At 32.4% G+C, this 129891-nt stretch overlaps 3 protein-coding genes across 4 annotated transcripts; 2 read left to right on the top strand and 1 right to left on the bottom strand.

The window, feature by feature from the left end:
- The first annotated feature begins 7709 nt into the window (after positions 1-7709).
- LOC139512047 (uncharacterized) lies at positions 7710-71869 on the top strand. The gene is made up of 13 exons (XM_071299363.1): positions 7710-8025; positions 10802-11312; positions 12383-12481; positions 13961-14256; positions 15328-15421; positions 20060-20173; positions 21771-21935; positions 24697-25695; positions 27339-27479; positions 62830-62958; positions 63832-63948; positions 65104-66252; positions 71183-71869. Exons 2-13 carry the CDS (start codon positions 10829-10831, stop codon positions 71722-71724), a joined length of 4329 nt encoding a protein of 1442 aa, XP_071155464.1. The 5' UTR covers positions 7710-8025; positions 10802-10828; the 3' UTR covers positions 71725-71869.
- A 13543-nt stretch (positions 71870-85412) lies between these two features.
- Positions 85413-107737, top strand: LOC139512048 (uncharacterized). Of its 2 annotated transcripts, none has more exons than XM_071299364.1 (10): positions 85413-85724; positions 87813-88320; positions 89350-89445; positions 91065-91474; positions 92061-92142; positions 96586-96699; positions 99431-99595; positions 102260-103258; positions 105274-105414; positions 106116-107737. In XM_071299364.1, the coding sequence occupies exons 2-10, from the start codon at positions 87840-87842 to the stop codon at positions 106439-106441; spliced, it is 2814 nt and encodes a 937-aa protein (XP_071155465.1). In that variant the 5' UTR covers positions 85413-85724; positions 87813-87839; the 3' UTR covers positions 106442-107737. The 2 variants fall into 2 exon arrangements, with proteins under 2 accessions (XP_071155465.1, XP_071155466.1); XM_071299365.1 differs by having other exon boundaries at positions 85467-85716.
- Positions 107738-112922: 5185 nt separating this feature from the next.
- On the bottom strand, positions 112923-124009 carry LOC139512026 (TRMT1-like protein). Its single transcript, XM_071299334.1, has 8 exons — positions 123852-124009; positions 122362-122444; positions 121096-121336; positions 118796-119008; positions 117728-117918; positions 115824-115902; positions 114952-115206; positions 112923-113417 (listed from the first exon to the last, which is right to left on the bottom strand). The coding sequence occupies exons 1-8, from the start codon at positions 123908-123910 to the stop codon at positions 113276-113278; spliced, it is 1263 nt and encodes a 420-aa protein (XP_071155435.1). The 5' UTR covers positions 123911-124009; the 3' UTR covers positions 112923-113275.
- Between the last annotated feature and the right edge of the window lie 5882 nt (positions 124010-129891).

A 129891-nucleotide genomic window follows, 5' to 3' on the forward strand; every position in this document is an offset into this window, starting at 1 on the left:
GTGTAGTTTTTCATGTGAAGTTTTTAACCATGTTACTGTGTTAGAAAGTATTATGTGATAGAGCAGAATCTAATATATCATCAGATCCTTCTATAATTTGTGACCATACAGAGATTTCCATGAGTGTTATATATTGAACTGGCTTTACTTTCTACACAACTGTTCTAGGCAAGTATATTTGTTTGAACTTTTATTTCTTATATACAGAAATATGGTGCTTGGAGTTTTCTTTGCATTATTATTATCTGAAGGCAACTAGAGACAAGATTGAAAAAAAATATTTACCTCTTTAATTTAAATATTATTTAGAAAACAGCCACTTGGAATTTTACCTATCCTGATTTTTATTTTCTTTTTATTATTGGGTTAGTATATAGTGATCAATATTTTATTTTATTTCCTTTTTTATATTAATTATTTTTACTTGCTGCCTTCATATATACCCTGCCTTTCATGCAGTCTGCAAATAATTATTTAGTAGTTTCATGATCTTAGATAGATAAGATAAAGATACTTTTAGTATAATTTTATTCAGTTTTTAAATTATTCTAAATAAGTCAACAGATATTTTCTTGTTATACAGTTTACATTTATAGGATTATTACATAAGTACAGCTTCTGATATTGCCTTAAAAAATATTATTACTGACACCTTTCTTCATTTCTTATTGCATATTTTAACACTGAGGAAATGAAGACATAGACACCTCCTGTATGCACTTTGGTTTCACCAGATTTAAAACAAAAGGATTAGTCATTATCAACATGATCAAGTTCTTCTTTTACTTTGGATGTGGCATTACAGATTGACTTACTTGGCATGGACAAATAATTTCCACTATTGTTTATTAAACTTTACATTTATTCAACTGTACCCCAGTCGTACCTACATATTATACAGAGCATGAACATTGCCAGTATTCTTATCATAGTATCACCAACTTATCAGTGGTTTAAAGCACATTCAGCAACTGGTTCTCACTTTTATCAAGTTCAGAATGATCCCATGTTTTCAAACAGGATTGCATTACAGACATGGCAAATATTCACTTTTTTTAAATGAGACTCGATGCATTTCAACATTGACATATTAGTGTATACATGTATATCAGTTCCTTTATCTGTGTGGACATACTATTTCTCCAACCTATCAATCAGATCACGTAGCACAACTAGCTTATTGACTACAAGGCAGTATTACAGCCTCATCAGTGCCCGTGCAAACATTCCAGAAGTATGTTACTGATTGTGAACCAAAATTGTAAACCTACTCCGTAAATCGTGATGTACCATAAAGGACAAACTACAGCTTCATCAGTGCCCAAGCAGTCCAGAAGTATGTTATAGCGAACATGATTGTAAACCTACTCCATAACTCGGGATGTAGCTAATTCCAGCAACCTGAATCCTTAAAATTGGACAACATACACTTTTTAAATAGACAACTTTACATTTAAAATATGTCAAAACCAAGAATCTATACAGTTTTCCTATTAATTTAGATATTATAGAGATTGTTTATATCTTCTTATTGATGTTAAAGATATTAATATTTTGGGATATAGTGATGTTTACTGTAGAGTATATGTATTTTAAACTTTTTTTTTACTCACACAATGTTTAAATTGCAGATGGCAGTATACATAGCATTTAATACTACATCTACCCCAGAATCTAACAGTACTTTATAGCTGTGAAATTTGACAAACACCTCGAAAAAATTATTAATTATATAGCTGCATATTATAACATCGTATTCAATGATGAGAGCTTTTAAGCCTGAAAAGTATTATTTTATAATTGCTTCAACTGAACAGAGTGGCATTTTCTTCACAAATTTGTTTAGGAAAATTTATCATGTTTGAATAATGAATTTATAGTTCTCATGCCTGTATGGTAATCTACTAGCACATGGGATATCCCCATGCATACCTTGCATACAAACATCTACAAATGAGATGCCAAGTCTCACCTATTCGTGGAGAATCCTCGCTCCACATTCCCTAAACTAGCAGATTGTTATACAGGCAGTTTCTCCCCCACTCTGAATTGCATACTGAATGCATTTCTTATAATGTTCAAATCTATTACCAACCAATCTGATGCAGCTGTTGCATTTCAGAGTCTGATACTGAAACACTCTATCATTCATATACTGAATATCATTTTTATAGCATTCTAATCATTGAATATACTGAATATCATTTTTATAGCATTCTAATCATTGAATATACTGAATATCATTTTTATAGCATTCTAATCATTGAATATACTGAATATCATTTTTATAGCATTCTAATCATTGAATATACTGAATATTATTTTTATAGCATTCTTATTATTAAATATACTGAATATCATTTTTATAAATTCTGATTATTGAATACTGGATATCCTTTTTATAGCATTCTCATCATTGAATTACTGACTTAATAATTATAGTATTCTCATGTTTGAATCTTTGAACATGTAAAATTTTGAATTAATCTTGTTTGGATACTGGATATCATTTTTGTATAGCATTTAAAAAAAATTGGAATACTGAATATCATTTTTTATTACATTTTCAAAATTGGGATACTGAATTCTATTTTAATAGCATCACTTTATGTTTTGAATACTGGATACCATTGTTTATAAAATTCCCATGCTTGATTTCCCAACAAGTATGCAGTTTTGCTAAGAAATTTTAACATTAACTTCTAATCTTTAAATACTAAATATCATTAGTAATACATTTAGTAACATTATTATAAAACAGTATGTAACATTAATTTCATTATTATTTTTTTTCTTTTTTTCTCATGACTTTATTGAAGGTGAATAAATCCAAACTCCTAAATCCTTTGGGGCACTCCTGTTTCCATCTGAGTTTTTGGACCTTAATGGAATTTTATCACTGGTCATTTCTAAAATTTCATTCATCCCCAAGCATTTCGGGGACAAATTTTATCAAATTTATTCCAGTGCCAGTGTGATAGACCCCTGCTACTTCACTAGTACATGGGCTATCCCCCAAGCAGACCCTTGCACTACCTGGCTGCCGATGAGACGCCTAGTCTCATCACCTAAGTGGAGAACCCTCGCTTCACATTCCCCGGCTGGCGCATTGTCGGGCAGGCAGGTTCTTCCTTACACTGAAGGTTGCAAGCTGACTTGCTCAGGCTGGAACTCAAAATTCCGTTTGTATGCTGAGTGTTTCTCAAGGGCCAAAATTAAATGATTTTTTAATAAATATTATTATTTATTCTAACTGTCTTTCTGCTTTAAGCCAGTATGATTTGCTGAGACTATGTTTTGGTTTACACACAGAAACCCCTTATATTTGCCTTGTTTGCAGTTTGTTTTGGAGCAGTTAGTTGGTCTTTTTTGCTCATTTATGTGGGCTAGCTATCAAATTGCCATGCTGACTTTAATTGAGATTTGCTATATCAGGATCCCTCAACAGTTACACAAACAAAAGATAACACAACCTCCTACTGAAACTACAGAAATAATAGTCCCACAATGAGACTACAAGAAATATATAACAAGAGTCTACAAGAAAATACAATAGAACATTACAAGAAAATACAACATGAGACCACAAGAAAATACAATATGAGATAGCAGAATACAAACACCTTTGAAGTTTTGTATAAATTGCTGTTTAGGCATTGTTCATACTGAATTCTAGAAAGTATTTGAAAAAGAGCCCACAAATTGTATATGCTTAAATGCTGAATAACCTCTTTCCCTGATAAGTTCATATTTTTTATTGGACAAAGGCCTGTTTAGTTACCTAAATATGTACTTTTAAAATTTTAGAAAATTCATTTTTATTGAATTATCTCCCTTTGTACCATTGAAAATCAATATGTATTGCATCATAACTTGTAATGGTACTATGAGCATTGTTACTTTGACCAACTTTTTAAATGCTATAGTGTTTTTGAAAAGGAAACACTTAGTTTTCAAAATTATCTACCATTGCTTGTTTAAACTAATTAAGGAAAATTTGTAAATTTAGGCATTTTTCTTGAAGATTTCTAGAAAATATGAAATGAGACCCCAGCACGATTGGTATCTAAAATACATAATTAAGTATTCCAAATAAAAAAACAAAGTGAGTTTTCCATATATGTTTAATGGACCAAAGGCTCAGCCATGGATAGTTTTTAAAAAATGTACTTTTTATGATTTTCAGAAAATATTTTTTACTGGATTATCTCCCTTGGAATAATCCACAAACTGTTTCTTGAAAAATGTATGTGCTGGTGAATTTCTAAAGCTTTAATACTTGATTATTCAATAAATCATCATTCTTTATCTCGTTGTTTTCCGCATTTATAAGTTTCAGGGTGTTGAAATTGGTCAATTTTATAGAAAAATACTGCCTCAAACATGGGAAAACTGGTTCCCGGTACATTTCAGCATCTCCAAGCTGAATGTAATGGGAACCAGATGAAATATTTTTTTTATGGGCTTCTTTCATTATATTCTTTAAGCACACAAAGTTTGAATCGAATCTGTTGACCCCCCTTGTGGACTGTTTTGCATGGTTTTATGGGAGATTGGGTGTTAAATCTATTGATGTGAGCTCCCTTTTGTGTTTTATTTTTATGGAGTAGGTCCAGTAAGGGTCGATTTTTGCCTCAAATTTCAGGTTCATCTGACGAAAGATTTTGGACACTTTTTATACACTTGTGTTTATTTCAGTTGATTCGATTAGTTTATGTGAAAGATTTTATTTGAATTAGTCATTAAAAACACTCCGATTCATGCTTAAATATAAAAAATCTATCAAATATGCCAAAAAAATGTCACTTTTCAGTTGATTTTTGTCAGAAATGAAATTGGCCGCATCCGTGTTCATCCTCAACCTTTTTAACTGTTATGTATTATCATCAACCACTTATATTTCAGAAAGTCCTTTGTTCTATATTTTTGCTCTCCATTTTTATGCAAAACCTTTTACATTTATATTTTATGGGTTACTGTTGAAGTTCTTACGATGACGTATGGTTGTTAACACATACTTCCATTGGTTTCTTATGGAAAGTCCATTGACAACAAACTTACCACATCATTTACTTTATATAAGTATTGTATAAATTACAACGTATTTTGGTGATCTTGCAAAATGATCGTAAACATATTTTCTTATCTTAAAAGGGGGCAAGGAGGGTTCCATTAACAGGCCAATAAATCAGATTACAGTTCATTTTAAAAAAAAAAATTAAAAATAGGGGTATTTTTTCTCTCATAATAACAGTAAACGGATTCACAACAATGTCAATTTCAAGAAAGCAGACAACAGTTAATTAGTCAATAACAGTACAGCATCAATGATCTTGAATATATGCCACTTTTAACTAAAATATAAAGGCACAGAACCAGGACATAGGAGCACAGAACCCGGACCGTTTTTCTTATCACCAGCACAGCGTCAGGACAATTCCGTTTAACGAACTTGCACGACTTTTGCAATATAATATTGTTGTAATATACTTTGCATGGTACTTATGACGCATCAGAGAAAAATTAAGCAACAAAACAGTCGTTTTATTGCCGTTCTGATACAATGTAAAAGGCAAACCCACCAGCACAGAATCAGGACCCACCAGCACCTGACAGGACCAAATCACCAGCACAGAACGTTCTCTCGCAGGACAACCATACCCACCGTGTGGTTGAATGTAATTAAGTTCCAACGCCGTTATTAACTTTATTATAGATTGCCTGGAGTTCCAATCAACTCATTTTTATCCTGAACATACAAAATAACGTAACTTGACCTACAGCTTTACGTTCAACCAGACTCAGTCAATCAATGAAATTTTAAATAAACTGTAAATAAGTTTTTACGGTTGAATTGTCTTCGATTTGTAAATAAGATATCCATTTCTATTCTTTTATATCAGTATATATTTACAATTATTCCCATATAAATAATGTGAACAGTACTTCTCATATTGGATATTTAATAACATTGCAAAGTTGTTTGACAAGAATTATGTAAAAGGATCTGGAAGAATCCATTCCCTTCGTACTCTATTGTTGTTATTCATAGTTATAAAATTCGGTAAACAATTAATGTTTAGACTATAATGCCATTCCGGGTAGAATTATTCATTTTCGTTTTACCTCAGTAGTCATTTGTACATCAAATAGATTTTCGAAAAATTATTTTCTATTAATGAAAAGGGTAGAGAATCCCGAAGAGTACTTTCGTTTGGAAATAACTGGGTAGGTCATAAACATGAATCGGTATTAAAAAATCCGTCGATTTTCATATTTTGTGATTTTTTTCGAATTGGATAAACTTTTATCATTTTGGATACTTGTGTTACTTACTTTGGGATATAAGTAAATTTTCGAAACGGATTAATTTATAATTAATTCTATTTAGGTAAGTTTATTTTCAAGTTTTAATTACACATGGACGCTTTATGCATCTGTCAAAAAAATATGAAAAGCCAGTCTCAAAATTAAAATCGTTGAATTAAAATTTAAAAAAAATTACGTAAATATATGATAACTATATACTTGAAATGAAAATTAATGCACTTGTTTAAGCCGATATTTGGAAACTAAATAGCGAATTATTACAAACGCATTGTAATTTATTTTTTAATTTTAACTTGAAAAGGCGCTTGTATGATATAAAAACTTAATTTTGAAATAGAGATGACTATCTGAGAATTGCCGTTGCTGAGAATGCAAAACAGAGAAGAAAAATTACGTTGTACAAGCATTTGCCCATAAGCTCTCTTGTAGATTAAATTAATAATTTTAGCTTAACACGTACAGAATAGCTGCTGCAAACCTGAGACTACTATAACATGTGTTATAGTAGTCTCAGTGCAAACACAGGACTTTGAAACTATAAAATAGCATTATGGATTATAAGTTGTATTCATATGTACTATTATAACTTCCGCACCTAAGCAAGAAATTGAAATTCATCTAAGTACCTATAAAACATTTAAAGCATAGGGATTTTAAATACTATTTTCTTTTAGATAATATGATATTATATTAAAGATGTTGAAAAAAACACAAATTTCGATATTTTTTTGGTAGGGATGTGCCATTTTTGCCTCAAAAAACGTACCCGTTTTAATATAACATTCACTGAAATTCAGTACCTATAGTTATATAAATATTTAAGAAAGAATGACCTATACTTATATACAATATTTAAAATATGACCCATGCTTATATAAGCACTAACTCATCATCACTCATAATTCATAAATATAAGTTACCCCCCCCCCAACCCCCCGTGCTGACTAGAGCTGTTCTGAAATTTTTCGTTGTTGAAGTTGTTTTAATTGAGCCAAATCTTCAAATTTAGCCAATTTATTTTGTTAGAAGCTTTCAGTGCTCTTTTTTTTATACGATTTCTTCCTCTTTCATTTCCAGAGCACCAGTATCAATCAGATTTTGAACTTATGGCAATGTGTAATATTTAAAACTCCCGCCAAATTTTACCAAGGAGGTTATACTAACAACCGCAAAACGTTCAGTTAACCGATTGATTTATTAAACACTTCTTACTCAAATGATATCTAAATGTGATTTTTTTTTTAATTATTTTTAATGTTTGCGTTACATAAAATTTATTAGTGGGATATGAATTATTTTATTTTGTATTCGGAAAATTATGTCAAAATGTAAATTTCAACACTCTATAATTGCCTTAAAATATACACTTTATAATGAAAAGAGAAAGTGCAAGGATTTCCCCAAAGTAGACTAGGGAATTTGACAAGTTTGTCATTTCCATTTATGACATAACAACCACGAGAGACGTAGTTTTAAAAATGTGTTCATATAATACCTGTAATTGTCTTAATCGGACTGATACAAAGCATTTCTACAACGATTGAAAAAGGGAAAGAAACAAAAGGAAAATTGTTTCTTTTTTGTACTTTTACTTTGTCACCTTTATGAAATTATGAGTCATTTAGGAGACCTTACGTTTTTGTAACTATATAATTTATAAAGTCTGGAAGGAGTAGCTTCACTGAAGGTAATACGGTAAGTCCCTCCTCTAAATATGTTTTTTAAAAACTTGCCAGAATCATGAATGATACTGACAAACATATAAGATTTTGAATCAGATCACAGTCGCCTGTAGTCCGAGATTACTCCGACGTCCAACGGCTGTTTTGCCAGACAAGCTGGGGCCGTGGGACGTCCCAGCTTGTCTGGCAAAACAGCTGTTGGACGTCAGAGTAGATTTCAAAATTTTATTTCCCCCATTTTTTCGCTATAATTATGAAATCTTCAGGCGACTCAACCTGTACGAACTGTGACGCCCGTATATGACACGGAAACCAGGCGTAAAAATCATACTTTATCCTGGCGGCATTGCAGTGTTTACAAAATGCATGTCCAGACGTCAACCAGGCGTAAACTTTGCGTAAATAAGGCGTAAACCAGGCGTAAAATTAGGCGTAATATTTAAATGAGTACGCCTGGTTCACAAAAAAATAGGCGTAATATGCAAATGAGTACGCCTGGTCAGTAAATAAACCAGGCGTAATATCCTTACATAGTACTACACTTATTTTAGTTCAGTGTATTAACCTAAGCTGTGTACTTTTGTGTATTTGATACAAACTTCTGTACTGTTGTTTTTATTTCTTATTGTTTGACAAAAAACTTGTAATATTAACCATTGAAGAAGCTAATATAGAAATAAATACATTTTATGCAGACAATGGCTCAAATAAGTTTAAGTTTAAATAAGAATTATGACCATTATTTTTTCTTGAAATAAAAGTAGCATTTTAACTAAGTTGTTTTTGAAAATTATTGTCTTTTGAACTAAAATATGATAATACTGCAGTTGAACTTAAAGTAAAAGATTTTAATTTTAATTATGCAAGGATAAAGGTTTTGGGATTTCAAAAATTCTGATAGAACATAATACTTACTTATACTCACATTATTATTATTTACCATGTATTACTTCTTTCCTTTTATTTCACAATTTTCATTAATTTATGTAATTCAGTATTTCCAATTTCAGATTCTTCCAAAAAGCACAAAACAAGCAAATTATCCCTGAATATATGAAGCTGCCATGTGTCCAACTCTTGCAAACTAAAACCAAAGAGCCAAATTTTGAAAAAAAAATCCCATGATCCTTTAAACAAAGCATTATGGGTATTTCTATTTACGCCATACCAACAGTTTTACGCCCGTAAGAAAATTTACGCCTTGCTTATTTTAATTTACGCCTTGCTTATTTTAATTTACGCCAGGTTTCCTGCTTTTTTCTACGCCCGTAAGGACTAGAAATTTACGTTTCCTGCTCCCTTACGCTTGGAATTAGACACGTAACTACCACTTACGCCTGGTTTACGCCTTATTTCCAGGCGTAATACGCCTTATAATTTCGTACGGGTGTGATCAGATGTACCACATGAACATATTGAAAGGTTTTTCACTGTTTTAACTTCTTATACTCATGGAGACACAATTTAAAACTTATAGCCTTGATCATGTCGATGTAACTCATCATTTCATTTAAGACATTTTTCCAACAAATTATTTAAACGATTGGAACAGTTTACCCGAAAATGTTGTGTCTTTGAGGCCACTTAGGCCGTTGATAACTTTAAATTCATCTTGATCATCATTGGGAAGATTTTATGTACTGTACAATGCTGCAGTTCTAGTGATCATCATGATCATGGTGATAAATTAGACAATTATTTTTTATTGTTGAATATGAGTGGATTGGCATAAAGAAAAATTAAATACCAGTTCTAGTGAAGAATTTTGACTTCTTTAAATATTAACTATTTAAAATATGAATTATTCGTCAACCAAAAGTGACCCATAAAATGCAGGATTGTTATGAGTTTAGTTTTTAGAACATGTACGAATTTGGGTGGGCTAAAAAAGGATTGAATTTCCTTACACATTAGCCCTTAAAAGATTATACAGGTATATTCTACAGGTTTGATATTTGACATATTGATGTGAGCAGCATATTGAAGGTCCATTCTCATTGTAACAGACATGATTGTTTTGGAGAAAGGACAGACGTTTTACCTATGGTTATTTACATCTATGTGATTTTGCTTAGGTGGATACCACATCTCCATAGTTTATAACAATATTGCATAGATACATGATGAAGTTCACATCTGTGACTCTTGTGTCCAATGGACCAACAGCAACAGTCCATGCTCACTTGAAGTAAACCGTTTAATTATTCAGACTATGAACAGAAATAGAAGATGCAAAATAACATCATGTGACCAAGACTCTGTGAAAACAAACAAAATTCTGTCCATGAAAAAATGCACTTGTAATTTATAATTATAAATCTTTTAAACTCGTGTTAATGGAAATGTCTAATTTTTCTTAACCATGTTAACCATATCCATAATTAAGGAGATGTGATATGATTGCCAATGAAACATATTACTATCAAGTTCAAATGAAATGGATGTAAGCAATTATAGGCAACCATACCCTTTCAACAATGAGAAAAAAACCATACTGTAGTGTTGCCTATAAACATAATAAAAGGCGCCTTACCTAAAATATTTAAAATGATTCATTTGAGAAAACTATTCAACAGCCTAATTTGATAACAAAACACTTTAAGAAGAACAAACCTATAACAGACAGGAACCAACAGCAACAACTGAACTACAAGCTCTTGACTTGGGACCAGCATACATAGAATGCCGTGGGTTAAGCATGTTTAATTAATACATTAGAAATAATTACAGCTGTCTGACATGTCTGAGAATCAACAACCTATCAGTTACAGACTTCTGATTATTTTCAGAATTCAAGTAAACTGTAAACAGAGAGCATGGGAAACTTTAACTGCAAAGGGAAAATATCAAAAGAAAGTAGAAGCCAGATGAGAGGGGAAGCTTATAGACCCAGTAAACCAGATCCTCAAGGAAAAGAGACAATACCTGTAGTGGATACACCAGTTAATGAGAATGGCAAAGTAGAGGATGCAGTAGTTACAAATACTGAGATACCATTTGCAACTCCAGAAACCTCCACTAAATCTGAGTCCGTAATGCAGGGCCCAAATACAAGTGTATCTGATACAAATGGATTAAAAGCAAATGATAGCATGGGGAAACAAGATCAAAAACAACATGAATCTGATGCTATTCCAGAAAAACCTGTTGAAAAAACAAATAAAGATGTACTATCTTCAGTGATTATTAAAAACAATAGTGGAGAAGAGACAAATTTGAAGGAGGCTCCACCAACAGGCATTACATTGAATAAAGTTCCTGGATCCAAGTCAGATGATGCAGAAGATGACCATTCTTATTGTGAGTAAACTAGTTTTACAGAATGTTTATTGGTATAATTTAAACAGTTGTGTCATTTAATTTTTATTAGCATGATAAGTGCAAAGTGAAATCAACCATTTTGATTTAAAACAAAATCAGTTTTTATTTAATTTTGCAGTTGTACATGTAGATGTACTGTAAAACCTGCTTTAAAAGTCACCTGTATTACATGTTCACTGTCAGATCACCTCTTCTAGTCCTCCTGTAGTATGAATACTAATTCCCTTTGAATGTGTTGAACCTCAATTCAGAAGACAAGTGATCAATCTCTCTTATAATTGGTACTGAGATTAGCCTTTATTCACAGGACTGTATAAATTATAGGATAGCAATTTATACAACTGAAATGACCAAAGACTTCAACTTTTACATTCAAAATAACCGTGACAAATTGTAAGTTTGTTGCTTTACTCAGAACCTGGTAGTCATTTGATACAGACAAGAAAATCTACTTCTCCAGGCATATTATGTGTTATGGTAACTGTTGTCGTACTTTCAATATGAAAAAAAACCAATCATTTTGGAACCTCCTTATTTATGCCCCTCTGTCTCTACATCCATTCATTTTTTCCTTCATCTCTCTGTCCATCCTTCCTTTCATTTGTTTGTTTGTTCTTTTGTCTGTCCTGCTTCAGGTTAATTTTTTTAGTCTAGGTGGTTTTTGATGAATTTGAAGTTTAATTAACATGAAAAAGATGAAACTAAGTACTCCTGATCCCTATGATATAATCTTTCTAATTTGAATGCCAAATTAGAGTTTTTACTCAAATTTCATGGTCCATAGAACATGGAAAATGTTAGTGTCTGCTTCTCTTTAAAGTTTTTGGTCAAGATAGTTTTTGATGAAGTTGAAGTCCAATTGAAAAAAAAACTGGTAAAAGTGATGATTCAGCACATACATGTACATTGACATATAAACATTGATAAAAGGTTAGTATGAGAAAAAATATATATAGTTTTGACACTAATTTCACAGTCCACTGAACATAGAAAATGATAGTGCGAGTTGTGCATCCCTGTACCATTGACATGCACACTGTTTTTTTTAGTATTTGCTGCTGGAAAACTAGAGGAAGAACCACAAATTGAAGTCTCAGAATTTATCGACAAAAAAACTGGTAAAAGTGATGATTCAGCACATATAAAAGGTTAGTATGAGAAAAAATATACTTCAAAGTTATAGCACTTTCATGATTTTCTAATTGAGAAAAAATTTAATGAAATGCATCTTTAAACATAAATGTAAATTGCCTGATAAATACAATACATGTAGTAGGTTACTCTTACAAGTGAGATGTTTAGGCCAGACTTTTTATTTTATCTGTTTAACGAGAAAATTTGTAAAAAATTAGGGTCGAGGGGGCGAAATAAAAAAAAAATAAAAGTGCAAAATTGGTCCAGTCGACACTAAAAATAAAAGTAAAACCATTATAAGTGTCTTTTTTTTTTTTTTTTTTTTTTTTTTTTAGAATTTATCAAAATACAAGAACAATGAAATGAGAACTGACCAGTATATTAACCCAGAGAAATATAAATACATATAGTTTATATATGTCTCTGGTTAACCCTTCTATTAATATAAACATAAAAATATGTTTTGATTCTGTATATCCATGGCACCACTCAAATATATCAACCTCGCTGCATATACACTATATATGTATATACCAGTCACCCAGTCAGGAACCTCTTAGTGTATGTAGCATATATATACACATGTGTATATATGTCTCTGGTGTAATAGTCCCAGAGTTAAGCAACTTTAACCTATAAATTGAAACAATGCTTATACATGGAAATATATACATTAATCAAGAAGATCTAACCAAAAGTATGTTAATGCGTGTGGAAAGCGTAATTTTCCCTTTGTGCTCATTCCTTGTCTGTCAGCAGTGCCATTCATGCGTCTGTAGTCATTATCGCACAAATCCGGATTTCGGTCATAGCGGGTCCGTTTCCGATGAAATCCCGATTCCGATCCGTAGTTCTACTTTAAATGTCGGACGAAGAAAAATTTACAAAAATAAACGATGTTTGATACGCTATTTGGAAAGGAATATGACGTTTCTAATGCAATACATGGATGACAGGTTTACTTTAGGCTAATTTCATCAAGTTCTGATGAAGTAATAACTGATTTTGACGAAAGTTAGAATGATTTGATGTACGCTCTCGTGTAACAAGTATGAAATGCATGCCACCAGCTTAAAAATCTTTTAGAAGAAAATATATCGTTTATGCCTTGAATTTCTTTACTTTTAAATGAAAATTGCTGTTTTATTGACTTGGTAAAAATTAAATATTACCGATAACGAAATTGACTGAAAGCGAGTATCGTGAACAACACATTTTATTTTTTTTCTGAGGATTTCGTAACAGTCGGCGGGAAAAATAATAATAAAAGTAAGAAGCACTACTTTTATTTTTATTCTAAAATCGGGAAAGGTGGAGTCGGCGGATCTCGTTAAACAGATAATAAAAAAAGTCTGGCCTTACGGTGAAATTTCAATTTGATATGCTGAAATTCTCCTTTTCATTTTGTTAAAATCTTTCAAAATGGTATACTTTGCAAAGCCCATTTTTTAGCTTAAGACATATTAAAGATTTGATAATATTTGTATTTGAAGATGTAGTAATTAGCTCAAATGAAGCTAGTCCAACAGACAAAGCAACCAATGAATCATCAACCACAGAAACAAGCCCAATAAAGAAGGTTGACAATTTACCAACAGACAACGCTGGTGGAAATGATTCAGAAACTATGAAAGGGGGTAGTGACAAAACAAAAGAAATTGATAATAATCCAAACAGCAAACCCTCTGATAAGTCACAACCTGAGAATGGTTCATCAGATAACCAACAGAATAATGAAGATCCTACAGGCTATGAAGGTTCTAAATTTTCAAAGCCGGGTGATGAGCAGGTACACATTAAAATGAGTTTATTACACAGACTTATTTGAAAGCATTTAATAAGAAACAGGTAATATTCACCTTTTACCTGATTTAACCGGATTTTTGTGACAAATTTATTGATTTGGGGATGTACGGCGGGCGGTTGGTCCGGTGGCTGGGTGGCCGGGCGGCAACCAAACGTTGTCCGTGCATTTACTCATATACTGTTCATCCAAAGCTTATAAAATTTTAATATGTTGTTACTGACAATAAAATGAAGGTCAAGTTCAAGAATGATGATTTTGACTTTTACCGTTCAGGAGTTATGGTTCTTGAAAGATTGAAAAATGGCGTTTCCAGTCGTGTCCGTGCATTTACGCGTGAACTGTCCAACCAAAGCTTCCCAAATTTTAATATGTTGTTACTGATGACAAAATGGAGGTCAAGTTCAAGAATGATAATTTTGACTTTTACCGTTCAGGAGTTATGGTTCTTGAAAGATAAAAAAATGGCGTTTCCATTCATGTTGTTGCATTTACTCATGAACCATTCAACCTAAGCTCTTTCAAATTTTAATATGTTGATACTGATGACAAAATGGAGGTCAAATTTGATATTGACGATTTTCACTTTCACCGTTCATCAGTTATGGTTCTTGTGATATTGCCAGGACACAAATAAATGTTAATAAATCCGGTTTGCTGTCGTTGTGACAGCCTCTTGTTAGAGTTGTTTCCCTTTTGAAGGTATTCTCAAAGGATTTTCTCTCTGTATTGAATACCCATTGGTTGCTTTCATATGTTTTCTGCTCTTTGTTCAGGTTGTTGTTTCTTTTACACATTCCCCATTTCCATTCTCATTTTTATCAATAGATAAAAGAGGTTCTATATTTTCACTACCTAATGATGAACGGATACAAAATTTCATAATAGAAACCAAGTATTTTGATTTTAAAACTAACTTTCGAATTTTACTATCAAAACTACATACATGAAAGACATACAATTAATTCTTTGTCTATCTATCTACGTGTATTATGAAACTTTGAAATGAATTTAAAATGTGTTCATTTCAAAATTTATTTTTTTCTGATTTCACAGGATAGAGAAATTTCAGAAGAAATGAAAAGTGGAAAATTAAATGAAAAGAAAAAGAAAAAGAAAAAGAAAAAGAAAAATAAGAGAGACAAATCTGGTACGTTCAAACCAATTGTAGTCTATGTTGTATTTGTAATGTTCACTGTGCTTAAACGGCTGTGGGTAACTTAAGTTACCCACAGCCCAAGATGGAGCCGCCTCGCGTCGGTTAGATACTTTTCTTCTATAGAATAACAATACCACGAATGCATCAATTAAACAACTGAATTTAAAAGTTGTATTTATCGTTAAGGGAAACCCCTAAACTGGAAAAGTGATTAAATACTACAAAATAAACGATCACAGCACGATTTTAAAAAACACTTAGGCTGTCCGTAACTTCAAAACAACTTGTCCGTAACTTTTTTGATCATACCAATAGAGATGTCCGTAACTTTCAAAGAATCGACATACGCGGATGTAATGTTTAAACTGATGATAGAGATTGCATCGAATATCTATTCACAAAACGAAGTAGATGTCTAGTATGATATAATTCATTGTATCGATGGAAGACAAAATTGGGAAAAATATGAAAAAAATCACGATAAATCCGCAAAACTCGGGTCTCATTTTGTATAACGTTGGGGTACCCGTATCGCCTAGTTCGGAGGCTTGTTTCCGATCATAGCAGATAAACTGTTGAAACATCATCGTTCGTTTTTATTTTTGAACAAGTAGACTACACAAGTATTTTTTACACATACATGTAGCATGTATACACTTACTGATTTTCTACCAGCAACGACAAGGGTAGCATGAATCCGGGATTTTGGAGGGGAACCCAAATTGCCCAAGCATGCAGTGGATAGACTATACGAGACTTAAGTGAGGCCCCTCATGGGGGGGTCCTAGTAATCACATAATCACCATTTTTTTGCCAATATAATCACATAATCATTAAATATTTGCTTATCTGGGGATACTACAAAATCATTTAAGGGGAATGCTGCAAATTTGATTTATATGCAGATAAAACAATATATTTTCAACTGCAAATATTTTAAGAAATCTCTATCAATGCAGGCAGTGCAAAGTAAAATAAAATCTTTATACAACACTGAAAAATTAATTGCTGTTAAAAATAAAAGAGTAGAAATTTTTGACAAAAGTTGGAATGCTTTTGCCATTCTTTTTGATGAATGATCAGATATTTTGTTTTACATTGTATATGTGTACATAAATTAGTAGAAATAGAATGGTCATATGATATATTGTTTCTAACATGAGAAAGAACTACATTATTCATCTCTGCAAATAACTGAAAACAAACAAAAAACTTATAATTTCCTTGAAATTGAATATTTATCTTTCAATTATCTATTTACTTATTTATTTTTTTTTTTTTTTTTTTTCTTCATAATTTTGAAAATAATCTACAGACATACCTAAAAATATATAGCTTATATATATTTATTTTTATTACTTCAACTACTCACATTATATATTTTTTTCATAACCTGTGCATTTGTTATATTAGATAATTATGGTTGATTATCTTAATGGTAAACTTCATTTTTTTGATATTACTGATATGGTATATAATATTTTCAAATATGGAAAATTGTATGTATAATACTAACAAAAACTAACAGTTGTATATATATGTTATTTACTAATGTTAACGAGGCCGGGATAAGGTACCGGTACTTGATGTTTGAAAACTAACAAATGTACAGATTTCAATAAAATATGATAAATTAAAAAAAAAAAAAAAAAATATTTGCTTATCTTTAGTAATCAAATAATCATAAACTAAAAATACAGTCCTAGGTAATCAAATAATCATAAAATATTTGGCTTAATAATCAAATAATCATTAAAAAAACGGCCAAGTAATCACATAATCAAAAACCCCATGAGGGCCCTCTTAAGTGCACAAACTTTTCCCGTCTTTTTGAAAAAGCCAAAAACACTTTTCTCTCATCCCCACAAAAACAAATCCCATCAGCATTGACAGTAAAATAAAAGGGGTGTCAATCTGGACACACTGGGACGTTGCGCACGGTGATATTGCGGCACCCTGGCCAAGATTTACAGTAAATGGGAAAACTTTAAAAAAAAAGGACATTTTGTATAAATGAATAAACCTAGTTTTACAGCTAGCTGCATATTTCATTTGTATGCAAGTTGCATTAAATCTCATTAAACTGAATAAAACTAAAAGACACAATAGGTAAAAGTCATGCAGTGACAATAAAAGGAAAAGAGCAGTCAACATAGTGTAACAATTCGACATAGAATATAAAAATATAAATAACTACGTAGGACAACAGGATAATTTAATAGTCTAACAACCCCTGATAACATACAAAGAGAGAAAAAAAACATACTAGGAAACATATTCAAAAAATCATAACACTATAACTAACTGGTGGGATGTATAAATACCGAGCCGCGTCAAAGAGTATTCATCAAAATACACATAGAAAGAAACAGAGTTGAAGGTAAACCGCAAACATATAATTAAACTCAAAACATTAAAGAGTATGGAAAAGCCTTGGTCTGACAAGCGAAAAACGTCGATAAGACGCACATTAGTAAATAAAAGTTCAAACCATAACCAGTATGGAGTACCACAAACCCCACATAAAACTTCTGTGGTGTAAGTATGATGCGTTAATAAAATCACATTTGGTGGTGAATGAGTAGTATAAACGGCTGCGAAGGTTACAAATATGATGTTAATTGTCTTCTAATTGTTCAAATTATAATTCTTAAAATGTTAAATTAAAAGTTACCCACATCTAAAAATAAAGTTACGGACAGTCTGCTTAGTTTCGATCAAAAAGTTACGGACATCTTATGCATTTTTTAAAGTTGACCTTGCGCTTTAGTGAACTCTATATTAATAAATTTATGGTAATTGTTAGTCATTTCTTTATTCAATAATCCTATAAATATTTACATTCTGCATGAAAAACGTCGCAAAAGGTACATTTTGTATGAATAAAATATCAACGAGTTTAGAGTCCGCCATCTTGGGCTGTGGGTAACTTAAGTTACCCACAGCCGTTTAAGCACAGTGATGTTGACATAATTTAATAATAAGCCACTTATTTTTTATGGAAATTTGTTTCTTCCTTATATGGTTATGTTTATGCTTTAAATGAATTGTTTATAATATGATAAAAAAAATTGATTTTGACCCAAATTTATCAGTTAGGTTAACTTTACTTGGTAATAAAAGGTGAATTCACAGTGGCAGATCCTGGGGGTTTCTGGGGGTTCGAACTCCCCTTTTTTTAGACGATCAATGCATTTGATTGGTGTCATATGATTGGAACCTCCCTTTATCCTAGGTTTGGAACCCCCCCCCCTTTTGAGAATGGCTGGATCACCCCTGAATCAGTTCATAGAATAATTGCAAGGTGTACATGCCACTCTGCCAGGGTTAATATGACATTGATCTCTTTTTTACGGTTCATTGGTTAAATAAAATTTTCATGGTTAAGACCATTTCTCAGATAACTACCTATGATGTCAGTGGAATGACTGTAAGATGTATATGTCTGCATGTCTGTCAGGATTCATCTAACCTTGACCTCATTCATATGATTTTTGGTATCTTTAAGTTTTTGTGATACTTAAAATAAAACTTTTTTCTTTGGAGAATTTGAAAATAAATTCAAAAATGATAAGTAAAAATGCAAGTGTGATGTTTCTGTGTGACACAGTGCACTGTCTAGTATTTGAGAATTTAAGAGCCAAATATTCTCTTTGTCTCGCCTTTGATGAATGTTGCAGAATAGGGGATAGAAGGATTACAATTCGGTGGTGTTGGGGACCGCATAGACTATTTGTACTTTATATTTCAGTGGTAAGAAGTCCTAGATGCTTCATCCTTTGTACGCGGATACCTTATGTTACAAATTTCCATCTGTCATATGTCCTCATTTTTATGGTTCAGTGAATGCTAAATTTTTTGTCGTTTGAATTTCTCACTTGTTTTGAGTAATAGGATAACTAACTATATATGATTCCTTGCATGGTCTATAGACTGGGTTTATCCGACCCTCAACTCATTTCATGGATCAAGGTTAAGTCTGATTATAAGATACTATAAGCAATATGTGAACTTTATATGGTGGATGTAATGATGACGAGGCATACATATCTGACTGGATACTATAAGCAATATGTGAACTTTATATGGTGGATGTAATGATGACGAGGCATACATATCTGACTGGCAGGTTTCATCTGACCTTGACCTATTTATTATTGTTCATTGAACAATGCTTTGTTTTGGTGGTTTTTTGTTGTTGTTTGGTTTATTTCTTAGATACTATAAGTAATTGGGCCATTATATTTAGTGTATTGAAAGATTGAATGGTGTACATATATGTCTGGAAGGTTTCATATGACCTTGACCTCATGTTCATGGTTTATTTGTCAATGAGAAAGTTTAGTGGTTTGATCTGTTTCTCAGGTACTAAAATATAACCAATGTATTTTAAATCAATCAAGGACCATTACTCTTTATCAAGGAAAGTAAGAATAATTAATATCATACTACCCCTTCATTTTACCATCTGTAAGAACATACTACAAGTTGAAAGATACTGATGAATCCACTCTCGCACATGTACATGTGCAACCTATTATTGATAACTTGAACTCCGTAAGAAAATGTGGTTAAAATTGAGACTAAAAGAGGTCTTACACATTTGATATTGACTATTTGATTTTTTAGGACTACCTGCAAATACTGTTATTAATCAGTTTTTGGAATATGCAGAAACCGTAAACTTAGGAAATGATACTATCAATTACTTTGATGGAAAAAAAGAACCAAAGAAAGAAAAAGGTATTTATATGTGCTTAATAACACTCTTCTCCTGTAGTTGCAACCTTAGGTGTTATGATGAATAAAGAGAATTTAAAAATCCTATGACGGTACACAATATCCATTCAAAATAAAGAAATCTTTATTATTCAACAAAAAAAGGATAAATTATCTTTTGCCTTACATAATTAAAATATATAAAACATAACCTATCCAGAGGCATTTAAGAAAAGACTGACTGCAAACAATAGTGCATTATTTCTAATTGAAAGAAGTATTGTCATTTTTAAACATTTTTGTATCTTTTTCTCTATTAATCATCAGATGTTATAAAAACAACCTATCCTGATGTATAAAACGAGCATTCTTATTTAACTTAAAAAAAAATTTTCAGGAGTTTATAGTTATACCAAATGTATTATAAAATTCTATAAAAATAATAACTTTTTCAGAAGCATTTGAAATGATGGATTGCAAAAATATGCATTTTTTGGCAAAAGAAGAAATATTGGTATTTTTAAACAATGCAAACAAAATTTTACTATTTTTTCTCTCGGATATTCATCATATCTAATGAAAAAACAACAATTCTGATATACTGAAAGAACTAAAATCCTGTGGCAGTTCATGATTTCTATTAGAATAAAGAAATAATTGCATTCTTATTCAACATAAAGATAAGTTTAAGTTTAATATTATGCGTGTTGTATTATTTATTTATTAAATATTATAAGAACTTCTCATCCACAGGTATTAAAAATAACCTGATTGCAAACAACAGTGCATTATTTTTGAAGCTTGTGAACAGCATTTTTGGATACTTTCTCTGATGTTTGTCTGATCTGATTGTATTGCAGGAAATGACAATAATATTACACATTCTATTATATGATACAAAATAAATGGTTACTTTAAATAAATAGATAATGTAGCAAAAAATGTTTTCTGAAAATTCATGTACAAAATGTACTATGAAGAGATCAAGATTGAATTTATCTTCTGTAAAATCATTTCTCCAATTCTCCGACAATTTATCCTTTTCTGCACCCATTGTATAAAATATTTTAATCAACATGTGGTCTCAGAAGATGATTGGATGAGTTTTAGTGTCATTACCTTTATCAGCTCACAGGATGAATCAAAATATACCTACATGGTTGCTTTCAGTATCATAGCAGCTACATAGGTCCACATAGGGCCTAAGGCAGTTTTTTGACTACTGAATGTGTAGCTAGCCTAGCTGCTAATTAGATCTAGACAGCAGCTAGTGGCTAGCTACACGTTCAGTTGTCTAAAACTATGTAGCCCTACATAGCTGCTAGGATATTGAACGTTACCCAGGTGTAAATTAAATGACAACTGTGTGGAATGTGGAATGAGGGAATTTTCGTTAAACAAAAAAATCATGACAGAAACCGATTCTTACAAAGTTACTCTCGATAGTTAAATTTTAAATTTTACTATCTCGATTGGATAAATTCGATAATCCACTCGCATGAATAGTATCAATATAAGACTATATATTTCTTGCTTTATATAATGGAGACAAGATACACAAAATCATAGATGAAAATTGAAAAAAATGCTTTAATATTCATTATTGTGATGTTTGTTTTAGATGAATTCCAACCAAATTATATAATAAGTGCTCATAAAATGGAAATCCTCCTTGCAGTATCAAAATCAGTGGGAATTTTTCATGGACCCAAGGCAAATGGGACATGTTGGAGAGTAGGTGAAGATAAAATCATAACTGCAGCCCATGTTGTTAATGTTAATATATGTGAGTATAATAGGTTTTCTCTAATTTATTGTCAATTTATCCCTTTCTGCATCTATTGTATAAAAAAAAAATCATCAACGTGTGGTTCCTTTGATCTCTGTTCTTCATTGGTTAAAATCCGATTATGACATCGAATTATCTTACTTTCCTCTGAATTTCTAATTGTGATGGCATGAAAAAAGGCGACCATGCCTGATGAAGTCACATAGAAAGAACACATCTTTTTCCAGATCATTTAAAAAGTAGGAATAAGTTTGCCTGCATATTGTTAGAAAATCGTTAGAGAAACAGATTACACCACAAAATCTTGTGTAATAAGATATTTACCCAATCTCAACAGTTTTAAATATTCAAAAAGTTAGAAAATTTAACTGCCTTGAGTGAATAAATATCGTATCACACAGGATGCAGTAGTAGAATATATATGTAACATACTTTCATTATTTGTCGAATGATTAATAAATCATTTATAAACTTTCTTCAGAATTATTTTAATGCCCCCGCTAATAAGTGGAGGGCGCATTAAGTTTTACCCTTGTCTATCTGATCATCTGTTTGTTCCTCCATCTGCTGATACAATTTTCTCTGCTACTACTTCAATATTTGTTAGCAGCTTGAAAGTGATGCTGAATTGTATTGTAATAATTTAAGATGTGTTTTCAGATACTTTGAATTTTTGAAAATCATATATCGTATGAAGTTTATATTTCAACTACACATTTACATGTTTTCTGCTCTTTTGTCGGGTTGTTGTCTCTTTGGCACATTCCCCATTTCCATTCTCAATTTTATTCATTAACTAATGCACAAGATGACACCATATCAATCCTGTAGCTTAATCCAATGAATGCTAATGTACTATATTTTCTTTGCTTTCTTTTGTTTTTTCTTTTGTTTCTTTCCTTATTAGTCCTCTACCGACAAAGTCGAAGGGTACTGTCTGTCTGTCTGTCTGTCCTTCTGTCCTTTCGTCCGTCCGTCTGTCTGTCTGTCTGTCCATCCAGCAATTCAGTTTTCCCCACTTTTTTTACTTCATGCTGATGAAGATATTGATTGATATTTGGGGTATTGCTTTATAATGACAAGTTACAGATCAAGTTCAAATTTTGTTGTGGTCTGATGATTTTGTGCACAGTAATGTTCCTTGGACTTATAAAATTCATTCAAACATTCAGTTCCAACACTTTTTTCGTCATGCTTGGTTTTTTGTGGAGAGTTGTCTCATTGGTAATATACCTCGCAAAAATTAAAAAATTTGGTCCTATATTGGTATCACATCATTCTCTTCGTTGTCGGCGTCGTTGTCGTCTGCATTGTTGTCCGCGTCATCGGAAGACAGATGGTTTCCAGATAATAACTTTAGTATAAGTAAATAGAAATCAATAAAATTTTAACACAATATTTATAACCACAAAAGGAAGGTTGGGATTGATTTTAGGGGTTATGGTTCCAAAGGTGTGTTTAAGTGTGTTTAAGTGTATAAATCTCTCTGAAATTATACCACAAGTTTCCATACTACAGGTATGGTTATGGGGTCTGGTTAAAGGACAATTTAGACAATTTAAAAGCAGTGTAAGGGAGGTAATTCAATTTACTTTAAAGAACTGTTATGCATATGTTTGATTACCTCCCTTTGTCTTGAGATGATTACTGTAAATTTATTTTCAGAAGTTACTATTAATTAATATAAATTTTAACCATGACTGTATGTCATTTTATATTTTAATATAAATGTTGTCCGTGCATTAACTCATGAACCGTTCAACCATAGCTTTTAAAATTTTAATATGTTGTTACTGACAACTAAATGAAGGTCAAGTTCAATAATGGCGATTTTGACTTTTACCGTTCAGGAGTTATGGTTCTTGAAAGATTGAAAAATGGAGTTTCCAGTCGTGTCCGTGCATTTACGCATGAACTGTTCTACCCAAGCTTCCCAAATTTTAATATGTTGTTACTGATGACAAAATGGAGGTCAAGTTCAATAATGACGATTTTGACTTTTACCGTTCAGGAGTAATGGTTCTTGAAAGATTGAAAAATGGTGTTTCCAGTCGTGTCTGTGCATTTACGCATGAACTGTTTTACCAAAGCTTTCAAAATTTTAATATGTTGTTACTGATGACAAAATAGATGTCAAGTTCAATAATGACGATTTTGACTTTTACCGTTCAGGAGTTATGGTTCTTGAAAGATTGAAAAATGGTGTTTCCAGTCGTGTCCGTGCATTTTCTCATGAACCATTCAACCAAAGCTTTTGAAATTTTTATATGTTGTTACTGATGGCAAATTAGAGGTCAAGTTCAATAATGATGATTTTGACTTTTACCGTTCAGGAGTTATGGTTCTTGAAAGATTGTGAAATGGCGTTTCCATTCACGTTGTTGCATTTACTCATGAACCATTCAACCAAAGCTTTTCAAATTTTAAGATGTTGATACTGATGACAAAATGGAGGTCAAATTTGATATTGACGATTTTCACTTTCAACATTCATCAGTAATGGTTCTTGTGATATTGCCAGGACACAAATAAATATTAATAAATCCGGTTTGCTGTCGTTGTGACAGCCTCTTGTTTTTGGTTGGAGTAAAGAGGGAGTACATTTTGCTAATGTATGCATCTTCAAGACACAAAGGATAACCATCAATAAAATCAATCTAATATAGATGTTACTAATTGTATATTATAAAAATTATATTTTAAAATTGTGTATGTGTATTTTTTTCATATAATTATTTATCATAACTGTTTTGAACAGGGAACAAAATGATTAACACAGAGTATGAAAGCAGCCTTGATAAATGTTATGTGGATTTTAATTACGTTGACAAGAATAAAAGATCAAGTAATGCAGAGTCAGATTTAAATGTTTTCAAAATAGAACCACAAGTGATGTATAAGAATGAAGTTTTAGATGTTGCAGTTCTAAAACTAAAACGAGAAAAGAATAAAAACTTTCCACCTCCTTTAGATTTGTTTGAGAGTCTGGATCCCGAAGAGGATGATGATAAAGAGATTTATTTAATTGGCCACAATAAAAGTGATGAAAAAAACTTTAATTTTGGGATTGGTCTTTGGACTCCTACAGAAACAAAAATGAAAGACATGGAGAAGTTTTGTCAGGAGTACGGAAAACCAAATGGATATATAGGGTTGGACAGAAAAGATAGATTAGTAATTAAGTGTGAATTTGTCAGAGGTGCATCAGGGTGCCCTGGTGTTGTTATTTACAAAGACAAAGCTTATGTTGTGCTTGTTTATGTTCGAGGATTTCCAGATTTTTATTATAGTCAACAATTCCCGGAGAGAAAAAGAGAAGAATTCCCAAAGGAAAGATTACTCCAACAAGGAGTTAACATCAGATCTGTTTTTAAAACTATGACCGAAAATACAATGCATTTAGGACTGAGAAATGAAATCTTTCCACATGAGGCTAATCTAAAACAGCAGGCAAGTGGTCAAAACCCATATGCAATTGGAGGTGCAAGTTCATTTCAAAATGAAAAGAATTTAAAGGGACAGGAAACAGAAAAGAAATCTGGAAAAGGGACTACTTGCACAGAGGGACATTCTGAAACAGCAATACCAGACTCGGCCAAATATAATAGACAACCATCGTATGCTCTTGCAATTGATGACAGAGAAGACATAGCTTTTCCTCATATGAAACCTCCTGTAGATGACACTGACATAACTTTACAACATGGTCACAGTCAGAATATCACAGTTCTTACAGATGAACAAAATATTAAACAAGGTAAACTATTATTGATTGGTAAAATGAATCGACATTGGATTCAAAATGTCTTACCTTAAGTCATTATGTTTGACAGTTTTTTTACCCATATTTAAGATGGTAGATAAAAATTCCAAAAAAAAACACTATATATTAAGTCATCATAGATACTTGAAGATTAAAAATATGTATTTGTGCCAGACATGAGTTTCATCTACAAAAAGACCTATCAGTGATGCTCGAATAAAAAAAAAAAAAACAGTTATTGGATCTTGACTTTATTTGAATGGTTCATTGGTGACAACTATAGGTTTCACTTTGTAAATACAGCTGTTTCACAAGCCACACCTTTTTTGAGGAGCTAAATATGTTTATAGATATTTTAATTTGTTAACGTACTGGTTGCCAGATATGATCTCTGTGTTTCATCTCATCAAGGCATAACATGGGAATGTAAATACCAGTATAGAAAAGTGCCTAAAATTTAATCCTAGGAGGTCAAAAAGTGGAGGTAGGGGAAGTATTAAATTTTAGTATAAGATTAAACTCTTGAAAGTTCAGGGCATATATCATGTATATACTTGTTGATAATATGCCGCACAGCCCTATATTTTGATCCTTGAATAAAATCAGAATATAGTAATGCAAAAAAAACTTTAGTTCTGGGATATGAATTTTCACGAAACTTCATAGTAACAGTGGCACAGTTTTAGCTGCAAAGTTTGTTCCTATAGGAAAATGCATGGTCTATATTTACAGAATCGCAACCCTCAAGTGGTAAGTCAGCTTCAAATATACATGTACCAATAAATCAATCTTATGCCCAAGATTGTATTCTGTGTCTGGTATACCGTACTGATCAAATGTCCTTAGGTTGTAGTAAAATATTAAACTCATCAGTCTGCACTAAAAACTTTTTCATCTACCAGTCTGTAAACTAAATATCAAAAACTTATCCCTATATATCTATATTAAATTTTGAAAATTTTCACTAGTCCGAATCAATATTTACAAGTCTGGACATCGGATTAGTGGCTAACGATGCAGACTGCTCTTTCATATGAGCTTTATTTTTGTTACTTATGTATGTACATAAAAAATACAAAAATGTATTGTGTACATTCCATCAAATCAGCTTTTTACTGAAGAATCATCTCCAGATTTAGCCCTTGGTCAATGTATATATTAAGATATAGGAATTTTACACAACTGGAGTTTCTTCAAACAAAAATATTTAAAGCTTAAGTGTTTGAAAACTTATATCATGTATATGTTGCTGATGTATATAAAAATATTGAAATTTCAGAAACCACACTATCTTGATGTATAGGAAGAATCTAGCTGTTATTGTTTTCTATCTTCAGAAACTTTGAAGCAACAGAAATGAGTGAAGCAAATTTTTAAAATCAACCCTACAAGGAAGAGATTTATCATAATTTCACAATATGGATATGACAAAATATATGTATGCTTAACATTTTTTTGGCTGAATTGATGTGCCTAATCCGAAAACAACCATCATATAATCATGATTATGTTATTTGCAGTTGATGCTATATGATATCTATAAATATATATCTAGGTTTATCTAGGTTTATATTCAGAAAACACTGAAGTCAATACTTTCAATCTCATTAAAAAAAAATTAAACCTTTAATTTGCAGAAACAAACTTAGATGTTAATAAAGATAGTCAGTCACAGTTGGAAAATGCTTCTTCAGAGATTCTTGATATGGTTCCAGAAGAGAAATTAGTGCCTTATTCAAACACTGGGAAAACACAACCAGTCAAAGATATAACTATTGGTAAGATTTATTATGTAAATTCGGAAATTATTGTTGCTTTTATTCTTGAGATTTTGTCATTTTAGACTTAATTGCGATTTAAATTTTTACGATTTTTAGTAAAATTCTGTTATTTCAAAATGCAAGTTTTTATTATTGCGTTTACAACTCTGTCACATTATTTTGTAATAATTTCTGAATTTTACAGTATGTTAAAGCAAGAATGTGTCCATAGTACACAGATGCCCCACTCGCATTATCGTTTTCTATGTTCAGTGGACCGTGAAATTGGGATAAAAAAAATCTAATTTGACATTTTTATAAGAAAGATCATAACCTATGGAACATGTGTACACTACCAACAATTTGACTAGCGTTTACATGTACATTAAATGCCGCTATATAAACAGTACATTTAGGAAAAATCACTAAACAGTACATTAAATGCCACTATATAAACAGTACTTTCGGAAAATATCACTAATCAGTACATTAAATGCCGCTATATAAACAGTACTTTTAGGAAACATTACTAATCAGTACATTAAAAGCCGCTATATAAACAGTACTTTTAGGAAACAACACTATTCAGTACATTAATTTTTATATCATTTTAAGTAATGTTGAGAAAAAGTTGTTTTCAGTACTGAAAATTTCAGTCATTTTTCAGTTCTGAAAATTTCAGTCATTTTTCAGTACTGAAAATTTCAGTCATTTTTCAGTACTGAAAATTTCAGCCGTTTGTCAGTACTGAAAATTTCAGCCATTTTTCAGTACTGAAAATTTTAATCATTTTAATTTTTTGTCATCTTTAAGAACTTCTACACATACAATATGAGGTAATTGTCATAAAAAATAAAAAATGTTTTTTATACTGCAACAAGTTGTGTTTATTTCATATAAAATATTGTAACAAAGCTATATTGTGTACGATGTCAATTTCATCATGGCACACTTTCTCCACAATCAGGGGTCCATTAAGGGATAAACATAAGTCTGTCGTTTGTGTTACGATTTGAATAGCTATCAATTTATTAATTTATGTTGCAGTATAAAAACAATATTAGGTCTATGTCAGAAAAATATAAACTTTTTGTTCTCGACGCAAAACTGGGGAAGGGCTCGGTAGAACCTCGTTGTCCTCCAGTTTCTTAGCCCCTAACAAAAAATATGTATGAGACTGCGAAACTGGGGAAGGGCGATATTTTACTGCGCCCTTCCTTTCCCCAGTTTTATTCAGATTACTAAAAAGTTTATATCTTTAAGACATTGACCTATTATTGTTTTTTTACTGTAACCTAAATTTAAATTGATTTTCAAATCGTAACTGTTATTAGCATACTGAATATCAAACTTTTTGTATCCCTTAATGAACCTCTGATTGTGGAAAAAGTGTTCCATGATGAAATTGACATTGCATAAAATATAGAAATCAACGACAACGGAAGCCTGCAATGAACGGTGTTTTAATCTTTTGCTGATGACAACTTCCAAATCTACTCAGGACCAGGATTCTTTAAGGTAAAAATTTACGAAATATTTCAAAGTAGTTCACATTTCAGTTGGATAGTACTGTATGGTGATCACGAAATCAAATAAGGTGTTCAAACTTGGGGCATTTAAGTTGGTTGCAGAACATGTCCGTCCTGGGACAACTCGGACCATCTATAATGACAACTCAGACAAAGTTAAAGTAAAAAAATAGTCTTTGAAATAAATGAATAAATGATTTAAGGAAAAATAACAAGTCTGATGAGAAATATCTAAATTCAATTTGATACTTCTTTTTTATTCCAATTTTGAGTATATATAAAATTATAACGTAAATGAAAGTGAGGTATGTGTTTCTGACACAATATAGCTCAAGTTAAATGAAACCCTTTTTCAGACATTTCAAGTATATTTAAATAATATTTATAATTTTATAATATGAAGTTTTCGGAAGTGTTTCACGACTTGTTTTTTTGGAAAAATGAATTTTATGAAGAAACTGTTGCCATCTAATACTTTCGAATAGACCTGCAGAGTTATTTATTTTCAATACATTGTAAGTCAGGTTATGTATTTTGACAATACCACAGAACAAACCATTTATTTTTTGTGATAATTAAGGCTGAGGTTTATTTTCAAAATCCTCCTCCCCCAGAATATTAAATAGTTGCCCCCTTTAGTAGGACACTATATGGACAACTAGCTGGATCCAAATAATAAAACACACGGACAATGACAGTAAGGGTACGACCTTTTGTTATTCTAAGGATGGGAATGGGGCAGGACGATTTTTTGCGGATTTTTTTATTATTTCTAAAGTTTTAACTTGTCGCTAAGCATGCCTATTGTTTCAAGCTCTTGCCAGGCCACTATATTTATATTCGAAGACCTCCTGCCACCTCCCCCTTTTAACCCCAAAAATCAAATGATTTTCTACTTATTGAACACGAGTTTAAATTGATTGATTGTTAGCTATTTGCTTTTAACGTCAAGCGACTAATGTTTCATATACATTGTATGTTTAGACAGGACGCGAAATTTAAAGTCATGTACGAAAAATGTATACAAAATCATAACAAGTAAGGAGATGTGGTATGACTGCCAATTTGGCAACTATCATCTGGAGTTCAATGAAGTAGTATTATCAATTATAACCAACCGTGCGGCCTTCAAAAATGACAAATACCCATACTGTATATTAGTTATGAAAGGCTACGACAAAAAAAATGTGAAACATTTAAGACGAAATAAACTAATGGCCTAAGGGACGACATAAACAGTTTTAATGAAGGATAACTAGAGGTTTTTAAGAGCCTGTGTTGCTCACCTTGGTTTATGAGCATATTAAACAAAGGAAACAGATGGATTCATGACAAAATTGTGTTTTGGTGATGGTGATCTGTTTGTAGATCATACTTTACTGATCATTCTTGCTACTTACAATTTTCTCTATCTGTAATGAACTTGGTTCTTTAGTTACAGAGGAACACATTTTGTAAAAACTTACCAAAATTTACCAAATGAATGAAAATTATTAAAAAAAAATGACTTTAAAGGGCAATGACTCCTAAAGGGGTCAATTGACCATTTTGGTCTTGTTGACTTATTTGTAGATCTTAATTTGCTGAACATAAATGCTGTTTACAGTTTAATATCTCTATCTATAATAGTATTCAAGAGAACCAAAAACGGCTAAATTTCTTTAAAAATTACAAATTGGGACAGCAACCCACCAACCAGTTGTCCAATTCATCTGAAAAATTTAGAGCAGATATATACATTTACTAGATAAACAAGTTAACCCTTGTAAGCTTTGCTTTAAAAGCTTTGGTTTCAGAGTTATAAGCCAAAATCTACATTTTACTCCTATGTTCTATTTTAAGCCATGGTGGCCATCTTGGTTGGTTGAACGGGTCACCGCACACATTTTTTTCAAAAATATACCCTAATAATGATTTTGGCTCAGTTTGGTTAAATTTGGTCCAGTAGTTTCAGAGGGGAAGATTTTTGTAAAAGATAACAAAAATTTACGAAAAAATGGTAAAAAAATTACTATTAAGTGCAATAACTCCTTAAGGGATCAACTTACCATTTTCATCATGTTGACTTATTTGTAGATCTTACTTTGGTGAACATTATTGCTGTTTACAGTTTATCTCTATCTATAATAGTTTTCAAGATAATAACCGAAAACGGACAAAATTTCCTTCAAATTACCAAATCAGGGACAGCAACCCAACAACCCATTGTACGATTCAGGTGACAGGGCAGATAGATCTTGACCTAATTAACAAATTTACCCCTTGTCAGATTTGCCCTAAATGCTTTGGTTTCAGAGTTATTAGCCAAAATATATATTTACCCCTATGTTCTATTTTTTGCCATAGAGGCCATCTTGGTTAGTTTGGCGGGTCACCGGACACAATTTTTAAACTATATACCCCAATGATGACTGTGGCCAAGTTTGGTTAAATTTGGCCAAGTAGTTTCAGAGAAAATTTGATTAAAAGTTAACGACTACGGACGCCGACGGACGACGGACGACGGACGCCAAGTGATGAAAAAAGCTGTGGGCCAGGTGATCTTAAAAACTTAATTCACATAGTTTTTTCACTGTAGTCCCTAACGATATGCAACAAACCCATTCTAAAAACATCAAATATGAGTCGACAGATATGAACAAAATTAATAATAACCACTCAACTACATGTGCATGATAATGTGGCAGGATTCAACATGTGTTTGAGCGTTCAACCTCTAAACTTAGACAGTCAGTGTTGTAATAGTATAACATAAAAACAATGTTTAAAAGTCCGTTGCAATTTGATTAACCCAAAAGATCGGTACGAGACACAAAAACAACTAACATTTACTAAAGATTATAAACGTGAAGCACCAAAATAAGAGTATTTGTAACGTGTAACCGGGCGGGGACGTTTAGATGTTTTTATCCTCGGGTTCGTACCAGTTTCCTGAGATTTGAAAAGCAATTCAAAAGTTCTAAAGTCAATAAAAAGTTTACACTATCACTATCAAATATGAAACAAATACTATACTACATAAAACGAACTTCAACACCTATCAACCTAACCCGAACTTGTTGAATTAAAGCTGTTTAAAACCCCTTTCTGTCCGATACTGTTTAAACCAACTGTTTGAAACTATAGTCTGAACCTAAATGTATAGAACTGGTTTGAAACCTAAATGTATAAAACTGGTCTGAAACCTAAATGTATGAAACTGGTCAGACGGTTTGGAACTATTGTCTGAAACCTTATGTTTGAAACCTGTCTGGAACCTAAATGTTTGGAACCTGTCTGGAACCTAAATGTTTGGAACCTGTCTGGAACCTAAATGTTTGGAACCTGTCTGGAACCTAAATGTTTGAAACGTATCAGACGGTTTGGAACTATTTTCTGAAACCTAAATGTTTAAAACGGGACTAAACCTTAATGTATCAAACCGGCTGAACCGAAATGTTTCAAACGGTCTGAAACCTGAATAAAACGAATGTATGGAAACTATTCAAACTGTTGTAAACTTTCGACGTGTGAAACTTTATTAAAATATAATTTATAAAACGGTTGGAACAAGGTAGCACTAAGGTATGGTTTGACAGCAAACGCTCACTGCAATAGTGAGAGATGTGGAACGCAAAACCTTAGCACTAACCCTGTTTATACAACTTCTACGGAACCGAAACTATTTATATCTTCTCAACAGGTTTCAAACACTCCACTTTGTTTGAATACTCCTGCTACTCGTCTTTAAATATTAACGGTCCAACCTTTTTTTAATCTTCTTCTTACGACGTCTCTGATGAGAATGACAACTTACAAATGGAAGTTTTTAACGACCTTGACTGGCTATACAGCCCTTGCACGGTCGGTAACAACTTACACTGAATAGCTTCCCACTATTTATACTTCTAACGCGGACCTCGAAGAGAGCACCCTAGTAACAACTGTACAGGTAAAGCGTCTGATAGCAACCAAGGATAAAGGGATAATTTTAGATACAGTTTTTAACGATTAACGGATGATATGGGAAACTAATAGAGATATCGGAAAATATATAACTGTAAAACTATCATAACCTTCTTAAACTGCAAATTCGTAACACTGCCCACGCCTCCGAATTCATGCGTCCTCGCATGAGTTTTACAATTTTATACTGATTTAATCAAAACACAATCAAAACTGTTCTCGTTAAAACTAGCTGACACCATACCAAGGTTCTTCTTTAAACCTCAATGTATCCACTCATTCCGCAGAATATCTCTCCCAGCAACTGTTTGTACACCGAGGGTTATACCATGATAACCAACTAATGGTTTTCCTACAACAATCTGTTGACAAGCGTCAGACCTTGGGGTAACTTAGCCTACTCACAGTTCCGGGGTTCCTGTCAGCCTCTTTCGACTTGCATATTCTTTCTGTTTTGTTTGTTAAGTTTCTATTTTCAAAATATCCTACATTAATTCACATTTGTACATGCAACTGAATACTGAACTTAGATTAAACTTTGACCACATAAAACCATTTCAAATATTCTATTTTGAATACTACTTGAAAAGTTGTGTTGCCAAAAACCGGTTTAAAACATTTTTGCCTCACAACAGGCCACTTATGGACCCCTCAATAAGAGTTGTTGTAAAGGGTTCTTTAACGTGCACAAGGCGTGGTACTCCCTGAACACGGGACCTCGGATTTAACGTCCCCATCCGACGGACGGACAGTCATAGGCAATCACAAAATACTCAACAGAAATGCTAGACAAATCCCACCGCTAAGCCACCATTTGTAACGTGTTACCGGGCGGGGACGTTTAGATGTTTTTATCCTCGGGTTCGTACCAGTTTCCTGAGATTTGAAAAGCAATTCAAAAGTTCTAAAGTCAATAAAAAGTTTACACTATCACTATCAAATATGAAACAAATACTATACTACATAAAACGAACTTCAACACCTATCAACCTAACCCGAACTTGTTGAATTAAAGCTGTTTAAAACCCCTTTCTGTCCGATACTGTTTAAACCAACTGTTTGAAACTATAGTCTGAACCTAAATGTATAGAACTGGTTTGAAACCTAAATGTATAAAACTGGTCTGAAACCTAAATGTATGAAACTGGTCAGACGGTTTGGAACTTTTGTCTGAAACCTTATGTTTGAAACCTGTCTGGAACCTAAATGTTTGGAACCTGTCTGGAACCTAAATGTTTGGAACCTGTCTGGAACCTAAATGTTTGGAACCTGTCTGGAACCTAAATGTTTGAAACGTATCAGACGGTTTGGAACTATTTTCTGAAACCTAAATTTTTAAAACGGGACTAAACCTTAATGTATCAAACCGGCTGAACCGAAATGTATCAAACGGTCTGAAACCTGAATAAAACGAATGTATGGAAACTATTCAAATTGTTGTAAACTTTCGACGTGTGAAACTTTATTAAAATATATTATAAAACGGTTGGAACAAGGTAGCACTAAGGTATGGTTTAACAGCAAACGCTCACTGCAATAGTGAGAGATGTGGAACGCAAAACCTTAGCACTAACCCTGTTTATACAACTTCTACGGAACCGAAACTATTTATATCTTCTCAACAGGTTTCAAACACTCCACTTTGTTTGAATACTCCTGCTACTCGTCTTTAAATATTAACGGTCCAACCTTTTTTTAATCTTCTTCTTACGACGTCTCTGATAAGAATGACAACTTACACTGAATAGCTACCCACTATTTATACTTCTAACGCGGACCTCGAAGAGAGCACCCTAGTAACAACTGTACAAGGTAAAGCGTCTGATAGCAACCAAGGATAAAGGGATAATTTTAGATACAGTTTTTAACGATTAACGGATGATATGGGAAACTAATAGAGATATGATTTTATCGGAAAATATATAACTGTAAAACTATCATAACCTTCTTAAACTGCAAATTCGTAACAAGTATTTGTAGTAACTGAAAACTACTAGTAGTAAAAGGACTATTAAAACCAGCATATAAATCATGCTCTTTCAGACTAAAATATTATACATCTATTGACTGGGTGTGAGGATAATAGCAAGTTTGTTGTCCTTGAGGTACTAATTATTGCTCGAGGCAAAGCCGAGAGCAATAGTTGGTATGCAAAGGGACAACAAACTTGATATTACCCGCACAACCAGTCATTAGGTGTTTTTTTTTATTATACTGAGCACACGGTGGGTATGGTTGTCCTGCGAGAGAACGTTCTGTGCTGGTGATTTGGTCCTGACGGGTGCTGGTGGGTCCTGATTCTGTGCTGGTGGGTTTGTTTACATTGTATCAAAACGGCAATAAAACGACTGTTTTGTTGCTTAATTTTTCTCTGATGTGTCATAAGTACCATGCAAAGTATATTACAACAATATTTTATTGCAGAAGTCGTGCAAGTTCGTTAAACGGAATTGTCCTGACGCTGTGCTGGTGATGAGAAAAATGGTCCTGGTTCTATGCTCCTATGTCCTGGTTCTGTGCTTTTATATTTTAGCTAAAAGTGGCATATATTCAAGATCATTGATGCTGTACTGTTATTGACTAATTAGCTGTTGTCTGCTTTCTTGAAATTGACATTGTTGTGAATCTGTTTACTGTTATTATGAGAGAAAAAATACCCCTACTTTTTTCTATTTTTTTTTAAATATACTGTAATCTTATGTTTTGGCCTGTTAATGGAACACTTCTTGCCCTCTTTTAAGATAAGAAAATTTGTTTACGATTTTCGGTATTACGATCATTTTGCAAGATCACCAAAATACGTTGTAATTTATACAATACTTATATAAAGTAGATGATGTGGTATGTTTGTTGTCAATGGACAAATTTTCATAAGAAACCAAAGGAAGTATGTGTTAACAACCATACATTATCGTACGACCTTCAACAATAACCCATAAAATAAAAATGTAAAAGGTTTTACATAAAAATGGAGAGCAAAAATATAGAACAAAGGACTTTCTGATTGTTTGAATCATATCTTTAGCAGCCTAAAACACATTTGTTTGTGAACAATTGAGTGCTGACTATAAGAATGACAATAGTATTGCGGGTTTGTTTGTTTTGTGTTTTTTGGGGTGGGGTGGGGGTGGGGGAGGAATGGGGATAAGTTAGAGCGAGGTTACAGTGAAAGCTTGGAATAGTTTCCCGTAAGATTTAAAAGTTGTATTGTAAAAGAAAAATGTATCTTATCTTATCAGGTTTTTTTCCTTTCTTCAAAAGATCGATAGAACACGAAAAAAATCACTATTTTATGAAAGGGCAGGCTAGAATATGTCAGAGAATGAAGACGAGATAACCTAGAGAACACTAACAAAATTAACATTTCTTAGCTTTTTCATTTCAAAATAAATATTTTTGATAAAGAATTACGGGGGTGGAGGTGAACAATGTGTCCTTCTTTTCTATATTTAAATATTTTTCATGAATAAAAATAAAATGTGCCTTGATTAAAATTGAAAATGAGTAAACGGAAAAAATACCCAACTAAAATACACTTTTATTTTAATATTGGAAATATCACTAAGCTTTTAAGTTTTGTGTGTCAAACACACCATCTCTGTAGTAATGACTCCTTACTAAGATATTTCACTTCATTCATTTTTTTTCTGCATTTTTTTATATTGTCAATTCATAGAATTATTATATAAAAATGTAGCCTTAATTTAAATTTAAAAAAAAAATAAATCTAAAGCCAGATATATCAAGCATTTTTGTTTCCATCTATCCGTTTTCAGGACTTTAACAATCAACAATAACACGCCTGGAAAATGTGTACTTGGCTGTCTGTAATCGACCATTTTTAGACACCACAGGCTCCTAAAAAAAACAAGCCGGGGTGGGGGTTCAAAGATGCAAATCAAGTACTTGTATCAATATTTTATCTTTTCGTGTACGGTTTATGAGCGCTCCTGTGGCCTGTCAATTCCGAAATGTGCAAACTGCAATAGTATCAACACAGCACAGACAATGAATAATAGAGATATAATTTTGTACATATATCAAGGGGAAACTTCGTGCAAAGCATTATTTTTATGGTTCATTATTGTATTTAGTAGAAAAAGAGAATTTGGTGAAAATAAAATCACTATTTTTGTAGAGAATTCACAGACCTTTGTACAGAGATTTTTGTTATGTTTAGCATGGGATCAACACAATGGTTCATTACCGAGTAAAAAAAATCAAAATGTCTATCTACCTTGCACATTTTAGAAAATTCAGATCAGATAACGAAACTGGGTCCAGCAACATTTATAAGCAATTTAAGATTGTGACCCTCACAGTTTCCATTCACCACAAATACTCTCGTTACAACGAATCTTTTTAAATACAAAAATACGTGTTGCAGCCTTTTGTTTATCTATCAATATATGTATACGGATAAATTTATCAAAGGCAGCAGGGTCATCAGGGTGAGGAGTCCATGTCATCTGAAATAAATGCTAAGCATAGATCTAGAAAGCGACAGATAATCATGACATTAAAAACAGTCTCTTCTTTTCGATTTTTTTCGTGAGAGCCGTGGTGTAGTGGTTAGAGCATCGGACTACTAACACAAAGGTTCCTGGTTCGATTCCCGTTTGGGATGAAAATTTCAGGAACTCAATTTTCGGCTCTCCCTTGACACCATTTGCGAGTATGGTCTTAAGGAAACGATGATAGTCCGTCGGAAGGGGACGATAAATGGCTGACCCGTGTTAAGAGAGAGCCATATCTCTTGCACGTTAAAGACACCCTTGTAGATTTCGAAAAAGAGTAGGCTAATGCCGCTACAAGGCAGCACTCGCACCCGCAAAGTGGAAAGGGATTAATATAAGTTGCAAAACTTGTTTCCCAATCCACTAAAAATAAATATGTTTAAACTAACAAATCGACACATAAAATGAATTATATAGTATTGTGGAATTTTTAACTTATTTTAGATACTATATATTGTTATCTGATGTTGGACGAAAGATGTTGCCCTTTTATGTTATTATGTAATACAAGTTCAGATCATTTGAAAACACACATTAAACAGCCAAATGGATGCACAAGAGCTAAAATAGGAGTTATAGATCCTGTTGGCAACAATTATCTGGCTAATTTTACTGATTTTGTAACATTTGTTTCAAATATGTCCAACTTTTTATCCAAAATCACCAGCACCGTATCAGGACCCTCCAGCACAATGACAGGACCCACCAGCACAGTATCAGGACATGAATGAATTGAGAAAAGGCTAAATTTTAATAAATTGCAACGTTTTTTCACAAAATTGTTTTGTCGTGTGGATTGCGGTAAAGAAAGCGGACTCAATGAGCATTTTTGTTTTATTTTTTCAGTTCGAGATTTTCTGAAAATGAGCATTTTTGTGTTACGCTTACTAAAACAGTTTAGAAAGTCAATTTTTTAATGGTTTATATATGAACCCATAAGAAACGAAGTTGAAAAATCTCAACTGTTTTCTTCCATTTTTATGAGTGAAAACGTCAAAAATCATCATTTTCGTCTTTGTTTACATTTTTTCATTGATCACCAGCACCCGTCAGGACCGAATCACCAGCACAGTACGTTCTCTCGCAGGACAATCATACCCACCGTGGAACAAGTGTTAAACTTTCCGTTCTTATAATAAGTTCTAGCTACAGTACACCAAACGCAAATTCACTTTTAATATACGGAGAGCGAACCCATATTATGAATAAGGTACTTTTTAGATTTTTAAAACATTCCCGTGAAGATTTTCTCTTTTTTTTTTTTATAATTGCTTCTTGTAATTAGACAATATACGTATAGTGTCTTGAAATTTATATGTATGAGGCTTAGAAACGGGAAAATGCGAGGTTCATTGTTCCAGTAGAAATCCAAATATATTCATTTTCTCCATGTTGGATATTTTTAATGACTGTACAATCGCTTGCAAGTTTACTGTACAATCACTCTGAACCTTCCTGTACAATCCTTGGAGCTTTTCTTTTCATCGTTTGGCCAACTAGACTACTCCGAAAGGAGGGTAGGCTAATTCACCTTGGTATGACTTCACGGTCCAGCTAACAATTAAGCTAGCTAGTCAAAGGTATTACCTTTACCTACACACTCATTGCATTTTGCTGTAATAGCTTCTAGTGGCATATTACTAATTATAACTCTTAACTAGATAGATGCTTACTACTAAAATTGAGAATGGAAATTGGGAATGTGTCAAAGAGACAACAACACGACCATAGAAAAAAACAACAGCAGAAGGTCACCAACAGGTCTTCAATGTAGCAAGAAATTCCCGCACACGGAGGCGTCCTTCAGCTGGCCCCTAAACAAATATATACTAGTCCAGTGATAATGAAAGCCATACTAATTTCCAAATTATGCACACGAAACTAAAATTAGAATAATCAAGACCAACAAAGGCCAGAGGCTCCTGACTTGGGACAGGCGCAAAAATGCGGCGGGGTTAAACATGTTTATGAGATCTCAATCCTCCCCCTATACCTCTAGCCAATGTGGAAAAGTAAACGCACAACGTTTAACAGTACGCCGTTAAAATTCAGTTCAAGAGAAGTTCGCGTCTGATGTCATTAGATGTAACCAAAGTAACAATAATACATAAATAACAAGACTACTAGCAGTTAACTGACATGCCAGCTCCAGACTTCAATTAAACTGATAGAAAAATTATGATTTCATCATATGAATATCAGGCACAATCCTAAGGATTTAGTATCATACTATCATAATATATGTATTTATCGGTCGTCCCACTGTCTATATCACTCTGTTCAGCTCTTAATATTATTCCGTATTATGTCTTTGTGACGTCAAATACGTTGACCCGGCCTTAATAACTTTGACCCGGACATATCAGCGACGTCATAATGTTTGAACCGACGTTAATAACTTTGACCCGAACTTATCAAGTCATCTTTTGTGTGCTGGTGAAACAAAGAAAACACTTCTTAAACACGCAAATATAGCCCGATAAATTGATTATCAGATTATCTGCATATTGATATTGTAAAATATCAGCTGCTTGACATAATACGAAGGCTTTTTGATCTCGTTCGCTACGCTCACTCGACAAAAAGCTTCATATTATGTCTCGCAGCTGATATTTTACGATATCAACATGCAGATAACCTGATAATCGGTACGTATGAGAAGAACATAAACCGTGTATACTACCACTTCTGACACATTCATGATCAGTTTAGGTTTTCCATGATACTTCTGTCATATAAATATTTATTAAAACTACTGTAATCCATTGCAACATACGTCTGGAATGATTTTTCTCTCCTTTTTCGGTTACAATTTAATATCAGTTAGTTATTATGTATTGTTATCAATTTTTTTAAACCTGAATGACCCACTCAAAAGTTGAGTCTGCATTAGCGGATCCGGCATGAGGGGAGAGGGAGTTTTGGTGATTGAAACCCAATTCAAGTTTTTCGATTTTTTTTATTTTGTGTTAAGTTTCAGGGTGTTCCGTGGTTTGGATCCTGCACCTGATCTGATATCGTCATTGATAGTATTAAATGATGATCCGATCATTGCAACTGATTTTTATACGACCGCAAAATTTGAAAACAATTTCGTCGTATATTGCTATCACGTTGGCGTCGTCGTCTGCGTCGTCGTCGTCGTCGTCGTCGTCCGAATACTTTTAGTTTTCGCACTAATACTTTAGTAAAAAGTGAATAGAAATCTATGAAATTTTAACACAAGGTTTATGACCACAAAAGGAAGGTTGGGATGGATTTTGGGAGTTTTGATCCCAACATTTTAGGAATTACGGGCCAAAAAGGGCCCAAATAAGCATATTCTTGTTTTTTGCACAGTTACTTTAGTTTAAGTAAATAGAAATCTATGAAATTTTGACACAAGGTTTATGACCACAAAAGGAAGGTTGGGATTGATTTTGGGAGTTTCGGTTCTAACAGTTTAGGAATTAGGTGCCAAAAAGGGACCCAAATAAGCATTTTTCTTGGTTTCGCACCATAACTTTAGAATAAGTAAATATACATCTAAGAAATTTAAACACAATGTTAATGACTACAAAAGGAAGGTTGGGATTGATTTTGGGAGTTTTGGTCCTAACAGTTTAGGAATTAGGGGCCAAAAAGGGGTCCAAATAAGCATATTTCTTGGTTTTCGCACCATAACTTTAGTATAAGTAAATAGAAATCTATGAAATTCAAACACAAGGTTTATGACCATAAAAGGAAGGTTGGTATTGATTTTGGGAGTTTTGGTCCCAACAGTTTAGGAATAAGGGGCCCAAAGGGTCCAACATTAAACTTTGTTTGATATATGTTTTTCTTCAATTGTTTTATTATGAATTAGGCCGTCAGTTTGTGTATTCATTCTTATTTTTCATGTCGGAATCTGTTATAGCCGACTATACATGCTTAAATCCATTTATTTTTTAAACTTTGAAAATCATATCACATCTCTTTATTTTTATATTGAAGATATAAATGTGGTTTGATAAATTGTTGTTCTCACTAAAAACATCTTTTTCGTTAGTTTGTCGGATTCTATAGTTGGGAATATTGAAAAGTGCCTGATATAAAAAAAAAATCATGTTGTTTTCTCTGTCTTTCAGATAACAAGTCCTCTCCAATCCTTTAAGTTAAGCTTGATAAAATTTAATTTTACTGGAGCTTTTTCTTCCAATAGCTATAGCTTGTAGTAAACAGAAATCTCATTGGAAATTATACCACATCTTCTTATTTTAATATCGTGTTTATTGACATATATAATACGTGTCTTTTCTTGGATCCGTGGTTAGCTACCACCATTTCACATTCGAATTATTTTATCAAGTTACAATATCCCGATCCTATGATGAAAATTCTTTGTTTTATTGTTCAAATATGTATTTATTAATTTTTAAATTGCTGGTAAATAACATATTAAGTAGAATTCGAAATATGCAAATTTCCCTTGTAGAGCATCTAGTCACCTTCTCTATATATAAATATTTATTTTGTTCGAGGATTATTTTGATTTTGATTTTAGATTAGATTCTTAACGTATTTTGTACTGTCCTTTTCTTTTTGTCTTGTATACTTATTCAGTGGTTGTTTGTTTATGTGTTCAGTTTGTTTTTCGTTTATTTTTTGTACATAAATAAGCCGTTAGTTTTCTCGTTTTACATTGTTATTTTGGGGCCTTTTAAGTTTTATAGCTGACTATATTGTATGGGTTTTGCTCATTGTTGATAACGTGCAGTGACCTATATTTGGTATAGTTTCTGTCATTTTGGTCTCTTGTGGAGAGTTTTCTCTTTTGAAATCATATACATCTTCTTTTTTTATATCCGTTGTACACATTTTGTTTTCGTCTCTGATATAGTCAACTCAAAAGGGTTCCTTGATAGAATCTTAATTGTTAAAATGACTGGTTTTGTGCTTATTTTCATTTCAAATACCATAGATGAATATAATAGGACAGACAAGGAATATGGAACGCCATAGCTGTCTTCCGTTGTTCATATTTAGTATATGCTGTGATCATTTAATTATTTTCAGCGTTTGTTTTCTCGATTATGTGTGCCCTTTTCATTATGTTCAGATTAATCAATTATATTCAGTGCTTTTTTCATTATGTGGTGGTGGTAGACTTCCGAAAATAACCGAAAACATACGAAGCCGGATATTTTTTTTTCGGGTTTATTTTCATACTATCAACACCTCGTCTGCTACACAACGTGCTCTTGCAGAACTTAATTTGAAAAATCTTTTAAATTGAAAAGTTTTAAGATGAGAGGATAGAAGATGACACTTTTCAGCACCTTACTGGTCAAGACTTGATCAGACTAGGTGTTAAAACTATTCACGGGTGTCATTCGGTTTATCAAGAGAAATGATCGTGAAAGAATATCTAACGGCGGTCAAGTATTGAAAGACGATCGTGAAAGTTCTGGTAACGGATCGTGAAAGACATTTAATCGAGAAGACCTATGAAATCAATACATATTCTAATTTATAATTTATTACACAGACAAATTTACGACAAAATAAAACTGTCTGTCAAAATGGTTCAACATTATGATCAATATGTGAGAATAACCAGTTTTAAAAGTACATAGTTATTACAAAACAACAAAAGGCAGATTGCTACTCGACATTTCAATGACATAAAAAATGTAAACAAACATGATTTTTTTCACAAATTCGCGGACTAGAAACCCTACTTTAATACGAATAAAGTCTTTCTATTTGAAATAATCAAATGGTTCTCATAGTTATTTTGTATAACATAATCTGAAACTTGGTAAATAAAGAAACTATTTACACAAAATTTGATTTTTCGGATCGTGCCGCATTTTTGAAGATCGTGAAAAGGATCGTGAAAGATTTGATGCCACGAAGACGTTCAACTTATTCTTCAATTATATCATCATTAATATTTGTTATTGGTATTGAAAAAAGCTATATAGGTCAACATTCTCAATAGGTTTAAGCTTTTCAAAGTATTAATATTTCCAGAAAATGAAATGTAAAATAGTTGGTTGATTATAGGATGAAGCTTTTTATTGTCATGTGGAGTACTCACTCATCATGAGTTAAAGGATACCCACATTTTGTATATTGGATCCTATAAACTACATGTCCGTCATACAGGATTAACCTGACCCCGAATTTGCCTGATTTCATGGATGAAGATTCATTTTTGTGGTCAAGTCCGTATCGCAGATTCGTTAAGCTTTAGGATAACTGTCTGTTGTTATGATTGTGAGTTGTACTTTTCGACTTCTGCAAGTTTTCAAGTAACATCGAACTCATTATCATGCATCATTCGGCAATGTTTGTTTAAGGTTGTTTAGCCTTTTGGATATATAGACAATAACTGTTTAGTGTCTTTAAATATCAGCTGTATTTGTACGAGGCTAGGAAACAAGGTGTATGCGAGCTTTTAGCGAGCTACTACACCTGTTTCGAGCCGAGTACAAATACAGCTGATATTTAAAGACACTAAACAGTTATTGTCTTTATCCTGCAATTAGTTCTGTATATTGTTTGTGTTTTGAAAGACACACAAACTGACATATTTAGCATTTATTTTCGATTTGTAATCCCTTGAGGCCCGCGTAGTAATATCAAAATCACACATTACGCTGAAGACGGGTTCGCAAAAAAGAATCTCGAATGGTCAACAATAATTCATCGCTCAAGGTGAATAATTACCTATTTTAACATAACAACTAATTTCAACAGTAAAAACAAATAACAAAACATTGTCAAATTTAAAACAGAAGTGTACGAGTTGTCCTACGCTTCAGACTTGACATTCACTAAACATGCATGCTGAAATTGACATGGTTAATTTTGTAACACAATCATACACATTCAAGTTTTGAAATCGACAATTGTCATCGTCATTGGAATGCAACTGGAATACACATTCTGAGGTCACAGAGGTTCAAACAATACTCAGTCCGGCAGTGGGCGAAGCTTTAAAGCGATATCTGTATAGTATACAGATACAGCATAGCGATATCTGTAGGGCTGTATCTGTATAGTAGGACACCCAATTGCAGGATAAATACCTGTATGCTATAGTGCCATGGTATTTCGTGTATGGTGTACAAGTCTGTCTGCATGTTTCATATATATGACCATGATGACGTCAATTGTATTTGATATACTGAATGATAGTAAGATGTCTATGTCTGGCTGTCGGTAAGGGTTCATAATACTTTTGACCTTATGTTTCGAATTAATTGGCGAAGCATAACTAATACATTTGTCAGTTTCTAATGCATTGTAAAGATCGGAACACATTTTTTTGGTCTAAGGGATATTTGTAGAGATCGGTATGTCATGGTTCATCTGACCCTGCGCTCTTTGTATGAACTATTGATAATCCTAATTTAAAAAAAAGAAGATGTGGTATGATTGCAAAAGAGACAACTATCTACAAGAGACCAAAATGACACAGACATTAACAACTATAGGTCACCGTACGGCCTTCAAAAAGGAGCAAAGCCCATACCGCATAGAGCTATATGCCAATGTAATACAATTAAAACGATAAAAATAACGGCCTTATATGTATTAAAAAAAATGATCGAAAAACAAATATGTAACACATAAACAAACAACAACCACTGAATTACAGGCTCCTGACTTTGGACAGGCACATCTATTAATAATGTGGCGGGGTTAAACATTTTAGCGGGATCCCAACCCTCCCCTAACCTGAGACAGTGATGAACAGTTCAACATAAGAACGAACTATAAAATTCAATTGAAAAGGCTAAGCTCATCAGATGGACAAAAATAAATTAAGCACATTAAGCGCATTTGACACTTCTAGAACACCCTTGGTATTATAGACGTTCAAAAAATTAACAATCATAAGTAAAGCAGACGAGACATTACAGCATTTGCGCTCTGGTATTCTATAGTCTGTAGTATATAATTTAATCAATCCACATCTGCGTTGTATATACAGAACTTAATTTCGATCTGCATTACAGTATTCATGAAAAGCAGTTCACGTGTTCGATAAATGTGAGTTATTCTCTTTTCATTCTTCTCCTTCGTCAAAAACATGGCATCAAGTTATTTTTAGAACGGAAGTCCTATTTCAACAATGACAATTGTAACAATAAATTTTATTAAGTTTTAAAATTGCATTTAAAAGTTATTCAACTCTTTCTCAATGCATTTGAATAAAAAAGATTATTTAAATGATCATATTTTACTGTTACGGAAAATTACGACTATGTACATCACTTACGATATCAATGCGCAACTTTATGCGCAGACGGCGCGAAAATTTAAACCCCCGAACTACCTTAAGAAAGTACTGTTGCACAAAATCGTTCAATCTCAAATTACTGATGAAAGATGCTGTTTTGCTGTATTTTTTTGATTGCTGGATATTATTTTGGTTTAAACGTTACATATCCATATTATTGGCTAAATAATTTCGATCTGCCTGAATTGCACTTGACCGATTCTCAGAGCTGTTTTTTAATTGTTGTTTTTTTTAAATTTCGAGGTAAAGTGTTGAATAAAGAAAAATAGCTTTAATGTTCATCCTTATTAAAATAAAAAATGAAGTAACAGGCTTCAACCAGTTGGAGGTTTATCAAATGGTAAAAGAAATACTGATTTCTGTCTGATTACTAGTAATAAGTCTGGTCTTGCATTATCTTTCACGATCAAAATAATGCGTTGCCTGATCTTTCATGATCAAGTTTTACGGATATTCAACAAATTCAAGGTTTTCATAAACAAATTAATGCTTTTAAGAGAAGAACATACCTTAATTTTACTGTACTATCAGATACACCAAAGATGAAATTTCAAATATATCACGATAAACTGAAATATGACCATTATAGGTACAAAAAGCGTGTTATTTGTAATTAATTTCATAGACAAGCATTGCGCCTTTTGTGTTTTTTCATAAAGTACTGCATATTTTCTCTATCTAATTTTACCATTATGTTGAGGAAGTTAAACCATTTTGACAGACACATATTTTTTTTGTTTTGATTCGTTCCGCGTTATGAAAATAAAGCGATTTTTTCAAAGATTTTGAACAAAAATGTACATTAAATGTCTTTCACGATCCGTTACCAGAACTTTCTCGATCGTCTCTTAATACTTGACCGCCGTTAGATATTCTTTCACGATCATTTCTCCCGATAAACCGAATGACACCCGTGCTATTGGTGATAGAATAAGATTGAGGGAAGCGATGCGGATGACTCTGTGACTATATGACACAAAAATTAACAACTTAGGTCATCATAATATCCCCAATAATTAGAAAAGCCCCCGCATAGTCATCTATAAAAGGGAGAGGAAAGATACCAGAGGGAGAGTCCCCGAAATGCTGTGCGGCAGACAGTGTTATTAATTAATTATTAGCTCCCTTGGTAAAACTCCAAATTTCTTAATTTATGTATTTCATTGTTAAATAATTTACATGAAGCTTGATAAGTATATATTTGATAATTGCATAGCTTTTAAACCCTCTTTGTATACATTCAGTGAGAAACTTATATATTTTATAGATCTTAAAGACAACGTCGGTGTTACCGGCCGCTGAAGAGCTGATCAACCAGAGATTAAAGTAAATAAACATAAAGCTGTAATACTATCCAGCAATTTTTAATTTGGGAAGCTTTTTGATATTGAAATATGTATTTTAAATGAAAAGAAAAGTTACAAATAACATATCATATTAGTTTTAAAGAGTAAACACTAGGGACTATATTCGAAGAACAGACATTGTGGTCTCGGTCGTATATTGGTATGACGTTGGCGTCGTCGTCGTTGTCGCCGTTGTCACCGTCGTCGTTGTCGCCGTCGTCGTTGTCGTCGTCGTCGTCGTCGTCGTCATCCGAAGACATTTGGTGTTTTCGCACTTTAACTTTAGTATAAGTTAATAGAAACATATGAAATTTATACAAACAGTTTATGGCCATTTAAGGAAGGTTGGGATTGATTTTGGAAGTTCTGGTCCAAACAGTTTAAGAATTAGGGCCAAAAAAGGTCCCAAACAAGAATTTTTCTTGGTTTTTGCACATAAACTTTAGAATAAGTGAATAGAAATCTATGAAATTCTAACACAAGGTTTATGACGACAAAAGGAAGGTTGGGATTGATTTTGGGAGTTTTTGTCCCCACAGTTTAGGAATTAGAGGCCATAAGGGTACAAAATTAAACTTTGTTTGATTTCATAAAAAAAATGAATTATTGGGGTTCTTTGATATGCCAAATCTAACGGTGTACTTAGATTTTGGATATAAATGTCCAATTTAAAATCTTAAAGTTTTTAAGTTTAAGTTCTTAGACCACATTCATTCTGTGTCAGAAAACTATGTTGTGTCAACTACAAATGTTTTAAATTAAACTCCAAATTCAGAGCTGTATATCAAGCTTAAATGTTGTGTCCATACTTGCCCCAACTGTTCAGGGTTCAACCTCTGCGGTCATATAAAGATGCGCCCTGTAGAGCATCTGGTTCTTTTAGTTGTCAAAAAGTGTGGAATTCATTATCCAGTGAAATAATTAAAAAAAAAGTATATCTGCTTTCAAATACTCTTACAAGTCATTATATTTTTAACGTGTCAAATGTATGAGTTAAGCCACAATGTATACTATAGGTGTTTTTTATACGACCGCAAACAATTGTTTTGGATCGTATAATGTAATGATGTCGTTGTCGTCGTCTGCGTCGTCCGAAAACACATTTTGGTTTCCGGAAAGTTTCTTAAGTTTAAAAAAGTAGATCTTTGTGACTTTTTTCAGAAGGGTCAATACCACAAAAGGAAGGTTGGGATCGATTTGGGGGATGGTTGTCCCTACCGTTTATGAATCAGAAGCCCAAAACAAGGATTTTTTTCGTTTAAGGATAATAACTTGTGTATACGTACTTCATTTGCTCTGAAATTGTACCAAAATGTTTAAAACCACAAGTAGGAGGTTTGGATTCGTTTATTGGTTTATAGGTTCAAAGTTTAGAAATAACGGAACAAAAAGGGTCCAAAAGCAAGCATTTTTCTAGTTTCAAGACAATAACTTGTGTGTAATTGTATGGACCTCTCTAAAATTGTACCACAATGTTCCATATAACAAAGGGGAGGCTAGGATTAAGTTTTGGAATAATTGTCCAAAATATGTAGGAATTAGGGGCAAAAAAAGGACAAAAAAAAATATCATGTTTCTAGTTTCCAAACAAAAACTTGTTTAGGTGAAAGAATCTCTCTGAAATTGTAATACAAGGTTCCATCCTACAAGGGAAATGATGGGATTGAGTTTAAGGGTTATTGCGTAAAGAGGGTTTTCCATACGTTTTTTTTTGGTTTGGGGGGGGGGGGGGGGGGGGGGGTTAGTTTACAATTTTTTAAGGGATTCCTTTTTTTTCAAAATTTTTCGTAATTCGAATTTTGAAAAGTTTCAAGAAGAAGCCTGTAATTTAGTGGTTGTCGTTTGTTTATGTGTTACAAAGTTTTTTTTCGTTCATTTTTTTTTTACATAAGTAAGGCCGTTAGTTTTCTCGTTTGAATTGTTTTACATTGTCTTATCGGGGCCTTTTATAGCTGACTATGCGGTATGGGCTTTGCTCATTGTTGAAGGCCGTACGGTGACCCATAGTTGTTAATGTTTGTGTCATTTTGGTCTTTTTGTTGGTAGTTGTCTCATTGGCAATCATACCACATCTTCTTTTTTATATATTCAATTGCACAGTATTGTACAGTTGATGTGTTAGATCTCTAGCCACATTTATTTTGTGACCAAAACCTTTATTATGTCAAAAATTCGATCACAATCCAAATTTAGAAAGTATCAAGCTTGAATATTGTGACCAAATTTGCCCCAACCGTTCAGGGTTGGACCACTGCGGTCGTATAAAGATGTGCCCTGCAGAGCACCTTGTTGTTGTTGTAATTATAGTTTGTGTATTTAGATCTATTGTTTTCATTTGTATATTAGTAGATTAATAATTATTATGTTTATATGTAGTTGATATTGTATGTAGAGAGCCTTATTGAAAATTGGTTTAATCTTAATGAGTTATTACATGTATTATTATTATTATAACTCGCAACTCAACTTTTGAAACTCGCAACTCGACTTTTGTAACTCACAACTCGACTTTAGTTACTCACAACTCAATACTTGCAACCCGACTTTCTTAACTCGCAACTCGAAACTCGATAACAAGTGAATCTCTTACGAATTGACGAAATGATGTCAGAGGCGGATTTAGAGGGGTGCAGCCGCCCTTTTTGGGGAGACAAACAATTGCTTGCTTATATAGGGAATCACTGAAGCTTTACTAGAGCGGGCCCCTCTTAGGCAGTCAGCGGGGCCCCACTTTCTGGATCCACCACTTGATGTTGCCATCAAAACTGTGTAACTTAATAACTTGTCTCCGGTTCAATTGTTATGAAATCTGTAACTTTTCTACAATGGTTATTTTATGGTTGCCATGGTCAGGGTTGTTTTGTTTTAAGGGGACAATCATTTGATGGGTTTTTTTTTGGGGGGGGGGGTTGACGAATAGATCTAATCATTTTGATCTGTTGCTACACAAGTTTATATTTTACTGCAGCAAAGCTGCATTTTTACTCTATTTAGTTCCTGCATTTTAAGTTGCAGAGAATTAATTTTCCTCATGCTCTGGGCATGTTGGGCAAAATAATTTCTTTCAAGTCTTATCAGCCTACAGAAAAGAGTTTCAAAAATCCATTTAAAAGAATTGGTTGTCATATTTTTTTTAGCCAACTTTGCTACATTCATAATTTGTATCCGTTATCATTGTCCGTTAACTTATCTAAAATTGTAAAAACTGTTTTTCTCTGCATACTAATGAGCTTAATTATTTTACCAAACTATGGAAACAGAAATCTTCATAGGGATATATAGATAAATGGATCCACAGAACTCTGTAGCTCACCTGCAGTTACTGCTGTTAGTGTAAAAGTGTGATGTTGACTTTAAAAGTGAGTATATTTATCAGTAAAATACAGAATTTAAAAAAAACATATATGTGTATAATACTCGATCCATAACTACGGATAATTAAAAAAAATTATAGCAATAACTAAAAAATATTCATAGATCTAATTTTAAGGGTAAAATTGGTTAACTTATATTTATAGCTCTTCATCTTTTATATACGCTTTGGATTTCAAATATTTTGGCCACGAGCATCACTGGAGAGACATGTATTGTCGAAATGCGCATCTGGTGCAGAAAAATTGGTACCGTTAATGTTATTATTAGAAATATCTTGTTCTAGTTTATCATGGAGACTGCAAATTGAATGATAAATTATAATATATACAGATAACAATCCTACGGCGTTAGCTATTTGTATTGAGCTTGATATTTTATATGGTAATTGACTTGAACTGGAGGCTTCATACCTTGTGGCTTATACATGTATAACGAAAGTCTGTATTATATCTGTTGGACTTGACCTCATTTTCAATGTCAAGCAACTGCTTGAAAACAAATTTCTATTTGTATCATGTTAATTTTTCACTCACCTATTAGTGAACTACCGAATTATACTATTAACCAGGTTTGTAATAACATAAGCAACAGGATGGATGCTACATTTATATGTGGAGCAGGATCAGCATACTCTTCAGGAGCATCGAAATCAAACCCATGGTGGGGTTCGTGTTGCTTAATAGTCATTAGTTTTCTATGCATCTTGTGTACGATTATTTGTCTAATTTGCACAGGTCATTGGTCAATGTTAAATTTTGTTTTTGTCTTTTTCTTTTAGCAATACTAATGAATGAAATGATTTTATGATTTAAATGTCTGTCTAGCAGGGTTCATCTGACGAGTCACCTTGACTTTTTTTTTCAAGGTTCATTGGTCGATATGTAATTTTCATGGTTAGGGCTGTTTCTTTTATGAGATAAGCAAAAGCAAAACTATATTACGTGTGTATAATGATTGTCAGCTAAACATGTCTTTCTGACTTAAATTGATTTATCTCACATTGACTTCATTTTCATGGATCTTTGACAATGTGTGATTTATGTGATACCTGTACTAAAACTATTTCCTTGGTCTATCAGCATAAAATAATTCGTGAATAGAAAAGTAGGCGAGACGTTACAGCTGAGCATTCTTGTTGCATCTTATAAGTTGTATTTGAGACATTATTGGTTAGAGCTTACAGGACTGACTTTTACTGTTGAGGACTAAGAGATTTGAACAACAAGAAAGAAATAAAGAAAGGTTGTATAAAACATGCTCACGACCAAAAACAATTCATATTTAACTTTCTATAATATTATCTAAAATGTGTTCAGTTACTGTTAAATTCTTGTGAAGACTCGATTCGTGTTCATTTCCCATCATGTGATACCAGTTATTCACTTTGATTTCATAGGTAGAAAATTTGTCTGTAGTTTAGATAAAGAATGATATCTTTGCTAGAAGTGTTACTGTTTTGTGGAGATTTAACTTACATTTCTTTTCATATTTAGAATATGTATTTTAATTGGATTCTGCCTTACTACCCTAAAAATTAGTCCAGCTTTTCATTCAAAATCTACTGCTGACAAAATTTTTATGCTATATTAAAACCACTCAAAGAACAATCAGAAGCAAAGTTCTTTTTTCTTGCCGTTGAATAGAAAATATCAGTGTTGGTAAAAAAAAGGAATGTGGTTATAATTTTCAATGATACAACTATAATAATTCACCAAAGTATTAGCACGGCCGACACTCGGCTAACCGAAAGATATAGGTCGGTTAATCTATATTGAGTATGCGGCTATATCGGCGGTGGGTCTGTTAATCGGGTTGGTTATACGTCTGTTAAGAGTAAAACTAACAATTTAATGTTAAACTCTGTTAAATATACAGATTTTTGGCATATTATGAGAATCACATCAAAAAAAGAAAAGTGTCTGACAAAATGATATCTATCATAGAATATTTTCCTACATTAAAAAAAATGCATAGCCTGCGCAATTTTATGTAAAACGAAAAGGCGCCTCGCAAGTATGCTTGTACTCATAGCAATATTTTAGATAAAAGGCCAAAAACCATTTTTAGATATGATTTAAAGGACACAAAGTAGTACTTTGGTTCTAAAAAATCAATTGTCATTGATAAATATTTCATAATTGTTATATAAGTTGAGTTATGCCACATTTTAATGAATATTAGGGAAATACAGTCCGTTAATAGGTTGGAAAATTTAAATCGTGTCAGTTAAGAGTTATTTAGCCACGGCAATAGTCTTAATATCTTGAGTTTATATTTTCACATTGAAAAAAAATGAGATTTACTTATGACGAAAACATTACAATACGGTGCAACAGTATCGTAAAAGAAAGAGCACTTTTATTTTTATTTTTTTTTACTGCATTTCATTAAAAGGGTGTATTACTTCAAATTAGCGTTATATGGACTGATTGGCAACTCGAATTCCCATGAATTTATTATTTACGCCAAGTTATCAATCAGCCTTATTTTTTTGTCTGTTCAAAATCTGTAACATCTATGAATCTGTCATTTGTTGCAATGCAGCTGGTTAAATTCAATGCGTTTTCTTTGACAATTTACTTAGGCTTTTCTACCTCAGGAATATAATACCTTATGCCGGCGTCACACATTGGCGGATAGACCGGCGAGCTCAGCACCAAACGTACAGAGAAATCTGACAAAGTCGGTATACGTTAGTTGCACGCCATAGGAATGCTTAGCAATCGTTTAATGCGCGTACACAAGTTTGAAGTACGTCAAAATACAAAGGTAAAATTGAGAAAGAAAAAGGGGAATGTGTCAAAGCGACAACAACCCGACCATAGAACAGGCAACAGACAAAGGCCATCAATGGGTCTTCAATGTAGAGAAACTCCCGTACCCGTAGGCGTCCTTCAGCTGGCCCCTTAAAAAATATGTATGCTAGTACAGTGATAATGGACGTCATAATAAACTCCGAAATATACACAAGAAACTAAAATTAAAAATCATATAAGACTAACAAAGGCCAGAGGCTCCTGAAATGGGACAGGCGCGAAATTGCGGAGGGGATAAACATGTTTATGAGATAACAACCCTCCTCCTATACCTCTAGCTACTGAAGGAAAGTAAATACGCTTGATGAACGCTACAACCCGAGGAAAGGAGTAGGTCCGGTAAGGACTCATTTTGGCCTCAAATTTCAGTTTTCATCTGACAAAAGATTTTGACCACCTTTTAAGTTCTTTAAAAGTGTTTATTTCACTTGATTCAATAAGTATAAATGAAAGATTTTAACTGATTTAGTCATAAAAACGATCCGATTCAAGCTCAAATATGAAATATCTCTCAAATATGCCAAAAAACGTCACTTTTTCAGATGGTTTTTGTCAAAAATGAAAGTTGCCGCATCCGTGTTCATCCACAACCTTTATATATGTTATGTATTATCATAAAATACAACTTACATTTCAATATTAAGGATGAACACGAATGCGGCCACTTTCGTTTTACATGGAAACCGTCTAAAATTTAACTAAAATGATAGAATTTTGAAGATTTCAGTACTTAAGCATGACTTAATGGTGCTACAACCCGATATATGTGCATTGTATTGTCAAAAACAGCCCATATTTATGTACCAGAAGCATTCAACTGTCCAATAAATAACTAAAAGTTAACATTTTAACAATTTTGTAAAACTGTTATATTTTTGGGCCAAAAAGGGGTCTTACCGGACCTACTCCTTTTTATGCAGCATAAAAACATACAACATACGCCAACATACGTTTCTTGAACGCCGGATAAAGTACGCTTCTAGTACGCCCAATACACGGTTAAAGCATATTGGCAGCGTAAATGATTTTTAACACGCCGGAGCTATACGCTGATGTGTGCCGGTATGAGTTGTATTTCCTCGATGCTTTTCAACTTTGTTTTTGGCCTTTTAAACATTTTTTTCGAGCGTGACTGATGATTTTTTCGTAGACGAAACGCGTTTCTGGCGGATATAAAGGCGCAAATATCAAATTTCAATCCTGGTATGTATGAGGAGTTTATTTCCGGTATGTATTTTTCTTTGTACCGAGTCATCATTCTCATTTTCTGCCGCCTAAGGAAATGCCAGTACCAAGTTCTAAACCGTGGTTCTGAACAAGAAATAGACATTAGTAAGTTTTGTTAATATTAGTGTTGGGTGCTGAAATTATGTGTAAGAAAAAGACAATTGTATATGCCTGTAAATCACAATAAATGCATAATATTAATTATATTTTTTGAGTAGTGATGTATTCCTACGATATCGTAAGTCATTTAGCCGACTTGCAATCCACAAACATATAAAAAAAGAAGATGTGGTATGATTGCCAATGAGACGACTACCCACAAAAAGACCAAAATGAAACAAACATTAAAAACGATAGGTCACCAAATGGCCTTCGACAATGAGCAAAGCTAATACCGCATAGTCAGCTATAAAAGACCCCGATAAGACTATGTAAAATAATTCAAACAAGAAAACTAACAGCCTTATTTATGTAAAAAAGTTCTTGTGCTTGTTTTTCTATCTAGTGACCTTCAAGGTGGTGTAGAGAAAGGTTGATGTTGAAATGTTTGTCTATATTTGTTTGCATTATAAACATATTTGATTTTCAGTTCATTTGATAAAAAAAGTTAAAACATTACGAAGTTTATCTCTGATTTATGTACTTGTTAACTATGTAAATGACAAATTGGTGCCATTCATATCAATGAAACAGAATCCACATGAGATATATGCGACCATACTTTGATGAAATTAATATTTCTTTGATTTTACACTTTTTAAAATCACTTCTATCAATTTTCAGATGCCATTGTCTAAACTTATGTTTCATTGTTCATGTGTTGTTTCCATCTATTATTCTAGCCACTAATCTTGAGCCTATCTCTTTATTCAGATAACACCCCATATAGCAATTAAATTATACTTGTAATGTCATTCATAACTCTTAACAGACCAATTAATAGACCGAGTTTTATACATCCGACCCATTAACAGACCATAATTTTATCAAAAAATGGATTTATGTCACCAAAATACAATTTTTCGTGTAGGTTTTTCACATATTGATGTTAATATGGTAAACAAACATAATGCCCGTCTTTTTTTAGATGTTCAAAAGATGATCAAAGATTGCATACAAGTAAACTCAACCAACTTGTCATTTTTGTGTACATTTTGTGTGTGTAAAATGTGTATAAATTTACTGATGAGTAATTCGCCTTTTCATTTTATAGATTGTTTATTGAAGCTAGAAAAAAGATAATTACACCACTGGATTCAGTACTCCAAATCATTTTGTCAGACATGAATAGTTTTTATGATATAAATATAATTAAAAAGTTATACAATGAAACAGTCTAACCTTGCACTGATTTTCACGATAACATCTGATTAACAGACTTTAGCCAACCCGATTAACAGACCCTCTGCCGATATAGCCGCATACTCAATATAGATTAACCGACCTATTTCTCGGTTAGCCGAGTGTCGGCCGTGATTAGGTAGATATACACAATTGTAGTCGACTGAACGGCCTTGATAGAGTGAGTAAAAGTCGCTATAAAAGGTTTAAACATGTGAAATATGAATATGAAACAATTCATATCAGAATATTAACTGCCTAATGTATAACAAACCAATAGACCACTTTCGAGTTCATCCGTCACCGGAAAAAACTCGTCAATTATACGCGCCTTTATCACCGTCATTTGTGCGTTTAGGGGCGTCGTCACTTCCTTCCAATGTTGAGCGAGTGGTTGGAAAACTATAATTCTATATTGTACGAATTATTCGGCAAATTGAATTCTCAAAATTGACAATCAACACTACTGTTATTAGGGAATTGTCAGTAAGTACCTACAGAGCAACCATTATTTCTAGTTTATCCTGCACAAAGACGATCACTAAGACGCTTGATGAACGTAAATAGTGCAGGGATACAGGCGACCCCCTCTATCTGGTAAATGACGTCATAAAGGCGTGCATAATTGACGAGTTTTTGCCGGTGACGGATGAACTCGAAAGTGGTCTATTCTTCGGCGAGCCCTTAACAGGTCTTTCAAATAATCTGGTATTATAATCTAGTTTATACCTACTCGTGAAGAAGTTTCTTACGGTAATTTTTATTTAAGAATTGAATGCTTCTTTTTGTAAATTTATTGGGGTGTAAAAGCGTTGACCAAAGTACATTTTGTATGAAGCGCGGAAATACTTATAATTACATTTTTTTAGCTATGATCGTGAAAACACGAATTTTACAATTTTTGTATTTTATTCACCTGTGCACTTTATTGTTGGACCACGTGTTATCATGAATGAAAAGTTTTATTGAGTGATGCAATTGCTTACGGAATAACACGTGGTGTGCAGTTAGCCTATCGAAATAAAGTATTATAATGAAACATACATCTAATGTAATTATAAAGTTATGAAAATCAAACAAAGGAATATGAATTCTGATCCACTTGTTTAACACCTATTTTTTTTAACTGGGTCTATTTTAAAACACCTTAAACAGGATTTTGTTTTACAATTTCAACTTGAAACATGTTGCATTATAGTTTTAGGAAATTTATTCGCGATGATGTATCTTTGAATACATGTATTTTCCCCTTTATTTCCTTACAACTTTGTCTTAATTTGAACAGCTACAGCTCAATTTGTATTTTCTTTATAAGGGGTTTGTGATTTATTGATTGTTGGTTGCTTTACATCCAGTGGCAAATATTTCATGTTCAGAACGGTAAGAGGTTTGTGTAATACATGCCCCACTACTCACCGATTGAACATCCCTGCAGTGTTTCAAATGCATGATATCATAATGACTTTGCATTTACAACTTAACACCACTTTGTGCAGATATTTTGTATTTTATAAATTCCTTAAACGTTTTGTGGAAATTCGCCAACCGTTTCATTAAAAAATGACGATAGTAAAATTATCACCGATGATCGATGGGTCTTTTCTCTATTTAAGATAACAATGCTAGGGGTTCTCTAAAAATATTTATGGCGTTTTTATATCAAATCTGTTGGATGTGTACCTACTACTCTACGGAGGTATCTTTTTTTCCGGGAGGGGGAGGGGGCAAGGATTCAATTTGAAAACAGACAGGACAGGTGTGTCGAGATTAGAAAAATGACAGAATGAGCAACTTCACACAAAATAGGCAGGATGACAATTCATGTCAAACAAGGCTGAATAAACTAATAAAAAGTCCGGATTGAATAGGGCGATAAAAAGGCAAGACATATAACAAAAATGTTAAAGCCCGCAATTCTTTTCATTAGCCTGTCCTAAGTCAGGGGCCTGTAGTTCAGTGGTGGGCGTTAGCTTCTGTCTGTCATATGTGTTCTTCGAAAATGTTTACCCCTACAGACGCCACCAACTTAGAAGCTTAACCACGAGTAGAAAGAAGAAAATGTAAAAAAAAGAATTTTCTAGATCAGAGTGTTGGATATATGTCGAACGCGCTATAAAGCACTTAAAAACTTTCAGTCATTGGAAGCTTATGAAGACACCCGAGAGAGAAAAATCAACCAGACTATAGAGCTCTTTGTATGATTAGTGGAGCGACAGAATGAACTTTTTCAGGAACTGTAATACAACAATAAAACTAATATCTATTTAGCTTAATATGATTATATTATCAATCTATAATCGAATGAACTTGTATAACTCTCAGCTCCCCCCTTTTCTAGCCCACCCACTTCTGCACGAATACACTTTTCATGTCTTATGATAGCCAGAAATAATATCACAAAAGCAATTATCATCATAGGATGTTACATTAAGATGTTCTAGATAAATGTGATTTGAATTTCCCAAGACGCACAAGATTAAAAGTTTACCTGTTTAAATTATAATCAATGTTTTGACACCGTCCCTTAATTTAAAGTCTAATTTGTCAACCTCAGCGTCGAGAATATACCTTTTCGTAACATGTCTAATGAACCAACCACAGCCACTAGACTACAGGTTCCTGACTTGATCCAAGGTTAATGTTAAAAAAATATCTTGAAACGTGTGCTTATTCTTTTAAATAACTTTGAAATTATTATTGATAACAAACTGTCATGATATCAGAAGAATCTTTTCTATCTATAGGAGAAATGTGAACTATATTAAAGACTTCATTGCATTTCAAGTGCTACAAGAAAGTATGAAAGAGTAACAGTTTTAATATAGACGACTGCATATATAATCTACATATTTAGTTCTATTAATAAAACATGGAGATGTGGTATGCCTCCCAACTAACAACAACAGAACAAGGATACTATAATATATAACCATAATGTTTAACGTCAGACGTCGACAAAATCGGTTCAAGTCGGACAAAGTCATGTTATAGATACGTCTTAGTTTGATGAACGATATTCTGACATTGTGCTTTACATCTAGATGACATCTAATTTTTTGTGTCGGAGCTATTCAGAACTTCTTGTATGGTGTTGACTGCTTAATATTGAAAAACTGTATTGGTGACCTCTGTCTGGTGGTTTTGTATTTGTTGCTTATGTGATTGAATTTGACTGTCTTTATGCCAGCTCCTTTTCCGTCTTTCAAATGAATCAACAATAAAAACATCATTGCACATGGAAAGCTGTAACAGTCTTCTTGATAACTAGCGAAACTAATCGTCAGGAAAAAAACCCAACCCCGCACTGGTCTACGCCAAAAACATTGAATAACACCAATTATAACATACAACAAATAACGACAATCAAAAATGAAAAGTCGTGGCTTGAAAAAGGCACATAAAGAATGTGGTCATAAAGTTCATCAAAAGAATCATCTTTAATGTATTAATGTGTTGAAATGAAAGAATACATAGTCTTGTGTACAATTTGGAAATTAGTATGGCGTTCATTATCACTGAACTAGTATATACATGTATTTGTTTAGGGGCCAGCTGAAGGACGCCTCCGGGTGCGGGAATTTCTCGCTACATTGAAGACCTGTTGGTGACCTTCTGCTGTTGTTTTTTATTTGGTCGGGTTGTTGTCTCTTTGACACATTCCCCATTTCCATTCTCAATTTTATAGTCATGGAGTTTAAAAATAAAATTCTTGTTTTTATCCCAAACCAACTTATGATATTTGTTGATGATTCATTTTTATTGATTTTTGATTGCTTTATGTCCAGTGGCAAATATTTCACGATAGTAGGTCTTGTAATAATAGAGGCCAATCGGAATATTATCGGGATGATGATCAGGGGGAATTTCGACTTCCACTGGAAAATAAAGGTGTATAAGTAAAGGACAGAAATTTTGCCGTGCAACAGGAGAGTTGTTGCAAGGGTTCTTAACGTGCAGAGATCTTGTCACTCTCTTTACATGAGGCATTGAATTTAACCTCGATATATGCATTCTGACAGGACGTAGCTGCAAACTTGATACATCTTTCACAGCCCGACGGACGCCCCACTTTGGCAAGCTTTTTACTGCCGGTCGGAACAGGACCAAGTGAGCATATTTCTATTCCCAACTCACCATTGGGGCTTATGATATTTGTGATAGCAAAAAGTAGTTTTTTATTTGGTCTTGAATTTGACTTCAACTTTCTGTACTTAAAAATGACTGAAATTTTCAGTACTGAAAAATTACTGAAATTTTCAGTACTGGAAAAGTACTGAAATTTTCAGTACTAAAAAATGACTATAATTTTCAGTACTGAAAAATGACTAAAATTTTCAGTACTGAAAATTGACTGAAATTTTCAGACTGAAAAATGACTGAAAAATGGCAGAAATTTTCAGTACTGAAAAATTACTGAAATTTTCAGTTCTGAAAAATGACTGAAAAATGACTGAAATTTTTAGTACTGAAAAAGACTGAAATTTTCAGTACTGTAAACAACTTTTTCTCAACATTACTTAAAATGATATAAAATTTAATGTACTGAATAGTGTTGTTTCCTAAAAGTACTGTTTAGATAGTGGCATTTTATGTACTGATTAGTAATGATTCCTAAAAGTACTGTTTAGATAGTGGCATTTTATGTACTGATTAGTAATGTTTCCTAAAAGTACTGTTTATATAGCGGCATTTAATGTACTGATTAGTAATGTTTCCTAAAAGTACTGTGTATATAGAGGCATTTAATGTACATGTAAACGCTAGTCAAATTGTTGGTAGTGTATAAAAAACCAAAAGGTCTATTTATACAAATTATTAAGGTCAGTGGTAAAAACTGGATAACCCTATCTAATATAAGTTGTCCTCCTTATACTGTGAGAGTATTTGATAGCTGGAATCGACATCTACTGCAAGATACTAAAAGAGCCATCTTTGCTATGGTGGATAGAAATAGCAAGGGTCAGGTTTTTGTTGATTTGTGTCAGTTCCAATAAACAGAGGAATAATGCAGATAGTGGGTTGTTTGCTGTAGCGTCTATGGTAGCAGTTGCTTATGGAATAAATCCTTCAAAACTTAACTGGAATACAAGGCGTTTAAGACTTCATTTAATACAAGGCTTCAACCAGTTACATATGAAACCATTTCCACTTCATCAAGATTCGTCTCCAAGAGTATTGCCACAGAAAGCTTACACCTTGACTGTTTGTATGTCGTGCAAGCATATGTTTTGTGGTTATGTTTGGGTTGTCTCCTTTCTATAAATTAAACTTTTAAGAATTACTAGTCAAGTCATTTGATTTTTTGGTGAAGAGATAGCTTTTAAGCTAGCTAATGATCTATACCAATGCTCAGACGTTTATCTCTACCACTTATAAAAATGTATATATGAATATATATGTTTTGAATACTGAAACGGTCATTTTAAACTGAACACTTCTTAAACGCCTGAATTCACCTCAAGGATAATTGTCAAAATCCTTTTTTCAATTATGCAGTATGTGTTCATTACCCTGGCCTCCGTCAGTACTTGTTCTGATATATTAGGAGACGAACGCCATGCGTTTAATTCAGTAGCTTCAAGAACGTTTTTGTACAAAACAGTACAGCGATAAAGTGGTTGTTTGAGAACTTTCCGTAGCTTTAAGTGCCGGGTAAATCTATTTGTTTTGGCACAAAAAGTGTTTGTGCAGATAAATATTTATGTGGATACTAAAAATTTCCAGAGTATTTTTTTAGAGTACATGTACATACAATCTAAGACTCTCTCACCTTGCAATAGTATCAACACATTTGAATTTTCTTCACTTTACACAAGTAGTTGTTTCCAAACGTAGATTCAAATATCTTGTCTTGGAAAGGGATAAAAAAATCCTACTGTGTAAAGAATCACGCTGATTCAAACAAAAAATTCTCAGAAACTGACATCATCAAACTGCCTGATTTCTTGATTGACAACATATTCGTTACGTTTGGAGGACGTAATTTTTTAAAAGACTGTCAGAATTCCAATGGGAACCAATTGTGCCCCTCTTCTTTCCGACTTGTTTGTTTATTATTATGAGGCTGACTTCATACAGGAAATTCTTAGAAAGAAAGTTAGCAATATCCTTTAACTTTCCGTTCCGCTAAATAGATGATGGTCTTTCACTAAATAATACAAAATTTGGTGACTATGTTGAACGAATCTAATCGATCGAACTAGAGATAAAGGCTACTACAGATATAGTTAAGTCTGCCACATGTCTTGACTTACATCTAAAACTTGACAATGAGGGTCGGTTGAAAACAAAACTTAACGACAAACAAGATGATTTCAGCTTCCCAATTGTGAATTTTCCATTTCTATAAAGCAACATTCCAGCAGCGCCTGCATACGGAGTATATGTCTTGCAAATGATATAATCCCGGGCTTGTATTTCATATCATGATGTCCTTGAGAGGTTGCTGCACACAAGGAAACTATTAAACCAAGAGTTTCAGATGGTGAAGTTGAAATCATCCCACGTAAATGTTACGGATGCCATCCCGAGTTGGCTAACCGTTATTGAATTACCGTTTCGCAGATGAATTACATCTGTATCAATAATACATATGTAAACACAAAGATGTGACAGAATAGCAGAAGGTGTATAAGTTAGGTGTACCCACATAGTGCATCACCGCTATGAATTAATGTGACAGTATACGATTTTTTTTGTTACGGTCATCCATATATGCTCTTAGTTTCGTCTATGCTCAACATCAATAACGTAAAAAAATGCAATTTTCTTTCAGCCTAAACAAATTGTACTCTGACAGTGCATATAATTATGTATTGGTTATCACCAAGTTTTACTTATATAAGATATTATGTATGATTCAGCAAAGAAAAACTGCGCACTTTTCAAATGTAACCCTGATATTGAAGTCAGTCAATATATTCGCATTTGCCAAATATTTTGTACATCATATCAATGAATAACCTACATTTGAATTTACATTTATTTGATGTTCATGTAGAAAACAGTGTGAAGCACCACCAAATAAGGATACGATGCGACCAAGGTATTCCGATTAAAACGATTAAGGATGGTATGAAACTAAGGCTTCATAGCGAAGGACAACTTCAGACTCTAACAAAGCCGACAGGTATTTCACTAGTCAAACACCATAAAAGTACCAAGCCATTACGAAATTTATATGTTTCCCTTTCATTGCCATTTCAAAGCATAGAGTTTAGTAAAAATGAATATATAAGCAACAGTTTTACTACAAACATATTTTTTTTTACATATTTATGATTTTTTTTCAGTACATTTTGTATTTTCATTATTGGTATATCCTTTAGATTAAAAGCTGCTGCACATATTTAAGTATTGCTTACAATATTGAAAGATGAGGCTTGTTGGCATTTTTTTTTAAATGTTTATGTAAGACTTAATTAAAAAAGATAAAAACTTATGTCTGACATTTTTTTTTTAAATATTAAAGAGGTTATAATAGTGGTGTTAACATACTTTCTTTTATCATTCTTATTGAGTGACTGAAATTAATGTTTCAACATTATTGTTTATGTTTTAAAAAAACACCCGTAATGAACGATGCTTTGTTTTCGCAATTGGAACAATATATTATTATAGTCTCGTTAACACTGTTACAAGTGCAACAGATGGAATCCATCTTCTTGATATGGTTAAAGTTAAATTATATATAACGTTACAGAAACTGAAACAATTTCAACAGATTTTAGGTAATATCAAATTTTGACACACAACCATCGATATACATTTTGCCTTGTCAAACTAATTTGGACGATGATATTTACTTTTGCAAAACGTTAATTGAAATGAGATAAACTCGAACAAAGCCTTATTCAACAACCTCTGGTGTATGCGTAAATAATAAGTATAATGCAGTCCGTATAGTAAACAGAGTACAATGTAATTTGACCAAAATATACTTTTAGTACATGTTTTACCTTAATACGTCAACCGAGACCTACGATGAATATTCATTTTAAAGGGTCGTGGGTTTCAAAACTTGTTATTTGTTGTGATGGAAGAATGGTGAATATTGATTCGTCATGCAAAAGCACAAGTATAAGCACTGACAATATTAATCTGTTAAAGATAAAGAAGGGTGAGTAACATACATTTTAGAGATATATATGCTATCCAAACATGATAATCTATAAAGTAAATGTATTAACCTAAATCTTAGATAATACACAAAATATTACAAACAGCTCCTTTCTGAAAATATTATTCGGCTATGCTATTTATATGGTGATTCATTTACTAGCAATAACTAGTGGAAGGTAAAATAATTTTGCAAGGCTTACATAGCAATCCGTCTTGCTTATTTTTCGATTCCCTCAGTTTTACAACAATTGAAATGAGTAAGCTGTCCTTTCATCTTATTTTAGTTTAGAATTGAACTATCTGTTGGGACAAGGAGACTGCAATATAAGAATGTCAAGCAATAAAATTTCTTCTTTTCACTGTTCAGTTCGCCATGTCTAAATCAAAGAGGCTTCGAACTTGCCCTTAAAAACCCTTAACAAGTTTATAACGCGTTGTAAGGCGCATGATAATGCCGGGTGTCCGTCCGACCATTCATCCGCCAACATCGGTCCGTCCGTCAATCCGCCCGTCTGGTCTTGATACCGCTCTCACATGATAAAATTGAGAAAGGAAATGGGGAATATGTCAAAGCGACAACAACCCGACCACAGACCAAACAACAGTCGAAAGGCCACCAATGGGTCTTTAATGTAGCGAGACTTCCTGCACCTGTAGGTGTCCTTCAGCTGGCCCCTAAAATATGTTTACTAGCACAGTGATAATGGACGTGATACCAAACTCTGAATTATACACAAGAAACTAAAATTAGAAATCATACAAGACTAACAAAGGCCAGAGGCTCCTGACTTGGGAAAGGCGCAAAACTGCGGTGGGATTAAACGTGTTTATGAGATCTCAACCCTCCCCCTATACCTATAGCCAATGTAGAAAGTAAACGCATAACAATACGCACATTAAAGTTCAGTTCAACAAGCATGCGTTTTAAAACCAATATAATACAATACTTAGTCAAATGATAGTGTTTAAAAATGCAATTTGTGTATGTCTTATTATTATTGCTTATTCTATAGGTTAATTTCGTTCATGTGAGTTAAAAAATCGCAGAAATACTGTTAAGTTGAATAATCTTAAATTTGTAAGATTTTTATTTTTATATGATTATGGCAGCTATATATATATAAATTTCATGTGCTAATTTCTATGCCCTTAGATTCATCGAACTATCTGCAGGCATTGCTTGGCAATACAGATAAGGAATTTGAGATACTAATGACTTTGTCGACACTACTTAAGATTAACCGTATCAAACCAGAAGACTGGCTTGTACCTGTAATTAAACATCAGCACCAGATGGCGTGTTATATGCTTTTGGCCTATATGAATGAACCAAACACAAACAAAGAAGATGCTATAACTAACGCCTTGAAAATGGCTATTGAGAAAAATGATAAAAATATTACAAATACTTTATGTTGGTTTATCATCAGGGAATATTTCAAATGTGTATCATTCCAAATTGACGGATTACTTGATGTTTGGCCAGCTATGGTTTGTAAAAAGTTAAACTGTCACGAGTTTGACCAATGTTCAAAAGACGTTGTTGTCGTAGTTGAGATGGTGAAATCTGCAAAATACTTGCCTAAACAATTCTGGAATATACCAATAGAGTATCTGTCTCAAAATGACGTAATACAAATTGAAACCAAACATTCGAGTAAGAATACAAATGTCGATGTATCAATACACGATTGTTTCCCTGAAAAATTCGAAATCGATGGAAATCTTGCTTCAAACTTATTTGAAAAGCACAGTAAGTTGACATTTATTTGCAAGTCGATTTACACATCAAAAGATTGTGTAAAAGTATATCATCCGTGTGTTCAATTATTCTGCAGAAGAAAAGGTTTAATTCCCATAAAAGAAAATCATTTCCCCAAATTTATAAATAATGTTAAAACAAACATCTTGGAAGGGGAACCCGTCTTCGCAAGTAGGATACGAGCTGGCGAACAAATAAAATCAACATACTACACAGGCACACTTGGAGGATTTGTTAAAATTATGGGGGATATTACATTTATAACTTGCGCACATGTGGTGGTGAACAAGGACGTTATCAGTGGACGAAAGCTCAGCATACCAAACAATGAATCTACACATATAGAATGTGTACAAATTTCACCGAGTTCTATAGATACTTTTCGTTGTGGTAAATTACGCTATATTGAGTTCAAAACAGATAGACCAGGAGAAACCAGCATTGATGCCGCACTTATTGCATTATCAGAGGGTATAGGAATTGATAATGATGACTTCATTGCGAACAGAAGAAGTAATAAACATTCCTTAAAGTTACTTGGTATGTAAATGTACTTGTTAGATAAGTGTCAACAGCAATATTTCTTAAGTCAGTTTAGACGTCACGTCAAGTATTTTTGTTATTCAAAACTAATGTTGATGAAATGAAATAAACATCTTTAAATGGCGAAAGTGCTAGTTCACGGCCGGTACTCGGCTAACCGAGAGATTGGTCGGTCAATCTATATTGAATATGCGACTATATCGGCGGTTGGTCTGTTAATCGGGTTGGCTTAAGTCTGTTATCAGTTGTAATTATTTATTTCCAGCTTCGATAAATGATCTATAAAATGAAAAAGCGGACTACTCATCAATAAATTAATACATATTTTACACACACAAAATGTACACAAAATAGACATGTTCGTTGAATTTACTTGCATGCAATATTTTGAACATCGAAAAAAGACAGGCATTATGTTTGTTAACCATATTAATATCATTGTGTGAAAAATCTACACGAAAAGGTGTCTTTTGGTGACATTAATCAATTTTTATTTGAAACCTGGTCTGTTAATTGGTCAGATGTATTAAACCCGGTCTGTTAATGGGTCTGTTAAGAGTTATGAATTGCAATAATATTTTAATTTTATTGCTATATGGGATGTTATCGGATTAAATAGGTAGGCTCAAGACGAGCGGCTTAAATATACGGAAACAACACATGAGCAATGAAAAATAAAATATACGAAAACAACACATGAGCAATGAACAATTCAGACAATGGAAATTGAAAATTGATAAAAATGGTTTCAAAAAGTGTAATATTAAAATAAAATAAATTTCATCCAAGAATGGTCGCATATATTATGTGGATTATGTTTAATTGTCATGAATGACACCAATGTGTCATCTACATTCGTAACCAGTATATAAAACAGAGATAAACGTCGTAATCTAACTAAATATCAGTAAGTAACATATATTGGGATGCTAGAATATAAAGAACAGGGAATAAACAAGAAGTAATTGTAACAGGATGCTGTTACGAAGTCTCCCAAACAAAGCTCCGATAACTCCCCATTTATATGGTCTCATATATAGATATAGGAAGATGTGGTGTGAGTGCCAATGAGACAACTCTCCATCCAAATAACAATTTAAAAATTAAACCATTATAGGTTAAAGTACGGCCTTCAACAAGGAGCCTTGGCTCACTCGTTTGATTGGATTTTTTGTCCCATACAAGAATATATATGGCTTACGAGTAGGGAATCTCCACCGTTTACAAGTTTTCAAACAGGAGGGGGTGGTGGTGACCCCCAGGGACTTTACCTACATTTCATTTGATTTGTTTTATTGTCCCCTACAAGAATATATAGGATTTAGGGGTGGGGATCTTGACCATTTACAAGTTTTCCAACAAGAGGTGACCCCCAGGGACTTTACCTACATTTCATTTGATTTGTTTTGTTGTCCCCTACAAGATAATATATGGTTTAGGGGTGGGGATCTCTACAAGATAATAGTACATTCTCAAATTGAACGGGGTGGGGGTGACACCCAGGAACTTCCATCTAATTTCATGTGATTTGTTTTATTGTCCCATACAAGAATATACGGTTTAGGGGTGGGGATCTGGACCGTTTTCAAGTTTTCAAACAAGAGGGGTTGGGATGACCCCCTAGGGACTTCCCTTTTATTTCATTTGATTTGTTTTATTGTCCCCTACAAGAATATATAGGATTTAGGGGTGGGGATCTTGACCATTTACAAGTTTTCCAACAAGAGGGGGTGGGGTGACCCCCAAGGGACTTCCCTTTTATTTCATTTGATTTGTTTTATTGTCCCCTACAAGAATATATATGGTTTAGGGGTGATAGGGGTGGGGATCTGGACCGTTTACAAGTTGTCAACCTAGAGGGGGTGGGGTGACCCCCCTAGGGACTTCCCTTTTATTTCATTTGATTTGTTTTATTGTCCCCTACAAGAATATATATGGTTTAGGGGTGGGGATCTGGACTGTTTACAAGATAATAGTACGTTCTCAAATTGAACGGGGTAGGGGTGACCCCCAGGAACTTCCATCTAATTACATGTGATTTGTTTCATTGTCCCCTATAAGAATATATATGGTTTAGGGGTGGGGATCTGGACTGTTTACAAGATAATAGTACATTCTAAAATTGAACGGGGTAGGGGTGACCCCCAGGAACTTCCATCTAATTACATGTGATTTGTTTGGGAGACTTAATAATGAGTAAGATAAATAAAATGTAGAGAAATGTGACATAACAATTTAAAGAATACAGAAATAAACAACACCCCCAATCCGGACTCTCATGGTATACACGAAAATCTGTACGAAGACGCAGAATATAGAATAATAGATAAGGACAGTAGAGAGTGATGCATAGCTAAACAAGAAAGAAAAAATAATAATTGTTTAAGAATACGAAGACAGACATTAAACATCCCTGGGTGTTGACACAAACGTATTGTGATGTACTCAACTGGTGACAGATGCTAGAAGTTTACATGCGGACAACTGCAGTTATTCTCTCCACTTATGTAGAAAGGAACTAAACGGAATAAAATTATTTAAAACTTGAGATAACCAAATGAAACTTCATTCGCTCCTTTCCATTTACTTCTTAAGAATGATTTGTAAACAACATTAAGTATAAATAGAAGAAAAGAACCATTTGGATAATCCTGACGAATCATAGGGTTTAATGTCCAGTGGATATATCATGTGCATATGAGAACAACATGTTATATGTACCCTGCAGTGTTGTAATTGAAAGACACTTTCCGTCGGATTTTAGAACGTGCTACTTTGAACAGACAAAATCATTAAGGCTGATTAAAAACGTTGATAATAAATGCATGCATATTCACGCTATATTGAAGTGACACACCCTTCAATAAAATGCAAAGAAGTCAAAATAAAAAATCTTACTAGAAGGATACTGTTGCATGATATTGTATTTTTTTTATTCAAGAAAAGTTCTTTACTTTTTCAATATAAAGGTAGCAAAACTAATTTCGTGGATAAATAACACTTAACTGACATAATTTTAATTGTCCCACCCACTAACAGACTTTATTCTCATAATTTTCACTAAAACGTGATATTATTCACGTTATATTACAATTATGAAATATTTAATAATGTCAATTTATTTTTTAAAACCACGGGGTTTGACATTAAAATGTGCATTTTACTCGTTAACAGACGTATAACCAACCCGATTAACAGACCAACCGCCCATATAGCCGCATACTCTATATCGATTAACCGACCAATCTCTCGGTTAGCCGAGAGTCGCCCGTGTAGTTTATATATATATATAGACGTAGTTTTCAATATAGACTCGTTTATATACATATATATTTATGTTTATATCGGAAGCTAACAATTGCAGAGATCAACATTCATTCTATAATGGCGTGAATCAGTTTGAAACAAACTGAACAATTACAAAGTTAAATAATATAATGCCAAAGATATGGCGTTAAAACCGTAAATACTTACAGGGAAGATAATTCTATATTAGAAACATTCATGTCACGTGCTATTTTCTTGTGAATACAATTTGATATTGAGACAAGCTTTTGGTTTTGAAATTTCCTACACGAGGCATTTGTCTCAATGAAGTTACAACTCTGTAATAAAACTGAGTTAAGTGTTCCTGAGACAATATACCTCAAGTTAAATCAAACCAACTTGTAGACATTTCAAGTACATTTAAATAATATTTATACTTTTATTATTAAAAGATTTGGGAAGTGTTTCCCGATTTTTGTTTCAAACAAACAAAAATCGGGAAACACTTCCCAAATCTTCCTCAGACGTTGCCCTTCAGTATTCGGGATCAATGTTTCTTATTTATTTGTCTGCCCTTCTGAATTCTGTTAGTGTTGCATTTATTTTGGAATTTAATGCTTTTATTATTAACTTGATCTTGAGTTTACATAAAAACAATAGGAGCCACAGACTTTAATATGTGAATTACATTTTTGCTTTATCATGCATATTGGTCCTTTTATGTGGTCCCCAGAAACTGAAGTCTTGCACTGAATCTATACACTGTGCTTTTATACTTGAACCAAAATATTGTCAAACAATTATTAAAAAAGAAATTGCATTTTCAGATTAAGAAAGGATCTGGGTAACACCCGAAAAGCATGATTTTGCATCATTTGTTCTATAGCTTCTTGGGCCTTCAGCAGTTCCAAAGCCCTTCAAAAACATTTGCCTCGCTCCACTCCGCGAAACATGTTTCCCAATACTTTTTAAAGAACTTAGTTACAACCAAACTTTAATACTGAGTATGCATGCAATACATGTATATGCGGTTGGGAATATAGAAGATTCATTTCTGCAGAGGATGATGATTAATTCTGATTTAATAGTACATAATGACTTGACTATACATGTATTTATTATTTATAATAAACAAATATTTAAAAATTGTATGTTTTTGGATATTATAAATATAGTTGTGAAAATAAATAATCAGTCCCTTGCTTTAATGAAAATGAAAAATCTTGCTTCAATAGTTCAGAAAAAGATAATATGTCCTCTTAGTTTACAAAGGTAAATCACCGATCCAAAACAAATCCTCCTGCATGACTCCCTCCCCCTCCCCCCCCCCCCCCCCCCCCCCCCCCCCCGATATCAAATGGTTGTCCCTTAATCACACTCTATTAAACAACTAAACGAAATACATTTTTTTGGAGGATTGTTTTACTAAGTAATAAAAATAGTTACATATTCTTGATTACATAAACTTTTAATATATATAGATTTAACGTTATTCAGAGAATAATTTAAATGAACCACATATTAGTTGTGTTTACGAGTGCAATGAGATTATGCATATTCTGGAGTGATGGTATTCACATTTTATGTATAAACAAAACATAGTATTTTAGGATTCCATTCCGGAATTTTCAATTCTAATGAATATTTGCAATGATTACAGGTTTGAAATCACCATTTCTAAACGATAATTGCTTAGATTATGAAAAGATGTTCTATGGAAAGCATTTTAGTCAATTTCACAATGTTACTATCGGAGCAATATCTAGCATTTCTGTAAATGGGTCAAAAATTGTCGTGCCTGAAGACAAAGACGATGAAATTCATGTTGACTTGGAAACAATTGTCGATACATTTAAGAGGGTCATGCAATCAGAAAATCAACAGAATGTGCAGTCGTCTATGTTCAGCAGCGCAGCACCCGTCTTCAGCAACAATGCTCATACACAGGAGACACGTTTATTGAAGTTAGACAAGGAACGCACTTATCGACGACTCTCTCGATCCATGTACAATCAAATAGCGGTAACTCACATACCATTTAAACCAGGGGATTCTGGAACCTGTGTCTATGTTTGTGACAATTCTCTATGTGCTTATGGGTGTATGGGAATGGCTATCGCAAACCATCCTGGACCAGACGGTGGTGTTATTCTTACGCCGATGAAAGAAATATTGAAAACATTTCATGTTGATATTCAGTAGACATATTTCATCAAATGGTTTGAAAATAACAATAATTAAGTATGCAAAATATCATTCAAAAAAGGTATTCAAATAAAAACAACAGTATAATTCCACATCCAAGAATTGAAACAAGACATTTTCTGAATAAAATGGTGTTTGACAACGTTGTTATGGCTAGCCAAAAATACCGCTTATATGGTAATGTAAAAAATATCGCTAAAATGACAACACTTGACATAAATACAGTACACACGCACGCAAGAAAGGTGTTTGACAATAACATATAAAAAAAAAAACAGACAACCATTGACCTGAAAATCCTAGTCAATTGAGATTGTAGTCGAATGCATCTTCCACGTGTGAGATGTGACATATATTTCATTTCCAAAAATTTCCTGTTTACAAAACTTTGAATTTTTCGAAAAACTAAGGATTTTCTTATATTAGGCCTAGATTACCTTAGCCGTTTTTGCACAACTTTTTGGAATTTTGTATCCTCAATGCTCTTCAACTTTGTTTTTGTTTGGTATTTTGATATGAGCGTCACTGATGAGTCTTATGTAGACGAAACGCCCGTCTGGGGTCCTAATTATAATCCTGGTACATTTGATAACTTTGACAACTATAGAACGCATCTATCCCATCGAATTAGAGATAAAGGATACTACAGCTACAGTTAATGGGGCTCATGGGTATAAATGATTTTTTTTTTCTAATATAGGATTTCGCTATATTTTTTCATAAATGAACTTTATCATATACCTAAAAGAAAAATGAAATAAAAAAATGGGGTCACCGTTCATTTAAGCTAAAATCTGCCTCTGGACGAAGCATACATTTTTGTTAATGTCCTTTTTTTCTTTTGAACTAATAGGAGAAAAAGAGGAAATATCGAAATAAAAAAATAACCTAATATAAGAAATCGCTAAAATTTTACAATTATTTAGTTTATGTACAGCTTATTTGAAAACAATAATAAAAAATATAGGTCACCGATGAGTTAAAAAAGATATTTCAAATTTAAGGCCAAAAAATGGCATTTTTGCACGAAAGGGAGATAATTTGGAGCTTTTTCAATTTTTAAAGTCATTTGGGGCCAAACCAAATAATTGTTTTGGGTTGTTTTTTGTACCATATCATAAAGTAACAACTAATAGTGTAACAAATAAAATTTGTAATGAAAAAATGAAGGTTTAATTTTTTGCTAAAATTTTTGTACCCACGAGCCACCTTAAGTTGGCCTCATATCTTGACTTTCATCTAGAAATAGACAATGAGGGTCGGTTGAAAACAAAACTTTACTACAAAAGAGTTGATTTCAGCTTTCCGATTGTTAACATTCCATTTCTAAGTAGCAATATTCCAGCAGCACCTGCTTACGGGGTATATATCTCCCAATTGAAACGATATTCCCGTGCTTGCATTTCATATCATGATTTTCTTCACAATTAAGGAAGCTATTAAATGGTGAAGTTGAAATTATCCTTTCGTAAATTTTACGGACGCCATCAAGAGTTGGTTGACCATTATGGAATAACCGTTTCACAAATGATATTGAATATGTTCCTTACGTCGTACCTACAATCCCCCTCCCTTTCATGAATGTGACCTACCGAATTAGACTATTCACCGGATTTGTTATCACACAAGCAACACGACGGGTGCCACATGTGGAGCAGGATCTGCTTACCCTTCCGGAGCACCTGAGGTCACCCTTAGTTTTTGGTGGGGTTCGTGTTGTTTATTTTTTATTTTTCTATGTTGTTTCATGTGTACTATTGTTTGTCTGTTTGTCTTTTTTATTGTTTAGCCATGGAGTAGCAGATTTGATTATATTCACTGCAAAATAACTTTTGTGTACAGACTTAAACATTCACAACAGTCAAAGTAAAAGACCGGCTCACTGTGATGACTATTTCTAATACATCTTAACGACGTTAATCCTATGAAATTACTGAAAATAGAGAAATGATTTAATTGATCGATTGACGTTTGTTTAACACAACTTTGAGAACATTTGGTTATTAAGCGGCGATCACTTTTTTATTGATGGGGGAGGCCAAAGTGCTCAGAGAGAACCATCATGTTCGACAAGAAAACCACAATTTCCAGTTAATAACGATTGGAGTCGAATTACGTGGGGGGGGGGGGGGGGGGGGGGGGGGGGATTACCATGTGCGGAATTCGAATTCACAACATCACTATTGCTAGTGATATCACAATTTGCATGCAAAAGATGGAGAAATGATAACACTTCAGAGAAGTCCTGGGAGAACACGACCAGTGTCTGCAGGGCAAATTTCTATTGGTAAGATATAGTAAATTGATAATAGTTATGTGATATGTTCTTTATTGTATAGCTAAACAGAACTGTGATAATTTTACGTATCCATAACATCATAGTTGATTTTGTTTGTTACTTTGCATGTTTAAAGGCTATACTGACTTGAAACACCAAAATACTGTAAATTCAGAATTAATTGTGTGCATTAATTATTGTGATTTTGACATTTTAGACTTAAATGCGTTTTTAATTTTTGCATTATTGAGAATAATCCTGTTTAATTCATATATGACCAATTTTTAAATGCAAGTTTAAATTTGGGTGATCAAAACCCTGACGCATTTTTCGCAATAATAAAAACTTTGCAATAATTTCCGAATTTACAGTAAAAAGTAAGCAGTTCTAGATCCAGGATTTAAAAAAAATGGGGGACTAGAAAGCTTATGTTTGGTGTGATTCTTGTAAAAAGTCTATGTATTTATCATATATGTAGCTCTATTAACATGATAAAGGGACATGCTCTCAGATCACTTATATATAGGTATTGGAATTGATTAATTTATTTTTAAGGTTTCATAATGAATGATTTGAGACATATGATATCTATAGTTTAGGAATTCCTTTTGTATCTTATCAAACTTGTTTTAGATGATTGGATTGGAAATGAATGGCAGGAACACTGATATAAACAGTTACAAGACAACGATATTTTACTTCTGAGTAAAGCTATTCATCCAGAATGTTTCAACAGTGTAGCAATCCATTTCAACTTGAATCAGATGGATGTTGAGGAGATACAGACAGGACAACAAACAGACTTGTGCTGTCAAATGCTGTATAAATGGAAAATTAAGAATGGTGAGGAAGCAACTCTAGGGAAATTAATTCAAAATTTGTTCTCATCCTGGATTTCTGAAAATAAAAGTGTTGAAAAGGAAGAATTGAAATCTGCCATTTCACAAGTGGTCAGTAATGAGGAGGCAGCTTCTTAATAGCACAGATAATCACAACAATTTGACACTCTTAAGGTTACCATAGTGCTTTCATTTATAGACAGTATATTTGATTTTCTTTAAACTTGTGTGTATAATTCCAAATATGTTTTTATGTCTCATGAATATACCAGTTGAAACAATATGCATTAGGCTTCTCTGTAGTATTTTTGGCATGTAAAAGAAATATTTTACATTTCTGTTGAATTCCATTATCCTATCAACAAGTAAATTGTTCTTTTTGTCCTCATTTACTTTAGACATTTTTGAGGGGGTAAATGGCAGTAGAATATTCAGCTAGAATTCCTGCAATATAGGTAAATCTAGTTGATTTTAGAGGCCTGACACATTATTGGCAAATTAAACATAAAAATAAAACAGGGCATGTTATATTTCTTAATAAGTGCAAAAACTTATGCAACTATGTTTTCTTCTGCAGAATGCACTATATGAGAGGGGAAATCAAATGCCAAGCCCCCCCTTTTTTATGGCCCTAAATATATTGTTAATTCCAACCCTCTTTTTTCAAAATCCATTATCTGTTGATATTTGGTATAAAATTTAACATTATATAAATAACACATAGCTGAGAGGGTGATAGAGCAGATTGGTTCCCCGAGAAAACATTGTCAACTGTGGCGAAGCCAAGGTTGACAATGCCTTTTCGAGGGGTTCCAATCTGCTCTATCACCCTCTCAGCTATATGTTATTTAATTTATTATACTGAATGTCCTATGATCATTATTGGCATTTACAGACTACTTTTATTTTAAAAGTATTTTCTATGACGTCACGTTCATAACACATTACGGGCATTAGAAAAAAACAACGTCAAGCAAGATGTTAATTTATTTATTTTAACAGTCAATAATAAAATCTGAGCCAAAACCTAGAACTTGAGCATTGTATTTTTAAAATTCCTTGATTTAAATTCAATTCATTGTTCTTTGAATTATCAATTTCTGATTGGTCTAGACGAGAAGGTAACATTAAGAAAAATTGTCACCCACTCAGCCATGTGATAGAGTAAATTGACACCCTCGTCTTAGCCAATCAAAATATGGCATTTTAACGTGAAGTATAATAATATACAATTTGTTCTCTTGTACAAATGAGCATACAGAATGGTACTTTTTCATTTAATTACCATATTGCTATCAACTTTTCATAACCCCCTTTTATTTTGACAAGCAATTCATTGGAATGAGAACATATAGATGGAAACCCCCACTCCCCCATTTGTCCTGGTTTGCGAACTCCCCATTTAAAATTGCTGGAACCACCCTTGCAAGTTATCACCTGTGATTATAAAACCATTGTATTGTTTTGTATAATCCTTAGCAATATTTTTAATGATTTGATAAATTTATTTATTTATTATGTTTTTGCTTGAGTAAGATTCTCTTTTAATTTTATTTTTTTTTGGGGGGAGGGTGTGATCTTTTCTTTAGAAGTTGGTGAATCATTTGATTTAGAAAGAAAGTGAGACAATAAAGCTTGTATATTCTTTGTGTTGTATGTTATTAAAAAAAATGTTAAAAATGAAAATTTCTTCTATGAAAAAACTGCTCTGTTTACTATTTTTAAAAATGCTATTGATTGAAACAAAAACATATTCCAGATAACCTAGGAACATACACATATTCCAGATAGTCTTGGAAAAAAACATATATTCCCGAAATTCTTGAAACATACATATTTTCCAGATAGTCCTGAAACAAACACATAATCCAGATAGTCTTGAAACAAACACATATTACAGATACATTGTAGGTTTGAAACAAACACAAAATATCGATAGTCTTGAAACAAACACATATTCAAGATAGCCTTGAAATAAACACATATTCCAGATAGCCTTGGAACATTCATACATTCCAGATAGCCATGGAACAAACACATATTCCAGATAGTCTAGAAACAAACACATATTTCAGATAGCCTTGAAACAAACACATATTCCCTGCAGATAGCCTCGACACTTAACACATATTCCAGATAGCCTTGACATATACACGTATTCCAGATAGCCTTGAAACAAACACATATTTTAGATCACATATTCTCGATTGCCTTGTAACAATCACATATTCCAGATAGTCTTGAAACAAACACATGATCCGGATAGCTAGCCTGAGAACATACAAATATTCCAGATAGCATTGGAGCAAACACATATTTCAGATAGCCTTGGGAAAAACGTATTGCATATAAACCTGAAACACACACATATTTCAGATGACCTTGAAACAAACACATACTCCAGATAGCCTTAAGAAAAACACATGTTCCAGAGAGCCTTGAAACAAACACACATTTCATATAGCCTTAAAACAAACACATATTCCATTATATCCGTGAAACAAACATATATTCCATTATATCCGTGAAACAAACACCTATTCCATTATATCCGTGAAACAAACACCTATTTCATTATATCCGTGAAACAAACATATTCCAGATAGCATTGAAGGAAACACATATTTCAGAAAGGCTTTAAACAAACACATATTCCAGATAACCTTGAAACAGACACATATTCCAAATAACCTTGAAACAAACACATACATGTAATCCAGATAGCCTTAAGACAAACACAAACTGCAGATAGCCTTGAAACAAACACATAATCTAGATAGTCTGGAAACAAAGACATATTCCAGATAGCCTTGAAATAAACACATATTCCAGATAGTCTTGAAACAAACACATATTCCAGATAGCCTTGAAACATTCATATATTCTAGAGAGCCTTGAAACAAATACACATTTTAGGTAGCTTTGAAACAAACACATATTCCAGATGACCTTGAAACAAACACATACTCCAGATAGTCTTAAGACAAACACATATTCCAGAGAGCCTTGAAACAAACACACATTTCATATAGCCTTAAAACAAACACATATTCCATTATATCCGTGAAACAAACATATATTCCATTATATCCGTGAAACAAAAACATATTCCATTATATCCGTGAAACAAACATATATTCCATTATATCCGTGAAACAAAAACATATTCCATTATATCCGTGAAACAAACACCTATTCCATTATATCCGTGAAACAAACACCTATTTCATTATATCCGTGAAACAAACATATTCCAGATAGCATTGAAGGAAACACATATTTCAGAAAGGCTTTAAACAAACACATATTTCAGAAAGGCTTTAAACAAACACATATTCCAGATAACCTTGAAACATACACATATTCCAAATAACCTTGAAACAAACACATGCATGTATTCCAGATAGCCTTAAGACAAACACAAACTGCAGATAGCCTTAAGACAAACACAAACTGCAGATAGCCTTGAAACAAACACATAATCTAGATAACCTTATAGTCGCCGTCAGCTGAAATTCGTAGCGGTTATCGGTAAAAATAATCTAAACTATCAATCGCGTTCACTCGAGATATAGTTTTTCACATTCCATTCATAAATCGCATAAAGAAAAACCACTAGTGACTTACCTTTTAAGTGATCACACTATAATAATCCTGACCTTCACTTTTTCATAGACGATTTTGAATGGTGGAATCAGCCATTGTTTTTACCGGAAGTGTTTCCGTGGAGTTCAATTTCATAAAATTTGCATAAAGCGCGGGAAACCTTATCACATCAATGAAAGGAACATTTCAGGAATCTGCGTACAGTGACGAATGTCATATGTAAACAAATGATCCTCATAGAAACGAAGATGGCGGAATTACAATGGAAAATATTCTGGAAAATGTGAATGTCAGGATTATTACAGTGTGATCACTTAAAAGGTAGGTCAGTAGTGGTTTTTCTTTATGCGATTTATGAATGGAATGTGAAAAACTATATCTCGAGTGAACGCGATTGATAGTTTAGATTATTTTTACCGATAACCGCTACGAATTTCAGCTGACGGCGACTATAAGACAAACACATATTCCAGATAGCCTTGAAACAAACACATAATCTAGAAAGTCTTGAAACAAACACTTATTTCAGATAGCCTGAGAACATACACATATTCCAGATAACCTTGAAACAAACACATATTCCGAATAACCTTAAGACAAACACATATTCCAGATAGCCTTGAAACAAACACATAATCTAGAAAGTCTTGAAACAAACACTTATTTCAGATAGCCTTAAAATAAACACATATATATCAGAAAATTTTGAAACAATTATTCCAGATAGTCTTGAAACAAACACATATTCCAGATAGTCTTGAAACAAACACATATTCCAGATAGCCTTGGTACATTCATATATTCCAGATAGCCTTGAAAGAAATACATATTTTAGATAGCTTTGAAACAAACACATATTCTAGATTGCCTTGAAACAAACACATATTCCAGATAGTCTTGAAACAAACACATATTCCAGATAGCCTTGGAACATACACATATTCCAGATAGCCTTGGAGCAAAAACATATTTCAGATAACCTTGGGAAAAACGTATTGCAGATAAACTTGAAACACACACATATTCCAGATGACCTTGAAACAAACATATACTCCAGATAGCCTTAAGACAAACACATATTCCAGAGAGCCTTGAAACAAACACACATTTCATATAGCCTTAAAACAAACACATTTTCCATTATATCCGTGAAAAAAATACATATTCCATTATATCCGTGAAACAAACACATATTCCATTATATCCGTGAAACAAACACATATTCCAGATAGCATTTAAGAAAACACATATTTCAGAAAGGCTTTAAACAAACACATACTTCAGATAGCCTTGGAAAAAAACTTGTTCCAGAAAGGCTTTAAACAAACATATATTCCAGATAGCCTTGAAACAAACACATATTCAATAATAGCCGTGAAACAAACACATATTCCAATTAGCCTCGGAACTTACACATATTCCAGATAGCCTTGAAACAAACACATTTTCCAGATAGCCTGATTTTCCATTCTGCGTAATTAATCAAGTTTTAAGCATCCACTTTTAGGCTCCCTTTATCATCAAAATCATTTGACTCAACAACAAAAAAAACACTAGATAAGCAACCTAAACAGATACAAATAAGATAACAACCAACATTTATAGGGTATAGAAAGAAATCATTTACAAAAATACCAATCTCCATGGAAGACAACCCCAAAATGTTGATTTTGAACACTTTTTCCCCAAAGTACATATGGAGATTATTAAAGTGGCACACAACCCTGAACCTTCTAATAACATTCTATTGTTTAAGAAATATTAAGCTTCTTAATGAGCAAAAATTTGTGTTTGTCATACAGCTATATATATCCAATGAAAGTTTATCGTAAAACAAATGTTTGGTTTAAGTTTGTTGAAAGAAGAGCAAAAGAAAAAAATCTAAATTTTATGAAAATTAATCCAGTCAAAGAGGTGTTTGGTAACACCTTAGGTTAAATCTCAGTTTACTAAGTTTTAGAACATTTTATTATGATGCCATGATAAAAAAAAAAAGGAAAAGACAAACAGACAAAAACAGTACACAAAACAGAACATAAAAGAAGACAAAGTGATGCCCCCAATCCACTCTGAATAACTGTATTATAACAAAGTCTATGTGACTTTCTCTGAGATGTTATTGAGTCTGGAAGACGCGAATGATGCCTCATTCTCCCCAAATGCAAGTATATATATATACTCCAAAAATGAAAAAGTGGAACTAACTCTCAAAACAGCAAACATTGATAAAAATCAAAACCCTGACCTCATGCACACCTTCAATATATATGTACAAAAAGCCAACAAAGTGAAAACATCCTATCATTCAAATTGTAGAAGTTATACGGAAATGCTATTCACCTCTCAGGCAAGTATATAACTTGATTAATTTCAAATATCTTTGATTAATATCTCCCAAAACAGCAAGTATTTATAAAAATCAAAACCCTGATCACATGCACACCTTCAATATATGATCGAACAGCCTGCAAAGTGAAAACATCCTAGAAATCAAACTGCAGGAGGATTTATGCGGAATAACTATATACCCATAATGGGACGTAAGTTTATATATTACTTGTAGTAAAGCTTTAGTAAAAGCTTACTACCAGTAATATAAACTTAACTTGATCCCAGAAAATGCGACCAAGGTCAGATAAACCAAACGAGAAATACATGTACACCTTACAGACATATTATTACAAAAGGGTTGTCGATATCACGAACTAGTTGAAACATTTACTAAATTTTATCATCGGTATAAGGAATTACTTCGTAAATATAACTCAACATGCAGACATCTTATACGTTCAGGTATTTCACATCCAATCTTGTATGGTAATATTCTTTACAAAGCACAAAAATGTCAGTATTCACCTCAAAAACTTACAAAAGCTATGTTAGAAATAAATATGGGTTCGTAAAATTCAATAAAGTTACATTTGCGTGTAAAGGTGTCGAACCTTTTCTATGACTTACGTGAAAATATTGTAATATCGAAGTGCTTGCTTTTCATTTTTGTCATGATACTCAAATTTTAAAATCATACAGCTGTATGGAATTTCGAAAATGGCCACTAGAATGCGAACTGACATGATATTTATCGTAACCGTTTCACACCATGCATATGATCATATTATATCCCACCTGTTTGAATTTCATCGAAATACATTCAGTAGTTTTTGATTTTTTTCCGTTTATATTTGTATGGTAAGTTATTGTTGTTACGTCTTACACGGCAAAAATGTCATTACGAACACGGGATTTATTGCTTAATTGTGTAAAAATACATAAAATTAAATATTTAAAAATTTAAAATTAGGTTTTATTTAATATCGATTAAACTGATGAACCAAGAAAGACATGTAATTATTTGATAATACGCATAATTGATTTGTTTCTGTCCTACTTATGCATCAAGAAATGGTTAAATGAAACATAGACCGAATACCGTGCGTTACATCTGATCATTAAAGATAGCAAATTTTGGCTTTCATATTGATTCGCTTATAGTCTCTTTGCATCGGAACTTAACACATTTATTAAAAAAAAAAACAGTTGTTGGCATAACACAATGTTGACTGCTGTTCCCCGATTTCCATTCGTACCTTTTGCGACATATGCGCTAACGGGAGTTGTCAGTTGTAAGATCCGAATGTTTGACATTTTTACCTATTGCGAGCGTCTGTTTGTTTTGTTCACACGTACATCTTTGTTAATATAATAAAATTTTATGAGACTGTCATACAAGTGAGAGGTTTAGGAATTTTGATACTCAATGCTTTTCAACTTCGTACTTTATAGTTTTTTTGGCCTTTTTAACTTTTGTGGATTCGAGCGTCACTGTTGAGCCTCAGATGCTTGAAATGTAGACGAAACGCGCGTCTGGCGTATCCTGGTATCTATGATGAGTTTTAATCCACCATTTTTTATAATAGAAAATGCATGTACGAATTCAGTACTATGACAGTTTTTACAATCGTGTAATGTGTTCGAGCTTTCGATTTTGCCATTATTTATAAAATTGTTGTATTTTTTGTATTTTGTATTTTCCTCGAAGTTAGGTATTTTTGAGATTTTACGTTTTAATACGATAGTCCATTGTACATTTCCTATGTCGATTTCCTTGATAAAGTGTTGCTCCTCACAAGGATACTATCCAAGCAAAAGTTCCAAGTTGTGAAGTTGAAATCATCAATTCGAAAACAAATTCGGATGTCAAAACGAATTTGTTGATCTTTATGGAATATAGATATAGGAAGAAGTTGTATGAGTACCAATAAGATCTCTACTCTCCATCCAAGTCACAATTTATAAAAAATAAACCATTATAGGTCAAGGTACGGTCTTCACACGGAGCCTTGCAGGGGCGGATCCAGGATTTTGGAAAGGGGGCGAAGATTTCCAATTTCGCCGAGCGGAGCGAAGCGAAAAAATTTTGGGCTAAAAAACATAAAATAAGCTGTAATATGCACTATTCAAACGGTTCCTGGTTTGGGGTATGTATATTTTATAGTTGCTGTAAAGTGTAAGGGTTGGACATTTTTTTATGCTGTATTCTCCCTATTAATTGTCTATCATAAACTGATAGTATTGATCCAAAGCTATGTACTGATATATTTGATGTATACGGTACTTGTCAGTAAAAAGTAGACATGGAAATTCGATGAAATTTACAATACGACTTACACGAGTTAAAAAAGACAAACAAGCAGTTATCATTAAAATATTTGATTGATATGTTTCACCCAACATAACTTAGGGGCCCGAAGTGAGGGATTCCAATTCCATCAAAGACTATATATACGAAAGTGTCTGAAATGACAACGAAGTTGCGAATGACGGCCGACAAATAGAGACATAAAGGTCACACCCAGCAGGCAGGTTAAAGTCTTGTCTTGAAAAAAGTATTCAATATGTATAAGTCCGGCGAAACAGACATTCCAGTCAGACATGCAAACCCCGATCACAAAAAAAACCGCCCGTTTTTATTCATTATGTTCATTTCATGTTAAATAATTTTGTTGGAAATTTTCGTTTTTAAAAAGCAAAAACGTGGACAAGACTTTTGCTTTCAATCCAGATACGGCCAGAATTTTTGTTTTAGGCAAAAATCAGATTCAATTTGTTTCTCTCAAATATCTCAGACTGCCTCAGTCCTGAAATCAAATGGTTCGTACACGAGACTTGAAATCTTTCTGGAGCTTATACTGACTGAGGATCATTATTCGACTTTGTTATTTATAAAATAGGCTGGGGGCATTTGGGGTTAAACATGTTTTTGTAGGTAAATAATATTGTGGAACTTTTTTTCATGAGAGTGTAATAGTCTATATAGAGTATTTACTATTACTTTCTGTTTGGTGGAATAGTGACATAGAAGTCAATACTTTCTTGCTCAATCCTGTGTCGCTTTGAAGGTTTCCTGATTGTCATGACATTCTCAGCCTAAGCAATGTGTATTAATTACTGTAATTTGAATTTCAAAATGACCGAGTGCCGTTTTTTCAACGCACTGGTCAACTCCACCATAGCAAATCACATGACTTTGACAATCAGTGAGGGGGGATAGGACCTTTATCGGGACTCCAGGGTCGGGTGTTTTTAAGCTCGGGATTTCGGGATTGACCTTTTCGGGATCCGGGAATTCTTTTTTTTGAATATCGTGTTTTTAAATCCGGGATTTCGGGATTTCGTGTTTTTAAGCCCAGGAATTCGGGATCAAGACCCCTCCTACCCTCCCTCATCAGTAAATACCAGCGAAAAATATCTATAAGTAAAGAATTATCGTATAAAAAATTAAATACTCGGGGAATGGCAAAGTTCACGAAGCCAGTCTAGTCTGATTAATCATATTTACAAAAAAAAAAAGAAAAAAATGTCCGAGCAAAGGGGGGACGTACGCCCTCTAGGCCCCACTGAATCCGCCACTGCCTTGGCTCACCGTGGCACCGAACAGCAAGCTATAAAGGGCCCCAAAAAATTACTGCAGTGTAAACCAAGATGAATTTCTTGTATATCAATACAACTATTGTTAGTTCATGTTTGGTGAATATCAACAATAAAACTATCAAATTGTTGCTCGATAAAATTGGTATGTCTTCAGCTTTCTATGATGTGTTTCAATGTATAATGCTGTTCGTCTTATTCATGGTCTTTAAGCCTCGATGTCGTCAGTTTATTTTACTTTTACCGCTATAGTTTTCTGTTTCGTAGACTGATGTTTCATTTTTCAAATTGATATTACTGTTCTAGTTTAGAAAAGAGATTTCTGTTGGTAGTTTCTGTAGTAATTATGTCCCCATGCAGAGTGTTTAAAATGTCGCGGCAGGTATATAATCTATAGCTTCATCATCGTTTGTTAACTTGTTTTCTTAGTTTTTAGTTGATTTGAAGCTACCTCAGGCTGGATGATCCTGGATGTCTTCCCCGTCGGTAATTTCTTTGCTGGTTGAATCTGGGACTATTATGATTAGATTTCTAGTATAATGGTCCCAGGTTAAGGTTTTTTTTATAGATTTTACAGCTTTGGCTTTACACTACTAGATCTGTTCGATATTTTTCGTTGTTGAAGTTGTTTTAATTGAGCCAAATCTTCAAATTGAGCAAACATATTTTGTTAGAAGCTTTCACTGCTCTTTTTTTTATACGATTTCTTTCTCTTTCATTTCCAGACAGAACACCAGAATCAGCATGGCAATGTGATATATGTAAAACTCCCGCCAAATTTTATCAAGGAGGTTATACTAACAACCGAAAAACATTCAGTTAACCAATGATTTATTTTAAAAACACTTCTTAACCCAAATGATATCTAAATGGTTTTTTTTCTATTATTGTTAATGTTTGCGTTACATAAAATTTATTAGTGGGATATGAATTATTCTATTTTGTATTCGGAAAATCATGTCAAAATGTAAATTTCAGCACTTTACTGTATAGTTGCCCTAAGTTAGCCTTAAAATATACACTTTATAATGAAAAGAGAAAGTGCAAGGATTTTCCCAAAGTAGACTAGGGAATTTGACAAGTTTGTCATTTCTATTTATGAAATAACAACCACGAAAGTAGTTTTAAAAACGTGTTGATATAATACCTGTAATTGTCTTAATCGGACAGATACAAAGCATTTCTTCAACGATTGAAAAAGAGAAAGAGACAAAGGGAAAATTGTTTACATTTTGTACTTTTACTTTGTCCTCTTTATGAATGAGTGATTTAGGAGACCTTACGTTTTTGTAACTATATAATTTATAAAGTCTGGTGGAAGAAGTAGCTTAACTGAAGGTAATACGGTAAGTCCCTCCGCTAAATATGTTTTTAAAAACTTACCAGAATCATGAATGATACTGACAAACATCTTAGATTTTGAATGAGATCATGCACAGTCGCATGAAGATTTCAAAATTTTATTTCCCCCATTTTTTCGCTATAATTATGAAATCTTCAGACGACTGTGACCAGATGTACCTCATAAATATATTGAAAGGTTTTTCACTATTTTAACTTCTTATATATACTCATGGACACACTTTTAAACTTATAGCCTCCATGTAACTCGTCCTTTCATTTAAGACATTTTTCCAACAAATTATATAAATGATTGGAACTGTTTACCCGAAAATGTTGTGTCTATGTGGCGGACTAAGGCTGTTGATAACTTTAAATTCATCTTCATGATCATTGGGAAGATTTTATGTACCAGTTCTATTGATAAATTGGGCCATAAAAAAGAATTGTACGTTTGTTTGCCGAAACGCTACCTACCCAGAAAAAATCTGCCTACTCAAATTCTTGTAGTCCTGATTTGAAGAAGTTTTTTTTTAATCAGATAGGCATGAAGACTAATAAACACCTGATACTTAAAAAAAAAAGAAAATACCTACCTTAGTAACCTACCTATGCACTTTCTCAACCTTTGGGTAGGGTTTGGGCGAACCAAATTTATTTAAATTGTGGCCTTAGACAATTATTTTTTATTGTTTCTGAATATGAGTGGATTGGCATAAAGAAAAATTAAATACCAGTTCTAGGTAACAATTTTGACTTTTTTAAATATAAACTATTTAAAATATGAATTATTCGTCAACCAAAAGTGACCCATAAAATGTAGGATTGTTATGAGTTTAGTTTTTAGAACATGTACAAATTTGTGTGGGCTAAAAAAGGATTGAATATCCTTACACATTAGCCCTTAAAAGATTATACAGGTACATGTATATTCTACAGGTTTGATATTTGACATGTTGATGTGGGCAGTATATTGAAGGTCCATTCTCATTGTAACAGACATGATTGTTTTGGAGAAAGGACAGACGGTTTACCTATGGTTATTTACATCTATGTGATTTTGTTTAGGTGGATACCACATCTTCATATTTTATAACAATATTGCATAGATACATGATGAAGTTCACATCCGTCACTCTTGTGTCTAATGGACCAACAGCAACTGTTCATGCCCACTTGAAGTAAACCCTTTTAATTATTTAGGCTATGAAAAGAAATAGAAGATGCAAAATAACATCATGAGAACAAGACTGTGAAAACAAACAAAATTCTGTCCATGAGAAAATACTTAAATCTTTTAAACTCATTTTAATGCAAATGTCTTATTTTTCTTATTAAGTTAACCAAATCTGTAATTAAGGGAGCTACCATTTGATTTTTTATGGGGGGACTAGGATAAAATTTGAAAAAAATAGGCAGGACAAGAGTTTTGAGGGGAAAAAAAGGCAGGAAGAGACACTTGCAAAAAAAAAGTCAAGATGACAATTTATGTAAAAAAAGTCAGGATAAACTAAAAAAAAAAGGCAGGACCGAATAGAGTGAAAAATAAAAATGCAGGACAGAGATTACAACAACAAAAAAATGCAGGAATTTTTTTTTCATCCTAGAACCCCCCCCCCCCCCCCCCATAAAAATCAAATGGAAGCTCCCTAAGGAGATGTGGTATGATTGCCAATGAATTATATTACTATCAAGTTCAAATGAAATGGATGTCAGCAAGTATAGGCAACCATGCATACAACTTTCAACAATGAAAAAAGTCAAAAAACCCATACTGTATTTTTGCCTATAACATTGTATAAACATGATAAACATGATAAAAAGCGCTTTTCATAAAAATATTTAACAGATTCATTTGAGAAAACTATTCAACAACCTTATCTAATAACAAAACACTTTAAGAAGAACAAACCTAACAGACAGGAACCAACAGCAATCACTGAACTACAGGCTCCTGGCTTGAGACCAGCATACATACATGTAGAATGCCATGCGTTAAGTATGTTTAAACAAAACTTTAGAATTAACTATAGCTGTCTGACATGTATGAGAAACAACAACCTATCAATTACAGACTTCTGATTAATTTTCAGAATTCAAGTAAACTGTAAAAAGAGAGCATGGGAAACTGCAAAGGTAAACTATCAAAAGAAAGTAAAAACCAGATGAGAGGGGAAACTTATACTAGACCCAGTAAACCAGATACTCAAGGAAAAGAGACAATACATGTAGAGGGAAAACCAGTAATTAAGAACGACAATAACAAGGATGCAGTAGTTATAAATGCTAAAATACCATTTGTAAATCCAGAAACCCCAACTAAATCTGAGTCCCTAATGCAGGGACCAAATACAAGTCTATCTGATACAAATGGATTGAAAGCAAGTGGTTCTACTGGGAAACAAGATAAAAAACAACATGAATCTGATGCTATTCCAAAAAAACCTGTTGAAAAACAGAATAAAGATGTACTATCTTCAGCGAATATTAAAAACAATATTGGAGAAGAGACAAATTTGAAGGAGGCTCCACAAATAGACATTTCATTGAATAAAGTTCCTGGAACCAAGTCAGATGATACAGAAGACGACCATTCTTATTGTGAGTAAACTAGTTTTACAGAATATTTTTTGTTATTGTTAAAACATTTAGATGTATTTCATTTAATTTTATATTTATGCAAAGTAAAATTTACTATTTGCACGATTTCAATGAATAATTTTCATTTTTTTTTAACTTTGCATGCAGTTGTACAGTTAAACCAGATATAAAAGTCACCTGTATTATCAAACACCTGTCTAATGTCAGGTCACCTCTTCTAGTCCTCCTGTAGTAATACTGATTCCCTTTGAACCTCAATTCAGAAGGAATCAATCTGTCTTATCTTTGGTACTGACTCAGAGATTGGCCTTTATTTACAGGTTTGACTGCATTATAAACAGGATAGCAATTTATACAACCAAAATGATGCAAGACTTCAACTTTTACAATCAAAATAACCGTAAAAAATTACATGTTTGATGCTTTACTCAAATCATGGTGGACATTTGATACAGACAAGAAAGTCTACTTCTCCTGGCATATTATGTGTAACTGTTGTCATACTTTCAATATGAAAAAAACCCCAATCATTTTGGTACAGGTCTCCTTTTTTATGCCCCTCTGTCTCTGCATCATTCATTTGTTCCTTTGTCTCTCTGTCCATCCTTCCTTTTAATTGTTTGTTTGTTCTTTTGTCTGTCTGTCAGTCTGTCTGTCCTGCTTCATGTTAAATTTTTAAGGCTAGGTGTTTTTTGATGAAGTTGATGTTTAATTAACATTAAACTTAAAGTATCATAATCCAGTATGATATGATCTTTCTAATTTGAATGCAAAATTAGACTTTGATTCAAATTTTACTGTCCACTGAGTTTGGAAAATGATAGTGCCAGCTTCTGTTTAAATTTTTTGGTCAAAAAATTTTTGAAGTCCATTCTACTTGAAACTTAGTACACAGGCTCCCTATGATATAATCTTTCAAATATTAATGCCAAAGTAGAGTTTTGACCCTAATTTCACAGTCCACTGAACCTAGAAAATGATAGTGCAAGTTGGGTATCTTAGTACCATTGACATGCTTCTTTTTTTTAGTATTTGCTGCTGGAAGAAAGGACGAAGAACCACAAATTGAAATCTCAGAATTTATCGACACAAAAACTGGTAAAAATGATGATTCAGCACATAAAGGTTAGTATGAGAAAAAAATATACTTCAAAATTATAGCACTTTCATGATTTTCTAATTGAGTCATTTTATCAGATATTGATTATATAAGCAAACAGTCAACTATATATATGATGAGGGTGGTAAAGGGTTATCTTCGTGCAACGTTTTCAACCTTTTTATTTTACGTGTTTTCATGTTTTAGTGTTTTATTTCTCGTTTTCTCGTGTTTGGTTTGATGTGCCTGCTTCGTATTTCCTCTTGTTTATTTTCCGTGTTTCGTGTCGATGCTCCTAATTTCTCGTTCTTGCCTTTTTCTGCATTTGATTAAAAAGTAAATTGAAACGATTTCAAAGTCAGTGAGTTATATTACCTTTTGAATCTTGTGTAATATATAATAGAAATTGATGTATTTTGTTACCATTCTACTTTCTATTGAATATGTATTAGTATGCTATACATGTAATACAGTTCATCATAACTTAGTAATATTTTTTTTTAAATCAGATGCAAGTAGCATACCCGACTAAAAGGTGACCACAAGGTCTTTATGTCCATTAAAAATGTCTACATGATCTCCAAGAACGACTGAGTAATATCTGTTGGTACTTTTTTTCTTAATATTTACGATTTTATTTCTCGTGCTTCGGTTTTCCTGATTTTTATTATTCGTGCTACGTTTTTGCGAATTTTATTTCACGTGTTTCCGTGTTCAGTACCCCCCATTTACCACCCTCTATGATGAATGGAATATTTGCAAGGAATAGGTATATAAGTCTGGCTTTTACCTAATTTTAATTTTTCATTGATCAATATAACGTTTTGGTGATTACCCCAGGTCTGAAATTGTCATACAATTACAGAGTAATAGCTAAAAGTACATCTTGTTTTATCCTTCAATCAACCATTATATCAACTTTACTAAACTAAACTGTAACTAGCTATCTTGGGCATATAAATAAATTAATACAACCTTCTTAATATTGACATGATTGACAGATAGCCCAACAAAACTGGTGGTCACTGAATTTATTTATATAACGCAAGAGTATTTGTAATTATAAATACAACATATAATTCATAATTTCATATTTATTATAATTAATGTACATAAAAATCAAATATAATTTAAATCCTGTGTGTTAAAGAAATAATAGTTGCTCTGTCATCAACAATCCTGCCAAAACAGGAAAAAAGAAGTTTAGTGGAAAATGTCGGAAATCTGTGACAATAACACAAATGCTAGGAAGATAGTCTCAAAAGTTATAATACCTGAACAGTATGAAAAACTTTAATATTTTTTGTATGTATTTGATACAGTTTATAGTTCAGAGTTAAATAAAATACCCTTTCACAACACAATATACCTTTAATTATAAAAAAATATTACCCTTATTTCAATCACTTTGTCAAGTCTGATGTTTGGCTAGAAGTGAGCAACAACTGGGAAAATATTCCCACTTAATTTCAATATCTTGTGATATAAGATACATATACATGATACATTTATGGTCTCCTGGTGTCTTGCTTCTGTTTTGATATACTGATATTTTCCTTTTCAATTTGTTTTAGAATGGTATGCTTTGCAAAGCCCATTTTTAGCTTAAGACATATTACAGATTTTATAATATTTGTATTTGAAGATGTAGTAATTAGCTCAAATGAAGCTAGTCCAACAGACAAAGCAACCAATGATTCATCAACCACAGAAACAAGCCCAGTGAAGAAGGTTGACGATTTACCAACAGACGACACTGGTGGAAATGATTCAGAATCTGTGAAAAGTGGTAGTGACCAAACAAAAGGAATCGAAAATAATCCCCACAGCAAACCCTCTGATAAGCCTCAGCCTGAGAATGGTCCATCAGATAACCAACAGAGCAGCAAACCCTCTGATAAGTCTCAGCCTGACAATGCTCCATCAGATAACCAACAGAGCAGTAAACCCTCTGATAAGTCTCAACCTGACAATGGTCCATCAGATAACCAACAGAGTAATGAAGATCCTACAGGCTATGAAGGTTCTAAATTTTCAAAGCCTGGTGATGAGCAGGTACAAATTAAAATGAGTTTATTACACAGACTTATTTGAAAGCATTTAAGGGGTACCCACTAATATACCCTAAAAAATCCTGTGGTTTAATTTTTCTTAATCTTTTTTCATTGATAAACTAGGCCAACCTTAACATCTTGTAAAAAATTTAAAAGATTTGAACCATAGGATTAAAAGATTTCAAGGTTTACCTGATATTCAAGTTTTGTAAGAGTTGTTTCCCTTTTGAAGGTTTTCTCAAAGGATTTTCTCTCTGTATTGAAGACCCATTGGTTGCTTTCATATGTTTTCTGCTCTTTAGTCAGGTTGTTGTCTCTTTTACACATTCCCCATTTCCATTCTCATTTTTATCAATAGATAATTGAGGTTCTATATTTTCACTACCTAATGATAAACGGATACAAAATTTCATAATAGAAACCAAGTATTTTGATTTTAAAATTAACTTTCGAATTTTACTGTCAAAACTACATACATGAAAGACATACAATTAATTCTTTGTCTATCTATCTACGTGTATTATGAAACTTTGAAATGAATTTTAAAATGTGTTCATTTCGAAATTTATTTTTTTCTGATTTCACAGGATAGAGAAATTTCAGAAGAAATGAAAAGTGGAAAATTAAATGAAAAGAAAAAGAAAAAGAAAAATAAGAGAGACAAATATGGTACGTTCAAACCAATTGTAGTCTATGTTGTATTTGTATTATGCTGACAGAATTTAAATTGAGCCACTTCTATTTTATGGAAATTTGTTTCTTCCTTATATGGTTATGTTTATGCTTTAAATGAATTGTTTATAATATGATAAAAAAAATGATTTTGACCCAAATTTATCAGTTAGGTTAACTTTACTTGGTAATAAAGTGTGAAATCACAGTGGCAGATTCTGGGGGTTCGAACTCACCTTTTTTTTGACGATCACAGGCCTCGACAATAACGCTTGTCCGATTGTCCGGTACCAGAGGGAAAAAAGGTCGGACAAGTAAAAGCTGTATCAAGCTTGTCCGTCGGGACAAGTACATTATTATTCTGCAGAAAATAAATTTAATTCAACTTTGATGAACAAAGTAATTATAAACAAAAAACAAGAAAACAAATGTAGCAGGAACAATTCTGCCTAAGATTCGGGGATGCGGACCACAGCTAATTCTAGTTTGTAAACTGATGTGTGCGGAAAACGAATGATGCCAAAAGTGATGCGCTATAATATATCTAACTAAATGAAAACCAAAAACTGAAAACAATATATAATTTAATTAACAAAGTACAACTTTTATTATGTAACGCCAAAAGTGTAGAAATGGAGCATTCAACATCATTTCAAATTACCATACTAAGGAGGCATGTAGCAAATGCACTAACCTAATGGATACTTGGTTGGAAAGCCTGGCTTTCCTTGGTTGGACTGAATGTCAGTCCTCAGAGGATTCAAATTAAGAATCTAAAACTACTTATATAAAATATATCAGTCTTCAGAAGAAGGTAATCAAAGGTTTTGCAACGATGCAAATATTCAACTTTACAATATGAATAAATATCTTTAACCAATGAATTCAAATACCAAAAGCTATGCAATTTAACAAATATGTACTGAATAAGATTCATGTAAATCATTGAATAAAGAAATATGAAATTTATAGTTTTAAACAAGGGAAATAACAATGCCGTAATAATCCTAACTGCCACACAAATATTAATTTGACATGTTTCTGTATTCTGTTTATTCAAATGCAAAGCCTTGTCCTTCAACATGTTTACTTGCAATCGATAATTTTTAACTGGTTCTTTGTCAGGTACTTTTTAACAGGTAAAACTAAAAGGTATACTATTCTCGGAAACCAGTCTTACTAATCCGAATCAGTGATGCGCTTTGTAGATAAGGTAACTTTACAGGACAGTTCGTCACCTCGGAAGATTCAGCTTCAAGTTTAATAGACAGTTTGGCACCGTAGAGACATATTTAGTAGACATGATTGATAGACAGTTTGACAAGGCAGGAGACATTTCGGAACCAAGACAAAACAGTACCTCATTTTGCTACCTTATTCTGTTCCTTATAATAAATACCATACTGGTAATTTTTTTTATTTACCATAAAATTCACAAAATCATTATATTTGATCATAAGTAGAAAAAAACAATACTTGCATTATGGTGACCTGTAGTTGTTAATTTCTGTGTCATTTGGTCTCTTGCAGAGAGTTGTCTCATCGGCAATCAGACCTTATGATGGCTTATCTTCTTCTTTTTATTGATTGCATTTGAATAAGCTTTTTTCAACTTAAAAAAAACAGGATACAAACTCAATGAGTGTACATTGGCCTATCAGATGGTGCCTCATGTTTAGAGTCTGATGAGACTGGCATTGATGAATAACCTAATTCCTGTGACATGACTAGTTTCGCAGTTGTACTTGACTCATATTTTTGAAAAGTATTTCAAAAGAAATAAATCAAATTCTGTTATATCTTTTAAATTCGTTTTGCTCCTTTAATCAACTAACAAGAGTGCACACGCTGAAATGTCTCGCCTTCTTTATTAATCATTGATATTATGTTGATAGTCCTAAGTATAAAGCTTTATTACAACTGTCACATAAACTAAACATTAACCAAGATAACTAAATAAAGACCGATGAACCATGAGAATGAGGTCAAGGTCAGATGAACCATGCCAGGCAGACATATACAGCTAACAATGCTTCCATACAACAATTATAGTTGACCTATTACTTATAGTTTAAGAAAAATAGACCAAAACACAAATACTTAACACTGATCAATGAAGCGTCAAAAGGAGGTCAAGGTCAAATAAAACCTGCGCCACTGACATATAGATCATAAAATTCTATACACCAAATATAGTTGACCTATGGTTTATAGTATTAGATAAAGAGACCAAAACTCAAAAACTTAACTTTGACCACTGAACCATGAAAATGAGGTCAAGGTCAAATGACCTTTGCCCGCTAGACATGTACACCTTACAATCATTCCATACAACAAATATAGTAGACCTATTGCATAAAGTATGAGAAAAACAGACCAAAACACAAAAACTTAACTATAACCACTGAACCATGAAAATGAGGTCAAGGTCGGATGACACCTGCCAGTTGGACATGTACACCTTACAGTCCTTCCATACACCGAATATACCAGCCCTATTGCTTATAGTATCTGAGATATGGACTTGACCACCAAAACTTAACCTTGTTCACTGATCCATGAAATGAGGTCGAGGTCAAGTGAACACTGTCTGACGGGCATGAGGACCTTGCAAGGTAGGCACATACCAAATATAATTATCTTATTACTTATAATAAGAGAGAATTCAACATTACAAAAAATCTGAACTTTTTTTTCAAGTGGTCACTGAACCATGAAAATGAGGTCAAGGACATTGGACATGTGACTGACGGAAACTTCGTAACATGAGGCATCTATATACAAAGTATGAAGCATCCAGGCCTTGCACCTTCTAAAATATAAAGCTTTTAAAAAGTTAGCTAACGCCGCCGCCGCCGCCGCCGCCGCCGGATCACTATCCCTATGTCGAGCTTTCTGCAACAAAAGTTGCAGGCTCGACAAAAATGTAAAAAGTTTATTTTAAATAGAATTTTTTGGACAAGTAGCAATTTCATTCGGACAAGTAAATTTTGGTTTGTACTTGTCCTACAGAACAAGTTGAAAAAAAAGTTATTGTAGAGGCCTGGATCAATGCATTTGATTGGTGTCATATGATTGGAACCTCCCTTTATCCTAGGTATGGAACCCCCCTTTTGAGAATGGATCTGCCCCTGAATCAGTTCATGGAATAATTGCAAGGTGTACATGCCAGTCTGCCAGGGTTAATATGACATTGATCTCATTTTCATGGTTCATTGGTTAAATAAAATTTTCATGGTTAAGACCATTTCTCAGATAACTACGTAATGTAAGTAATTTGTGAACTGTATTTGATGTAAGTGGAATGATTGTAAGATGTATATGTCTGCATGTCTGTCAGGATTCATCTAACCTTGACCTCATTCATATGATTTTTGGTATCTTTAAGTTTTTGTGATACTTAAAATAAAACTTTTTTTCTTTGGAGAATTTGAAAATAAATTCAAAAATGTTAAGTAAAAATGCAAGTTTGATGTTTCTGTGTGACACAGTGCACTGTCTAGTATTTGAGAATTTAAGAGCCAAATATTGTCTTTGTCTTGCCTTTGATGAATGTTGCAGAATGGGGGATAGAAGGATTACAATTTGGTGGTGTTGGGGACAGCATAGACTATTTGTACTTTATATTTCAGTGGTAAGAAGTCCTAGATGCTTCATCCTTTGTATGCAGATACCTTATGTTACAAATTTCCATCTGTCATATGTCCTCATTTTCATGGATCAGTGAATGCTAAGTTTTTTGTCGTTTGACTTCTCACTTATTTTGAGTAATTTGATAGCTATATAGGATTCCTTGCATGGTCTATAGACTCTGGGTTTATCCGACCCTCAACTCATTTCATGAATCAAGGTTAAGTCTGATTATAAGATACTATAAGCAATATGTGAACTTTATATGGTGGATGTAATGATGACAAGGCATACATATCTGACTGGCAGGTTTCGTCTGACCTTGACCTATTTATTATTGTTCATTGAACAATGCTTTGTTTTGGTGTTTTTTTTGTTGTTGTTTGGTTTATTTCTTAGATACTATAAGTAATTGGGCCATTATATTTAGTGTATTGAAAGATTGAATGGTGTACATATATGTCTGGAAGGTTTCATATGACCTTGACCTCATGTTCATGGTTTATTTGTCAATGAGAAGTTTTAGTGGTTTGATCTGTTTCTCAGGTACTAAAATATAACCAATGTATTTTAAATCAATCAAGGACCATTACTCTTTATCAAGGAAAGTAAGAATAATTAATATCATACTACCCCTTCATTTTACCATCTGTAAGAACATACTACAAGTTGAAAGATACTGATAAATCTACTCTCGCACATGTACATGTGCAACCTATTATTGATAACTGGAACTCTGTAAGAAAATGTGGTTAAAATTGAGACTAAAAGAGGTCTTACACATTTGATATTGACTATTTGATTTTTTAGGACCACCTGCAAATGCTATTATTCATCACTATTATGGATATACAGAAACTGTAAACATAGGAAATGATAATATCAATTACTATGTTGAAAAAAAAGAACCAAAGAAAGAAAAAGGTATTTATATGTGCTTAATAACACTCTTCTTCTGTAGTTGCAACCTTAGGTGTTATGATGAATAAAGAGAATTTAAAAATCCTATGACGGTACACAATATCCATTCTAGTTTCTTATTTATTTAACAAAAAAAGGATAAATTATCTTTTGCCTTACATAATTAAAATGTATAAAACATAACCTATCCAGAGGCATTTAAGAAGAGACTGACTGCAAACAATAGTGCATTATTTCTAATTGAAAGAAGTATTGGCATTTTTAAACAATGAAAACAACATTTTTGTATCTTTTTCTCTATTAATCATCAGATTTTATAAAAACAACCTATCCTGATGTTTAAACGAGCATTCTTATTTAACTTAAACAAATGTTTTCAGGAATTTATAGTTATACCAAATGTATTATAAAATTCTATAAAAATAATAACTTTTTCAGAAGCATTTGAAATAATGGATTGCAAAAATATGCATTTTTTGGCAAAAGAAGAAATATTGGTATTTTTAAACAATGCAAACAAAATTTTACTATTTTTTCTCACTGATATTCATCATATCTTCAAGCCGTCAATCCCTAATGGGGTTGACCAGAGTGACATTCCCTCACATCATTCATTTTGTTTTTATAGTGTGGAAAACCCCCCAACAAATCTTACTGAGAATGATGAGATGGGGAGACACAATTGAATAAATTGACTTTAAACACTTTTTTACACATTTCCCTTCTATTTCTCTCGAAATTATCGTATATTGAGTTCTCCTTTACACTATTTACGTTTCTTTTACAATCCGGAAAAATCAGTATGACGAGATATTCTATATATATCCAACCTACATTATATTTTATAGTGACGTCATTGTTGGAATGCCACACTACGCATCAGCAGGGATATCCTTCACTGGTTATTTAAATCATTCTCAAAGATTGTGCACTTATTAAAAAATAGTATTTGTTTAATTTAAACATAATGGTGTTTGTTGTAGATGATTCAAACATCAACATGCAATAGGCCCTACTTTAATTTGTAGGTCAACAATTTTCAAAGTAAACAGGAAGTCCGAGGGGCTACATGAGATCGGGGAGATAAACGATCTTTTCCATTTTTTTCTGTAAAACTCTGTTTTGAGAATCTTCCTCCAATTCAGGAGCACCTCAATTTATGAGTTTATTATCCACTAAAATAAACACTTAACATGTGACATTTAGTATATGATAAGTAGTCTTCCATTAAAACTAAATTTTGTGTACCAATATAATCATTGTAATAGTTACAAAAAAAATTACAAATGTTGCATTTTGTAGTTTTAACCTATTTAATCATGAAATTTTACAAATATTTCAAAATGTAGGATTTGGAAACAAGCTTCACACAGTTTACATCAATCATATTGTTATTTTTATTAGTACCTGTATCCCTGTGATGAGAGATGTAACTGGGAACTTTGTCAATGGAAATTTAAAACTGAATAGATTTTTCAGACCTAACTTTCTTAAGAAAAAAATTTAAAATCTTAAGAGTACTGTCACAAAAAATGGAAAATGGCCCTAGCCTGCAGTTCAGTCGTACACTATTAAGATTTCAAAAATAATTGTAGTTGTTGTTAAATGATAGAATTCAACTAGTTGAATTTTAAATAATTAACTATCAACTTTAATTGAATGTTTAAATTTAGAAGATGCAGATCTCTTCCATTGGTCTAAATTGAATCCTAAACTAAAGAAACGAAATTACATTAAACAACAATTGATTCCAATAGTGTCAACCTTCCACATGTTCTAGATGTTCTTTTTTTCATTCTTTATATGAAGACTATCAAAAGATACCCCTCCTCCAAAAAAAAAATGAAATAGAAACAAGGGCTGTCTTTCCCCTCAGAGCTATTCAGCTCTTTGATTTTTGAACCTTGTGAACAGCATTTTTGGATACTTTCTCTGATGTTTGTCTGATCTGATTGTATTGCAGGAAATAACAATAATATTACACATTCTATTATATGATACAAAATAAATGGTTACTTTAAATCATGACATAAATAGATAATGTAGCAAAAATGTTTTCTGAAAATTCATGTACAAAATGTACTATGAAGAGATCAAGATTGAATTTATCTTCTGTAAAATCATTTCTCCAATTCTCCGACAATTTATCCTTTTCTGCACCCATTGTATAAAATATTTTAATCAACATGTGGTCTCAGAAGATGATTGGATGAGTTTAAGTGTCATTACCTTTATCAGCTCACAGGATGAATCAAAATATACCTACATGGTTGCTTTCAGTATCATAGCAGCTACATAGATCCACATAGGGCCTAAGGCAGTTTTTTTGACTACTGAATGTGTAGCTAGCCTAGCTGCTAATTAGATCTAGACAGCAGCTAGTGGCTAGCTACACGTTCAGTTGTCTAAAACTATGTAGCCCTATGTAGCTGCTATGATATTGAACGTTACCAAGGTGTAAATTAAATGACAACTGTGTGGAATGTGGAATGAGGGAATTTTCGTTAAACAAAAAAATCATGACAGAAACCGATTCTTACAAAGTTACTCTCGATAGTTAAATTTTAAATTTTACTATCTCGATTGGATAAATTCGATAATCCACTCGCATGAATAGTATCAATATAAGACTATATATTTCTTGCTTTATATAATGGAGACAAGATACACAAAATCACAGATGAAAATTGAAAAAAATACTATAATATTCATAATTGTGATGTCTGTTTTATAGATGAATTCCAACCAAATTATATAATAAGTGCTCATAAAATGGAAATCCTCCTTGCAGTATCAAAATCAGTTGGAATTTTTCATGGACCTAAGGCAAATGGAACATGTTGGAGAGTAGGTGAAGATAAAATCATAACTGCAGCCCATGTTGTTAATGTTAATATATGTGAGTATAATAGGTTTTCTCTAATTTGTTGTCAATTTATCCCTTTCTGCATCCATTGTATAAAAAAAAAATCATCAACGTGTGGTTCCTTTGATCTCTGTTCTTCATTGGTTAAAATCCGATTATGACATCGAATTATCTTACTTTCCTCTGAATTTCTAATTGTGATGGCATGAAAAAAGGCGACCATGCCTGATGAAGTCACATAGAAAGAACACATCTTTTTCCAGATCATTTAAAAAGTAGGAATAAGTTTGCCTGCATATTGTTAGAAAATCGTTAGAGAAACATATTACACCACAAAATCTTGTGTAATAAGATATTTACCCAATCTCAACAGTTTTAAATATTCAAAAAGTTAGAAAATTTAACTGCCTTGAGTGAATAAATATCGTATCACACAGGATGCAGTAGTAGAATATATATGTAACATACTTTCATTATTTGTCAAATGATTAATAAATCATTTATAAACTTTCTTCAGAATTATTTTTAATGCCCCCGCTAATAAGTGGAGGGCACATTAAGTTTGACCCTTGTCTATCTGATCATCTGTTTGTTCCTCCATCTGCTGATACAATTTTCTCTGCTACTACTTCAATATTTGTTAGCAGCTTGAAAGTGATGCTGAATTGTATTGTAATAATTTAAGATGTGTTTTCAGATACTTTGAATTTTTGAAAATCATATATCGTATGAAGTTTATATTTCAACTACACATTTACATGTTTTCTGCTCTTTTGTCGGGTTGTTGTCTCTTTGACACATTCCCCATTTCCATTCTCAATTTTATTCATTAACTAATGCACAAGATGACACCATATCAATCCTGTAGCTTGATCCAATGAATGCTAATGTACTATATTTTCTTTGCTTTCTTTTGTTTTTTCTTTTGTTTCTTTCCTTATTAGTCCTCTACCGACAAAGTCGAAGGGTACTGTCTGTCTGTCTGTCTGTCTGTCTGTCCTTCTGTCCTTTCGTCCATCCGTCCGTCCGTCTGTCTGTCTGTCCATCCAGCAATTCAGTTTTCCCCACTTTTTTTACTTCATGCTGATGAAGATATTGATTGATATTTGGGGTATTGTTTTATAATGACAAGTTACAGATCAAGTTCAAATTTTGTTGTGGTCTGATGATTTTGTGCACAGTAATGTTCCTTGGACTTATAAAATTCATTCAAACATTCAGTTTCAACACTTTTTTCGTCATGCTTGGTTTTTTGTGGAGAGTTGTCTCATTGGTAATATACCTCGCAAAAATTAAAAAATTTGGTCCTATATTGGTATCACATCATTCTCTTCGTTGTCGGCGTCGTTGTCGTCTGCATTGTTGTCCGCGTCATCGGAAGACAGATGGTTTCCAGATAATAACTTTAGTATAAGTAAATAGAAATCAATAAAATTTTAACACAATATTTATAACCACAAAAGGAAGGTTGGGATTGATTTTAGGGGTTATGGTTCCAAAGGTGTGTTTAAGTGTGTTTAAGTGTATAAATCTCTCTGAAATTATACCACAAGTTTCCATACTACAGGTATGGTTATGGGGGGTAACAAGGGTTTTTCTGGTTAAAGGACAATTTAGACAATTTAAAAGCAGTGTAAGGGAGGTAATTCAATTTTCTTTAAAGAACTGTTATGCATATGTTTGATTACCTCCCTTTGTCTTGAGATGATTACTGTAAATTTATTTTCAGAAGTTACTATTAATTAATATAAATTTTAACCATGACTGTATGTCATTTTATATTTTAATATAAATGTTGTCCGTGCATTAACTCATCAACCGTTCAACCAAAGCTTTTAAAATTTTAATATGTTGTTACTGACAACTAAATGAAGGTCAAGTTCAATAATGGCGATTTTGACTTTTACCGTTCAGGAGTTATGGTTCTTGAAAGATTGAAAAATGGAGTTTCCAGTCGTGTCCGTGCATTTACGCATGAACTGTTCTACCTAAGCTTCCCAAATTTTAATACATTGTTACTGATGACAAAATAGAGGTCAAGTTCAATAATGACGATTTTGACTTTTACCGTTCAGGAGTTATGGTTCTTGAAAGATTGAAAAATGGTGTTTCCAGTCGTGTCCGTGCATTTTCTCATGAACCATTCAACCAAAGCTTTTGAAATTTTTATATGTTGTTACTGATGGCAAATTAGAGGTCAAGTTCAATAATGATGATTTTGACTTTTACCGTTTAGGAGTTATGGTTCTTGAAAGATTGTGAAATGGCGTTTCCATTCACGTTGTTGCATTTACTCATGAACCATTCAATCTAAGCTTTTCAAATTTTAAGATGTTGATACTGATGACAAAATGGAGGTCAAATTTGATATTGACGATTTTCACTTTCAACATTCATCAGTAATGGTTCTTGTGATATTGCCAGGACACAAATAAATATTAATAAATACGGTTTGCTGTCGTTGTGACAGCCTCTTGTTTTTGGTTGGAGTAAAGAGGGAGTACATTTTGCTAATGTATGCATCTTCAAGACACAAAGGATAACCATTGGTGTCTTACAGATGCAAAATTTCCATACCTTTCCTTTGAAAATCAATCTAATATAGATGTTACTAATTGTATATTATAAAAATTATATTTTAAAATTGTGTATGTGTATTTTTTTCATATAATTATTTATCATAACTGTTTTGAACAGGGAACAAAATGATTAACACAGAGTATGAAAGCAGCCTTGATAAATGTTATGTGGATTTTAATTACGTTGACAAGAATAAAAGATCAAGTAATACAGAGTCAGATTTAAATGTTTTCAAAATAGAACCACAAGTGATGTATAAGAATGAAGTTTTAGATGTTGCAGTTCTAAAACTAAAACGAGAAAAGAATAAAAACTTTCCACCTCCTTTAGATTTGTTTGAGAGTCTGGATCCCGAAGAGGATGATGATAAAGAGATTTATTTAATTGGCCACAATAAAAGTGATGAAAAAAACTTTAATTTTGGGATTGGTCTTTGGACTCCTACAGAAACAAAAATGAAAGACATGGAGAAGTTTTGTCAGGAGTACGGAAAACCAAATGGATATATAGGGTTGGACAGAAAAGATAGATTAGTAATTAAGTGTGAATTTGTCAGTGGTGCATCAGGGTGCCCTGGTGTTGTTATTTACAAAGACAAAGCTTATGTTGTGCTTGTTTATGTTCGAGGATTTCCAGATTTTTATTATAGTCAACAATTCCCTGAAAGAAAAAGAGAAGAATTCCCAAAAGAAAGATTACTCCAACAAGGAGTTAACATCAAATCTGTTTTAAAAACTATGACCGAAAATACAATGCATTTAGGACTGAGAAATGAAATCTTTCCACATGAGGCTAATCTAGAACAGCAGGCAAGTGGTCAAAACCCATATGCAATTGGAGGTGCAAGTTCATTTCAAAATGAAAAGAATTTAAAGGGACAGGAAACAGAAAAGAAATCTGGAAAAGGGACTACTTGCACAGAGGGACATTCTGAAACAGCAATACCAGACTCGGCCAAATATAATAGACAACCATCGTATGCTCTTGCAATTGACGACAGAGTAGACATAGCTTATCCTAATATGAAACCTCCTGGAGATGACACTGACATAACTTTACAACATGGTCACAGTCATAATATCGCTGTTCCTAGAAATGATCAGAATTATACACAAGGTAAAAATATTATTGATTGTTAAACATTTGTTTAAATGATTGGACATTGGATTCATAATTTCTTAACTTGAAACATTCTGTTTGACATTTTTTTTTCCAATAATACTATACATAAACTCATCATATTTACCAGGATTGAAAATATGTATTTGTGCCAAATGCGAGATCATCTACAAAAAGACTCAGTAACACTGGAATACATTTTTTATAAAGGCAAAATAAAGTATGAAATTGAATATTATAGATATTCCTAAGAGAAGATGTGGTATGATTGCCAATGAGACGACTCTCCATAAGAGATCAAAGAACACAGCAATTAACAACTATACATGTAGGTCACCAAACTGCCTTCAACAATGAGCAAAGCCCATACTGCATAGTCAGCTATAAAAGGCCCCAAAATGATAATGTAAAACAATTCAAACGAGATGACTAATCGTAACAGGCTTATTTAGGTACAAAAAAATGAATGAAAATTAAATGTGCAACAAAAAAAACCACAACCAAACGACAACCACTGAATTACAGGCTCAGGACTTGGGACAGGCACATACATTCAGAATGTGGCGGTTTAAACATGTCAGGGACATCCGCTTCTTGGATACTGTTATAAATTTGCTATATTTGGTTATAAAATAATTCTTCTGTGTACATGTTTCTCTGGTAAGATGTATTAGACCTTGACTATGTTCCAATTTCTGGACAGGGATATGATAAAATATATGCTTAACATTGTTTTGGATAAATTGATGTGCCCTATCCCAAAACAACCATCATAATCATGATAATGTAATGTTCAGTTGATGCTGTATGATATATATATTTATCATATACTTAGACTAAATAACATATAAATTTTACCGTATGATAATAGCATTAAATTGACGTAAATTCCATATTTTTCGAATTGGTGCTTAGCGGGCTGATATGAAAAGTTTATCACATGCTTCGATTGTTATCACATGCCTTTCCGTAACGTTATCACATGGCATTCCAGTAATACTCGGCCAATTCCGGAAAATACACCTCAATGCTACGTTTTCAGTGAAAAACATTACGAAGTAGTGTACAAAACAATTATTTAAATACTGGAAAGTATATTGTTTAAAATAATAAAAAAAATAAAAAAAACAAAAAACATACAAATTATTTAATAAATGCATTTTTTAAGTTTTTCTTACTGAACATAATTTAGAAAGTTTCCTTAAAAAGTTGACTTTTCCAAACAATGATCATTAGGTATATTGTTGAATTATTTTTTGCCGATTCGTCCATATTAAAATGTTTGTTTTCTCTCTCTCTGTTGAGGCATATGATAGAAAGATTTCATATTGAATGTATGTTCCACTGGACGTTAAGCAACCATCAATCAATCAATCAATCATATTGAATGTATCAAATTTTGGGCCCGACGGCCGTGAACTTTTTTACTCTTTAAACTTCAGGAACCACATAAAAGGATCAATATGTGAATCTGTTATTTTTCTCTACTGTTGAAGCATATGATAAAAAGATCATAACATGTCATTTTTCATATCGCATGTATTATCAGCCCTTGGTCAATATCAGCCCTCGAGCCGTGCGGCTCTTGGGCTGATATTGAACCTAGGGCTGATAATACATGCGATATGAAAAGTGCCATGTAATAATCTGATATTATTGCTATTTTGTGCATTTTTCCTTTGATCTTTTTTTGTGATAATTTTCATATCATGCTACTCGCTTGAGATGGAAAATTATTGCTAGAAACCAAGAAGGCATGTGCCGGGCGTTGCTAATGAAACTGACATGAAACTGACAACGTCGTGATAGGTAAAATAGCGATAAACAGATTATCATTGGTCATCTCAACTCGATTGCTGTTCTCGCTTTAGACATGTCGACTCAAGCCAGAAAGACAATCTCATTGAGATGATCAACGATAATCTATAAATATATCTAGGTTTATATTCAGAAAATACTTTAGTCAATACTTTCAATCTCATTTAAAAAAAGATTAAACCTTTTATTTTCAGAAACAAACTTAGATGTCAATAAAGATAGCCAGTCAAGAATGGCAAACAATTCTTCAGAGATTCCTGCTATGACTCAAGGAGAGAAATCAGTGCCTTATACAAACCCTGGGAAAACACAACCTGTCAAAGATATAACTATTGGTAAGATTTATTACTGTAAATTCAGAAATTATGTGTGCATTTATTATTTCGATTTTGTCTAGACTTAAATGCGATTTTAATATTTACGATTTTTAGTAAAATTCTGTTGAATTCATATAAAATATTTCAAAATGCAAGTTTAAATTATTGCGTTTACAACTGTTACATTTTTTCACAATAACAAAACCCTCGCAATACATTCTGAATTTACAGTATGTAAAAAACAAGAATTGCATACTGTGGATTCATTTATTTTCCTTGTTACCAATTTTCCAGGAATGAGGAAAACCTGTGTCATTTTGGTCTCTTGTGGACAGTTGTCTCATTGGCAATCGTACCACATCTTCTTTTTTATATTTTTTAAGACATTTGATTTAGTGGTTTTGAAAAAAAATGCATGCTGCCTTACAATAAATTTGTAGGTATTTAGTCACAAAATTAAATTGCCGCAAATTGGGCAAGAAAAGTGTCTGCAAAAATAACTTGGGTTACAGTATTGAATCATTATGTATGCAACTGAAATTTTGATGGCAAGTATGGTTTTAAAATGTACATCAAAACTCCAAAAAAAAATGATTTCATATTCCATCCCACTTGAAATAGGAATTTACCATAGCATGATTCAGCACACAATAACATTAAATTAAAAATATCTTTTTTTTTATTGAAAACCATTGACAATTATATAATTTATTTTGTAGAAGAATGGATTGGAAATGACATGCAGGCATTCAAAGAAAAACAATTAAAAGAATTAGACCTTTCAATCCTCAGTAAAGCTATAAATATTTCAAAGGCAAATAGTGTTGCATTACAACTTGAATTAAGTCAATCTGATTTTGAAATAATAAAGCATGACGCTCAAACAGACTTATGTTACCGTATTTTGTATAAATGGAGAAACAAAATCGGTAATGCAGCAACTCTTGAAAGACTCATTGGAATCCTGTTCTGTGCCTGGGAATGTGATAATGAGAGTGTGTTTACGGAACAATTAAAGTCTGCAATTCTTAGAGTAATGAAATGATACTGGAACGTTTAATATGCGCCTATCTGGGGGATACAGGAATGGTGATGTCATTCCGTCTGTCATTCTATGCAAGCTCACATATACATATATATCTCATCAAATTGGAATAATACGTGTGTCTAAGGTTGACATCTGCAATATCTGAGTTGACTTAAAGTGGTGATTAATTATATTTGAGGAATTTGAGCCACTTAGAAGTATATTAAACTGAAAATTCCAGTACATGGAATAAAGAAATTGTGAATTATTTTTATTACAATGTACTTCATATCAACATCAAAAATATTAATGTCGTAGGTGCACCTAATTTGGCATATAGAAAATTTTCACTGTTTTTATTATCGTAAATATTGTTTTAATATTGCGATTTTATTTTGATATTGCAAAAATTAAGACTGGATAGCTTTTACTAAAATAAAAACACACATTTGAAATCATTATATTTATGCAGTATTTCAGAATTTGTAATAACTGTATCATATTTTTATACATTGCTCAAAAGTCACAATAATTTTTTGAACTAAAGTATATCTGATTCAATGGACATGACAGGTGCAGAACATTTTACATTTTAAATAATGTTTTTCTAATAATAATTTTCTTTTATATAAAGTTTAAAACTCATCATATGATAGTATATATGCATGTTTGTATAATGCAGCAATAATTTCTACATTAATACTCTTAAACATCCAAAGCAAAGGAACATTGCTTTTATTGCTGTTCTTTATTTTAAAACCAAAATCTTGATACTTGTTATTTAATTAATCTTCATTGTATAGAGAGCATCATAAACTATATTTTAGGATTTTATAACAGTAGATTGTTTAATGTTCTAATTTTAAATTTGTATTTGAATTGTATATAGCATCATTGTGTATGTATGAATTGTAAATGTAGTTTCTGTGAGGTCTCTAAGGCATTATCATATTTTTTGTACTAAATAGATCTTATTGTTTGTTATGAGTTTTCCCCATATTTCAATATTAAGGTGGTACCTAACACTTTCATGAAAATTAATTTGGCTTAATTTATTCATTAAATTAAACAAGCAATTTTCATTAAATTCATTTCATTAAATAAATTTTGACAAAGTATTTACTTTGACCCTTTAACATGTTTAACAAAAATATAAAAATTTCAAAAATTTTGAACCAACCGTTTTATCAGAAAAATTACACTGGTTATATAGCAGTTTGACAAACACCAATTTTGATCATTGAGAAGCTTAATATTCCATTAACACCACAATGTAATTAAAACGTTTTGCTGACTTTACAGAGTTATCTCCCTGTAGTGTTAGGTACCACCTTAAATGTATTGGTTTGTATGTACATTACATTTGAGTGTTCCTCATGAAGGTTAAATCCAGAAAGGTGTTTCAGAGGCCTCTAATTTATCAAGTGTTGTTTTCTTTTATTTATTTTTTATTAATGAATAATTACATTAGATGTATGTTTCGTTACAATACGTTATTCTGATTGGCTAACTGCACATCATGTGTTATTCCTTAAGCAGTTGTATCACTCAATAAAACTTTTCATTCATGATGACATGAGGTCCCACAATAAAGTGCACAGGTAAATAAAATAAAAACTTGATAAAAGGCGTGTTTTCATGATCCTATAGGTAAAAATGTAATTATAAGTATTGAATGCTTTTTTTTGTAACTTTATAGGGTTGTAAAAGCGTTGACCGTGCGCACATTTTAAGTATGAAGCGCTTCCGCAAAATGTACTTCGGTCAACGCTTTTACACCCCAATAAATTTACAAAAAAGAGCATTCAATTCTTAATCACATTTCAATTTTTAATTGTAATATTCTACTGTAGCATGTGCAGGTATCATATATATAATCAATCACACTTTATTATATTGCATTTCTGTAAAATACTGAATTTTCAATTATTAATCATGAAAATATTTTAATATTATAAAAAAAAAATATATGTGTTCAGTTTTATATGATGTTAAGTGTATATTTTCATGATTAGGTCAGTATAAGTAATTTTAAATTTTTCATCCATATAAATAAGAAATGTGCTTAATGTTCCTTTTGCTAATATTTGCTTATTTGTGATATTAATTGACAATCTAAAAAAGTATCCCAACAGGAAAATAAATTGTTGCAGATCAAAGATTTTAAAGTTATGATATATGTACCGGTATATAAATAAAGCAATCAAGATGTATTAGATTATATTTTGATTCTGTCCATATGACAATTGATACACAAAGAACCATATATTGTCAAACAGTTACATGTATCACATTAAGACGTCCCATTGTGGTGAAGTCATTACCTAGGAAATAAGCCAATACAGAAACATGAGATAATGAAAAATAAAAAAAACAAACTGTATGCAGATCTCATAATGTTTATGGTTTTATTATTCGGTCTTATTGATGTTAAACCACAACATTTTTTTAAATTGTATGCCTTTTCTAAAACCATTTTATTACTGTATAGCAGGTTACTTTTGGGGAGTGTAAATTTTTGCAGATAGAATAAAATCGCCGAAATAAATTCCATAAAAATTTGACTTTGCACATGTAATGGAATTGAATAAATGTTTTGAATTGCCAAAAATAATAACCACCAAAATATTTTGTATACCGTATTTAATGAAAATTCATGAAATTCCTTTAATACACCTGTGAAAATAACCTGCCATACATTATCTATGATTCTAATATGACATCCTTCTTTCGCTTTGTAAACAACACTGTGTGAAAAAACTCGATATATCTATACTTAGCGCAGACTCAGACACATAATAATGGATGTTACAATATTCCTCCCACGTAAATCCACATGTATTTGAGCCTACTTTGCAAACGCTTTGCCAATTTTATTGTATTAGAAATTGTAATGAAATAAAAGACAAGAACTTTTATTCTTAATCGGATGCATAATAAAAAGAATTAATATATTGCAACTAGTTTTGTTTATTTCCTAAATTGTAACACAGCTACATGTATATTTTGTGCAATGTCAATTTCATCATGGAACACTTTCTCCATAATCAGGGGTTAATTAAGGGATGGAAATAAGCTTGATATTTATGTTACGATATTAAAAAAGCTATCAATATACTAATTTAAGTTGCAGTATAAAAACAATATTTAGTCAATGTCACAAAAATATAAACTTTTTTGTAACCATCGAAGTTCGTATAATATTGTATTAAAATGGAATTCTGAGGTAGGTTTTGTTTTGTTTTCTATTCTATTGCATTTGATTTCAGTGAGTCAACATGGCAGCTCCTTCGTTTTACGAAATTTCAATTTTGGATTTGACGATAGTTTACGAGAAAACATGTAAACTAAAAATCGGAAATATTGGGTTTGAGAATTAAACATATTCTTTCTAGCGGTTATTAACGAAATAATCAATGCAAGCTACAGATTTATGAGAATATTTGAGCTTTATCCAACAAGGATCAGTAAAAAGGAACAGCTACACACACGGCATACCCAACCTCGCTTTAGTATTTGAATGAACTTATTTGTCCTATTAGAATCAAAATAATTCATGGAAGCCATAGATTTGTTGGAAATTTACACATGGCCTGGGCCGTGATATTCGTTAATTTTATCCCTCGCTAACGCTCAGGATAAAATTCGAATATCACGGTCCAGGCCATGTGTAAATTTTCAACAAATCTATGGCTTCCATGAATTATTTCTTAAATCATCGTGTCCATTTGTCCTTGATTCTTGATAGTTCATTCCTGAACAGCTGAATGGATTACAAGAAGAATTTGAAGGTAATACAACATATGGTGATATATGTAGGTTATTTAAGGGCATACAATACAGTATTGATCCCGTATTTACAGTTTATGAAAATTTCCATGTAGGCTATTTTTTGCCTGATTAAATCAAATATGGTATAAAAAATATACCTTCATGTTCTACTTTTCGAGTTAAATGAGGTCGAAATTTTGTATATTTGCTCAAAATTCGGATTTATGGCCGTATTGTCCCTTTCGAAAGAAAGCCATAACTTTTTTGTTTTAAAAGATAAACACAAATTGTTATTTGTTAAATAATTTGTAATTTCTATTTTTTATAAGTATCCTAAAAAATTATGCCTTTTTTATTCAGAAATAACTCATATTTATCAAATGGTCATGAATTGAGAAAAAAATGTAATTTTTGCTGTATATGTATCAAAATTAAAAAAAGTTGCACTATTTACAGTTTTATAAAATTTGATCCACATAATCTCCCTGCAAAATGAAACAAAATGTCGTTTTAAAAAATAGGGGTCCATGCACTCGTTTTCAAATTAAATCAGTTTGAATGATAAAAATCAGTCAAAAAATGCATCTTTTCCTGATATGTCATAGTTTGAATTGTTTTACACTTGGCATTTTAGAGCCCTTTATAGCTTGAAGTTCAGTGTGAGCCAAGGCCCGTAGTTTGACCTATAATGGTTGAATTTTACAAATAGTGACATGGATGGAGAGTTATCTCATTGGCACTCATTCATCTTCTTATATCTATGGATCAAAATTTCTGGTTTAACAATGTAACAGTCAATTGAAGCTGGGGATAGATAACTTTTTATGCCCCATTTATGGGCATTATGTTTTCTGGTCTGTGCGTCCGTCTGTTCGTTCGTTCGTCCAGTCGTCCGTTCGTCCGTTCATCTGTTCGTCCGTCTGTCCCATGTCAGGTTAAAGTTTTTGGTCGAGGTAGTTTTTGATGAAGTTGAAGTCCAATCAACTTGAAACTTAGTATATATGTTCTGTATGATATGATCTTTCTAATTTTAATTCCAAATTAGAGATTTAACCCCATTTTCACGGTCCACTGAACATAGGAAATGATAGTGCGGATGGGGCATCCGTGTACTGGGGACACATTCTTGTTCTTTAGTGTGATACAGTTTGAAGGAAAGTAGTTAAAACAAACTTATGCCAGCTTGCTACTTTATTTCAAATAAAAGAAATCCTATAAATCTTGACCTCCAAATAAGACATGAGGCTGTCAAATGACTTGAGGTTATACAAGGTTTTACTAAGTATATATAAGTATATAAGTAAAGCAACTAATGACCATGACTCCTGTCAAGCATAATTTAAAATAAGTCAAAATCAAACATGGCCTCAATCTTTGTCATCAGAAACAATTTATTTTTATCTTAAAAGTTGTTAAACAGTTTCCAAGATATTGCATGGAAACAACATAAGGTGTCATTTTTAATCCAATCAAGAACTAAAACTCCTGAATGGCAAAAGTGAACAATGTTTATATAAACTTCAACCCAATTTTGTCATGAAAATCAAAACAAATTAGAAAATTTGTTGAACCATTCTCAAATGACATAAACATGGTATTTTTGTAGAGCTTGAAACTTCCTGTTGATAAAACAAGATATAAATCTTTCATTTCATTATCAGTTGCATCAACTTTATGTGGTAAAATTCTTGTTGACACAAATGACTTTCTAGAAAGTTGATATTAGATACTTTGCACGGTTAGAGAAGCCTTAACGTGACGGTACCCAAATTGCACCTATTTTTACAGTTTTTTCACCTACGTTTTTTTATGATAAAGACAAAAATGTTCATTTTGTGTTTATTTTGTAGCCGTATCCTTCTTTATTTTATAGGCACACCAATTTGATATTTAATCCATATGGAATCATAGAAAAATCGGTCTAAACTGACCTCCAAACCATCAATGATTCTGAAATGAGGAGTACCCAAATTGCATCCATGCTTAAATTGGCATCGTCAAACGTCTAATTACAGAGCTTTTGATTATTTTTTTCAAATATTTTGAACAATTGGATATTAGTCCATGCTTACTTTTCATTTTTTTTAAATGGATACTTGTAACATATTGTATTTGATCATTTTAAAAAGATGACGTTTTGGTGACGTCGCATGGCGACGTTTCAGTACATTTTGATTTTTCAGTAAACACTTCATCTATTGATAAATACTGTGAACGCTTTGTGCATATCTTATTATTTTTACCTATGTTGAAAGATGTGCGTAGTATCAAATCACAAAAATACAAATTGTTTAGTCTCTAAGAAATCTTGTAAGATGTCCGCTGCTATTTTTGCTAAATAGGTGCAATTTGGGTACCGTTACGTTACAGCTATAGTCATCCTGCCTGCCTACTATACTATCACAAATTACATGTTACATACGGATTCTTTAAAGGGAGAGCCAAGATTTAAAATTGTGAGCATGCTCTGTGTTGATGACTTCACTGTGAGTTTGAGATGAAGGCCAGCAATAAAAGCGCTGTTTCTTTGCTTTTTGTTTCCTTTTTTGTTGTGTGTACTGATTTTATGGTCATCGATGGTTAACCCATATCCTTTGATTTTCTACTTTATACCTACAACCTAACCTTCATGATAAAACATACAGAATAAGAAAATTGGTCTTTTCAAACTAGAGTTATTATGAATCACTGTTTGTCACATGATTTTCTGCAGCAATAAATTTTAACATACTGGGGTAATTTTATTACATGTACATGAACATCATCCAACAAAAGTTCTTCATAATCAATAAAATTAAAAAAAAATGACTAAAAATTATACAAATATATAAATAAGATTAAGCAACATGTAATAAATACTATGCTGACTTTTTTCAAAGAATCAAAAATTCGCATAAAATTGTCAAAATAGAACTAAAACCCTCTGACCCTTTTCTTATAATTTAGGCAAATTTTTAGTCAACTAACAATGGCTTTGTTAAATATTGAAAAGTCTTTACACTAGACAGTCTAACATTGGTTTACCATATAATATTCTATCGTTCACAGGTGTATAAAAAATAACAAATATCAAATAAAATATCAGGACTTTTGTTTACAGTATTTGTACATAATGTCTGTTATCTGTTTCAGTGTTGCGTTTGTTCTGACACCATAGACATCTAAGTGTGTCCGGCTACATTTATATCCATCTTGTCTCAGGTACTCTAACAAACGACTGAATCTGAAATTATAAAAAAAATGTATATAATGCATTTTTTCTTGACTTATTCCACTTGTCTAGGAAACTGTATAAGTATCTTTTAAAGCAATGGTTAAAATTATATTCTAAAATTTTTTTTTTTATTTTTAAAAAATCTTTCTCCAAAAACGTATACTGTATAAACATTAATTTTCGTGGGGTTAAAATTTCGTGGTTTTGTATCCAAAAGTAAGTTCGTGGGGATTAATTTTCGTGGTTTTTAAGTTTAGAAAAAAATTATACAAATGTCTCTTTATAATTGACAATACTCATAAAACTGATGTGAACTTTTGCCGTTGGGAAAAATCAATAATTGCATTTCATAGTAACAGTGAGCACTAATCAAGTGTTGTAACCTGCACACGCTAATTGGCTTTTACACACTGATTGTGTAATAAATGTATTACAACTTGAGGGCATTACAGACGCATTAGACTGATAATGACATTGATTGATAGTTCTTGGTGTTTATTAATTACTGTACAAACAAAGGATTAGGATTATCATCTGACTTAAAGAAAACCTTTGAATATCGATGTCTAATCAATTAACCTATTTATTTCATTGTCTGCATTTATGTTCATCAATTATATAATGTCAATAAGATTTAGTCAGATCATAAAATAATGTAAATCTACAGTTAAATTTTCGTTAGGGTTTTAATTTCGTGGATAATTCTTATCCACGAAATAAACGAAATTAAATCCCCCACGAAAATTTGTGCTTTTACAGTATTTCAAAATTGTTTCTCCCTAAGTTTTTATGTTTAGCATGTCAAAAAACTAAGAGCATAAACTTTTTGGGCACAGGACAGGACGTTTGCCTGTTTTTAACGTTTATCCATAATGAGAATTATAACTTTTAACAATTGCAAGCTTTATCTAACAGACAAATTAGAATGCTGATCAATGAAAAAGATGATAGAAGGGAAGTCATAAGAAACAAAAATTGAAAATCCCAAATATCCTATCGCCATTACAACAAACTATAGGTGAGGGTCTGAGTGGGGTTTACAGGATATAGAATATCATTGACAGGGTTTACAGAATATATGGCCATAGAACACAGTTATTTCGTAGTGCAATTATTTAGACAATAAATTCAAATTTAAAAAATCGCACCTGCTCTATCTCAAAAAGATTTTTTAAGTGTAGTCTACTACTAATGGGACAAATAATATCAAAATGATAGAAAGTTCTACCAGCTCTTACTCAAAATATTGACAATTCTGTGATTAGGTGGTCTGAAATTTAGTTTGACAAAAATTATAAAGAATAATAATAATTCTGGGTTATAAAATACAGAGCTTAGAGATTATTGGGCTAGACAATTGAAGAATAGAAAATATTAGGCAAAACAAATAAAGAATAGAGAATATTGAGCAAAACAAATAGAGAATAGGGAAAATGGTATAAAAAGGGTCTTAAATTAGAGAATAAAGAAATAAAGGACCCCGATCCAAACCCTCTTAGGTAACAATAGGGGAATTAAGATATTTCAATGCCTGATGACATACTTTGGATGTTCAACTGATTTCAATTTCATGCCATGAAGATTATAGTAAAATGGTGGCATTGGTTCTTCAGGGGGAGATAACTTTGTCTTCTTCTGATCTGGTTCCTCACTGTTGTCTTCTGGCAGGGAACATTTTGGACACTTTGCTTCTTCGATTAAAGTTTCAATACTGAAACTATCTGAGAAATTCCATTCCATGTCTTTACAACCATGTAACATGGAGTCTAAAAACGAAACATTGAAAAGTTTTCCAGACCTATAAAATAAAATAAAAACTGGTTTAATTTGTGTATATAAAATTTAATGAGATTTCATTGATGTGACACAATGTGGAATCATTATTTTACTTGGATGATAATGTAAATGTTTAACGACCTTGACTGGCTATACAGCCCTCGCATGGTTGGTAATTTTTCTTGGATAACTAATTTTCATTGATCTTGTTGGTTAAGATCAACCCTAAATTGATGTGTTCAAAGGAAATAGAAATTTCTTATAGGCTTGTGTACAGAATCTAATTCATATCTATGAAAATTGGTAACCAAAAAAATAAAAAATTCTACAAAAGTTGGGTTAATTTTTCATATGACAAATGGATTTTTAAAATAACATGAATATGTAAAACTTCTATCTTTCTTTATTATACAAAAATGTACTACATTATTTTAATAAGTATATTAGAAAATCATAAAAATTTTATGTGCTGTGGTTATTTTTTATACCAGATATACCATCAATTTCACTGGGAAGGAATATCATGATTGACATCAATGGAAGTGCTAATGAACATTTTCTTGTTTCTTATTATTATCTAGTCTTCTAACATTTTTTTAATGAGATCTATGAAAACAAATAAAGTTATTAATTTCCTACCAGGCAGGTCCTAAAATAACAGCAGTCTTCCCAGGATTATTCTTATTGCAGGAACATGGTAGCAAACTGTATGGGTCTTCTGAAATTTTTAGAAAAAGCATGAAACATACAGGAATCTCAATCAACAAGTTTCTAACAAATATTCTATTTGAATCTTATAAAGAGATGGGTAATAATTGCCAACTTGCATGAGGTCAATGATTGAAGAATTACCTTCATTTCAATTACCTAAATATTTTAAAAAGGTATGTACGAAATTTAAATATAACATGTTTCAGAGTACAGTATACTGATTAAGAAAAATTTATAATCTTGGTTAATGTTTCATCATATATGTTTATCTGTTTTATTATGACATGACTGATGAAAGTATCATGAAAATTTGAAAATCATGAGTTATAATCAGATAAAAATATAGTTTTATCATCCCTTTCAAATATGATAAACTATAAATGTAACATGTAAACTTATAAACAGACAAATTGTCATGCCAGGAACATATTTTGTGTTCATTTTTTTCGCTTAAAAAATGAGTACGAGAAATATTAATGTTTCTCAGGAAATTATTAATTACTTAATAAGAAAAATTTTCATGGTCATTTTGTGATTCAAAAAGAAAAGTCCAGCTGACTTTAAATAATTACAGATCAAATGCTACCGATTTACATGTATCTTTACACTAGATTGAATAACCCTGATCTGAATAAATACAGAGTCTGGGTACACACTTCATTTAAAACTCTTTGAAGTGTGTACCCAGACTGTATTTACAACTCTCTGATCTACTTTTCTGTCCTGATTATTATTTCACCAACCAATGAAATTTGTATTTTGGAAATTTTTATGGGGTTTTACCTTTGCAACAGATATATAAATTTTTAACCTTGTTAATGGGAGATAACTCATATTTTTAACACAGTTCTAAGTTTAAATATTAAAAGTTGATTTTCTTTACACATCTACCAAATAAATTTTCCTTAAAAATATTCTTAAATATTGCTCTTCCATGTTAGAAAAAGATGAAAAAAACTGAAAACAGATCTATAATGTAAATTTTTAGTGTTAAAATATAAATCCTGTGAAGATTACTTTTCACTAAAATACTGATTCCACAGGAGTTTGAATATTTAGAAGTGTGCATTTTCCACATTTGAAAATGCCTGTACCAAGTCAGGAATATGACAGTTCTTGTCCATTCGTTTCTGATGCGTTTTGTTATTTGATTTTGCCATGTGATTATGAACTTTCCGAATTGATTTTCCTCTAAGTTCAGTATTTTTGTGATTTTACTTTTTAATTTATTTTCGTGAATATCAATCTTTGTGGATTGAGGTAATTTTGCATTTTCAAAGATTTCTGATTTCATGGTTTGCCAAAGTCTATAGAACGTTTGTTGTTTGGTGTAACTCTAAATAATGAATCCACATTACATAGAAATATCTCACACATTCCACTATAAATTTTCATCTAGTAGATACTTATAACTGCTGTCTACCATACCCCATTATTTGGTTGTTATATAAAATTAAAGTTCAATAAGGGGTTATCGTTTTGCATAGTTTGTTATTGTGTTGCGACTTTACTCCACTGTCCCAGATTAGGAGGAGGGTTTAGTGCCAGTCTAAATGTGCCTGTAATTCAGTGGTTGTTAAGTTAGTTGAGTTGTTAAAAAATATTCCTTCATTATTTTGTACACAAGTTAGGCTGTTAGTTTTCATGTTTGAATTGTTTTAAAATTGTCATTTTTGGGCTGTTTATAGGTTACTATTTGCTCATTGATGAAGGCCATATGGTGACATATAGTTGTAAATTTCTGTATTGTTAGGTTTGGTCTCTTGTAGGAAGTTGTCTCATTGGTAATCATACCACATCTTCTTTTTTATATTCCAAACTGTTAATGTTACCTTGCGGAGACAATGTGTTGGGATGAAAAACTCTCTCTTCGCATATTTGACAGTGTAGAACTGGTACAATTTTATTTACGCAGCTATCCCCTTCTTTGGCCCCTCTTAAAATACGTACAACAATGAGGAAATTGTCATTTGCACACACCGATAATAACACATCTATTCCTTTGTTACATTTTGCACATGACCTGAAAATACAAAAGATCATATTATCATCAAGAAAATCAGAAAGTTGAGAGCCATCCATGTTCAATGTTAATTGATTAGGATTGTCAGTAGTGATTCCAAAAGTTTTTTGTCCTCTCAAGCCTCCTCCACCATTAAAAATTTACCTCCTCAATTTAGCCAATAGTGCTTAAAATGGCTTTAACTGGTTAAATTACCAACAATCAATCAATTAACATGATCAATGATTTAAATCTTTGTATAATTGAATTATTGGAACTTTTCATTCACACTAATGAAGTTGAATGAGAATTCCTAAAGTGAAACCATTTCTAGATCAAAAACGGTACATCATTTCTCTTTTTGTTTAATGAAAAAAGCTATTGCAATACAGACACCTACCAAAGGATGTGTCAGACCAGGGCTAAGAACAATAATTATAGTTATGCCCTTATGTGCCTCTTTTTTACATATTTGTTTGTTTTTATAGTGATTAAGATTATAACACAATGTTTACTGCTGTACCCCTATTTTTGACATATTTATCAATTATGTCTGTTTGCTTTGATCACACATCATTAAATATAATGGAATTTGATGCAACTGTCATGCAATTGAGAGGTTTAGCTAGCTTTAAAGATATATTTAATCCACCATTTTCTACATCATAAGAAAATGCCTGTACCAAGTCAGGAATATGACAGATGTTTTTCTTTTGTTGGAAGTGTTTGAGCTTTAAATTTTGCCATTTGATTAGGGAGTTCGCTTTTTGAATTTCCTATGAGTTTAGTATTTTGGGGATTTTAGTTTTTATATTACCCAATGCTGATTTACATACCTGACTATATTTGCTATTTTGGGGATTTTACTTTTTATATTACCCAATGCTGATTTACATACCTGACTATATTTGCTATAACAATTCTGAGAGCTAGTTCTTTCATATAACTTGTTTTGATAACACTTGCTCCATAATGTCTATGTATGACGTGAGCAGTTCTTGTAAATTTGGATGAAATGTCTGTAGATGAGACACACAATATTCCATTATGCTTTAGGTTCATTGCAGCTGAATCTAAAACATTGACTAAATGTTGGTTTGGATTCATATTTCTGAAAAATAACATTCAAGATCAGTAAAATTTAAACAGTAAATGTTAATAAACATTTTTAGTGGGCAGGAGCTGGCAAGGGGATTTATATTCACAATTTTTGTGTTTTGAAACATGCCAGGGCAAATATGTAAAACTTGATTCTTTATTTATTCAAATACTTAATGAGAATTAGAAAATTGACAAAAAAAAATTATTACCCACAAAAACATGGTTTACAGTGTTTGACCTGTGAATGCAATGATTTGATTTATCTGTTATACAATACTGACCATTCCATCATTAGTTTAAAAACATATAACATCAAATATATGGATGGATAAAGTAGGGGTATGGGCACAGAAAAATATTAACTAGAACACGCCTGCAAAGCAGGCACTTACAGCTTGAAAACTGTTGTAGGATGAATTTTTGTAAAAGATTTTATGTCTTGAGAATTTCAGAAAAGGTATCAAAAGCCCTCTCCCTTTTTTCCAAATTCCATTATTTGTTTCCTTTCTGTTAAATTCCATTATTTTGGCATTTCTGGACTCTTCCCCTCTGCTATAATGCATTGTTTGGTAAAAGTCAAATTAAATTAAAACATTTGCACCGCTTCAAACATGAAATAAAGGTAACTGCTTATAGACCATTATTGTTCTAATTAAATATACTTCTAGGACAATCAATCAGTGCTTTTTCTTTTGAGATCCCTATTAACATGCCAATGGTAGGATTTGAAGCTTGTATAAATGACTAAGGCTAATTTCTACCCTACTTTCATTTTGATCAAGTCACTACTTTCACTTTCAACAATAAATTTTTTCCACATGTTTTACTTATTTCAATATATATGCATCTAATATTACCCCTTAAATAGTAAACATTTCAAAGAAAACAAAAGACAGAATACTTAGAAAGCATGAGCTGCATGACCCCATATAATAATTGGGAGTTATATTCCAAGACCACGAACAAAGGGAATTAATTTTGGTCTGAAACCTTCTGTATACTATGAACATACGTATATTCCAAGTTTCTTCTCCAGGGTGATCACTGCTATAATTATATAGAGAGTTTCTATATATTAGAGTAGTATAATCATAGTGTACATGTAGATAAACGCAAAAATATTTGTCTTCTCTCCAAGTACTTATGAAAATCATGTGAAAGTTTAAACCGGAAGTCTTATCTATCACTAAAAGTCAGTCTGACGACGGAAACAATATTGGGACACCTTTTTTTTCGTTTTTCTCCCAAAATAACTCAATCTGAATAATCATAAGAATGGATGACAAATGTGACTATCCATGGTACCTATAGGACACAGAGGCATGATGATTAGTTTATTGTGGAAGGAAGAGAAGTGACACAAAAAATAAGGCCTCTCGTTTAATAGTATAGATGTATGGGAAATAAAAAGGGCATTTCACAATAAACGAAAAAAAATAAAAAAATTAGCTAACAATTTGCCACTTTTGACTACTAAGGGAACAATGACCTTCAAGTGCGAAAAAGCTGTGGTGTAGTGGTTAGTGCATCGGACTACTAACACAAAGGTTCCTGGTTCTATTCCCGTTTGGGATGAAAATTTCAGGAACTCAATTTTTGGCTCTCCCTTGACACCATCTGCGAGTATGGTCTTGAGGAAACGATGATAGTCCGTCAAAAGGGGACAAATTAAATGGCTGTGTTAAGAGAGACACATATCTCTTGCACGTTAAAGACACCCTTGTAGATTTCGAAAAAGAGTAGACTAATGCCGCTACAGGGCAGCACTCGCACCCGCAAAGTGGAAAGGGATTAATATAAGTTGCAAAACTTGTTTCCCAATCCACTATAAATAAATATGTTTAAACTAAACTTAGAGTGCATAAAAAAATGCAAAAGAAAATAACAAACCTGTTACACAGAAATACCCTGTTAGTACTAAATTAAGTTTTAAAATACTTTGTCTTATTTTTTGGTTTAAGATTCTGTGGATGTTTTAAAACTTTTTGGGATTATTTATTATGGTAAAAATTTTCAATAAAGTAAATATAAATTTGTCTTTAACTTTTAAAGTTACTTAAATGATTTGCAGTTAAAAACAAAATATTATAAACTAACATGAAATCGAAGGCTTCCATATGTAGAACAACATTAGCTGAACATTTTGCAGTAAAAATTTCATTGACATGTTGTGGTTCCATAGGATCTCCAGGTATTCTATTTATATCTAATGGTAAATCCCGACTTTTCAGACTGTATGTGTCTAAATTTGACTTCAAAGAATCATCAATCTCCCTGTCTGCTATAGTCACATGGATTTGATCCTTCAAGACATTCTTCCATAAGGTTCCAGATTGACCTGTTAAAAGTAGATTAAAAAAAACTTATAGTGTGGATTCGTTATACATGTTATAACTTGTTGGATACCAAAGTTTCGCGGAATTTGTGAGTAAAGGTGATCCACAAATTTTAATATTTGACAAATTAAATACAAGTTGTAATTACATGTATATATCCTGTTATGCAGACTTTATCAAAACCATGGAATCCAATATACTCAAAAATCAACTTTTCTTCAATCCACGAAAATTGATACATACGTAAAATAAAAGATTCCACAGTACAGTCTCTTTTCCAAATTTGTAATTGGTTTTTATTTTCAAATATTTTTTGTCTCTAGCATTACTCCCTACATGTTTAATCGAGCATCAGAATGATCAGTGATGAGTGTTTTAGACAAAACACCTGTGTGGCATACACAATTTTAATCCTAGTATTTATTAAGAATTCATTGACAACAGTCTGAAGACAAAGATACAGAAAGTAAGCCCATACCTGCCAGCTGTCACTATTTGTGGGGGATTTCCCCCATGGAGGCTCCCAAATTGAAATTTTGAAAGAGCAATTTTGTCCACATTTAAACAAAACAATTAATTTTTCAATGACTTTATGCTTATAAAAGTATGAAGAAGCCAAAAAACAACATTAAAATGTACATTTTGTATTTGAAGGCCCCCTTCAAGATTTTTTAGGACTATGACAGACATCTTGCACGCAAAGCCCCCATGGGCATTTTGAAAAGTTGGCAGGTATGTAAGCCATGAATGAGTTCACATATTAAATCATAACGGAAGCAATGATTGAAAATAATGTATTATTGAACTTTTTCTAATCAAAAATGTCATCTGACTGCAGTGCATTTATAAATTTCTACAGAGATCGCTATATCTGTCAGATTTTCTGTTTGACAGTAGTTTTGGTACATCTTAGACATATCAATGAGATTTACTGGACTTTATCAAAATATTCATAAATGAGATTTGCAAATAAAATAATATTAACTGATTCAGTGAATTTCAATCTTTTTAATATTTATATACAAACCAGATTTATCTAAAACATCCACACAATACAGTGGTTCATGACGCTGTCTGACCTCTGCTGATAGTACACATAATACCATGTTTCTGTAGAAAAAAAAAGCATTTACAGGTAAGGGTTCATAATACAATTAATGTATAATGAATAATTATAATTGAGAGTTTCTGAATAAAATATATATATCGGTACATTGTGAAAGGGTTAGAAAGTATAAAAATAATTAGATTTTATGCACTGCATTTTTGTAATGTAGACAGTCTAGAATTGATATTTAAAAACATTTACAATCGAAAAGTCCACAAGATACACATGTACATGAGATAAGCAACACGTTTTACATGAGAACTGATTTCTATAATGTCCTTTTAACCTAACAAACATGATATTCCAATCCCACTTTTTTGCTCTTTCATGGATAAATATAAACAACTAGAAATACTGCGAGCTTTTAAAACCAAAACAAATGCACACAGAAACAATCCCATTGAAACAATCATGAATAGTTTGGCACCATTAAGGCTAACTCAGGTTTAGCGAAGTTTGCAGCCTTTATTTATGAACTAACAAAAATTCTATATCATGTATATTAACAGTCATTTGACAGTCCTACATGTAAGTGTGAAAAAGACAATGTTTGTTGGATTGTGATGGGTATTTTTTTTATTCCTGCAGAAGGTGTAAAAATAAACTTAGTTGGGATACATCTTTGAGATGCTCCTATTCATGTAACAATTGTATTGTTTTGATTGTCTTGATTGACATGCCTGATGGACAAAAGACATAAAATCTACACAACTATCATGAATATTGATGAGTTCACAATGGTTAATGCTGTAACTGAGTGGACATTATCAAATGCTATTCAGGTGTTTGTTTATTTTTACATCTGAGATGCAGGAACGAAAAAAAAAATGCAAATCAAAATTAGAATTTACATAATAATGTCATAAAAGGATTTTATCTGTCTGAAACACCAAATCAAACATTCAAATACATTTAACTTTTATATATCTAGCGGATGTCAGATTTTAAAACTATTCCAACTACACAGGTTAGTCTGTACTCAAGAGTTGTTTTAGTTGTAAATACATCCATTTGTTTAGTAGTCCGAGATAACTCTGACATCCAACAGCTGTTTTGCCAGACAAGCTTGGACCTTGTGACAAGAACCTCATATGGATTTTATTCACCCAGCCTCTACAGTCCATAGGGGGTAGTGAACTGTAGAACAGATGTATTGCACCAGGGACTTTTTCTGTTGCGTTTTGTAGCATACTTTAAGTTAGAAAAGAACAAACTTCGTTAGGACAGACGTTTAATAGGGAATTGACTGGAGGAATACTTCTTGAGCTCAGTGGTTATAGCACTGATTTGTGACTCATATGTAGCAGTTTGATTCTCTAAGGTTTCACATACGATTTGTAAATGTACAACATGCACAAGTTGAAATCATTATTTTGACTGGGTACATATGTGATTTATAATGCGTTTACCTGACGCTTTGAATTCGGTTGCTCTCGATACATGGTCGCTTTTGAACTGGTGTTGTCATATTGAATGATTATTTGACATGGGAACCTTTTCAAATATATACCGGCTAAATATTTCTGCTTTCAGTTTCACTTTCGTAAAAAAATGCGTTTCCGGTATAACATAGATTTAGGGTCAACATCGGTGATCCCATGCATTACGACATTGTAAAACAACTATAGGTCCTTATCGTATATTATTCCCGGGTCTATAGTATAATACCACAGGTATTTGGGTCATGGACCCCCTAATTTGGGTCCCACTTTAAGAAAAAAAAACATCTTGTTTTTTTTTCTATATTTACACAAAAAAAAAAGAAAGAAAATCACACAACTGTCTTCAAGGAAAATTCAAAACGGAAAGTCCTCAAACAGATGGCAAAATCAAATGATAAAAACACATCAAACGAATGGGAAAAAACTGTCATATTCCTGACTTAGTACAGGCAATTTCAAATGTAGAAAATGGTGGATTGAACCTGGTTTTCATACGACAATCATATGTCCCAATTCAAAAGCATTGATCTTCAAAAAAAGAGGCTCCATCTCCTGGAATCCCCTCTTATGGCAAGCCGTTCTCGTCAAAACTATGTTTGAACCCTTTTTTCGAAAAAAAAATACACACTGAGAACCAAAAACCTAAAATAACACACTGAGAAATTGAAATTACACACTGAGATTTAAAAAAATAAAAAACACACTCTGAAAATTCAAAATACACACTGAGATTTTAAAAAGACAGAGGGGGGGCAAGGGGTTTAACTGTTATGCTGTTATGGGGCAATTTAATTCTTTGTTATCTGTTATTTTGAAAATATATTTGCTGTTAGCTGTTATTGTCTTATTCTTTGTTAGCTGTTATTGGGCTTTTAGTTTTTTTGTTATCTGTTATTGTGATAATGTATTTTCTGTTAACTGTTATTGAAAATTGGAATGTTAGCATTTTTTTTTATAGTCAATATTCTGTATAAATTGAAGATCATTGGACATTGGGGTCTACCACTACTAATATGTTTGTCCCGTATTCAGAGAAGGATTCCATTGACATATACCCATCACAGAAGTGAGGTCCAGGACAATTCAAGTATATCTTATGATTATCCTTTGTAATAAATTCCATTTTTTTATGAATGTGTATTTAGAATTATCTTAATTTTTTGTATGAGAATAATGTTCCTTGTTTCCCCTACGAACATATTAAATTAAAACAATTCTTAATATGACAAAAAGGAAAACATATGGCCAGGAATATCTGACAAGGATCTCAATTAAGGACTAGGTCCTAACAACCACTTAACCTTTTATATAATATGGTACATAGACTCAGCTCTGTGATTCTTTTCAAAGCAGAACCAAATGCATTGTACAATGAAAGTTCCAACCATGTACTTGCGTCCGAAGCTGCACATAACTCATTACAAACGAAGATTTATTTCGTTTCAAGCCATTGTTTCCCTACTAAACTATGTATTCTTGGTACATGTACATCAAAAACCTGTTAAAAAATTGTTCAAATAAGGCCTTTGAAAAAGTGGAATAAATTGCTTTTGGAGTGTCAAAATTCGTTCGAAGTACTTGATAAATTGCATGCTTATAATTGGTGCTTTTGATTTTTCTACCCTATATACCACTTTGCCTCATAGTCTTATTAAGAAAAATTCACACACCTCATTAGATGGTCATTTAGAAAAAGTCGGAATATTCAAACTCTTTTAGGTTATTTTTTTTTATTAGCAACAAAGGGAGCTTCAGTCAATATATATAAACAATACACCAACGTTTCATGAGAACTGCTGAAAGCATTTTTGAGTTATGAATAAAATCCCTTAACTCAATAACATAAAATCTAAAATTAATAAAAATCGAAAGGGAGTTTACAACAATAGATATAAACATTTCAGCAAAGTTTTATGAGAACTGCTGAAAACATTTTTGTGTTAATGTCTGAAAACTGGAAAATCCCCCCTTTTTAATTAATAAAACCCTTTAACTCGGAAACGTAAAATCTAAAATTTATAAAAATTGAAAGTGACCTCATGTTAATAGATATAAACAATTCACCAAAATTCCTTGCTTTGTGAAAGCATTTTTGAAATATTATCAGAAAACTGAAAAAAAACCACCAATTTTATTGAATAAAAACCTATTACCCAGAAACTTAAAATCTAAAATTTATAAAAAAAAAAAAAAGCAAAAAAGGAGCTTACATCAATAGATATAAACAATTTCCCAAAGTTTAATGCAAATTGGTTAAAGAGTTTTTGAGTTAATGTCCGACATGTTGAGAACAGACGGACAACAGTATACCATAATACGTTCCGTTAACGAGCGTATAAAAAATATTATAATATATTGAGTTGTAATTTAAACACATTCTAGATACATAAATTAGTACTAAAAACATAGTCATAGAAAATGGAATGCATAACAAAGGATTATATCCGTAATAAGCAATACTGATTTGTCAAAGACCATATTATTTTAATATTTCATTTACTGTTATCTGTTTTTGTCCATTTTAATTCCTTGTTATCTGTTATGAGCCAAATCAATTTGCTGTTTTGCTGTTATTGGGACCCCCCTTGCCCCCCCTCAAGACACACTGAGATGAAATAAATTGAAAAACACACACTGAGAATTGTTAATTACACACTGAGATTTCAAAAATACGCACTGAGATTAATATGCAAATTACTAATGAATATTCATGAGATGAATAATTCAACAGATTTATATCTTGATCATGTTGATCTCAAGAACTCTTGTCATTATAATGAAATGCGATTCCTTCAACCAACATTCGTAATAAATTTCAAGACTTAACATCGCTCATATTCATAAGTTTGTTGCCTATAATTCAGATCATTACTACCAGTAATTAAACATGTGTCCCGTTTCAAAGTCTTCCAACTGTTTCCCTGATTTCGCTAGTTAATCTTTTATATTTTTGTTACGTTTATATGCTATAATAGACACTTGAGTAAAAATTTCACTGCATTCTTTTGCAGATTGTTCCAATGTTTTCTTATAATTTTAATAAAGTTTTTCACCATTTGGTTATATTTTGTAATAAGAGTAAGTGGGTATTTTTCTTGTTCTTGTATTTCTAAAGTTTTTTTTATTAATAATTTGGAACCAATAAAAAGTGCGCACAAATCTCAGTGTGTAATTTTAAATTCTCAGTGTGTAATTTTAAATTCTCAGTGTGTAATTTCAAATTCTCAATGTGTGTTTTCAGTTTATTTATTCTCAGTGTGTCTTTTTGAAATCTCAGTGTGTAATTTTCAATTCTCAGTGTGTAATTTTCAATTCTCAGTGTGCGTTTTTCATTTTTGAAATCTCATGCAGTGCGTCTTTATGAAATCTCAGTGTGTAATTTTTAATTCTCAGTGTGTAATTTTCAATTCGCAGTGTGTAATTCTCAATTCTCAGTGTGCGTTTTGAAGTTTTTAAATCTTTTTCAAAGTTTAATGTGCTTTGTTGTAATTCTCAGTGTGTAAATTTTTCGAAAAATGGTTTAAACATAGTTTTGACGAGAACGGCTTGCCTTGGTATGGCAAGCCGTTCTCGTCAAAACTATGTTTAAACCATTTTTCGAAAAATTTACACACTGAGAATTACAACAAAGCACACGAAATTTAAAAACTTCAAAACGCACACTGAGAATTGAGAATTACACACTGAGAATTGAAAATTACACACTGAGAATTAAAAATTACACACTGAGATTTCATAAAGACGCACTGAGATTACAAAAATGAAAAACGCACACTGAGAATTGAAAATTACACACTGAGAATTTAAAATTACACACTGAGATTTCAAAAAGACACACTGAGAATAAATAAACTGAAAACACACACTGAGAATTTGAAATTACACACTGAGAATTTAAAATTACACACTGAGAATTTAAAACTACACACTGAGATTTGTGCGCACTTTTTATGCGCACATATCTAATTAGCATACTTAATCTGAATCTATTACAAGCTTAAAATAACAAGGGGACAAAACTCGTTAGTCCTTCAAATTTGGTTCCAAATTATTAATAAAAAAAAACTTTAGAAATACAAGAACAAGAACAATACCCACTTACTCTTATTACAAAATATAACCAAACGGTGAAAAACTCTATTAAAATTATCAGAAAACATTGGAACAATCTGCAAAAGAATGCAGTGAAATTTTTACTCAAGTGTCTATTATAGCATATAAACGTAACAAAAATATAAAAGATTAACTAGCGAAATCAGGGAAACAGTTTGAAGACTTTGAAACGGGACACATGTTTAATTACTGGTAGTAATGATCTGAATTATAGGCAACAAACTTATGAATATGAGCGATCTTAAGTCTTGAAATTTATTACGAATGTTGGTTGAAGGAATCGCATTTCATTATAACGACAAGAGTTCTTGAGATCAAGATATAAATCTGTTGAATTATTCATCTCATGAATATTCATTAGTAATTTGCATATTATTCCAGTGCGTATTTTTGAAATCTCAGTGTGTAATTAACAATTCTCAGTGTGTGTTTTTCAATTCATTTCATCTCAGTGTGTCTTTTTAAAATCTCAGTGTGTAATTTTGAATTCTCAGAGTGTGTTTTTAATTTTTTTAAATCTCAGTGTGTAATATTGATTTCTCAGTGTGTTATTTTAGGTTTTTAATTCTCGGTGTGTATTTTATTTTCGAAAAAAGGATTTAAACATAGTTTTGACGAGAACGGCTTGCCATAGGAGGGGATTCCAGGAGATGGAGCCTCTTTTTTTGAAGATCAATGCTTTTGAATTGGGACATATGACTGTCGTTAATTGAACCCCCCTTTAAAATGACAGGATCCTTCCAGTTATTGCGTGCTTAATGTCAGTATTAATCCACATGGCTTATCATTCGACATAAATCATTAAACTGTTTTGATAAGAGACATATTTATCATTACATAGAACATTTACACGTTATATCATCGTTTACAATATTCTATTTTCTCTCATTGTCAAATCTTATTCCTCAATCAATATCTTGCAGGTACATGCACACGTGAATACAGCATAATAATCTGCTTTATCATATTCACATATTCATATGTTTGTCTTTTTCTTTTTTAGCCATGGCGTTAACGTTGTCAGTTTATTTTCGATCTATGAGTTTGAATGTTCCTCTGATATCTTTCGCCCCTCTTTTATGATAAGATCTTACCAAAAAAGATTCTATTTCCTCTTTTCTCTACGACTTGATATTGTTTTTCAACTTCATTTGTGTAATTTCATGTTGCCTCATATTAAAAATAGGGGGATGAGGTATTATTGCCAACAAGACAACAACTCACCAGTGTCATATTAACGTGGATGTAGTTTTGGCAACTACTGGTCACTATTCGACATAGGAATGAGTAAAACGGATATCAAATATTCAGGTAGAAAATGACCGACATATCATATGTTAAATAGCTTAAACCGATGAACGAGGTACAAAATAGTATGAATTTAATTTCAAGATTATAGATATATACGTCACAAAAGTACGTCGCTGTGTTGTCGTTAATGGAATATGTTCGTTGTTATTCTGGGGTAGCATGTTAGTAAATGTACGTACATAATTCCTGTCACGTATAGTGTTGTCATCTTATATATATATTTAAACATTAATTTGTCATATAAGCTGGAGGTTTGGCTATCAATAAAAACACGCTCCACCTATCATTTTTTCTCCAAATGTCCTTTACAAAGTCGGGAATATGGCAGTTGTTATAAAACTGTCCGTTTCTATGTAAGTTTGCGTTTGTTCTTGTTGCTCTTCAATGTGTCTTGTTTTGAACAGCGGTTTACTACTGTTGTCTTTATTCATAAGGCGAATTTATGAATTTTTATAACATATGTTGTCTAAACTGTTATTGACGAAACTTATTTTGAGGAAGAAACATTTTTTGTTAATTATTACGCAAACATATTGGACGCAATAGTGATGAGTAACATCTACTTCAAAAATTAAGATTCCAT

This window comes from Mytilus edulis, chromosome 2, assembly GCF_963676685.1.
Source record: "Mytilus edulis chromosome 2, xbMytEdul2.2, whole genome shotgun sequence".
In the NCBI taxonomy this organism is placed as follows: domain Eukaryota; kingdom Metazoa; phylum Mollusca; class Bivalvia; order Mytilida; family Mytilidae; genus Mytilus; species Mytilus edulis.

Bases quoted from the DNA above. Each gene is read 5' to 3' on its own strand.
- LOC139512047 (XM_071299363.1), top strand. From the start codon at position 10,829: ATGGGAAACTTTAACTGCAAAGGGAAAATATCAAAAGAAAGTAGAAGC. The intron at 14,257-15,327 runs GTACACATTAAA...CTGATTTCACAG, and splicing joins CAAAGCCGGGTGATGAGCAG to GATAGAGAAATTTCAGAAGA. The intron at 21,936-24,696 runs GTGAGTATAATA...TGTTTTGAACAG, and splicing joins TGTTGTTAATGTTAATATAT to GGAACAAAATGATTAACACA.
- LOC139512048 (XM_071299364.1), top strand. From the start codon at position 87,840: ATGGGAAACTGCAAAGGTAAACTATCAAAAGAAAGTAAAAACCAGATG. The intron at 92,143-96,585 runs GTACGTTCAAAC...TTGATTTTTTAG, and splicing joins AAATAAGAGAGACAAATATG to GACCACCTGCAAATGCTATT. The intron at 96,700-99,430 runs GTATTTATATGT...TCTGTTTTATAG, and splicing joins AGAACCAAAGAAAGAAAAAG to ATGAATTCCAACCAAATTAT.
- LOC139512026 (XM_071299334.1), bottom strand. From the start codon at position 123,910: ATGACAACACCAGTTCAAAAGCGACCATGTATCGAGAGCAACCGAATT. The intron at 117,919-118,795 runs GTATGTAAATCA...TTGTATTTTCAG, and splicing joins GTTATAGCAAATATAGTCAG to GTCATGTGCAAAATGTAACA. The intron at 115,903-117,727 runs GTAACATTAACA...TAAAAATTTCAG, and splicing joins CAACACATTGTCTCCGCAAG to AAGACCCATACAGTTTGCTA.